This window comes from Anabrus simplex, chromosome 8 (assembly GCF_040414725.1).
Source record: "Anabrus simplex isolate iqAnaSimp1 chromosome 8, ASM4041472v1, whole genome shotgun sequence".
NCBI classification, from domain to species: domain Eukaryota; kingdom Metazoa; phylum Arthropoda; class Insecta; order Orthoptera; family Tettigoniidae; genus Anabrus; species Anabrus simplex.
This window is the reverse complement of record NC_090272.1, coordinates 95,891,237-96,035,415: the sequence shown is the minus strand read 5'-3', so window position 1 is coordinate 96,035,415 and position 144,179 is coordinate 95,891,237. Positions and strand designations below refer to the sequence as shown.

The window sequence follows — 144,179 nt, the reverse complement described above, 5'->3', positions numbered from 1 at the left end:
TCACTCAGATCATTCAGGACATATGGAGAACAGAGGTCTTGCCACAGGGAATGGACCTCAGCTGTGATCCATCCACTACACAAGAAGAGAGGTAAAACCAACCTCAACAATTACAAAGGCATAGATAGATTTAACATCCACAGGTTATTTGCCCATTTATAGACGATTCAATAAAACAATATAGAGTATACAACAAATACACCTTAAATAACACTAATATCCTAAAATAATAACCAAATTTAAACTAAACCTAGAGATGTTTCTATACATATATTTACAACATAATAAATTAATAAATAAAATGAATCTCCTTAAATAATTGTCATAAGTAAACTAAATCTACAGACATTTACATACACATATTTATATATTTTACAGAGAGTACCAGTACCTTACATTCATGAGGTCATTAGGGCACATCAGATTTTAGACGAGGTGAGTGAAAGAGGTCCACTGATTCACCCATCTCATTAATTGATTTTAGTGCCCTCAGCAGCCATGAGTTTGTCCGAGCCACAGTTCTTTTAGGCAGATGGAAAATATACCTTTGCCTAGTATTGTAACAAGGAACATGTAATGGAATCAACTCCAATAATGTTGAGCATTCCCCTCTATTCGTCAGAAATTTGTAAAGAAACTTGGCAGACAAACACTTGGCACATCTGCGGTGCGAGTGCAAATGTCCTCATACTCATAGTCAAAAAGACTCATAATTGGACGAAAAGAAAGAAATACCCAAACCTTTGTAGCTGGTTCATTTCATGAACCTTATTTGGACTCTTTCCAAGTTTTTATTAAATACTGCTGAGAAGGTAGCCACACCTCGCAACAGTATTCTAACGATGGCGTGATTAGAGTGCAAAAAGTTATCAGAGTTCTAGGGGAAACAAATTCGGCACTGTTTCTTTTCAGAAAGCCAAGTAATTTAAACCCTTTTCTAGAAATCTTGTCTAAATGTTTCTCGAAGGAAAGACCATAACAGTTTGAAGGTGCCACACCAAGATCATTTATTTCATTTATACAAGCTATATGAAAATTGCATAAATTGTAAGGGTAAAATCAGAATCACAGGGTTATTTCATTCCCTCTCCTCACTTGAGGAGGGGCGGGCCATCAGCTCAACGAGGAGCTCTTCGGCCATTGAAAGGGAAAATAATCAGAGAAAAGGAGATAGTTGAGTAGGTATGTTTCGTACATACCGTAAAGGGAGGACAGTTATTGAACCTGCGTAAATACACAGCGACAACAAGCCGGGACCCAGGGAGGACCCGCAAAGCCCCACGCACAAGCGAACCCCCGCGAACACCATAGGGAAAGGAGGCGAGAAATTTATTGAGAGGAACGGATCTCGAGTGCGCAATTCGAAAAATGACCATGTTACAGAGAATTGCATAATGGCATTACATATAGTGAGTTGGAATAATGGGTGGGATGAAGTTGGAGGAAGGAGTAGGGTAATGTTGTGATAGGAGGTAGTAGAGGATTGTGGTCATGTTGGTGACAGATGTAGCGAGTAAACGGAGAAGGTCCAATAGCGGGTAGGGTGATAAAAGGAAGTTAGGTTGTGGAGCAGGTAAGGCGGTGACTGGCGGCGGTGGGGTGGATGGCGGGGCGTTGTGGGGGCTGTGCAAAGGGGTAGGAGAAGGGGGGCGACCAAGACATGGTGGGGAGCGAGAGTGCTCCATGCGATAAGTTCTTCGTTGGAGGCAGACGCCGGTGGCGATCAATTGGGCGACGTCAGCGTCTGGCGAGAGTTGCAGGCGGATCATGTACGTAGGGCCACGATTGTTGAAGATGCGGAATGCTCGACGGGCCGGCACACCTGCCAGTTGAAGTTCAGTGAGTATATCCTGTTCGGTGACAGCAGGGTCACTCCCACAGATGACACAGCTCGGAGGTTGAAACGGTTGACGAGCTGGAGTGGAGGCGTCGCCATTGCCATGGGAGCTTGATGGAGCTGCGACGGTGGCATCCATGAGGTTTTCAGGGAGCAGCTGGGGATTGGTTAGAGTGGTAGATAGGGAGGTAAGGGGTGTGGACATGATAGGGGAAGGATGACTATACGTAATAGTGGAAGTAGAAGAAGACGGGGAAAGATGGACCGAAGTGGTGACGGTGGTGGTAGTAGTGGTTTTAGTAGTGGGAGTGGTAGTAGTAGGCGAGGATTGATATACGAAAGTAGTGATGGTAGTAGTTATCAGAGCAATGGACGGGGGTGTGACTTTGATAGGGAAGTCAGGATCGGAGGCCAGTTGTTGTAAAATATGTGCTGGAGTAGGGACCGCTTCAAAGAGTTCATTAAAGAGGAATGCGCCTTCCTTGATGTAGCGCTCTGGTACGTACTGGTAACGAAAAAAGACCACAATGTCGGGGGAAGGTTGACCAGACGTAGCATCTTGGAGGCGAAGAACCACGTGAACTGCGACTCTGTATTTGAGAAACCAAGTGCGGATGTCAGCTGGAGAATGATTGGTGTCCACATTCTTGATGAGACATGAGTAAGACGGCATGGTGAGGGAAGGTGACAGCCAACTAGGCGTCTGCCCGGTTGTTTATTCTTGGGCCGACTGAGTAGCAGGAGAGAAGAGGGCCACCCAGCCGAAAAAATTGTTGGCCATGTGACGTATGTAGAGATAAGGGTAAATTACTGGTTTCAACTTATGTGAAAATGTAACTGCTTTGCATTTTGAAGTATTCAAACCAAGTAGCCACTTTTGACACCAGTTACTTAGGAGGTTTAAGTCAGACCTTAGCAACTTACAGTCCAACTCACTATTTACCACCTTAAAGATCTTTAGATCGTCAGCATAGAGAAGGCAATTACTGTGTTGTATAAATGTTGTTATATCATTTATGAATATGACAAAGAAAAGGGGGCCCAGTAACGAGCCTTGGGGGATACTGGAAGTAGGGTGGTATGGCTTTGATATAATACTATCAGATTTTACTACACAAACCCTGTTAGTGAGATAGCTTCTAATCCACTCCAAAGCACTTCCTCCTATCCTGTATGCTGACAATTTGATAAGTAGAGCATCATGTTGAACTGAAATCTAAGGCTTTGGAGAAGTCCGTGTAAACAACATCCACTTATTGCCGCCTATCCAGAGATTCTGAAATGAAATTGATATACATCGCTATATTGGACATGGTAGAGCGTTTCTGTATAATACTGTGCTGAGTTATATTAATATACTGTGAAACTGAACTGTACAATCACTTAAATCCTTTTCTAGAAATCTTGTCTCTGCCACCTTTGAAATCAGGGACAATAACACAACAGGCCTATAGTTATTAAACACCATTTTGTCTCCTTTCTTGAACACTGGTATGACGTAACCTTTATTCCACTCATACGGAAAATACCTTGACGAGAATGACATATTCATTATGATGCTAAATGGCATACCTAGCTCAGATGCACATTCTTTCAAAACAACTGCAGGTATGTCATCTGGGCCAAATGATTTGGAGGTATCCAAAGATGCAAGAATTGAATATACCTGTGCTGGAGAGGTTACTGTTAAGGTTTAGGCCTATGTCACACACAGACAAAGTGGACAGATTACACTTTGTGGCAGGTGAGTGGTACTTTTCAAATGTATCTGCAAAACTGTCCAAGATGCTCCTTTTGTCTTGCAATTCGTTCCCATCCTGAAGCATAGTAAATGGCAGGCAAAATGACCTCCATTTGTTGTTCACAAAATTCCAAAAACAATTCAGGTTGGCAGCTAAATTTTATTCCATCGAAGTTATATAGTTTCTGTCTTTTTTATGAGCTGAAGATGCTTAAATTCACCGTGTATGGTCGAAAATTGCACGTAATCATTACTATGGCTTGTTTTTTGAATCTTCCTTCTTGCCCTCTACTTTTCTTTGAATTTATCCACTACTTCTGTGTCATACCAGCATGAGTACTTCCACATGCTAACTATCCGGGACGGTACAGTGACTTTTATTACAGCGTGGAGGGCGTTGTAAAAAAAGGGTTAACACGTCATCGACGGAGGAGGAATCTTAGATTAAATCCAAGGACACAATGAAAGGTGATCTCTAATATGAGGAAAATTGGCCTTAGTCCATGCGAACATTAATTTCCTCTGCGGTACGGGTCGCATAACTTGCAGTAAATAAAAAGTGAATTCTACAGCTTGATGGTCAGAAGTAATTACCTTTTCTGTCTCAAGGAGTCGAAGTGTCTATAGTATTGTTCTGAGATTAGAATAAGGTCCAGGAAGTTCTCGTTTCTTGATGGGAAATGCCACATTTGCTTAAGTCTGAATTCACTGAGAGTTTCAAGAAGTAAGAAGACTTCCTCATATCTTTGTTTTATAACAGGACCAGGATTCCGAGCCAAATGCCTGATGTTATAGTCTCCACAAACTACAATAATATCCTGTGGGTTTAAAACAGCTGAGACATTGGTCAGTGTTGCATCTCCCTGTTGGCTGAAACCTACAAGATCTTCTCTAGAGCTCTGCTAAATAGTCACCAAACAGCTGCATGCCCAACTAGGTGAATACCAGGCTGGTTTCTACGTCAGTTGGTCCTGCACAGAGCAGATACAAAATGTCAAGACCATCCTCACAGTCTATATAGGAGCCGAGGGGGACATTCCTGAGTAGCCATTATGGTGGATTTCCAAAAGGCATAAGACTCAATAGACAGACCTTCTTCTCTACCCTGCCGGAAATAGACGTAGATGAGAGGACCACCAGACTGGTCCAAGCTACCTTGAAGAACACCACCTCCAAAGTCAAGTTCAGGGGTGAGCTCTCCAAGAGCTTTCCCATCCAGACAGGAGTCAGACAGGGAGATGGCCTCTCTTGCATCCTCTTCAACTGTGTACTAGAGAAGGTCATCAAGGAATGGACTGCCACATGGTCATCAGAAGCAGGACTGAAGTTTGGGTAGTGTAATCTGTCTAGCCTTTGCTAATGATCTTGGAGGCTACTCACCAACTACAGAGCCTCTACAGTATTGCAGCAAAAACCAGAGCAAAAGACGGAGTTTATCACTAACATTACGCAGGCTCCTTCTACAATCCCACTAGGAAACAATACCATAAATAAAGTTCCTACAGTCAAGTACTTAGGAGAATGGATCTCAGCAAGCGAGAGCAAAACTTTGGACATAGACACCAGGTGCACCAAATCAGAGAGGGACAATCATTCCTGTAAAAGCATCTACACCTCCAAGTATCTCTCCAAAAACCAAAAGTTGAAGCACTACAACTCAGTAGTAACACCATCTGTACTCTCAAGCTCTGAGTGCCTCTTGGTGAATTGAAAGGTCCCAACTCAGCAATCTAGAACTTAAAGAGAGGAAGATCTTGAAGAAGATATTAAGACCCATAAGAGAGGAGGATGGCACCTACAGCATCAGGCACAACACAGAGCTCTATTAACATCAGGAAGACATAGTCACGTGTGTGAGGAAAAGGCAACTGACCTTCTACGGGCACATGACTTGCCTGAAAACCTGCAGACTCACCAACAGAATCCTCAGTGACAAGTACCGAAAGGCTTCCAAGACCAAATGGATCACCTCAGTAAAATCAGACCTAGAGGAACTGCAGATCCCATTAGAGACCACAGAGAACCGATCTCAGTACTGACAGGCCATCCTACAGGGAGTCTTTCCACTGTCCTTCACAAGCAAGAACAGTACAGGGACCACCAGACCTAAGTGGACGCATGGGAGGAAGCTGAAACACAGCTAAAAATGAAAGTGAACTGGGCCAAGAAAAAGCAGAAGACCCTATCTAAGAGTTAAGACAAGCCCTGTGATCCCTAGTAGGCCAAAACGAACTAAAAAAAATATATATAATATGCCAGTGACACCCTTACACTAAAGAAGAATCCTGAGGAAAATTCTCTGCCCCCGAAAAACAGAAGATGGATATAGACTGAGGTCACGCAAAGTGACAGAAGAGCTTTCCAACATTGTAGCAGACATCCGCAAAAGACGTCTGAAATTTTATGGGCACGTTCGCAGACTGCCGGCAAGTAGACTGACACACAAGATTCTCACCTATATAGAACATCTAAAAAATATTCCATGGATACTGGAAGTGAAGAAGCTTCCGTGGCTCAGACGGCAGCGCGTCGGCCTCTCACCACTGGATACCGTGGTTCAAATCCCGGTCACTCCATGTGAGATTTGTGCTGGACAAAGCAGAGGCGGGACAGGTTTTTCTCCGGGAACTCCGGTTTTCCCTGTCATCTTTCATTCCAGCAACACTCTCCATTATCATTTCATAGCATCTATCATTCATTAATAAATCACTTTGGGAGTGGCGACCCCATCGTACTAACAGCCTATATCTGCTTCATTCATTACATCCCTGACCTGGTCAATGACTGGAAAACAGGTTTAGGTTTTCATTCACTGGAAGTGAAGAAGGATCTGGAAAAAGCCCATATGGACTCAACTGACACCGTGGACAAAAACCTCTACAGGAAAAAAATTAATGGATGGAAAGTGCAACCAGAGAACGAAGTGAAAAAGAAGACTGGAGCAAAGTGGACAGAAGAACGAAAAAGGATCCAAGGAGAAAGGATGAGAGCTGTTTGGCAACTCAGAAAACAGAATCGTTAGAGCTTTGCGTGATCCATTGGGTCCATACGCACATAATAATAATATAATAATGTGGTTTGATAGAATCTGATTACGTTTTTTCTTTCAAGAATGAAACCTGTCATTCTGTTTTGAATTAAATGTTATCTTTTCAGGTGTTTTATAATTTATAAATTCTGCATTAGTTTTGACAAACTGGAAAACTTAACAGTTATAAATAAGTTGAAACCGGAAAGAAATGGTGTTCACCTTCAAAAGTTGCTACCATTGGGTAGGTATGATTTTTCCTTGTATAAGTCACTTGTCAGACAGAACGCGCACTAGCCATTAACATCTCGGAAAGGTGTGGCAATCAACTGACAAACCCGCTGCCACACTGGGGCAAATTGCTGGTAATTTTAGCATTTAAGAAGCCTGAAGAGTTTGAATATTTCATTACTTGCACTCATTGAAATTAAATTATGGTTTCCCTCTGGGAACTTCATTTTTGACAGAAAAGAAATAATAAGATTAATTTCATGATTTCTCCTATGGAAAAAAGTAACTTCTATACATATCAAGTTTTACGGAATGTCAAGTTAATGATAGGCAATTTTCTGAAACTCTACTGTACCAGCAATCATTCTCACAGCTTTTGTGTCTCATTACTTCAGATTAAGAACAAGATAGCCTAAGTCCACTCAGCTTTCACTCTCATACAGCAAAGTTGGTTTACAAACAGCGCAATGAAGAGTTAATTTTTACTGAAACCTCACTTCTTTCTTACAGAACCTGATATTGCAAGTGTAAGCTCACTGCATTAGCTTTGCTATACTTTGACTTGATTTCCCCCACTACAGTATACTACCATCCTCTGAGGAAACATCCAAAATAACAGAAATGATCATTCTGTTCCTGTTTTGTATTCGCGACCTAACATTCAGTTTTCTTTGGTTTCTTCTCAACTGACATCACTTTAGTCTTGGAAATATCAAATTCATATCATGCACTTTGCTTTTCCTTCATCATCATCAACAACAACAACAGTGATAATGATATTGTCCAAAAACATAACTTCATGTTTTTATCACTTTTTGTTATATAGAGGAACCATACTATATACACGAAGGACATTAAAGAACAGGGAATATCAGATCTTCAAGATAGACGGTCTGTATGACATACCCTGAAAGAAGTCCATGGATTTCAGGAAAACCCCAGAAGAAAGGTACCCACTAGACAGATGAAAGAAAGGAGTTACACCAGCAAAAAATGTGAGAATACTGGACAAAGATCAAAACCTAACAGTTATTATTATTATTAAGCGTATGGAATTTACAGAATGGACAAGTATATACAATATTATACAAAAGAAAAACCTGCAAAGAATACAAGGTAAGTAGGGAACAATTACACATGAATATCTAAATTGTTTATCCACTGCACTAGGGATACTGAGACATCAGCAAAGTCTTTTCGGTCTCCACCATAAGCACGCAGAGGGCATTCGTCCATTATATGATGCATAGTCTGGACTAAAGCACCACAATCACATGCTGGAGAGTCCCTGAAGCCCCACTGGTGAAGGGAGAATGCAGATCTTCCACAATTTGTGCGGAACCTGTTTAGCGATGCCCACGTTCTTCTTGGCAAGCTGAAACCAGCTGGGGCGTGGTTTGGATTAAAGAGGCTTGGCCACTCAGGAGCTGTACGAATCCATTGCTCTTTCCATTCCTCTTTTAAATTGAAACCAGCATCCATTAGATTCTTAGCTGTTTTCATCGGTGGCTTACGAGATTTCAGCCTTTGTCTCCAGAGATCTGCAACATCTCTATGGATAGGTAGAGTTGGATTGGACATGATCTTATTATATTCTTGAACAAGGGCTCTTGAACGTCGCACCTAACAGTTGAACAAGTGTGGTCCAAAGTAGGCCCATTCGAACCAAGAGGGGAAAAAAAAAAATCCCACACTCTCTCTCTGTGCCTCGTGCATTACCTACCATCCCTGGCCCTGAAGAAGTCCAGTCACTCGGATTTGATTGTTATACATTTGCAACAGTTTGCAATATCTATTAATTTGTTGCATTTTTTCTGAATCACTGTGTATATTGAGTGGATGGTAAAGACAATTTGGAGATGGGTAGCTCAACTGAGCAATCTGTCAGAGTGAATAATTAATTATCTTGGTGAGAATTTTGTGCTGTTTTTAATTTTGTGTGGCTATTGCTAGCCTGGTGCAGCCTTTGTAAGGCAGATCCTCCGAAGAGGGTGGGTGACATCAGTCATCTATGGCAAAAGTGTGTATTAATGTAGTGGAAGATAATGTTGTGTGCAATATGTGGAGGAATGTTGGAAACAGCACAAATACCAAGTCAAAAGGAAGACTCAATAAACCACATAGACCTAAAATCATCGTGGTTATAATACAACAAGAGTGGAGCAACTGTATCCACAAAATTAGCTGCTACTTTAAATTGCAAAGCTCTGGAACATCTTGCAATGGCAACTTAGTATGCTCTGCAGATGTACTGTATATCCTTGCTTCAAGAGGAGTGGAGCATAGAGTTTGAATGTACTACGAAGGAAGAATCGATGCAGCATAATATGCTGTTTCACTACCACCTTATGCTTTCAATGAGCCATAAAATAAAAGCAAAAGTGACTAGTGTTAATTGAATGGTAAAAACAGAAATTCTTTTTGCATCATGCACAATGTATAATCACTTTATTTACATACAGTCCTTCATACTGTTTTTTCTTTGTTTCCAGGCACTTGGGAGGTTGGTTTGTTGTAAATCAGCTTGCAAACCAAGAATACAGTAATTTATCATATTCTGGAACCTTGGGGATGAACACTGATAAGAATAAGTGTATCAAAGATTGTAATTTCTGCACATTGTTTTATTTTTCCAATTTGCTTTACCTTATCTCACTGATAAGAATAAGTGTATCAAAGATTGTAATTTCTGCACATTGTTTTATTTTTCCAATTTGCTTTACCTTATCTAAGGTCTTGTCTGGTATGAAAATGGGAAACCATGGAATCAGGGCTGTCGACAGTGAGGTTCAAACTCACTACTATCTCTCAGATGAAAGCTCACAGCTGCGTGCCCCTAACCGTATGGCCAACTCACCTGGTGCTCGCTGTTTTAAGTCTTCACCTCTTCATTTTCCTCTTCTAGCTTCCTTACGTACCTCGAGAACTATCTACTCAATTCGTTAAATTCCTGTATGTTCCTGTATACAATCAGTTTTATCACACATTAGTCTATTTCATACCTCTTTCGCATTTATCTTTCTGGTTGCAAAAATAACTCGACATACACTCAATGATATTAACAGAATTTACAAAGTCTCACTCACAATCACTGGGACACTGTTCAAGTCTAAACTGCCTTCTTAATCTGTACTATAACCACTTCACAAACAGTAAATCAAATGTCAACAAACAGCTGATCTTTATGTCGACACAGCTTGCTCACTTCTATTCTCCCAGCTATCGCTATGCTCTCTTCCCAGCATTCCATACACAACCTTCAGTCAAGCAGTCAGGAGCATCCAGTCCAGCCAATAACCTGAAGTGTTATTTGCCTGTGCTATAAATGGGTGGTTTGGCACTAGTTTAAAGTAGCAGCTAATTTTTTTTAAGATACAAACTTCCTAGGGTACATACCTTCTGCCACTGGAATTTCAAGGTAGGTTTCGAAATGAGGGGGTGTGATACTTCCCCTGTGAGCTGTAGAAGAGATTCTGACAGATCCATTCACATCAAATTGATATTATTAAAATGCTTGTGGCATTGTACTGTACACGAAAATATGATACACTATTTGCACATCAAGTGTGGAAATCAAAATACTGGACAAAGGTATTTAACACGGGAAATCAATTTTTCTTACCTTCTCCTTGTTAATTTCAAATAAAAATTAAACATCTCTCTCATTTAAATAGTTAAAAAAATGAATCAGAATACAACAATAAGTTTATTTGTTATTTACTGTTAGCGAAAAACGGAAATGTTACAACTTTTATTCACTCTTTACATCAGCAGTAAATCATAACAAAATTATAAAACAAATGAAATCTACGAGATGAAAACCTAATTATTCGCATTTGCTGTTGTTAATGCTTTTCGTTAATAATAAAATTGAAATGAGTTATTGCAGTATGCAAGGAAAGATAATATTTGTCACACTGTATTATGTTGGTAATTCCATGCAGCAAGTATGAGAAATGCTTTCAATTAAGTTTCCTGAACACCATGTGCCATCAAAGCAGACTATAAGTAACATAATAAAAAATTTGAAGAAAATTGAAGTGTAAATAAGCCAGCCTATTATAGTTGTGGAAGTATAGAGAGATTCAAAGAACTTACTAGGAAATTGAATGTAGTGAAGAAGTCAGCTAAAGATAACATGAAGGTAAGCATAATTTGCAGTCATATGAATTTCAGCAAAAAATAGAAGTATACTGTATGTATAAGTAATTTAAAGCAGAAGAAACAGGTTTCAGGGAGAACATTCCAGGAATTGTTAATGAATGAGGGAAGTGCATATGTGAGGATTTACAGAAGGCAGATGTACGTAGTCAGCAGTATGTAAAGATAGTAGAACATAAGGTTAATGTCCAAGTATAGGAAGTGACTAATGCTTACAATGTACTGAATTTTATCAATGATAACAAAGATATGTACAAAAAGATACCAAATTTGAATGCTAGAAAAGCAGTTGGAAATGATAAGATTTCTGGCGATATCCATATCTTAAGAACTTATTTGATTACTGTTTGCATGTAGGAGCTATTATAGCCCCTGTGCACAAGGGTGATAAACATAAAGCAGATAATTTAAGGCCAGTCAGCTTAACATGCATTGCATATAAGTTTTGAGAGAGAATTATTTCTGATTATATTAGACATGTTTGCAAAATTACTAAATGGTTTGATAGAAGTCAGTTCAGGTTTAGGAAATGTTATTCCAGTGAGGCTCAACTTGTAGGATTCCAGCAAGATATAGCTGACATTTTAGGTTCAGCTCAAATTGACTGCATCACTATGATTTATCCAAGGCTTTTGATGGGAGACTACTGTTGAAAATGATCTACTGGACTACACAAAAAGTGACTGAATATGTTGCTAAATTTCAAGAAAACAGATAACAGAGAATTAGAGTATGTGAAGTATTATCTGATCTTGTAATGGCTCACACCACTGTCACATATGTGACAAACATACTTGTACACATGAAGAAAAGTACTGGTACCATAATTCTAGTCAAAAAATGTAGAGACTGAGGTGGAATCAAGTCTTATTACATGTGCAACAAATGATTTCCATGTTTTCTTACCAAATATTTTAACAAGTAAAAATGAGCCAGGTGAAATGTTTATACCTGTTTTGTAGCAATAATGATGAACCTACATCATAAACATTGCCATCACAGTCACTGCATGACTCTTCATTTTGAGAGTAACATACCTTCTGTGCTGGAATGTCTACCAACTGCTGACTGCTAAATAAGCAGACATGATTACCAGTAGCCTACATCTGATGACATGTGCCTTCTTAATACCTGGAGCTCCTTTAGTTAGGCTCCGCTTAATATGGACCTTATCTACATCTATCTGCATCATAGGTTTTACAACCACCTTAGGAACTACTTTTGCAGCTACTGTAAGTCAGCAGCATTCTGAACAATGGTTCATCTTCCCATGACTTCAGCATACACACGAGATTTTACACTGCCGCCCATGCCATCTACTACTCTCTTTCCATGGGATGTTGCTGAATACTTCCATTCCATTCAACATTTGAAAATAGTTTTACTTGAAAATAGTTCCTGTGATCTGCATACAGTGTATAGCAGATAAAAAAGTGAACTTGTTTTTAAATTCACTTGATGGACTATCACTTCAAATGATCAGTTTTGGTTTATCTGCTCAAAACTTGACCACTTCGCTGTAAGATAAAGGCAGACACAGATTGCTTAGTTTTATCCTTTGTCTCACTCACAATAAGATAACACGTGTTTTTTGTTTGTTTTAAAAAAGAGCAGTGGTGAATAGGGTCACACTCTGCCTCTTCAGGAATACTGACTGTATTTCAGCTTGCAATTCACATGAATAATTCATAGCAAAATCTACCTGAAAACAGTATCTTTTTGTTGACCGTCAGACTGGAATGCTGCAGCTTGAGTTTGTCTGAAGTATACATGATGCTGGAAACTTAAAGACTGAGAGAACATTATCAATTAATTCTTCCATGCAAACTTCATGAGCTTCTTTGTGTAATCATTTGTTCTCTGTCATCACCCATTCATTCCAATATGCACCTTCTACATTACTTAACCCTTTTTTTCCACAATAAATATTTTGAGCAGTTGTTGTCCACTATTACATATGATGCATTTCATTTTCCAGCAGTCTGAGTTTGAGTCAATACACACAAATACCTCCTTCCAGAAAACATTGTTATATGCAAATCCTAAGCCCTTCAACATCAAAATGGTATTCTCATGTCTCTCATACATCCACTGCTTGCTAGAAATGCCTTTAATGAGAGGAACATTTTGAGGTCTAAGACTACAAAATTTTGAGTAGCCAATGTTCACATTAGGATATTCTTCCTTGAATGAAGCATGATCTTTCTTCGTGTGCACTGTAAGATAGTACTTCTGAGTGTGTTTCCTACTACCATTTTCCCATATAGTCATTTCATCATGCATCATGCATACCCGAAGCAGTATACATTATGTTTGATAGATACAAGAATGCTACCACCCATTCTCTGTGCTCACTACTGCTGGAGGAACTTAGTTTATTTTCTTTTGTGCAGTTTTAAACCTACCTTTTCCAGTAAACTACTCACAAATGTGATGCTGAAAATGCTATCTTCCCAAGAGTAGGTGGAATCCTGTAAGGAGAAGGTTGGGAGGCAGAAGTCCTCGGGAATTCCACACCTGGATTATACTTCTTGGTAGTTCTGCATTTCCTCTGTCAATTCCTTGCTGCTTCAGTATGTTTCTTCCTTCCTTTATTTGTTATATATGAAGTCTTTGCCGTAACATTTTCCGTTGATGCCTTTCTTTCTCCATAAAACAAGTTTTTTTTTTTTTTTCTTTTTTTTTTAAGTTATACTTTCTCTGGTTGGCAACTTTCCTTGCTATCTGATCATTGTCCATTTTTGAGGTTAGAAACTTCGAAATTAGTCACAGATGTTTGTAGATGGAGACTGTATTATCCACATACTTCCAGAGACAGTTAGACGCACCATGTGCTATAATTTACTCCATAAACTTCCACAGACGATGAGAGACGTCATGCGCTATAGTATAATCTACACACTTCCAGAGGCAGTGAGATACACCATGTGCAATGAACAGGAAGTAATCTTTATATATTAAGGTGGTGCCTAACAGGAAGTGCATATTATTGCCATCTAATGAGAATAGTGGGAAACAAAATAGCTCTCGAATTTAAAACTGGAAAATGATTGTATGTCACATACGTGACTCCTCCGTAAGTCACAAACCTGACCAAGTAATTACATACTTGACCATTAAAAAATACAGTGATAAATAGCATTTAAAATATATTTTCCTATAAACTAATAATAACACACAATTTCTCAGTTCATGCATGCTCTCTCTCTTATTCTCACTGTTCATTCACACTAATTTACTCAGTCTTCGTTCACCAACACTACAGTCTCACACAGTTTACAGCCTGTACATGTCAGTCTCACAGTTGAAGATGGTATTCACTGGGCCATTTCTAACGGTGCAAATGGAGCTTTTAAAAGTATGAAAGATCATATAGGAAGATATTTTGGAATTCAAGAGGAAAAATTGGGGAAAATGTTTATTTATAGGAAGAGGAATTAGAGATTGGAGTAATTTACGAAGGTAGATGTTCAATAAATTTGTGTTTTTGAAATCACTGAAGATAAAAATAGGCAAATGGCTGATAGGGAATCTGCAACAGTCCTAAATACAAATCAGTGGTAAATGATTGATTGATCGGTTAACAACTAATTAGGAATCTACCACCTGGGCAACAGCCCTAAATGCAGATTGGGAGGAAATTAGACGATACACCCTGTATGGCACATGTGCAGTTTGTTAAGCCACCGTATGGCCTGTGTAGACCTTCCTTCCAGTGACCCAGAATATGCACTCCTTAGATTGGATATTTTGATACACTGTGATGAATTAATATGCTGCACAACAGTTTCAACTAGGGGAAGTTTGCATACTATACTTACAAAGCATCAAACCATATTGTCTGTGGTTGGTGCAGATTCTGTTCAGGCAAACTAAGTTCCTTGTGATATATCAATACCAGCTGGAGGTGCTTGGTGTTAAATAGTATCTGCCATTCCTCAAATGGCTTTCAGTTTGAAATATTTGCTCATGCTAGAGGGTTTAATGTGGACCACAATTTTTTTACATGGAAACTTTCAGGAAGGTAGTGATGGGCTACAGATGCAGTAAATACAGTTTATAGTGGGGCAACACAAAGGAGATGTCTTTGTCAAGACATTGCTTACAAAATTCCCTGTAAAGAAATTGTTAAGTAGTATACTGTTTATATGGAGTACAGATTGGAAGAGAGAAATACAGTTTTTAGGTGATTTATAACTGTGAGGTTCTTCAGTCAGTCAAAACTAATTGTATAACATAAATTTAGAAAATAAAAATAAAAATAAAACATTTATCAACAGATAAAACCTGAAGAAGATACCATTAAAAACAGAAAGACATGTTTTATTCTTGAAAGAACGTCTTCAGATTCTATCAAAGAAACTTTTATTTATTTATTGTTTAAATATACTGCTGAGCCTCATTCATACGTTATTCACTTCTACATTTTTCGTAGTTATATGCTAAATGTTTTGGCATCAAACTTTGTCCATTAATATACAGCCCAATTATACGTTTTTTGGTTGTATGTTTTCTCATTAATACATCACAATTCTCTGGTTCCCATGAACAAAACATATTCATTTACTTACTAATTTATACATTATACAGTACAGTACCGAGTCAGTCTGGTTCGTCCAGTCCACTATGGTAATAGAGTAGACCATACAACCAGCAACTCTGCACCAAGTGTCAGGCAGCAAGAAATAACTCAACCTCCTAAAAGGACTAACAGCTTTGGGCTGACAAGTTCTCTTATGTGGGGTGATGGTCCCCTCAGTGTAGGAAATGACACAGAAATCCATCAAACAGTGTCTGTCCCTAGGTTAGGGGCGGTTGCAGAAGGCGTAAGGAAGTAATTTGCCTGGTGTGAAAATGGGAAACCATCTTCAGGGCTGCTGACAGTGGGGTTCAGACCCACTGACTCACTATCTCCCGAATGCATGTCGATAGCTACGTGACCCAAGCCGCCCGGCCACTTGCTTGGTGCTGGAATAGAAGAAGTAACCGAGAAGGAATCAGACATCCAATGACAGAGGTGGAATGGGTAGTTCAAAAGATGTAGATGGGAAAAGCTGTGGGAATAGATGAAGTAGTCATAGAAATGTTCAAGGCTGCAGGACCAGCGGAACTCCAGTGGACATAGAGAATACTCGAGTGTGTATGGAGAGCAAGAAAAGTGCCTGAAGGTTGGGAAAAGGGGTTCATAATACCAATAAAGACAGGAGATAAGAATATGTGCAGTAACTACCGAGGAATCACCATCCTTTCCCATGTTGCCATGGTAATGGAAAGGATACTGGAAAGAAGAATTAGAATAATGTAATGTAATGTTATTTGCTTTACGTACTTTTTAAGGTCTTTGGAGACGCCGAGGTGCCGGAATTTAGTCCCGCAGGAGATCTTTTACGTGCCAGTAAATCTACCGACACGGGGCTGTCGTATTTGAGCACCTTCAAATACCACCGGACTGAGCCAGGATCGAACCTGCCAAGTTGGGATTAGAAGGCCAGCACCTTAACCATCTGAGCCACTCAGCCCGGTGGAGAAGAATTAGAGAAAAGGTGGAAAGTCAGTTACAGGAGGAACAATTTGGATTCAGAAGTAGATCAATAATAGAACCCAATTTCATTCAGAGACAGATCATGGAAGAGAACTGGGAATATGGGAAGGATATAGTAATAACTTTTATAGACTTAGAAAATGCATATGACAGCATCCCTAGATCAAAACTTGTAAATTAAAATCACCCATTACAATTAGATTGTCATACTCAGTGTGTTCTTCCAAGTTATTAAGGAAGTTGGCCTTTTCCTTTTTTGAACATCATATCTGTGGAGCATAGACTTGGATCACATTGTATTTTTTCCCTCCTAAGCTCACAGATGACTTAATTATCCTTTCACTAACACACTCAACTTCACTACAAGCATCTGTCTTTATGTATAAAAAATCCTACTCCATTCTTAGACTGTACTTCATTTCCAGACCAGTAGAGACTATAGTTCAATCTGATATTCATTTCTGTGTCAACCGTCACTCGTACCAAACTGATGTCGTTGTCGTGAATTCATACATCCGAGGCTCATATTATTCTTGAAGGCAACTTCTTCAGTAATCCCTCTGTTGACCTGCTGAGCCTAACACAGACGGAGATTTTCTTTCAGGGTTTTCTCCCTTAGCCTTTGGTGTCTAGTCACCTCAACCTACAAGGCAGCAGGTTGTACTCATATTAATCCCTGAATACAGGGCTGCCTCTTCCGCCATCTCCACCGTACTGAAGTCCACCTTCTCTGCTGTAGAAGTCATTGAGGTCTTCACTCGTAACCCGGAGCTGGGGCCCTTACCAGATGTTACACACTGGGTCAGTGTGCTGTGGGACTCGCATAGGCAGGGGTGCCACTCCCTAGATAGGACTGCCTCTGAAAAGGGTCCCTACCTGCTACCTATACACAATTACAATTCAATAAAGAAAAGAAATGGTTCCACCTATTCATTATACTTTTATTAATAATGTGAATGCATAAAGCATTATGGTATTAGTTTTGACCTCATTGGAATAGTTTGAGCATAATGCAACAATGCAGTTTCAGTTCCATAAGAAAAAAACTTTCATGTCTTCTCACTTATGATTATTTTAGCGGTTTCCCTTTGAAAATCCATAACTCAGTTTCATCTGTATTATGAATTGAATTATTAAGAAATGTAAAAACATTTATGTTTAAATTCTGTTCATATCTTTCTAATACTTGAAAATTAGAACTTACCTTAATAAAGTGCTCTAAAAGGTCTTCCTCTCTCTTTACTAGTCCATCATAGAGCACAAGGTGGTGCAATGCTCTGGCATTGATGTTAGGCCAAATGGCTAGTTTTTCAGGTATAATTGGTTAATCAATATTTTCTGTTTGCAGGTATTTTCTAAATTTATGTTATACTGAATTAGTTTTGAGAAACTGAAGAACCTCACAGTTATAAATAAACTAAGTTGAAACTCAAGAAAAATAGCGTCAATTAAAAAAACGTTTTAGGTATACGGTGCTATTCAAAATGTGCACCCTTTTCTGGAATACAGGACTTCAATCTTCCTCAAGGTTAGTATATAACAGGTTACTCACAATGGCTCGCTTGTGATCATTGGCTATTCAAGTGTGACATCACACAGATACCCGCTCTCTGATCGCGGGAGCGCTTTCCAAAGGAACTTAGTGATTGCGATATATTTTAACCAAACAATTATTAACTCGTGTGTCCCTTATACCTGCTCAAACTGACTTTGTAAATAGCAGATAACAAACACAACAATGTACAATACAAGAGCTAATCGTGTCACAAGACCGTGGTTATTTCTAATAGGATTTTAGTGGCCACACTACACTACTGAAATCCAATAAAGTATTCTGAGTTAAACAAAACTGAGCATTAAATATGACCAATAAACAAGCAAGCGAACAAAAGAACGAACAAATTGTTCTATTATGATAAAGCAAATCTTACCTTAACCGGTAAGTTTCTTCATTTTCTTTATCTTCTTGACTTTCACCCCCATAACGCTGACAAGTTTCCTTCCACTTTTTCCGTTTTCCTCATGTTTGTCTAAAAATTTTATATGAGCATATGTCCTCATTTTCACAAATGTGGCTACCAGATCACTACTTAAATTAGGATCAGCTGCACATATTAAAGGAGCCGATGACCTTCGATGTTAGGCCCCTTAAAACAACAAGCATCATCATCATCAGCAGCAGCAGCAGCAGCACATATTAAAGAAACTAGGTTCTGTATTACTCCCAAACCTCTTCGGAATGTAAGTCCGTGATAAGAATAGAAACGTTTCTCCATACAGTTTGTGACCACTCAGCTGTCGGCTCTGAAAGACCACCGTATGACAGACTTCCAACTCAGGACCCCGAACAATACGTACTGTCGTACGTTCCCCCTATGTCTGTTTGGGAACCTAAGTGTGGATGAGTGCTTTCGTATTTTTTAGCCATCCAAATTGTAATGTAATTCAAACCTTTAACCTCAATTTCAGTGTCAATTTCACTGGCAAATGTTGGAACAGTATCATATTTTCCTTCTTTAAAAATTGCTTTCAGCAGGAGAATATTCTAACTGATGACACGTTATTCTGCACTTCCTCAGCATTTGTGATGAGAGATATTCATCAGAGGTTTCTGTTTGCATGTTCTTGTTTCTCTATTTTACTGGCAGTATTTGTGAGAATAATCATCCGAAGATTATAAAGAGCATTCAGCGGTGTAGGGTGATTGTATAATCCTCCTCGAGAATGGATCTGGGAAAACAAATTCTCGAGTGAATCTTGGTTTAGTTGGTGGGTTAAAATGTACTTCATTCTTAGATTCTGAACTTCTGAGATCAGATATTTCAAGGAGGAGATAATCACAATGATAGGTTTCTGGATTACTTGTTTAACTTTTTCTCTCTTGCAGGTCATGCTGTTAATACGGCCACACATTTTATCTAAAATTTTGTCTTGTTTAAACTGTAGACCATATGCATTTTTTCAAGGGACTTTAAAAATTGCCGGACTGTAGGAATTCATGAGATTGTATCAATTATTTACAGTTTCAATTAATTCACTCGTGCTTTCAGCAACAGTTGCATCATCTCCTAATTTGAAATGACATAACGCTGTAGCTACACTGTGCGACATTAATTCTGCAGCTTTTCTTACGTTGATCCTTTCTGTTCCCCTACAGTTTAGATGAGTGACATCGATTTTGTGGCATGCTTTAATTTCGTGGCTGTAATTCTTAACCAGAGCTTCCACAGGTTCCTTCAAGACAACTTTACCATCAGAAAATTCGAAGCCGGTGTCGAAAAACCAGTTCCTAATTACTTTCAACAGGTGAGGGGTATCTGCAAAGAAGTACACTTTTTCTAACATGCGTGGGTTCAAAAACCATGTTTTTGTTTCATTGATTCCATATGCTTTCCACAAAACCTTGATTTGCTGCACCCATGTCACAGACACATGCCATTACTTTGTACCCTATTTCCAAAAGACGAGAAACCAAATTGTCTAGTATGTCTTTTGTCATCTTTTGATTGAAATTGGCGTAAATTACTTGCTTCCAGTTCTTGAACAGTCCTCTCACCATCACAGCTTGCAATTGTGAACTGGGGTCTATAATTTCATCCTTCAGGACGTCATATTCGAAAGCACTTTTAACACGCATTTCGTCAAACTAGAGGACTGCATTTTCTCATGGTCTTTATACGAGACAGCAGCAATTTTCATCATACGCAGGATATCCTCCAGGATTCCACTTCCGTTTCGCATGTCAATTTTTGAAGCCCATTTTCCCAGCGTTGAAAGTCCAGGCAGAGGGTAATGCAATTTTTGTTTCATAAAAATTTAAGTTTTCTTCCCTAGATACCTTAAAGTGAAAGCCGCTGATATGTATTCATCAGTCCAATTAACGCGCTTCTGCTGGTTTGTGAGTATCTTTATTTGATTCCAAATTACTTATAGATTCATGGCTTTGATGTAATTTACTTTTCGCTGTCTCTAATTTTGGTTTAAGGGCATCATTAGTTTTTCTTTCATCAGGGCAATAGTATTATCACAGACCTGGGTAGGTGGAGTGGCTGGAGGTGGTGAACTTGCAATAGCCATGTTATGTTCTGAATCTTTTAACAATTCGTCAGTCATTTTCCTATTGCCCCTCCTTTCCTTCCTTCTTAATCTATCATGTGACACTTGTTCTATGCTACGTAGAACACCCAAATTTCTAGAGGGGGGCCGATGACCTAGATGTTAGGCCCCTTTAAACAAGCACAAATTTCTAGAGGGAACAGTGCCTTTTTTAAGCACACATTTGGGAGGAAGCTCTAACAATTCACCCTTTAGATCCTTTTCAAAATCACTATCAGAAAAATGTTCAGAACACACCCGGCTTGAATCTGCGTTCCACTTGTCATCACGCCTACATCTTTGCATCCACTTCTTCCTTAGTTCCTCATTTTTTGGGAAACTAAAGTATCTGATATGACTTTTGGAGGGATCTTTCCTGGTTTTCACCCAGCTATTATTGCACACAGCAACCGTACCACCTCGAACCAGGCATGTTTATATGCAACCCGAGACAAATCAGTTCAAGTCAAACACAGAATAACACTGGCATAACAAAGCAGCTACAGTATTCACCATACAGACTAGTCATAGAAAGCACCATGAAACTATAAAATCAAAACTGCAACTTATTTGCACATATTAAAGAAACTCACACACTACTCACATACAGTATTACTGCACAGACTTTTAGTGAGGCTGGCAGTCAAGGTTACTAACCTTGGCGGTGGATAACTGGCCGACGTCAAAACCAAGCTTAGCCGAAACCAGAAACCCCTGTTCTGGGCAACCTTTTATATACTAACCTTGAATCTTCCTAGCCATGCATCAATTGCATTAGGTACTGAATTTAATTCCGGTTCCGTATTGACTTTAAATAAAATACAATCAACAAATGCAATGAAAAACTATGTTTAAAATGTACATAGCCAATCTTGGATGAATTTAGTTGTAGCAGGTGTGGGTCCAACCATAATTAATACAACTATTGGTTGGCTGAAGGAAAATACTTAAAATTGTGAAGACTGTTCAATGTTGTTCTCTTTGTCATGCTTCTGGAACCGGAGTGAAGTTTTAATAATCCGTTACATTTCTTCATGGAGAATACAAGTATAGCCAGGATTTAAAAGCGAAAACAAAAAGCCGAGTGTGAGAACGAAAAAATGAAGTAGAGGTAAAAGATAATATGAAAAGTCGCAAAATATTATTCATTTCCTCCTTCCTTCAGCCCTGTGCTTGTATAAATCAGGTTGGGTCGGTGTTGACCTCCACACTGACTGGCAACCATTCTGATGTTATGTTGGGTGGGGGAAACAGCAAGTGAGGAGAGGGAGAATGAGTGAGTGGAAGGATGGGAGGACGGACTAGTAATGCGCGTTGCGACAGACTTAACCGAACTTTGCTTCAGATCTTTCTCGATTATTGTGTCAACCAGGATGTTTGTTTTTTCTTGGATTTCGTTAAGCTTATGGATCGGATTGGATTTTTGATTGAGGTTTATATAAATATTTTCTAAAATGTTTAATAAAGTTCCCTAAATTTGTCCAAGATTGAAGCTATGTACATTTTAAACATAGATTTTTATTGCATTTGTTGATCATATTTTATCTATTTTTAGGTATCACTGTTTTTGTATATGTCATCTTTGTGTTACTTTAGCTGATGATAACATCTAGGCTAGGTCAAAACATGTCCTACGTAGCTTTTTCAACAGACCATTTATCAAATGGCAAACATGTATTGAACAGGTGGACTTTATACAATTAAATTCTTTTAGAATTTTATCTTAGATCAATTGCATCACACATTATGATCATGTGAAAATGTAATAGCAGTCTTCAACGCTTTTTTTAGGCTCTTAATATTAGGATGTCTTCTTTTGCAGACTTTCCTCAAGCAATGACCACAATCCAGTGCCAAATGGCCAATTGACAATGGAAATGAAGTCAGGAACATTTGTTTGCTGTCATTTTTGAGTGGTCTTGGCCTTGTATGCTGGAATAATGTTGAAAATACCCATTCTGCCCCATGAACAAAATTTGATTGAAGAGCTTACAACATAACATAGCACTGTGTTTTTACACTTAAGTGGCTGTCATGACATCTCTCTTGCAAAAGTGAATGCTGAAATGGCATTGTTAGGAACTCCCCATTAAACAATCAGAGATGACAGATGATGAGTTCTCTGGATTTTAAGAGTTAATGAGCTGTCACTTTAACTGAGGTATAGACACAATTTTTAAAGTTAAAGTGCTCTTCTATTGCAAAAGCTTTGAATGGCTTGACTATGCAATGCAACTGTGTGAGTGAATCCAAATCTTGTGCGATGCTGAGGTACGAGGCTGACGGTAGTACCATCTTTGAGCAAACTTTTCACACTAGGTCATTGCCACCCACCCACCCACACCCACACACACACACACTGATGGCTTCCACCTGTCCTTGGCAAAACATTCAAGAAAATGTGTTGCTGAGTAACGATATATATTATACAATCAATTTAAACATAAACTTGACTAATATAGCAATCTACAAGAATGTATTACATTACTGTGGCATTGCTTCTGAGAAAATAAAATAAATATGTTGACAAAGATGTGAGAGTTGTGTGGTTTCCATAAATTGACACCAGTTATTTTCTGTGGTGAAATGAATACTGATTGTAATACCCGGGAAGATTTTGTGAAATTATTTAGTGTGCACATCAAATACCAGATTTTTTGCATCATATAATTTTACACTCTTACTCAGCGACTTAACATCATAGTTTCATCCACGATATTTGTCACGTTATGAACTGCACCTACGCATCCCATGAATTAGCTAATACGTTATACAGATAACCCTAAACAGCTCATCTACAAACGATAACCCTAAATAGCTCATCTACAAACGATAACCCTAAATAGCTCATCTACAAATGATACTATCACCTATTATGAGCGTACAATTCACAGTCGGGAGAAATTCGCCAATTCCAGGTGGAGTGACGAATGACACAATTACGTGCTTTGGCAATAGAAGAGCACTTTAACTTTAAATTACGTGATCTAATGTTTTAAGGGGAAGGAAAAGACAGGTGGAACAGGGTCATGGGAGGGAGAAAAGGGAGGAGGAAGTAGCTTCTGCAGCAATGACAGAAGATAGGACTGACCAGGAGAGGAGGGGATCAAATGAGGTGGGTAGGGTTGAGGCTCTGGTCATGGGGGATTCCATCGTTAGACATGTGGGGAAAGTGTGTGGAGGAAAGGGAACCAGGGTAGAGTGTTATCCAGGAATTGGGTTGAGGTAGATGTTGAGGAAAGTAGAAGAGAAGGAAGAGGGAAAGGAGAAGGTGGTAGTGTTTCACGTTGGTACTAACAATGTAAGGCAAGCAGGTATAAGTACCAACATAGTTGGGGATGTGTGGGATCTGGTAAATGCAGCACGGATGAAGTTTAAGGAAGCAGAGATTGTTATCAGTGGAATACTCTGTAGGAGGGATACTGACTGGAAGGTGATTAGGGATTAAAAATGAGACTATGGAGTGGGTATGTGGGAAACTGGGAGTGAGATTTCTAGATCCTAATGGGTGGGTAGGAGACAGGGATCTATGCCCAGATGGCCTTCACTTAAACTGCAGTGGTACATATAAGTTAGGAAACTTGTTTAGAAGGGTTATAGGCAGGTATATTCAGGGAAACGGGTTGGCCTAGGGAGCGGTGTTAAGCGAACAGGGAACTGGAAATCAAGTAGGGATGACATAAAAATGTTAGTGCTCAACTGTAGAAGCATTGTAAACAAAGGAATCGAATTAAGTAATTTAATAGATATATATACTCACCAGATATTGTAATAAGAGTTGAATCATGGCTGAGAAATGATATAATGGATGCAGAGATACTTTCACAGAACTGGAGTTATGTATCGTAGAGATAGGATAGGAATGGTAGGAGGGGGAGTATTCATTCTCGTGAAAGAAGAATTTGTAAGCTACAAAAAAGTTAAGGATGAAAAACATGAAATTCTGGGTGTAAGGCTCTTCTCTAAAGATAATAGGCAACTTGATGTCTTTAGAGTGTACAGACCGGGAAAGGGTAGCGCTGATGCTGATTCAGACTTATTTGATAAGATAATCAGCTATGTTGGAAATGATATGGAAAGGAATGTGATAGTAGCAGGTGATCTCAATTTACCAAATGTCAATTGGGAAGGTAATGCGAACGACGGGAGGCATGACCAACAAATGGCAAATAAATTACTATGGGAAGGGCACCTGATTCAGAAAGTGATGGAACCAACTAGAGGGAAGAATATTTTGGATGTGGTGCTGATAAAACCAGATGAGCTCTATAGAGAAACCGAAGTAATAGATGGTATTAGTGATCACGAAGCTGTTTTTGTCGTAGTTAAAAATAAATGTGAAAGAAAGGAAGGTATAACAATTAGAACTATTAGGCAGTACCATATGGCTATTAAACAGGCATGAAGGAGTTTTTAAAAAGTAACTATGATCGCTGGAAAATGGTAAATAAAAGTGTAAACAAACTCTGGGATGGGTTTAAAGCAATTGTTGAGGAATGTGAAAATAGGTTTGTTCCTTTAAAGGTGGTAAGGAATGGTAAGGATCCACTATATTATAACAGAGAAGTAAAGAGACTAAGAAGGAGGTGCAGACTGGAAAGAAATAGAGTTAGAAATGGTTATGGAAGTAAGGAGAAACTGAAGGAACTTACTAGGAAATTGAATCTAGCAAAGAAGTCAGCTAAGGATAACATGATGGCAAGCATAATTGGTGGTCATACAAATTTTAGTGAAAAATGGAAGAGTATGTATAGGTACTTTAAGGCAGAAACAGGTTCAGAGAAGGACATTCCAGGAATCATTAATGAACAAGGGGAGTGTGTATGCGAGAATCTTAAAAAGGCAGAAGTATTCGGTCAGCAGTATGTAAAGATTTTTGGTTACAAGGATAATATCCAGATAGGGGATGTGAGTAACACTAAAGAAGTATTAAAATTTACCTATGATAACAATGACATTTACAGTAAGATACAAAAGTTGAAAACTAGAAAAGCAGCTGGAATTGATAAGATTTCTGGGAATATACTAAAGGCAATGGGTTGGGATATATTACCATATCTGAAATACTTATCTGATTATTGTTTGGTTGAAGGAGCTATACCAAATGAATGGAGAGTTGCTATAGTAGTCCTTGTGTATAAAGGAAAGGGTGATAGACATAAAGCTGAAAATTACAGGCCAGTCAGTTTGACATGCATTGTATGTAAGCTATGGGAAAGCATTCTTTCTGATTATATTAGACATGTTTGCAAAATTAATAACTGGTTTGACAGAAGGCAGTTTGGGTTTAGGAAAGGTTATTCGACTGAAGCTCAGCTTGTAGGATTTCAGCAAGATATAGCAGATATCCTGGATTCAGGAGGCCAAATGGACTGTATTGCGATTGACCTATCTAAGGCTTTTGATAGGGTAGATCATGGAAGACTACTGGCAAAAAGGAGTGCAATTGGACTAGAAAAAAGAGTGACTGAATGGGTGGCTATATTTCTAGAAAATAGAACTCAGAGAATTAGAGTAGGCGAAGCTTTATCTGACCCTGTAATAATTAAGAGGGGAATTCCTCAAGGCAGTATTATTGGACATTTATGTTTTCTTATATATATCAATGATATGTGTAAAGAAGTGAAATCAGAGATAAGGCTGTTTGCAGATGATGTTATTCTGTACAGAGTAATAAATAAGTTACAAGATTGTGAGCGGCTGCAGGGTGACCTCGATAGTGTTGTGAGGTGGACGGTGGACAATGGTATGATGATAAACGGGGTTAAAAGTCAGGTTGTGAGTTTCACAAATAGGAAAAGTCCTCTCAGTTTTAATTACTGCGTTGATGGGGTGAAAGTTCCACTTGGGGATCATTGTAAGTACCTAAGTGTTAATATAAGAAAAGACCTTCATTGGGGTAATCACATAAATATGATTGTTAATAAAGGGTACAGATCTCTGCACATGGTTATGAGGGTATTTAGGGGTTGTAGTAAGGATGTAAAGGAGAGGGCATATAAGTCTCTGGTAAGACCCCAACTAGAGTATGGTTCCAGTGTATGGGACCCTCACCAGGATTACTTGATTCAAGAACTGGAAAAAATCCAAAGAAAAGCAGCTTGATTTGTTCTGGGTGATTTCCGACAAAAGAGTAGCGTTACAAAAATGTTGCAAAGTTTGGGCTGGGAAAATTTGGGAGAAAGGAAACGAGCTGCTCGATTAAATGGTATGTTCCAAGCTGTCAGAGGAGAGATGGCGTGGGAGGACATCAGTAGACGAATAAGTTTGAGTGGTGTCTTTAAAAGTAGGAAAGATCACAATATGAAGATAAAATTGGAATTCAAGAGGACAAATTGGAGCAAATATTCGTTTATAGGAAGGGGAGTTAGGGATTGGAATAACTTACCAAGGGAAATGTTCAATAATTTTCCAATTTCTTTGCTATCATTTCAGAAAAGGCTAGGAAAACAACAGATAGGGAATCTGCCACCTGGGCGACTGCCCTAAATGCAGATCAGTAGTGATTGATTGACTGATTGATTGCTTGAATGATTGATTGATTGATTGATTGATTGATTGATTGATTGATTGATTGATTGATTGATTGACACTCGAACCAGCATCTGCCGATGAAACATCATCTGAAATGCTGAAGTGTTCCTGATGTCGCCCTAGTTGGGCAGTCGCACTGTTTAGTCAGTTTTCCTGTCCCTCCTTCTCAGGATCCTGGAGACTGTTTGTCTCTCCTTTTCTTTTCACACAGGGTTTTAGTGAATTCTGTTTCATGGCAATGAGGAGGACTGGTGTCCTAGCAGACTTTGGACGGCCCACACAAGGGTGGTGGCCAGACTCCTGGTCTCGCTGAAGACTTTGATTTCTCGATAGACAAACATCTGACTGATGACAAGCTTCTTACAGATACTAAGGATGTCAGAAGATTGCCTTCTTATACTGTTCAGCACTATTGCAGCGATACAATTTTCATAATTGCCCCATTCCATGATTTTGAGACACTGGATGAAACAATGCAGACTGTTTACAGAAAAGGTTTTCTTTTGTCACCAGATGATTTCACGGGAAAAATTGCAGAACTTGATGGGTGGTTTGTCAGTCTCATCATACATTTGGGATTTCAAATATAAAGCTTTCTTGAAAACAGGGTGTCTTTTCTTTATGGTTCAATATGATTGAGCAGCTTGTGACAGAAGAGTGAGTTTGTAAGGTTTCCCCACGTGTCCATGTGGAGGCGCATACATGTATTTCAGGCAGCCTATCAGTTTCCCAAAATGGTGGTCCTTTCACAACAATGTACTCAACGAATTTTATGGCACATTCTGTTTGAGAGCATAATACATGTTCAACAACTGTTTAGAGCGCAATCCAGGTGTCATCATGCACCTTCGTATCATGAAATAATGTAGTGTGGGACATTTTCCTGCAGAATGGTCTCACCATGCCTCACATTAGGTGGATGAATGAAGGACAGAAAGAGAGAGGAAGACATCAGACAAGCTATGACACAGAACCCACATAAGTTGCTGCGCCAAGGCTCAGGTAAGAAACATATCCTTTACATCACATATCCAAGGATTACCCGACAGTATCTCAAGATATTTTCCTACTGCCAGGAATGTCTGAAAGTAATGGATGACAGAGATTACGAGGCGAGCTAAACGTTTTGCAACATTATGTGTGAGCAGGAGGTGGCAGATGATCCGTGGTTAAACTGGTGGATGTTTACATGTGAAGTACTTTTCTTCTCAGTAGCCATGTGAACACATACAATGCAATCATTTGAGGAATAGAAAACTCCCTCATCTCCAAACGAACTGAATGATGTAGCCCTTAATTGAGTAGGCTATGCAGTGAGGAGCTACCCATCAGAAAGAATTCAGTCCTTTCTTCTTTGAAGAAGACACTGTGTTACCAATTACCTTGACAAGATGCTCTTCTAAACAGAATCGGTTTTCAACAAGATGGTGCTCCACCTCACTGAGCAATTCTTGCGCATGAATTCCTCACTGAAACTTTCAAAGATTGGAGGTATGGCGGTAGTGAACCCATCCCATGACCTGTAAGCTTGATAGTATATCATATGTTAATTTAGTTTATTGCCTTTGTGATATGGCGGGGCTCAGGCTATCTAGCTTGCTATTATGCCAAATCATATTATACAACACCGTTATACAGTTTATACAATAATGTGAATAGTGTACATATAATCATTAGTTAAACATCATATTTCTAAATATCACTAAAATTAATTTACTTAACCTCTATATAATTAAGAACTAAATAGTTAGTGATATCTACTTTCTACAGATCTGATTACCACATAAAACATTTCCTTTTAGATAGCCTTGGATTGCCTATGCCTCTAATTTCAGCTAGGATTGAGTTCCAGGAATGTATAGTAGGAGGTATAAATGAGTTGTTGTACGAGTTACTATGACGAATGGGAACGAACAAGAGAGATCGTGTGGGTGACCTTGATGGAGTTCTATCAGAAGGAGAGAGGTATTTAAAGTCTATTCTGAGATAGTCTGATTTGCTTGTTTGCAGAACACTGTGGAGGAGGGAAACAGCATGGTATTTACATTGTTCGGTCAATCTTAGCCATGAAAGCTGAGAGAGGAAAGGGCTAATATAAGTTTGGACTGGGATATTTAAAACGAATTGAGCACAAGCATTGCAGGCTCGCTGTAGTCGACATGAAAATGTTTTGTTCATATTATTAAAAACTACATCTCCGTAGTCAAATGGTGGGAATATTAGACTCTGAACTAATAATTTTCTTGTGACCAACTTAAATATTTATCGCATTCTACTCCAAGGTTCTTTACATGATCACTAAATGGTATTGGTATTCCAATGAGCATAACACTAGGTATAGATATGTTTTGTAGTTTAGCATACAATTTATACGTACCAGTTCTGATGGCCTGTGATTTTGATGGGTTCATTTTCAGGCCATGTCCTGCTAGTCCAGTCTTTAACATTTGCTAGGTCTTTGTTTAAATTAATGCTTGAATTGTTAAAGTCATTTAGGCTTTGTGTGATGTATGAATTGAATATCATCTGCATATAGGTGAAATTTACAATTGGACAACTTCTGAGTTACGTCGTTCATGTATAATGAGAACAGAAGCGGTGACAATACTCTGCCCTGTGCCACACCCACCTTAGTGGTTTGCCATGAAGATGTATCATTTCCCACTGATAGATACACCCTGCTGACGACCACTAAGATAGGAGTGTACCCAGGATAAAGTGCTGTAAGAAAATTTCAGTGTCTTGAGTTTAGCGAGTAATATGTCTCTGCCTACACAGCTGAAGTCTTTACTTAAGTCCAAGAGAACAAGTACAGTCATTAGTCCTTTATCCATCGCTAGTTGCAAGTCATTTATTACTTTAACTAATGCCGTGGTAGTACTGTAGTTTGGTCTGAACCCTGAATGATATTTGTCAAGTAAGTTGTAATGTACATGACATTCAGTCATTTACTGATTGATTGATGCTTGTTGTTTAAAGGGGTCTAACATCTAGGTCATCGGCCCCTAATGGTATGAAATGAGACGAAATGAAATGACAAATTAAAAAACCCAAAATCCTCCACTGACCACAATTCAAAATGTGAGGACGAAGAATGAATGGATGGATACAAATTTAAAACGATCAGTGGAACTGACCCACAGTGCCTCACATGCACAGAAGCTGGCATAAAACAATAGTATTACTGACCAAGGGACTGCTTCTATAGCACGATACTAAATCGATGATGCTAGTAGTCGAAAGGAGTCCAAAATCCAAGTTATCGGCCCCTCATAATGGTACTTATTGCTAGAAAAGTAGAACCATGGATTTGTCATATTGCGGTACTAATCAAGAGTAGCGTAGACTCGCGGTATTCCACACACATTACGGTACTACTCACAGGTCATGTAATTCGCACATGTATTATAGACCTACTGTATTTCACACATTGCAGCACCATTGACAGGCAACACAAACCTATGGTGTTCATCACCGAAGTGTACTAACCACAGGGACTCGTATTATCCCGTGGTGTTCCTCATATAGTGGGTACTAATCATAGGCAAGCCAGAACCATGGTGTCGCTCAGATAGTGCTACTAATCACAGGTACTGTAACAGCCGTTGCACTCTCATTTGCTACTAATCACAAACCTATTTTGTACCTAACATAGCGGTACTAAGCGCAAGGAAAAGCGACCCATGGTGTTCCCCGTGTGGTGGTACTAATCACAAGGAGTTTCATGGTTCTAATATAATCATCCCTTGGTCGCCCCTTTTAGTCGCCTCTTACGACAGGCAGGGGATACCGTGGGTGTATTCTTCGCCTGTGTCCCCCACCCACAGGAGGTTGTGTGTTTGGTCCGCGGGAGGTATTTTATTTTCCTCAAGTCCACTGGCAAGCCGGTTAGAACCCCCCTATCTCCCACCTAGGACGTGCCACGTGGGAGTATCACCTTTCCCCCTGCTATGCCAGTCATTTACTTATGTACTATTTTCTCCAATATTTTTCCTAATATAGGAAGGATATTAACAGGACAATAATCTTCGGGACTGTTGGGGTAGGGATGCCATATCAGCAACTTAAGAAAAGAGGACCACCAACCTGACAAAAGAAGACACAGTCTACCGATGGAATCACTGCACCTTAATCACTTTTATTGGCTTCACTTTCACCACAGAACACTGGTCTATCACCTTTGTCATTAATGTTCTTTTTCCCCCTGAGCATTCATACTTTTCTGAAGATTAAATTTTCTGTAAAAGTATTTTGTTCTCCAACAAATAATGATGAAACTGGATGCAACTGAAATGTTTAAGTTATACTGCAAACACACTAAACCATTCACAGGTGGTGGTGATTATTGTTCACAGTCTCAATTGTGAACCTGTTTCTGTCCTTGGTCAACTGTGAATTATGCAATGAAAATATTTGCTCTGGGTTTGCATTATGACTTGGAATACAAAAGAAAAAAATTGCATTTATTTATTTATTTATTTATTTATTTATTTATTTATTTATTTATTTATTTATTTATTTATTTATTTATTTATTTATTTATGTCTTTATTTGTGGCGAAGTTAGGGCTCTTGGCCCACTCTTACACTTAACTACATTATGCGGCCTGATAATGAATACAAACTTAACACACTGTATATAAGAAAATAATATAACTTAATATAGACTAAAACTTAAGATCTACATCCTAAGTCTAAAATGAACAAAATTAATTCAATATTAACTACTCTACATGGAATTCATATAATATAACAGTAATTTATGCAAGCTTTTGGGAACTATTTACTCAAGACATTCACTCACGCATTCACACATAACTACATAATATAGCCTACGTATTCAAGAGGAAATCTTTACTGTCTTTATGGCAAAATAATACTTGATAATACTTTCAGAACTCAATTTATGCACAGACACAACCTCTAAACCAGGGATGGCGAACCTTTTCCAACCAGTGTGCCATTTTAAATATGGTTTATTATTTTCAACTGTCTACTGTGCCAGTTGTTCTTTTCTTTGGAATGGCTACAAACCCCCATCTCCCCCACCTCCCCATCCACGGCTTCTGTCCTTAATTCCAAATTATGCATCATACGTTATTACATATATAGTGTAAAATAATACATTTAATTGCAAGTTCCGTGGTCGTATTTCACCAATCCGCAAAAATGCGTTTTTAAATATGTAAGTTTTAAGAACACCCAACATTATTTGTATAAAAGAAATATTATAAGCATCCATTGTAACACCCTTCATCATTAAGTATTAATAGATATATAAATCAAAAATATTAATATTGCAAAAGGACTTTAAGTGGAATATCGTTCTCAATTTCAGGGTAAACTTTTTGCTGAATGTTAGTAGCCGCGTCATTTATGTTAGGTTCGTAACTTGTTGTCTTCAATAACACACAAAAAGCACTTAGGTCTGAACCAAGACGTTTCTAACTGTTGACTTCACAATGTTCATTGTAGAAAACATCTGCTCGCAGGCATACGATGGATGACCCCAACAAAGTAAGAAGCGCTGTAGCTAGTTTTTTCATAGCCGAAAACATTTGTAGGAGGCTGTTGCACTGTTCAAGTATTAAGTTATCCGGCTTCTGGAGAGAGAGTATTCACCATCAACAGCACACTTGATTTTCACCAATATACGAATTTGTTCTCCCATATACTGCTTTCTTGAAATTCAGTCAACTCCACTTGTAAACTGTCAATTTCTAACAACACATGCAATATGAGGTTTTGAAATGAAGTGCATAATTTCCTCCAAATCACGAAATTCGGATGATCTCTTGGCAACTATTTGTCTTAAAAAATTCAAAACAATAAACAGTTACTCACTAAGAACAATTACGCGCTGCTGGCAACCACACACAAGCCAAAGTTCACTAATTGACTGATGTGGGCTCTCAGGCCGCATTTGACATTTATCTCACTTGACTTCCGGACCTATCATTGTTGCCATAATGCACTTCCGAATGGAACTAGAATTTAGATTTTTGGTATTTATTTCTTAAACCTGAAACACTATGACTGTACGATGCACGAGATATGCATAGTCTATATTACAAGACTAAAATGTTAATATGTGCATGTGGTGTGTCACCGAAATCGTGTTTGCGTGTCATCTAGTGACACGCGTGGCATAGGTTCGCCATCCCTGCTCTAAACAATGCTGAGCTAGAAAGAAAACTGAAGCAAACAATAGTTGTAAACAAAAAGTTCTACCTATTTAAATGTGGCAGTAAAGTTGATAACTAAACACTGTATGAAGTTAATTTTTTTTTTTTTCAAATGCCCCAAAAAGAGGACATTTGTAAAGTTATTCGGAAATCTGGCCAGATGCTTTTCGCGCTGTTAAAAAAAAGAGGACATATGACATCCCTGTGTTGGGGTGGTTGTTTTTTGGTAAGGGTCGGATGATTGCATATTTCCAATTGAACGGAAAGACCCCAGTTAAGAGTGAATTATTAATGATATGCATGATTCTTGGAAGTATGAAATGGGAAATCAACAATTCTTTTTAAAGGAGACAGGTTGATTTCATCGTGGCCAGTGGACCCTGACTTCATTTCAGTGAAGACGCTCCTAACGTCACCAGTTATTGCATGAAACAACTTTCTCATATGGAAACGTGTGCTGATAAATTTTGCCACAAGCCTGGAAAAGTACTGCACATTCAGCTACGAGTTCCTAATACCATTAACGAAAGTGAGAACAGAATGTCAGTATCTTAAACGGTTCAGGAGTTATTTGAGCTGGACATCTTAGATGAATAACCCTGCATAATTTGTGAATAACTGTAGGCAGGATGTACACCTACCTGGATACCTCGCAATTGTTGTTGACAGGCTAGATTCTTGTGATGCAGACTGGGCTGGAGGTGTTCTCTGTGACGATTCCCCTTCAGTGATATTATGTGTTTTCAAGTGCCATATCATCTCAGAAGTATTTCTGCTGATGTACTTTACTTCTTTTGAACAAACTACACAGCAGGCTGTGTTATGTGACATCTCTTCAAAATAATCCCACGTCCATGACTTGTTTGTGAAGAACAGGACATGATCATAATGAACACTGTATTTGACATGCCTAATAGAAGACGTTACACATGGAAGGATTTCGGAGATAATAACAGATACCAAATTGACTACATTCTAGTTAAGAGAAGGTATAGAAATCAGGTAACTTCATGCCATAGCTATCCTGGCTTAGACATCGACAGCGACCATGTCCCAGTATTAGCAAAATGTCGAATTAGGCTGAAGAAGTTTAGGAAACCAAGAAGCAAGAAATGGGATCTAGAAAAGTTAAATGATCCATTAACACAAGTAGCATTCGAAGAAAAGACAGATACGATCATGTACAACAACTGCAACGAAACAGATTGGGACGCTGTCAAAGCTTCACTTACAACGGCAGCAGATGAAGTGCTAGGAAAAAAGACACTTGAACCCAGGAAGAACTGGATGACTGAAGAAATACTAAATCTCATTCAGGAAAGAAACAAAGAACACCAGAAAAATACTATAAGAAACTAAAAAACTTAGTTACACAGAAGTGCCGAGAGGCAAAAGAAAGATGACATTTGTAAAAGCATAGAACATGATATGAAAATCGGAAATGTTGATAGAGCATACAATCAAGTAAAAAGAACACAATTCAAGGCTAAAATGAATTCCAGTGTAATAAAAGATACGGAAGGAAGTCTGTTAATAGAAGATGAAGAGGTAATGAAGAGATGGAAAGAGTATTTGGAGGATCTATATAATGGAGAAGAAATTGACAATGTAGATGAGTACATCATAAAACAAGACCAGGTTTCACAAGATGAACTAGGTCCTCCCATAGTGAGAAGTTAATTCGAAACAGCACTGCAACAGATGAAAAAGAACAAGGCTCCTGGACCAGACAAACTGCCTGCTGAACTGTGGAAAAACTCTGGAAAAAAGCTGAAGGATGAACTCTTCAAAATCATCCAGTACTGCTATAAAAACGGAGATATGCCAGAGGATTTTGTTGAAAGCAAAGCAGTACTTCTGCACAAAAAAGGAGATTCAACAGAATGCTCCAATTACAGAATACTAAGTCTTGTTTCACATGCAGCAAAAATATTCACATGCATATTAAAAAACAGAATCAAAATGAAAATTGAGCAGAATCTAGATGATGATCAGTTTGGGTTCAGGAAAGGAGTAGGAACAAGAGAAGCTATTATAGCACTTAAAACCATCTTGGAGAGAAGACTGGAGCTTAACAGAAATACATATATAGCTTTTGTAGACCTGGAAAAAGCTTTTGACAATGTTCATTGGAAAAGGCTGTTCGAAATTATGAAGGACATTCATTTGGACTGGAAAGACAGAAAAGCAATACTTAACCTCTACATCAATCAAAGAATAAAAATCGAAAGTAATGATAAAGTATGCAAGGTGAGAATCAGGAAAGGAGTAAGACAGGGGTGTTCCTTATCACCATTTCTATTTAATCTGTACATTGAAGAGGCCATGAAAATTTTTAAATCCAAAACACCTGGCATTAAAATAAATGGAACAACTGTACACTGTATTAGATTTGCCGACGATATTGCACTTCTGGCTGACAATGAGAAGAACATGCAGATCATGCTCAACAAATTAACATCCATCTTAAAAGATTTCCAACTTAACATTAATGTAAATAAAACTAATGTTATGGTTGTAAGCAAATCTAAAATGAAGCCAGAGGCACAGCTCAGAATTGGAAATATTTTAATAAAACAGGTGCACAAGTTCTGCTACTTAGGATCAGTTATTACCGATGACAACAGGTGCACTGTGGAAATAAAAAGAAGGATTTCCCTGTGTAAGAAAGCCTTTGAGGAGAAGAAGCAGCTCTTAACTAATAAATCCTTAAATACTGAACAAAAGAAATTATTTATCAAAACGTTCATTTGGAGTGTGCTGCTATACGGCTGTGAAGGATGGACTCTCTTGAAGGAGGACGTGAAACGACTAGAGGCAGTGGAAATGTGGCTATGGAGGAAGATGACAAGAACTAGCTGGATTGAGAAGAAAACTAATGAAGCAGTGCTTAGAGAAATAAACACCCAGAGACATTTAATAACAATGATAAAAAGGAGAAAAGCATCAGTTTTCGGTCACATTCTCCGGCATAATAACTTCATAAAGAACTTGTTCGAAGGCAAGGTGATGGGAAAGAAAGGCAGAGGGAAACCACGGAAGAAGATCATTGAAGAGGTAGTTGAGATGATGGGATGCCAAGGTTATGGAGAGATGAAAAGGATCGCAGAGAGAAGAGATCAATGGTTGCAGCGACAAGGCGAAGCCTTTAGATGATGATGATGATGATTATGATGATCCATTTGTCCAGCGCTTGTGTTTACTGACATTATAATGATGAAGGAAATAATTCCTTACAATGTCAGAGTATTTGCATCATAATTAAGTACTTTGGTATATGACAAGGCAATGTGTAATTGTGTCTAATTGTACGTGACAACTTTAAACAGCTTTATATTATCAGTATATGTAATGACAATTTTAAGACTATGTCTGAAACACAACACAATACATTATGAATTTTAATCTATCTAACATATGGACAACACGAACTATAAAATGTCAACATTAAGCTCAACACCATTAGTGACCTGCACTGCAAAAATTCAAGCATGTGCAAACTATTTTAATGTCATCAACATAAGCACAGACTCATTTTATCAAGCACTAATGTAACTGACAAAAAAATTAAGTGTGTACTATTTTAATATCATCAGCAAAGACTCGTATCATCATGCACTAATGCAACAAACTGGCAAGATTTTAAGTGTATATGTTCAGAATTTTTTTTTATGCATAAGCTGATTAGTTTTTAAGATCCTGGTATCTTATATGGCTGAAGATGGCCCAAAAATGTAGGGCCAGAACTAGTACCATGTATACAATAATGTAAATGTGTATTAATCTGAACTTCTATTGATTAGGAAGAAATTTCTTCAATATTTATACATACCACCAATACGAAAAATGAATCCCATAAATTATGTAGTGCCAAGTGGTCGGGCAGGTTATGCATACTAGCGGAGTAGGACTTAACTACACGACTACCTTCACTCAACTGACTGCAGAGCTTTACAAGGGAATGTTCAATAGCGGAAAGACCTAGTATGACAGTTATTCTGATTAAAGAGGACACATTAACAACAATAAATTCTTTTCCAATTATCTTCTCTCTCCAGTTCCATTCACTGTCATTTCATTTGTGATCTGATATACCTACCTCACCTTTAGCAATTTTATATAACATCATTTTTCACAGATGTGCATTCTCATTTCTTGATTAGTTTTCATAATAACACTGTCTAAAAACTTTTAGAAAAGACTTTTTAATACACAAATAATTTGAAGTGAAGTTTTTAGGAAGCCTTTCGTAGCATGGACTAATATATTTTATTATCTATCTTTAGTTCTTCTATTACCAGTACTGATCATTTTAAACCTCATGAAGTGAAGTTCATATTAAGACATCAATTTAAACTCAATCCTTTAACTCTAGAGAGGTAGTGTTCACCAGTCAGCACTTAAAGTAATCTAGAACACGAGATTTCATGCATACATTTTCTTTATTAAAATAGGCTATTTTGTTTTTATTTTAAATCTTTAATTATATATTTACATAGAAATTATAAATGCAGTTTAAGTCAAAGAATTGCACTTTAGTCATACTTTTACATATATAAATGATAAATACAGTTAAGGAATAGTACTTCCACATTTTACCTCTCATTTCTCTTGGTATTCAGGATAGATAAATAGAATCCATAACTTAAGGCTGTGTTTCAGAACTTAGAATATTTACGTTCATAAACTGTGCATCAACACTTATGTTTTTAAGTGAAACTTTGAATACTAGCGGACTTCCTTAACTTAACTAGTGCTAATACTTTAATATTTGAATCTTCGTAAACCAGAACTGCATGTGAATGGAACTAATTCCATGATTCAGTAATTAACAGGATCATTCCATGTGTTTACACACAACCCTGCAAGTGAACATGACTAATTTCACACGTTAGGCACTTAACTTCTAAATACCAAAGTGAAATGATTGCCAGTGTAAATGTTTCTTCGATAATAATCAAAGCAGTGTTAATTTCTATGAAGAAACTCTTTAGCCACTGTAAATAAATCAAAGTGATCTTGAAATGCTGTAGAATTATACGAGTGCTTGTGTCTTCAGTTCTCCAGACATTTAGGGCATAGTTACCTTTTATTTTGTGTGATCAAGTTCACAAGTGCAAGTTACGTTAGGAGGTGTGTGGGCTCTATTCTGTTGACATTTGGTCGCATAAGGATGTAATTTGAGTTCTTTAATTTTTGTCTCAATTCAGAGACCAACGCAGTTCACCTTAAAGAAGTGTCTCGTGTTCGATTCTATTGACGTTCAACACGGTGTATCAGCATTTCTTTAATCCCTTCATGGGAACAGTGAAAAATCAATTCTAAAAATTACACCTCATTACCCGTCCATCCTACAAGTCCAAAGGACTTAAGCGTGTGCTCGCTCCAATATTCCAAGTGAGCAAACCCTGCAACTTGAACTCCTAGAGCTTCGATTTCGAGAACATCTGGAATTTCGAGATCGCCCGGAGTTGCCCTTGTGGGATTGGTACATGGTACCGAGAGCTATTCCATGGCAATGATGGAAGTCTGACGCGGGACATTGCGAGCAGCATGATGGAAGAATGTCATGCCCAACCAATCTCCAATTGTACTGAGATATGAACTTTACTCAATAAAACAGCAGTTTTAAAAGACATGAACTTTATTTGGAAGAAAACTCACTCACCATGTCCGCTCCAATTTAATGTACATTACATGCTCTGCGTCCGATCTTGTAGTGACGGGATATTCTATTCATTTTACTGAATTGATTCATTTGATTCTATTCACGTTACTGATTAGATACAGTGATCCGATTCACGGCCCATTAGAGTCATCGATCCTATATCATCTGTGTAGTTCGTTGGCTGAACGGTCAGCGTACTGACCTTCGGTTCAGAGGGTCCCGGGTTCGATTCCCGGCCGGGTCGGGGATTTTAACGTTAATTGGTTAATTCCAATGGCACGGGGGCTGGGTGTATATGCTGTCTTCATCACCATTTCATCCTCATCACGACACGCAGGTCACCTACGGGTGTCAAATAGAAAGGCCTGCACCTGGCGAGCTGAACCCGTCCTGGGATATCCCGGCACTAAAAGCCATACGACATTTCATTTCATTTCATCTGTGTAGTGGGTACTGTAAGATAGCAGCAACAGCATTCAATGCTTGCTGCTGCCATCTGGTCTTCATTCTATGAACTGTTTTCCTATGAGTCATCTAGCTTTCAGATTCAAGCTTCTCCTACTGCCACTTCTTCAAATCAAATTTTGATGTTACATGGCCTTTCCCTGAACAGTGACAACTCCCTTAAATAAGTACATAAAATTAGATGAAAAATATCCATATACACAATCATCAACGATCTACATTAAGAGCTGTAGCCCAGGTGGGAGATCCAGTATCAACTGTTTGCCTAGTCAAAGCACTTGGAAATTTAATTATATTTAGGGTAAGTACATAACCCAAAACCAATAAGTTAAAAATTGAAATGCAGGAAAAAATAGGTACTTTTGCAGTACTATACAGCTTATTATATTACAGCAGAAAATTTAAGTAGTTAATAATAATAATAATAATAATAATAATAATAATAATAATAATAATAATAATAATTGTACCGGGCGGTACACCTCCACGCCGCGAATTCAAACATTGTGCCAGTTGAAAACTCTCTACAGGAGAAACTCTGAACTTTAAAATCTGTATTAAATCAAAGGTTTCTCAGAAGATGTCTCTACTGTAAATTTTGAAGTGTTCTGAACTATGTCTATTTCGATTTGTATTTGTTTGCTCTGCAGCAAGAAGTGTGGACATTCTCTTCTAGATGGCACTACTTAAGAACTATAATTGTGCACCCTAGTGCGAAGTGAAGGAACTGTTTTTTTGAAGAAATTTGGTATTCATAAGTTTGTTCTTTGTTAAATTTCTTTCATTCAGTTTTTGGGTTGGCAGTATAACCCTTCTCTTTCTGCCAGTTTTGAATTTAACCAATCAGTAATTTCTGTAAGTAATTTTCCTCCAATCATAGCTTTCTTCCTCAGGTTTCCATGAGTAATTCCTAGTCTACCAATAAAGTTGAAGGAGTGTGCCTATTCATTCATGAAAGGTCTCGAATGTTCCACGAGGGTATATAAACTGCTGATTTTCTTGTCTCAGGGCCACTTCAGTAACATCTTTCGCAGTGTGTGAATATATATAGCAGGGGGCGGGAAGCGCCTCTTTCTCCAAGCAGCAGTTCATCTACAAGGTAATGGCCTGTTAACATCTTCATTTCTTGCTAGCTCAGCAGTTTAACTCTCGGGGAGGGTTCGAAACCTTTTGTATGTAAACTACCCTTTTAAAATGTAAATTCTTTTCTGTCTATCTATAAATTACAAATCTGTAAAGCGGGGATAGAGAGTGCTTCACCTTCTCGAACTCCCCTTCATTTTGAATTTGAGGTGACTATGTTTTCGTAACCGTTTTTCTCTTCCTTCTTAAAGTCTTAAACTTATTTGCCAACTAGTCACCTCCCTAGTATGGGATTAGCCCCTGTATAACTGTCCGAGTGCCACCTAGGTTTTAAGAAGTTTCATGTAGGAGTGCCAGCTACGCCTCCAGTCAATTTGGTTTTTTTGGGCCATTTAATTAACCCAGTGTTTGTTTTCTTCATGTGAAGGCCCTGTAGGTTGGGTACAAGATACCCCTGTTTCACTGTATGTGTGCCTTAAGGGCAGTTAGGGAAGAAGTTTGTTGTAGCCTTTGATAGGCTTGTAAAATTGAGAGCGGGTCTGCTCTTTTCCTCTTAACATTGTAATTAGGAGCAAGTGCTCCTCGTACTTAGGGGTTTTCTGCCCTTCAGCTATGGTGGTTGTCAGCTGAGGGCTTAGGAATTAAACTTGGGGCTCTGTAAATTCTTAAATTGTTAATCTGCTACTTGGTACCTGTTACATCTTTGTTATTTGTTGTCATTTGTTGATTTTGGAAAAGAAAATATAACCTTTGTTAAAGTTTTAAATTAACTTTAATTCTGTAGTTGAGACCTATTCCCGCCCGCACCTTCTTTCACCTCTAACTACCACGGATAACTCCGTAACAATAATAATAATAATAATAATAATAATAATAATAATAATAATAATAATAATAATAATAATAATAATAATAATAATAATAATAATAATAATAATTCTTTTCCTCTTTTTCTTTTCCTGCCACTTTTTCCCACACCTGTGGGGTCGCGGGTGCGAACTGCATCGCACATGTGGATTTGGCCCTGTTTTTACGGCCGGATGCCCTTCCTGACGCCAACCCTCTATGGAGGGATGTAAGCACTATTGCGTGTTTCTGTGGTGGTTGGTAGTGTAGTGTGTTGTCTGAATATGATGAGGAGAGTGTTGGGACGGACATATACACCCAGTCCCCGAGCCAGAAGAATTAATCAGAAGCGATTAAAATCCCCGACCCGGCCGGGAATTGAACCCGGGACCCTCTGAACCGAAGGCCAATACGCTGACCATTCAGCCAACGAGTCGGACAATAATAATAATAATAATAATAACTGACAAAACCCAAATTTTATACACTACCTTATGGTTTTCCACAGTTCTCAGAAAGTCACAACATTATTATATACACAGATTTAGATGTAAAAATACCTGTGTTTACAATGAGTAGCCTACATATTAAATACAAATCAAATAAGTTGCTTTACGTCGCACCGACACAGATAGGTATTATAGCGACGACGGGATAGGAAAGGTCCAGAAGTGGGGAGGAAGTGGCTGTGGCTTTAATTAAGGTACAGCACCAGCATTTCCCTGGTGTGAAAATTGGAAAACATGAAAAACCATCTTAATTGCTGCTGACAGTAGGATTTGAACCCACCATCACCCGAATGCAAGCTCATAGCTACGCGACCCTAACCGCGCGACCAACTCACTCGGTTATCTTTGAAAATATGTCTTTCTCTATCAGCAGAGGACTTTTTAAATGGTCATATTTTGTATAGGCTACCCAAGAAGTACAGTAGCTCACTGGTTTTCTGATTAAACATATTTTTATTTAAGCTATTGCATCAGATGTCACAATTAATCACTGTCCACGTACACCAGTGATCTCATGATTTGATTATTGAAGTATTGTACAATGATGCGACTTACGAACTGAGAGAATACCAAGCAGTTCTTCCCAATATAAAACACACACTTTCGAGTGGTCATGAGCATAACTCATAGTCATAGAGTAGGCTACAGAGCTGAGTTGAATTAATTGCTGAATGTCAATTAAGTTATAAAAATACCAATTCATTAAACTACTACTGTAAATAGAATAAATAGCCTACCTACTTACAACCTCAGTACTTTGGAATTATGTTTTGACTGCCATTTTAACACCGCAAATAAATCCATCTGTTTTCTAAACCTCCCTGTAAGAAGAAGACAGTGAATGCAATTGGGACGAGAGTCCATAGTAACGTACGATTCTTTCAGTGTACCATGGCTCTGTATGTCACCTGCAAGAGAGGAAGTAACGGGGTGAGTTTAAACCAACCTATCAGTTTTTCATGTCTTTATCTTCTCCTTTTCCTTCCTTCAGACTTTTAATCTTGTTGAGTCATCAGTCCATAGACTGGTTTGATGCAGTCATCCATGCCACCCTATCTGTGCTAACCTTTTCATTTCGATGTAACTACTGCATCCTACATCTGCTCTAATCCCCGTGTCATATTCATATGTTGGTCTACCCTTACCGTTCCTTCGAAAACCAACTGAACAAGTCCTGGGTGTCTTAAGATGTGTCCTATCATTCTATCTCTTCTTCTCATCAAATTTAGCTAAATCGATCTCCTCTCACCGATTTGATTCAGTATCTCTTCATTCGTGATTCAATCTATCCATCTCACATTCAGCATTCTTCTGTAACTCCACATTTCAAAAGCTTCCACTGTCTTTCTTTCTGAGCTAGTTATTGTCCATGTTTCACTTCCATACAATGTCACGCTCCAGACGTACGTCTTCAGAAATATCTTTCTAATTCCTTTATCAGTGTTTGAAGTGAGCAAATTTCTTTTCTTAAAAAAGCTCTTCCTTGCTTGTGCTAGTCTAGTCAACATTTTATGTCCTCCTTACTTCTGCCATCGTTAGTTATTTTACTAACCAAGTAACAATATTCATCTACTTCCTTTAAGACTTCTTCCTAATCTAATATTTCCTGCATCACCTGCCTTCATTCGACTGTACTCCGTTACTTTTGTTTTGGACTTATTTATTTTCATCTTGTACTCCTTACCCAAGACTTCGTCCATACCATTCAGCAGCTTCTCGAGATCTTCTGCAGTCTCGAATAAAATAACAATATCATCGGCAAATCTCAAGGTCTTGATTTCCTCTCCTTGGATTGTGTTTCCAAATTCCTCTTTGATTTCCTTTACTGCCTGTTCTATGTAAATATTGAAAAGGAGAGGGGGACAAACTGCAGCCTTGCCTCACTCCTTTCTGGATTGCTGCTTCTTTTTCAAAGCCATCGATTCTCATGACTGCACCTTCAGAATCTTAAATAGCTTGGCTCAATCAACATTATCGAATGCCTTTTCTAGATCTATGAATGCCATGTACGTGGGCTTGTCCTTAATTCGATCCTCTGGGATCAGACGTAAAGTCAGGATTGCTTCACGTGTTCCTACACTTTTTTCTGAAGCCAAACTGTACTTCTCCCAACTCAGCTTCAACTTGTCTTTCATTCTTCTGTAAATAATAAGTGTTAAAATTTTGCAGGCATGAGATACTAAACTAATGGTGCGGTAGTTTTCACACTTGTCACCACCAGCTTTCTTTGGAATAGGTATAACAACATTCTGCCGAAAATCAGATGGGACTTCTCCTGTCTCATATATCTTATACACTAAATGGAATAACCTTGCCATGTTGGTTTCTCCTAAGGCAGTTAGTAATTCAGAGGGAATGTCATCAATTACAGGTGCCTTGTTCCTATTTAGGTCTCTCACAGCTCCATAAAACTCTGACCTCAAAATTGGGTCTCCCATTTCATCAGCATCAACATGCTCTTCTTGTTCCAGAACCAAATCATCTATATCTTTACCTTGATACAACTGTTGGATATGTTCTTGCCATCTTTCTGCTTTGTCTTCTTTCCCTACAAGTGGCTTTCCATCTGAGCTCTTAATATTCATACACCTAGATTTCCTTTCTTCAAAGATTTCCTTGATTTTCCTGTATGCAGCATCTACCTTTCCTAGGACCATACAACTTTTGACATCCTTGCACTTCTCCTTCAGCCATTCTTCCTTAGCTACCTTGCACTTTCTATCCACTTCATTCTATTCTGCCCTATTCATTTCTAGCACTCTTGTATTTTTGTCATTCATCAATCAGGTCTAATATCTCCTGAGTTATCCATTGAGTCTTAGTTGATCTTTTCTTCCTTCTGAACATTTCTCCACCAGCCCTACTGACTTCATTTTTTGACTATCTACTCTTCCTCTATTGTGTTTCTTTCAGTCTTTTCATTTAGTCCTTGTGCAGCATGTTCCTTGAAACAATCCCTCACACTCTTTTCTTTCAACTTTTCTAGATCCCATCTCCTTCCATTCCTTCCTTTCTTCAACTTCAGATGCCATTTCACGACCAACAAGTTGTGGTCTGATTCCAAGTCTGCTCCTGGGAAAGTTTTGCAATCCAGCACCTGGTTTCTGAATCTCTGCCTAATCATAATGAAGTCTATTTGATATCTTCCAGTGTCTGCAGGTCTTGTCCACGTATACAGCTGTCGTTTGTGGTGTTTGAATCAAGTATTGGCAAGGACTAAATTATGATCAGTGCAAAATTCAACCAGCCGACTTCCTCTTTCGTTCCTTTGTCCCAATCTGAATTCTCCTACTATGTTACCTTCTCTTCCTTGGCCTACCACTGCATTCCAGTCTTTCATCACAATTAGATTCTTGTCACTTTTTACATATTGTATTATTGTATTAAATCTTCTATCTCTAAATATATTCTTTCGATTTCCTCATCATCCGCTGAACTAGTAGGCATATAGACCTACACTATTGTGGTGGGCATTGGTTTGGTGTCTATCTTGACGACAATAATTTTTTCACTATGCTGGTCATAGTAGCTTCCCCACTGCCCTATTTTCTTATTCATTACTAAACCAACTCCTGCATTTCCCCTGTTTGATTTTGTGTTGATGGTCTGGTTAGTTGCCTGACCAAAAATCCTGTTCTTCCTGGGAATATACTTCACTTATACCAACAACATCTAACTTTAGTCTATCCATCTCCCTTTTCAGATTCTCTAATCTACCACAACAATTCAAGCTTCTAACATTTCACGCTCCGACTCGCAGAATGTCAGTATCCATCTTCCTGATGATTACCCCTCTCGTGTAGTCCCCACCCGGAGATCCGAATGGGGGACCAGTTTACCTCCAAAATATTTTACCCGGGAGGAAGCCATCATCAGTACATCATTCATACAGAGAGAGCTGCATGTCCTCGGGAGTTAGTTACGGCTGAAGTTTCCCCGTTGCTTTCAGCCATGTAGCAGTATCAACACAGCTAAGCCAAGTTGAGTATTATTACAAAGCCATATCAGTCAATCATCTAGACTGCTGCCCTTGCAACTTTCGAAAGGCTGCTACCCCCCTTTCGATGAACCATTCGTTAGTCTGGTCTCTTAACAGATACCCATCCGATATGGTTGCACCTGCGGCTCGGCTATCTGTTTCATTGGGACACGCAAGCCTTCCCACCGCGGCAAGGTTACATGGCTCGCAGGGGAGGAGACTTTTAATAAAACCAGTGAAAACACATCCTTTTTTGTTATGATAAAACAAGGTCCACGTTATTCTTCAGAATTAACCTAGAGAAGTCCCCTCTTCCTTACACTAAAGCACAACAATAAAAGCAGCCCACTTCAATGAATTGCAAGTTATTACAGAAGACTTGTGAAAAGCTACTGACTACAACAAACAGAAGTACTTTTTTACCGATGCACATAGACTTTTTAGTATACTTACAGATTTCAAAAAATGGTGTTACTGGGTGAACTGTCTTTATAATCTGTATTCTTTTTTTTATGTGTGTTTTACAAACAAGGGCAATCCACATTGTTTTATATTAACTTGTATAAGGTATAGACAATCTGTTTTATAGCCTAAGAATGTTCATAATTTTAATCTTAAAATCATTTAATGCGGCTGTAGATGCCTTAAGTTTAAAGCAAAACATGTCCCACAATTGGATAGTTTAAACGTATATGTAATCAAGTAAGATTATATGGACCGGGCAGAGTGGATCAGACGGTTGAGACGTTTGCCTTCTGACCTCAACTTGGCAGGTTCGATCCCGGCTCACTCTGATGGTATTTGAAGGTGCTCAAATACGTCAGCCTTGGACCAGTAGATTTACTGGCAAGTAAAAGAACTACTGTGGGACTAAATTCTGGCACCTCAGCGTCTCAAAAACCGTAAAATTAGTTAGCGGGACGTAAAGCAAATAACATTATTAAGTTTATATAAGGCGTGATCAAAACGTTTCCATTTGAGTGCACTGCTGCAGCGAACACGCAACATAGTGTTGATAAACTTGATTTGATCCTCTATTGACTTGTCTAAATCTATAAAGAAACTATTTAAAATAGTTTATGTTGGGTCCACCTTGCCAATACACTTGTAATGATTGAAAATTACTTATTCATTCATACATGTTCCAGGAATAATATGCATTCCCTCCATCAGTGAAGTTAATGTCAATTGTTTACAACTTTATACAATGCAACTTATCTTCACTATACTCATAAAAATTACCTAACATGTCTAAAATATAATCTTCCTTCATGCTTTCTTTACACTTCTGTCCACCCATCTTGGAAGACATCTGTGAAAGAGAAACACAACACACAATTATCGTCAAAATACAGTAAGGCAATTAATGAATCAGCTGTTGTCTGAACAGAGCTTTTCAGATGATATCACCTTATGATAAACAACAAAACTACAACTCCAGACTGAACTCTGAAGTTGAGAAGGGCACTTCTTTCAAAATCAGAACTTGTGTTTGGGATAGCGGGAGACATGTTAACATCCAAGTAAACTCGGGCATAAGATAGGAAAGGTTAAACTGTACGATACATCAGAACTGTTGGTAGATTGGAGTTCTAAAAGAACTGCTGGGATTGGTTATCCAAGTTAAGAGGGGCATCTCTTGTATGTCAAGGGTTGGAATTAAGGGTGAAAGAGGCTAGTTGGATTCTCTTGCGTGTTTCACTCCCTCTTGCCAGTCCCAAGTGGGCGAATCTATAGTAAGCGGTACTCAAGGTTTAGTAACACGAGCCACTGCGCACAGCGAGCTGGTTTTTCTTTTGCTAATGATTTAATGTTGCACTAACATATCAAAGGTTTTTTGCAATGCAAGGAAGGGAAAGGATGAGGATTGTGAAGGTAGTAGCCATGGCCTTAATTAAGGTACAGCATTTGCCTGGTGTGAAATGGGTAACCACGGAAAACCATCTTCAGGGTTACAGACAGTGGGAGCTGTATTTTTAGAAGCTTCGTATGTGAGTTGTATAATTTCTTCCCTAGGCATCCAGGTTTTAATTCTTTTAATGTTTATTTGACTTTTGAAACAAACTTGTAGTATGATTCTTCAGTAGTTTACAACATACAAGAGGCTGTATAAGTTCGAATGTTAACCTGCCTGGTGGCTATAATCGTTAAGGCATCAAGACTATAGCCTATGGTTGAGTCCCGTTAGTCGAAAGAAAGTTTCACCATAGAATGTTGGCCAGCAGGGTAGGAGAGATGGTGGTATACAATTTTGAATCACTAGACTGAGTGCCACAAGCCTGGATTCAATTCCAAACCTCTCCGCAGTCTTCATATGCAGCAAGGGCATATGATGTTGTTGATGGTGTCCATCGGATGGGATTCTAAAACTTTGAGTAGGACCTTGGTGTCATTCAACAGGAGTAGGTTACGTGCCGACACCAGGTTTCATCCTCTCTTTACCTCAGCATCACACATCCAGACATGAAGGTTGCCCATGGGCTTCATATAGTAAGACCTGGACCAGGCGAGTCAAAGATGTCCTCTGAAACTCCCGACACTAAAAGCCATAGGTACGATAAGCAAGTTCATTGTATTGTAAATAATTTCCCATTTTAAAATCAATAATGAGCCATATTAATATCTTCTTAAACTGGTTTAATTTTTTCTTTATTTACCTGGAACCAGCGACCCAACCGCTCGAGAATAGTTTATGGACAAGTGAAAAGTCTCATCTGTCAGTACAAACCCTTTAATCAATCATCAATCATATGCTTAAGGTCAAATTTGATTAGGCCTGCATACTACTGTGTGTTGCTTTTTATAAAAAGTTATGAGAGGAACATTCATTCTTCAGAATAATACTAGTAACCACAGTCTAAGTAGAGCACATCAATATGCAAGTTGCCTACATGGTTTATAATTACATACATATTTATATAGTTGCTACAAGCTGTTTTATGTTTTACCAACACAGATAGGCCTTATGGTGACGATGGGACAGGAAAGGGCTAGGAGTGGGAAGGAAGCGGCTGTGGCCTTAAGGTACAGCCCCAGCACTTGCTGGTGTGAAAGTGGGAAAACCACGGAAAATCATCTTCAGGGCTGCTGACAGTGGGGTTCGAACCCACCATCTCCCGAATACTGACCGCTGTTAAGCGACTGCAGCTATCGAGCTCGGTCATATTTATATAAAAAGCACCTATATATTCTTTCTTCCCTCTCTTCATTCACACTCTCGTTCTGCTAGACTGATGTGCTGATTTCATGACACAGAAATATGGTACCGTAGCCTTATCCTTAGCAGACTTGTTTGCTAAATTCAATTTTCTGGTAAGTTTCTTCAATCTCTCCTTATTTCTACAACAACAAATCTTACCCCTATTTCTTTTTAATCTGCACCTTCTTAAATTATATATATATATATATTTTTTTTTGCTAGTGGCTTTACGTCGCACCGACACAGATAGCTCTTATGGCGACGATGGGATAGGAAAGGCCTAGGAGTTGGAAGGAAGCGGCCATGGCCTTAACTAAGGTACAGCCCCAGCATTTGTCTGGTGTGAAAATGGAAAACTACGGAAAACCATCTTCAGAGCTGCCGACAATGGAATTTGAACCCACTACCTCTCAGATGCAAGCTCCAAGCCGCACGCCTCTAACCGCATGGCCTACTTGCCCAGTAAAATTATTTACTTCTATGTCATAATAGAGTGGGGTCTTTACCATTTCCTACATACTGCTCTTCACACTCAAAAATTTTGCTTTAAACCTATCCCGTAGGCATTTTACATTTTATAATAATACAACTTAATGCAGCCAATGATTATGAGATAGATACATAAACTTTCACTCAGCGTACAATATGTAGTTATACAAGCAGCTTTTGATAGATTAGTAAAAGCGATTTACAGCTCATACTCTTTGCGCAAGTTTACATTTTCCAGCTATCATAATTACTTTTTAAATACTATCACATGCCTCTCTCTTAATAAATAACTAAACACAACATTTTCCATTAGACTCTTCTTGATGAACTTCCCCTTTCAAAAAGAATGATCACCCTTGAAATTTACCTAAGAGATACATACAGTGCCGGACAAAGAGATGGCAGAGACGGTTGCAAAATAAACTAAAACTAAATTTGCTAGTAACCTCAGCTCATATGACTGTGACTATCAAGGTGCACCGCAAAGAGTTCTTGCAGTTATTACCGGTGTATTACTTAAAATCCTGAAGAAACTCCTTGTAAAACGATTACTGCTAATTGCAGATCCAATTATTCCGGAGGAACAATTTGTTTTTTGTGTAGGAAGATCTACAATACAGGCAGTAAGATGTTTACACGACAAGATTAGAGAAACGTTAAGGCATCCACGAGGAAAACTCTTTGCTCTATTTATAGACTTCTCTAAAGCATTCGACTCCATAAATAGGAATATGTTGCTGCGAAAACTTCAAGAAGTTGGGATACCGTCCTACATCACTCGACTACTTAGAAACATTCTATCAGAAAACTATCTAGTTATAGACGATAACATCACGACCTCTATACCTTTATTACAAACAGTTGAAGTGCTTCAGGGTGATCCATTGAGCCCTCTATTATTCAATATTGTGACTTATGATGTGGTATCAGCCACGAGAACTGAACACGTAACAACATACATATATGCAGATAATATGACCCTGGTTTCGAGAAGCCGAGAAAGACTTCAGGAATCCTTCAATAAACTGATAGATTGCACAGAGAAAAATGATATTTTGATCAATGACAAGAAAACTGTGACTATGGTGTTTAGGAGAGGTGGAAGACAATCCAGAGACGATGTTACCTACTTGAAGGGAAGAAAGCTGGAATCAGTGAATCAATTTAAATATTTGGGCGTCACACCTCAAACCTGTGGGGAGTGTTTTGGAGTGCACATGCGGGAAAGGATCACTGCAGCAATTATAGCAATAATAATACAGACATGGAACTGAAAGGCCATAAAGCTGCCGGACCAGACGAAATCATTAATGAGCATCTGAAGGAAGCCCTGCCACACCTAGGGGAATTATGGACAGCCTTATTCAACAAGTGCCTAGAAATAGGCAAAGTACCAAGCAACTGGAGGACCGCAACACTAAAACTCTTGTACAAAGGTAAAGGTAGCCCCAAACACCCGGACTCCTACAGAGGAATTGCGTTGGAGAACGCACTGTTCAAGGTATTCACCAGAATCCTATCTGCACGATTAGAAAAGGAAACAATCGGATAAATACCGGATGAGCAATTTGAATTTAGGAGAGGCAGATCGACACTTCATGCAATAAGTAACTTAATGAATGACTTAAAGGAAGCACTTAGGCATCACAGAGGGATACTTCATGTCATATTTATCAACTATAAGAAGGCCTTCAACCTACTGGACCGCCAGATAATCATCGATAAGCTTAAATATAGGATCGGGGAAGACAACTATCTAACGATCATCATGGACAACATATTACAACTAAACGAGCTCATCATCAGAGACAACATCCAAACTTCAACCCCGATACCACAGACCAATGGAATTCTGCAGGGTGAGCCAGCCAGCAATCTTGCAACATCAGACGTTATCCAGTGCTTCAGAAATCTAAAGGAACAGGTCACTTTCTACGCGTACGCAGACGACATGGTACTAGGCTAATCAAACCTCAAGGTACTACAGGAATGTATGTATCGCCTAACATTATGGGCAGAGAAGAATAAGCTAGAGATCAATGAGAAAAATACAGTCCATATGATATTTAGGAAGGGAGGGAAAATAATAGCCAAACACCAACTGTTCTTCACTCCAAACCAGGAACCAATCAAATTAGCAAAGGAATTTAACTATCTCGTAATGACACTACAGACCACTGGAATGACCTACACTAAGCACATCAGGAATAGAGCAACTGCAGCCATAATGGCCATCAATGACACCCAACTCCTGCGCAGACTCTGTGTACCTACTACCATAAAGATCTTCAACACCAAGATAATGACAATAGTGACTTTCGGACTAGAATTAATATGGACACATCTCACCAAATCAAATCTCAAAGACATTGAGCAGATCAAAGCAACATATCTTAAGAGACTATTATGTGTATCGAAATTCACTCCCTCTAGACTAACATATGAGCTCGTCGGAGAACCTTTCTTCATAGAACAAAGACAGAAAGTGCCTGTACCATCCACAAAGGCATATCAGGAACTCTTAGAAAAACTTCAGAACAAGAAAAAAGAGATATGTCTGGAGTTCTACTCGACCGAAACAATGACGTCTACAGACTGGAAAGGTGCGGACTACGATCTGCGCCATACGCTGACGCGATTTGCAGTGCACGGGTTCCACCATCGCGTATGCAAGAAAAAGGGTTTCCATACTCCGGACGAAGTATCGTGTGTGTGTAAACAGTGTGATCGGTATCATGCGCTATGGTGTCAGCAGAGACGTATATTCCTAACACAACCTTGTAGCAACTAAATTGTTATATGCAGAACATCTATGCACATTGTGCACTTTTCTCTTCTTGTTATTAATTATAGCAATAAATGACATCCCTCGTCTAAGACTTTTATCTGTAGAGACTGCGATCAAGTTATTCAAACTCAAGATAATTCCAACAGTTACTTATGGTGTAGAACTCATGTGGGAATTCTTAACTAAGAACGACCTACTAAAGCTGGAACAAGTGAAATCCTTTTACTTAAAGAGAGTGCTATCTGTATCAAAATATTCCCGGGCAAGATTGGTACATGAGATGGCAAATGAACCGTTCTTCATCGAGGAATTGAGATATGAAATGACACTGACGTGTACACAGCAAAGCTTCACACTATTACAGACTCTGTATGAAAAGAAGAGGAATATCCCTATAGAATTCTACACCACAGAAGCTATGACATCTAATGAATGGAAAAGCACTATGAATTGAGGCATACGATTACCCGTTTGGCGGTACATGGATTTCACTTCAAGTTGTGTACAAATATAAAATTCCAGGACCCAACCTCAGATTGCAAGTGAAAATGGTGTGGGGGACAGTGTGACAGACATCACGCTCTAGTGTGTAATAAAAGGACTATCTCAATAAGGCAACTTTGTAGTGAGTAATAGTAGAATTGCATTAATACACCTTAATATTTGGACAACGCAGATACTGGAATGTTTCCTAATATAATGCATTTGCAAACAAATGTATATACAACAAACACACGTCCAACAATTCATGAGTATTTAGCACATGCATCACAAGATTAAATGTCAGGTGAATTGGTGAAGTGTTCGGATTGTGATAGAAAAGGAAATAATGAGATACTACACATCATTTTATTATTTGGATACGTCGTCGTTATTCCATTTTCATGCGACTACCTGACCCAATTTCGGCAAGGGAGAAACGTAAGGAGTAGGATACGTATCCCTGAACTTCACTGCAGTGAGCCGTGCTGTACAGAATGACAGGGATTAGTCTGCACATACAATGGGGCGCAAAGGCAGAAACACACTGTTTGAACAGCTCCAAGTGGTTATTTTTCACAATGCAAAGGGGCGTAGTTGCAGAGATATTGCGTGAATGTTGTGTATGAGTAAGAGTTATGTCAATGACATTGTACGGCAATTTAAAGAAGAGGACAGGATTGCGTCTATACCGCAAACGGATCATCCGAAAAAGCTAACTGATCGTGAAGAAAGACTTCTCTTAAGAAAAATAGGAAACGATCCTAAACTGAGTACGCCACAACTTGCATGGGAGTTAGAAGAGGAAGCTGGTAAATCAGTGCAACCTGAAACTGTGCTCTGTGCGCAGGACTCTTCGAAAGACTGGATTTAACGGGAGGGTGTAGAGAAAAAAACCATTTATCAGTGAAGTGAACCGAAGAAAAAGATTGAAGTTTGCCTTGCAATATGTACACAAGGACATAGAATAGTGGAAAAATGTTATTTTGTGATGAGAGCAAATTTAATATTCATGGATCAGATGGAAGGAGAATGGTTGGCACAAACCAAATGACGAATTAAACCGAAATATTGCAACCAACTGTCAAACATGGAGGCGGGAATGTACTGGTATGGGCGTGCTTTTCGTCTGCTGGAGTAGGTGAAATGTCATTTATTGATCATACAATCGGCCATCCTGAAGCAGAATTTACACCAAGTGCAACAAAGCTTGGGATCAGGGACACATTTCATTTCTATCAAGATAATGATCCAAAGCGTGGAATGTCCGAATATGGCTATTGTTCAACTGCCCAAAGGTGCTTGAAACTTCACCACAGAGCCCGGATCTTATTCCCATTGAGAATTTATGGAGTGAACTTGACAAGAGTGAGGAGGTCCAAAATAACGTCAAAGAAGGAACTGCAACGAAGACTGATATACGAATGGCCTAATATTAGCTCTAAGGACACGGAAAGTTAGTTTGTTCTATGCCACGACTGAAAGCCGTCATAAAACAACGTGGCAATGCCACCAAGTACTAGATTGGTGCGAGTTCCATGTTACGCTACAGTTTCGGTCATTATGATCCTTGTGTCCGAATATTAAAGTGGTTTTGTTTTGTGATAAAGTGACGACTGACTTTTTTTTTTTTTTTTAATCTACAAGTCATTTTTGTTCTGATACACTTGTATTATTATGCAACATATCGGAAACATTGGCGTTTTGTATTGTCAAACTTTCTTTTCTGTATGATAAAAAAAATACAAATATAATGTTCAGTTTGCCACATGCCATACGGTGTCCGAATATTAAGGTTCACTGTATGTATTATCATGCACATTGTGCGCTTTCTATTTAATATAATTATTACCGGTTACGACCATGTGAACCAAAGAGAATGATGTGAGCAAACAGCAGAAGATCTTGAAAATTCTTTGACACATAGCCTGATCTTTGCTGATAAGTATTTGAAAGCAAATTGGTACAAGTGCTACAACTATAATTTGTAAATTATTTTTTACCATCTACAAATCTCAGCAGAAAGTTTAAGAGAAATAGATCTTGAGGCAGACAATTTTTAACAATAAATAAACTTTTAAAAGTACGCAAGTATATATCACTAACGGAAAAAAATATCTTATAGCCAACATACACAGCAAGAAGCAGTGAATTGATATGAATTGGATATACAATTACTTCGCCCATTCTTTAGAATTCAATTCGATTTATCCATAGTTGGAGATAATTATTTATATAGTTTACTGCTTTAAACAGCAAAAAGCATTATAATTTTGTTGTGGTAAATGGAGCGGGAATATGTTTGCTCGGTTTATTGGCTATGCAAAACACAGAACACCAATATGCAAAATATTTCTCGAAGAAAAAAGATGAATCGCGATATCGAAGAATAACGTCCAATCACAGTCGTTGGTTGTTTCAGAGATGAGCCAATCACCGTTTTCTCTAAGCAGAATTTAAACTTGAATGCAGACGGACGTTGCTATTGGATGATAAGTTAAACTGTTGAAAGGTCGCTGTACATATTAGTTGATTGCGGGTTGGTTAACTCCGATTGTCTCTCTTGCTGTTGGAAGTTAAGGTGAGTTTCGGATTGCTGTTACTGTTAATGAGATATTATTGATAATTTTGCTACCCGTACCATATTCTTTGTGTAATACATGATTTATCGTTTCTCATTAAGCTGTTTTTGTAACACAAAACATGCAGTCTTTGTAATATGTCAACGGTCGCTCCGTCCTTTGTTTATTTTCCGAAATTTAGATGAGATTACTTTCTGTGTGAAAAGTCATTTAATTTAACCATGGGTAGTTCATTAATGCACTTTTGGAATTTATTTAAAACTTCACTTGTGGGCTTAGAATTTTTAACAGTAACGGGCATTTGACTTGTAACTAGCAGTATTCGGCGAGTTACTACCTCTTCCCCATCGAAAATAAATGAGGGGTTGGGAAGTTCTCGGTTCTGGCATCAGAATGGTGTGCCGCATGTTCTTAAGTGCTTGCCATGCCCTCTGTTATGAGCAGAGCAGACATCGATATGAATGTAAAGATTATTGGTTGCACATCTTTTCTTTGCAATAAAAGAGCCACTTGTGGGAAACAAGGGGATATTTGAATATGTGCTTTGACACCTGTTCTGGAAGGTGTTATATCCAGCTTCAGGTTAAGTGGACAATATGCTATTTCTTTGTGTATTGACGATTTGACTGCCATCTGCTTTATTTTCTTGAGTCTTTTATTATTTGGAAATGATTCTACTTGGATCAGCTGAATAGTATGAATTTTTTACCTACCTCTTTTTGACATTTAACGACAAGGGGATTGATACAATTGGTTGCACTGAGGCACTGGTAGTGCTTATGCCACCTTGGTGCAGTTAATGATTGTACTATTGTGTATGTCTTTGGCTCAGCAGAATCAAGATAACACTTAACAAAATGCTAAATCGCACTATTTTGAAAGGTGAATCATGACTTCTAGGCTAATGAGATCTTCATTGCTAAGGCCAAGGACCCACAATGTCTGCCATTGGGTGGTATTTAGGTAGAAATATAGTCAATCCTGTGAGGATTAACATGTTAGTTTCAGTGCTGCTATTATCTAGAAATGATTCTTGTGGAGCATTGTGTTCATTACGCTTGCTAGGGACCAACCCACCTGCTCCTAGAAGTATATTTACTTTTATAACCTAAAGTAATGGTCCAGGCACCATTACCCGTTGCTTCTGTCAAGGATCACTAGCATTGGCCGAGATATCGAAGATTAAGATGTTCCCACCAATGAAGAGACATTTAGTTACCAGCTACTCCAGAAGAAAGTGCTGTAGAGGCCCACAAAGTTTGAAAGTGTCATGGCATCGGACAATAACCTTGCACTTTCTCAATTCCTCCTTTAATCCTGTCACTTTAGGCTGTGGATTCATAAATGGCAGTGCCCTGGACCTAATTGGATGTTGCTTCAATTTATTCTTGGTTCCCTTCAGTCTGTGGGATGTGGGCAGTAGAATAACTCTCATGGTATCCCCTGCCTGTTGTGAGTGGCAACTAAAAGGGGCCCCAGGGTATCTGAACTTGGGAGCATGGGTTAGTGACCACAGGGACCTTAGCTGAGTCCTGGTATTGCTTCTACTTGTGCCAGGTACCTCCCTTTCATCTATCCTGTCTGGATAGACCTCCCTTGGTTAACACTTGTTCATTTTAACCCCAGCCGTATTAGGTCGCGAGGCCTAGGAAGTCTTCCATTTTTTTTCTCTCCGATAGTGTTATAGAGTTGTATGTCCTCTTTAAACATTTCCGCATAGGCTTAGTTTTAGCTGCACTGAAGGGGTGTAAGTTCAGCAGAAAAGGCTGCCCAGCTGGTAACTTCACTTTTGAATGCAAAGTTTGATTTCTTGCCGTGTGTGCTCACTGGTGTACCCCCAGTCTTCTCTGCTGGCCTAGCTCTCTTCACACGTTTTGGTGCCATGACATTCCAGCCTTAACTCTAGCTTCATGACTTCTATGTGCTTGTTCTCATCAGCGTTGCCAACTTATATTTTCAGCATCCGCTAAATACTATTAAAATTCCGCCAAGAAATCCAATCTCAATGAGCAATAATAATAGTCTGCACTCACCTAGTCCGTGAGTTTCACTGGGATTAGCCCCCCTGCCTGCGAGCCGGCAAGCTAGACCAAGGACCAAGGGGGATGTTTTAATCCCCTTTCCCGAAGGAAAGGGATGAGCCACCTAGAAGGTTACACCTTCTCTCTGGCCAGGAGATTTGGCGGGGTTTGGGGATTTGTTGGTGTTGGAAGATGAAAAGGGGGAGCTTTGGTTTGGAGATGTGGCCTCTTGGCTAAGGAGTGTAGTTCTGGACTTGTGCTTTTTATTGAGAATTGTTACATGAGTTTACATATACATAGTTACATAGGGTTGCATACTTAGTGACATACATAGCGTTGTTACAAAAACCTATAGTGCTGTTACAATTTACAGGTTCTGTGGGAAGGTATAGTAGGGACTGCTAATGTAGGGTTGGGATATGATGAATTGGAGGGAAGCTGTGATGTTAGCGATGGAGGTGCGAACTGGAACTTGTAGGCGTTTTCGTGCCGGGTGCAAACTAGGTGAATCCCCTACCTCAAGGGCCACACACAAAACAGGCCAGTTCATTGAACGGTCTTCCTTCATAGCATAAATATAAATGCTACTCTCTCACAGTTTCATTATCTGTCGTCGTTCAACTAAGAGATAAGTACCCTTTCTCCACGCATTACAAATTTGATACCATGTTCTCATAACATCAAATCCATATAACATGTTTTCCTCATGTGACGGCTAGCTCCTGACAAGAAATACGGATTAGCTTGGAGACAGACTGGAGTACAATTAAAATAAAACGTAAAATGGGTAAAACGCTAAATTCCGCTATAATAAATCTAGAATTCTGCCAAAAAAATCCGCTGTCCACTAAATGATATATTTCTCCGCCGGCAGCCTTCTAATTCCGCCAAATTTAGTGGAAAATCTGCTAAGTTGGCAACACTGGTTCTCATGACAACATAGTGTATAAAGTCTTGCTCCCTCACTTGTAAGACTGATGGTCAAATGTTTTTCTTCTGTTTAATGTGTTTCTATGAAATCTGAGGTGTTTTAAATTTTTTTTTTACAAGTGTACTTCTGAAATTTTAATCTGTGGTTAATTTTTTATTTCAGGAAACATGCCTTCACAAGAGAACGATGCTCAGAATAGGCTTCAAGCCTTCAAAAACAAAGGGAAAAATGCTGATGTAAGTAACTTTCCCTTCCATACCCAAAGTTTTGTTCTTTAATTCACATCGGCTTTGTATAAATTAGCAAATGGAGAAATTTAATATTCATCTGCTCATATTTTCTTGAAATTTGTCCAGGAAATGCGCAGACGAAGATGTGAAGTGACTACAGAACTAAGAAAAGCCCGCAAGGATGAGCAGCTCCTCAAGAGACGGAATATTGCAGACTTGGGTGAACCATTGTCTCCTCTACAAGAGAACAATAGTCAGGCTCCTATCCCAATGACTATTCCTGAGATTGTTGAAGGTAAACATCTTAAAACACTGATCTATTTTAAATTTGTCACTTTAATGCCACCAATCTACACTAATCTAATTTTATAACAACATATTGTGATAAGACGCCTTTAGGTCTATGAAAATGAAAGATTTCTTGTAAACAGTTTGAATTTTTGAGCAAGCCCATGGAGTTGGTTCTTAATTTTATTTTCTATAGTTTACAGATTTTTATCATCTTTGTAAGCGTGTATTACCTCCTCTTGTAGCAATCGCAGCATCAATCAAACCATCACGGATTATCCGTAATTATTACGGATTTCACCTCGCGATTACGGTCGAGGGGGGAAATTACTGCAAAAAAGTTGCAATATAAAGAGCAAGTAATTTTCTACCTGAAGAAAAAAAGGAAAGCAGGAAAAATGAATCCTTTTGGCAGTTACTGCTCAACATCCCTAGTTTCAATGTTTGTGAATTGACAGCGATACTTCCATCGTCACTTCCTCTTGCTACCCGTGAGCGTTGAAAATTCATTGTGATTGAAAAAGCTTCTCTCCATTATAAAACCTTACGCCATATTGTATTTGCAGTATTAAATGTGCCTGACAGTAACTCTCCCGGGATTAATCGGAGGGAATACAGGTCTAAATCTACACTGGAAACCCTTACGGTTCAGATCGTGAAAATGCCATACGAAATACTTGAGAATGATTGAATATCCTGATTGTGTTGGCAAACACGTTAGATCAACAGAGGACACTTTCATTTAAGAAGTATCGAAGTCAAGTCGTATTACGGTAGGAGAGAAAGAAAAGAAATTTTTAATGTGCATTTTACTGAAAACCCACTTCAAAGGTTGGCACCTCTGCATCTCCCATTCTTTAAGGGCTGCCCTGCTGGTCTCATAGAGGCCGAATGGGATTCAAATTGTGCCTTTGAGCAGGCAAAACCGTAACGTAAATCTCTGCTTCATCCAAGAACTATTGCGCAAAATCCCATGATTTTTATATGTGGCCATGAAAGCCATTTTTGAAATTGTATCTATATGGGAAGTACAGTGAAACCTTGATTCTCCATTTTTGGAAGGACCCCCGTAAAAAAAGTACAACACGGGAAAAGGAAAATCCGGGAATTAATAAGCCATGAACAATTTGGCTAAACACAAAAGAAAATATGTATACTTAAAATCTTACTAACACCCCTAAACCAAAGCAAACTACAGCGCCAATAGGCTTCCACCTACCAAGCGACTGCTGCTCGGTCCGAACGCCTGCAGATTAAGAGGTGACGCATGGTCAGTGTGACAAATCCTCTCGGCTGTTATTCCTGGCTCTAGACTGGGGTCGCCATCTCGCCATTAAATAGCGCCTCAATTAAAGGTAATCATAGAATGGGTGACCAGCCCTCATATCCAGGTAAAAATGCCTGACCTGGCTGGGAATCGAACCTGGGTCCTCCGGGTGAGAGGGAGGAAAGTTCGACCGCGGGGCCGGCTTCAAACATTACCGGTACGAGACTTAAAACTCTCGCAACTTTAAATTGTTTTGCTGGGGAAACTTTGTCGGTTTCCTCTGAAAACTTCTTTCACTTCAGCAACTTTGATCGGTCAGACTGTTAGAAAAACCTAATAACATCAAGCCAAACAATCGACCACAAGTATTTTTTAATTCTCTAATCTAATAAAATAAAGCACATTGGATACAAAAGTGCCCAACACGATGAGGAAATCCCTTTTTCTTTAAATCTTCCATTGTAATTTGGTCACAGGTATACGGTTCGTAGTCAGTTAGCGGAAATCTTGTACCGCGCAAATTAGGCCTACGGCCTACAATGACTTTTAAAGGTTATGTTGAACTTGAGAATATTGTTTCGAATGTAAGCATCGATTCTCAAGTTTTCGAATGCATTATATTCAATTATGTCCGTCACTAAATTAAATTGGAAAGATGAAACAATATCATTTCCGAATTTACAGTTATTCGCGACCTTGAGCTCAGATGGAAAACACGCTCGCTGTCCACGTCGGTACGAGTGCGAAATGATGCATAGGTTTTTACATGTAACGTGGGCAAATAAAACGACTGCGGTTTTAACATTTTGACGCAGTAAAGTGACATTCCTAGTCTTGCATTAGGACCAAAACGGTAAAAGGCAATCCCAAAACCTCCCATGGCTATATGTATGTAAGGTGCAACATCTGTTCTGGTCTCGATAACGTAAAATCGTATACGATAATATTAAAATGCTAAATTTGTGTTACTTAAGGAGCAGTTTAGATTCCTGCCTGAAAGTTCAGTGATTATACAGTGTCCCGAGGGAAGTGCTGAAAACCTGTTCGACGATTCACCCGGAAATAAAAATCTAACCTTGGACATAGCCTAATGTAGACGCTTTGCAAGTATGGACATTTGACTAAACTCGTTCAGTCTTCAAGTACAGCTGTCGAAATGCGCTCTGTTTCCTTCCAATTGTTGTGGACACACTCTGCTTTATGATTTCGATTCTCTAAACAATGCAACTTGAAGGCGATGCTACAGTAAGATGGTTCCTTATGCGCGTTCACCGCCGATCGCTTTTCCGCTTCCTCAAATTACCGCATTGACTTTACGTTAACACCAAGATCCGAAAGTATACCGTAGCCGTCCTTTCGTGAGGTACAGTTTCTTGAAAAACACGTGATCTAGCATTAAGCATTGATGGGACTGAAATTTCTGAACGGTTGATACGGGAAATCGTTTCTTCGAGGAACGGGATTTTTACAACATGATTTAATTAGGAACGTATAATCAAGGTTCTACTGTACATATTTAAAAAAAAAACTGAGAATTTATTTCTCCTTTAGCAGGTTAGCAATCCATATTTGCTAACACAGTAGGACCACGCAATTGGTCTGCCACTGAGCACAAATGGCACGTCTGGGTGGAACTCCGCAAATGCTCCCAGCCTAACCACCCACGAGTAACATGTCTCCAGTCAGGTGATCATAAGCCAAATCAAGACTCCCGTTGTACCGTCTAGCTGCAGTGTTCCTTTGCAAAATGCAAATAAGCTGTACGATGCTGTTTAGAGTTCTGGATCTTTAGCAGGTCTTCTGGGTTGAAGATGCCTTCTTCCATTCTACTTCGAAAGTTCTCACTGAAATTGAACCCTTGAACTTGTGTGACTGTTGGGAGGACTTAAAGCTGTTAGAAGTAGTCCTCTCTTGACGATGTTGCTCTTCACGCATATGATCCTGGTCCTCTTGAACAACCTCCAGTTTTCTTATGATTCTGGAAATCATGGAATGTGTAGTTCTCAGCAATGTAATGCATGCAGTGTTATCTGAGTCTTCACTTACCTGCAGCTTTTCTTTATCCTTCAACAAGTGATTGAGAACTTGTAACTATACTTAATACGTGGTTCACACTTCACTTCTAGTGTGCTACTGACTCAACAAAGATGAAGGCTAGACAATACCGTAGTGTAACAGGATCCATTGTTTGAGTCAGAGTGGTATCAAATATTGGGCCCATCTCAAGTTTTTCTCTGCTAAATTCCGGGACAAATATGGGTGGAGTATTTAGGTATATGCAGTAATTGCGACAAATCTGCAACAACAAAAGCAAGAGTAAAACCAAGGCATAACAGACTCGGGCAAAACAAGCTTGATAACTTCAAGACTACACCAGTGTAGCTTCTTGAAGAGAGAACGTGCATGGGTTAAGTCGCCACGAGGGTAAACGGAAGTTCTGTGCTAATCAGGGAGGTGAGAAGAGTAATGGAGTGGCCCTTAACCAGGTCAAACAGGACCACTCCTTGAAAGAGGCAGCCATGTTCAGCACCACAACCGGCTGGGGAGCAGTGAGAGCTAGTTGCTGTGTAGTCATACTGTAAGTTTGTATTCACCCAGTGAGTTACTTGTGACAAGTTGCCTACTGTAACGTAACTGTTGTTGATCATTGGTCTTTGTTGTGTGTATGGGTGTAACAATAGAAGTGACAGCAAGAGAAAACCCGGCATTGCTTTTCGTCTGTAAAGTTTTCTGCTCTTAGGCTAGTACATATCGAACATACATGCATGTTAATTTTATTTCATGGCGAGAAAGTCATTGTTTTAAAACGTGGATGACGTAGGTTCCCTAAGAACCCAGACCGTCGGACCCTGTGGACGAGGGCAAAGGAAAAACTGGACACCTGGTATTCAGTGTTATTTGTACAGAGCACTTAACCCTGGCTAAGTGAATAATACATACTTATCCGGGCTGAGACAGAGAGAATGCCGTCCCGATCGTATTTCCTGCGTATCCCAGCTACTTAAGCCATCAGCTCCTAAGGTAAAGATCTCTTGAGTACTTAAATTAAGATAGTGGCCGAAATGCTTTGTTGTTCTGTTTGGATGACATTCTAAATAATAATGGTTTGCAGAAAGGGAAGGAACCACAGTCCAGAAATATACACTCTAGCCAAGTAATATCGTATTGAAAGGTGTTAACAGTGCCGTTACTGTATTTACTCTTGTCCTATACCTCTTTCTTCCACTTTTACAGCCAAAAAAATGTGAGGGTAGGGGGGAGGGTCCAATATAAGATACCCTCAGATTTTGAGTGAACATGACTTAGGCCTACATATAAAGTAAATATAGTCGGTTTTAGTTAATTGCATCAAGTCATTTGTTTCATTACTTCCACTGATTAAAATGTCAGGAAGGGCATACGATCATAGAAACTCGCTATGAAAATTTGTCTCTTCATACTCAACCCTGTACATAAAAGCAATAAGCTAATTGTATAATATTATGCAGTATTGATAGAAAAGAACTTAATGGCAATGGCCAGTCACTTGTCAGTTGAGCAGTAGGCCTACCGCACAGTAAACCTCTACCGCCTCAAGGACAGTGTCCTGGAGCTGAGCCCGGGTCGGGGTTAATTTTTTTGCAATTTGTTTTACGTCGTGCCGACACAGGTTTTATGGCGACGATGGGATAGGAAAGGCCTGGGAGTGGGAAGGAACCGGCCGTGGCCTTAACTAAGGTGCAGCCCCAACATTTGCCTGGTGTGAAAATGGGAAAACCACCTTCAGGTTGCCGACAGTGGGGCTCGAGCACACTATCTCCTGGATGCAAGCTCACAGCTGTGAGGCAGCAGTGTTCAGAAGAAAGAGGGCTAAGGGTTAATTCTAGCACCCTATCCATATCATTCCATGTTCTATAGCACATATCTCTAATAACCTTTCTCCATAACTATTTACAGCATTATCCTTACTCTTTCTCTGCAGCCCCCTGCCTACTTTTACTTTCCTGTGCACCAGTACCCTATTGCTCACTCTTGCATTCCAATCCCCCAACAAAATCATCCCATCTTCTACCTACAGCCCTGTAATTGTGTTTTTCTTCAATCAGTTCGTCAAGTTTTTGCATAAACTGAATCACTCGGATGGTTATAAAGCAGGGCCAGACAAATTGCTTCCGCTGCCCCATTTCCATTTTTACTCTCGGCTACACTACCCCCCTCTACCCTACTTTGTAACATCTCTACCCATTAAGCTACCTCATTTCTTATTAGAACTACTATGCCCCCTGGGTTTCGGCCCCTCTTCCCTATTTTTTTCCTTAACACGTTAACTACTCTATAACCGTCCCATGTAATTTCAACCCCTTTCCCCAACCATGTCTCCACTTCAGCAGTTATTTCAAAATCGTTCACCAAATCCACAATTTCCCTATTCCCGGACTTCCCCATCAACCCCTCAATATTCAGCACCCTTATAACCATCTCTCGTTATTTATTTCCTCCACCTCCCTCTCTATACTTCTGTTTCACCACTTCCCCCCTTGTCGTTATTCTTCCTTGTGGCTCCTCCCCATCCCTCTCCCCTTCCCCCACATTCTCCCCCCAACACCTTCCCCTTTTCTGTGCCAAAGGCATTTTTCCCTCCCCATAGATCTTTTAAACTCAACGATCTCCCCATCTTTCTGCATGTCTCTTATTCGGGGAGGTTGAGTCACTACACTGACTCCTTTTTCCTCCCATCACCTCTTCACTACCTATACTCACTTAACTTCGGTCTAGTGTCCTATTTGTTGATTAACTCATTCCTGGGTTGTTCTGACTCACAAAGGTCTCTGCAATCTCCACCACCTGACTGCTGACACCGCCGTCCTGTCTTCTCTCTTCCTTCTCCCCACTGATGTCTCTCTGCTCTCGATTTCTGCAACTCTTTTCCTCCTCACAATTTTCTATCCTCAGGAGTTCCTCTTGTGCCGACGATTGGGACCAATTTCTGCCTGAAGTTACCAGACACCTCCCCACTATCTTGGCTTGCAATCCCTGCACTCTAGCCCGCCACATATGCCGCTTAAAGATATCCAACCGCATCCTGTCTTCTTTCTGTCTCAGCCATCAAATAAATGTTCCTTTCAAATTTCCAGCATTCCTCAGAATTACATTGGCCATCAGTGTTGAAATTAATCTTAACTTCACTGGCCTATGTCCCTTGTTCCTTCCTACTCTATATCTATATCCACTTCAGAGAAGTTGTATCTTCATTTTATTCGAAACTATATCCACCACTTTCAATACTAACTCCACTTTTGATTCTGTTCCTTCCTCTGGTACACCATACCCAAAACGCATATTCTTGCTGATTCGTTCCTCGCTAGCCTCACTTCTCTTCATTGCTGTCGATTCCTCTTCCAGTACCAACACCTTTTTCAAGCTCCGTACCTCATCTTCTATCTCTGCCAACTTGTTATTTACCCCTCTAATTCCTTTTTTATAAAAAATTTTAATGCCCTTCCATCTTTCATTTGGGTTGCCTGGTGTTCCTGCATCATTTCCTTTATTTCTTCTCTGCTCGCTTCCTTCACCACTCTCTTGATCTCTTCAAGTTCCTCCCAACCAAATGGTCCCTGATTTAGACCCGGGTTCTTTTCTATACCTCCTGCCACCAGCAACGTCGCAATAACCATCGTACACAACATAATCTAACAGTCCTTTATAACCACGAATTTCTCTCCCTCTGTCTGCTCCACCTTTCTTCCAACACCACCTTGCACGATACCATTTTCCAATTCTTAGCCTGTATTGCTGTAGCGTTTCTCCAATCTTGCACTCCTGAGCTCACTCTCACGTTCACACTTCCCGATGTCTCGCTTGTGACTGCAGTTTTTAATTAAGTCTGAATTTCAGTAATGGGACAGGCGTTCTTCGAATTGCGAATTATCCGTATTTCGAATTAAACAATCTAAATAACGTGCAAAACCGTACCTCACGTTTCCGGTAACTAGAGCTTCTTCGAATTAGACATGATTTTGAATTATCGAGGTTCTACTGTATTCGTATGTCATAAATAAGGATGGTTAGGTACATTAACTTGTAACCATTATGTTTTCTTAGTTTGAGGTTTTAAATTTAATGGTCAATTCACATTGTAACTGTAGATATGCATGCCTTTTATCGTTTCTTTCTTTTTTCACTTAGTCCCTGGTGCAGTATATGTAATAAAATCTAAGATTTTTCTTTCTATTTTTGATTTCCATAAGTTGGCAGGTATGGTTTTAGTTATCATAGAATCTGTTTAATTTTTATTTGGCTGAAGATGGCCACTAAGTGGCTGAAACTAGTCCCAAGACTGATGTAATATCATTTACTTTGATATATTGTATTGATGTTGGAGCCTTTTGTCAATTTCTTTCTTATAATTGTACTTAAAAACAGAACAAAAATGCAATTTATAGCTAATAATTGTCACTATATAGAAACGCTGGTCAGGTGTGCGGTCATTTTCACCATTTTTTTTCCCCCCCATCTACTCTGGATTCTCATCCCACAAGCTACTGTACACATTCAAAACTATTTGCTTAGATTTCGTACTTTATCCCCGCTTTTCTTGGCTTTGAGGAATTTTACATGTCACTCGAGCGTTGCATCAGAAAAACCCACATGTAGCTCACTTAGCAGCCATTATTGCCAATAGTTCTGTTTGATCCATCTTTGGCATCGTAAAAATTATTCTGATTAATCAGTTTTAACAATGAACTGGAAGAAAACTTACAAAGTGCACAGTTCAGTTAGATATAAAGTTCGTATGAAATGTTATATTTTGCTACAAATGCCACTGAGAACAATAACCATTGACTGCCACCTATGCATGAAAGATAAGTTGGTAGCAAACTCGATTAACATACAATTTGAGCTATATTTCCTGTATATTTGTACAGGGTAAAATTTTTATGTTAAGTCAGTTCACCATATCTAAAGAAACAGAGAAGCTCCAGACTTCCAAAATAAGCAATGAACTTAGGAGCTATTTACCAGTTTGGAAGCCTCTGTAGTGACAGTCTGGCTAACATCAAAGGGACCGCTTAGGACTTGAGTTGACTCTCAGTATAGGAGTGTTTTCTCTGACACGCTGGCTCAACTTCCGGCTGTGTTCCTGGCAGAATCAAGAGAACATTAGAGATTGCATCCTGAGCATGTCTCATCAAATCTGGCTTGATGTTGTAATACCCGTTACTTAGGCAATGGAAATGTGTTGAAAACAGTGGACAAATTAACTGTGTACAAAACTGTGCAGAGCTCAAAATTTCAACACTTCCAGATTAGTGTTGGACTATTGTGATTGTCATGATCTACAACCTTTATTAATTATTGTGCTGAATCTTCTCAAATGGTCTAATTAACACATGATACATTGCCATATTTTACTAATGTTGTAACATTTGATTTTTACTTTCAAATGTTGTAACATTTAATTTTGTCCAAAATACTTGGTGTTTCACTTTTCTTGCCAGCAAGTGTGTTCAGAAGATTTTTCAGCAATTCTCCCAGATGGTCAGTTCATGCAGTTTTTTAGCTTAGTTTTTGAAAGCAAATGCAAATACTCCAATTATGTTTGCAAACTCCATTATAGGCCTAAAACTCCTGAGTGTACTCTTTCAATTCCTTAATGCCTATTAACACTGAACCATTCGCACAGTTCATTGTTAAGTTACTACTTGTGCGGGTGACATGTTGTCCAATTCAATTGGGTAAACGCATTGCTGTTTTTGGAACATTTATCTGAATGCATCTGGAAACTGCATATAGCAGAAATACACACCTGTCATGTATTACGCATCACACCAGTCACCTCAACTCAATGAAAAACATATTTTCATGCCCCTTATAACAGTGCAATAATGCTGAATGGTTAAGTAAACATTGTAACAAGAATAGTCATGTGGACCAGGCTACATTAAAACTGATCTGAAGGAAAATGGACAAGGTTAATTAAACTCTAATAATGTTAATTGAGGGGCTGACATGGGAAAGCACTTTAGTCCAAAACTGCAGTTTTACAAGAGAAGCAAAAAAAACTGTCGAAGATTAGCAATATCATTAAGGGATGAAATTTCAACTTCGGAAATTCTTTCTTGAAAACCCTGCTGAAAAATCTGCAACTCATTTGACATTCACGATGCTTTATTTGATCATCCCTATAGATCTTTTGACATTAAGGTCTGGGCTCAAGTAAAGTTGAGACGATTGACGCCTAGAATAATGGTTCTCTTGCGCTGGAAAAGACTGTACATGGGCTGTGTTTACGTGTCTTGGCAGGCGTCTAGAAAGTACATTACAAAGAAACTACCTTCTTGAGTATTCCAGTGTCCAATACAAGGAAATAGTGTACAGAATATTTTCAATCGTTCTAGTGTCTATACCATTCTGGAAGTTAGTGTTTTTCACAACTGTGGATTACAATTTATATATACAGGTAAGAATAAATTTTAATATTTTTTACAGGTATTTACATTAACTGAACTGATATAAACGTCTATGTACATGACATAACCTCATGCACAATACGATCATTCAACTACGTAAAAGATAATACTAATACTTGGTGGCATAACCTCACAACGCGATTGTATCATAATACAAATACGTTCGTGATGTAACACTTCACAGCCATACATCAAGAAATAATAATCACGATCGTAAAATAATAATCGTAATAATTCGAGCTAGATATCTACCTTAGTTACCCATGGGTGCGAGAATATCATGAGATTAGTTACAAGTAATATTATCTTAGTGTCGAAAAGTTTACTAAAGTCCAATAATGCTAGAACTGTCGGTTGTTGTCCATAGCTTGCCTGTCATTACTCACGTCTGTTAATATACTGCAAGTGCTGTGTCTGAGTCTAAAGCTGGACTGGTGGATATCGAGGAGATAGTGTTGAGTAAGGTAGTTGGTTATCTGCTGGTGAACTTTGAATTCTAAAGCCAAGCTCGATAGCTGCAGTCGCTTGTGTGCGGCTAGTATCCAGTATTCGGGAGATAGTAGGTTTGAACCCCACTGTCGGCAGCCCTGAAGATGGTTTTCCGTGATTTCCCATTTTTACACTAGGCAGATGCTGGGGCTGTACCTTAAGGGCGCAGCTGTTTTCTTCCTACTCCTAGCCCTTTCCTGTCCCATCGTCACCATAAGACCTAGCTTGTGAAAATATGCACAAGTTGCTAATCGGCCGATAGTATTGACGACCTTCGCCAGTCTTATTTTCGTAACCGGGTGAAGTATATCCATTTTCCATATTTCCAGGTGTGTATTGACTGATATTACATGGCTTCTAAAAAAAATTATGTATACCTCATCTTCCCACATTTCTTCAGTAATGTCCATTTCTCCTTCTCTGCATTTGTCTGTAATTTGGTTCCTCAGCTTTATTTCCATCTCTTATTTTCAGATTTTCTTCTTTAAGTGAATTTCTATCATCTGTGGTTTCTAGGCTTTTAGTTTCCTCTTCTAGAATTTGGCTTCCTACTTTTACTATCCCTTGTTTCCTTTCTTTCGTTTAGACATTTTCAACTCTTGCACTTAAGATTTTCGTTTTACCAATACCAGATTGTGGTCACTATCCACTTTGGCTCCTGAAGAGTTCACTCAATTTATCAGATTTTTATGCCTTTGTTTCAGTATATGTAATCCATCTTAAATCTTCTGACCCTGCCTGGTGATTTCCATGTGCATCGCTATGTTTGTACCTTGTTTGTGTTGAGAGAAGAGGAAAAAAATCTATTTTCTGTGAAAAGTACAGATGGATATTTTAACAATATGTCAATGTTTCCTTGTTCATGAACAGACTGCTGTGATTTCCGGAATTTTCACTAAGCATGGGAATATCATCGTTACCGGTACAAAATCTCCTGCGTGATATTTTTGGATATATACTGACCCGCAGCACATACACTATGAAGAGAGTTAATGTCTTGACAATATGTACACAATGTTAATTATTGAAAACGCACACATGCCGTGCAGAAAATCATTACATTTACATTACTTTCTTTTGCTATAGACTATGATGCATTTCTGCCTATTCCTGCATTTTATGTGGTATCTATCACAGAATTCCAAGCATAACTCACACACACATTCGTCATTTGCTCTGTGAAATAATTTGTTGCAGCGTGTCGCATATCATGATTAGCTTCTATCCAGGTCCTGTCTTGCGTAGCAGTCCTCTGGTATGTTTTTCTTCTCATGCAGATCTTGTATACGTTTTTTGAAGCTGGTTTTAGCTAGAAGTATGAGCCCGCATCTCAGATCCTCTATTATGGTGGTCTCCCTAGTAAGCTCATACCCTGGCCTCAATCTTTTAGTCTGCGGGAAATTCTCTTCAGGTATCGAGCCTTTACTCGCTAAAATTCTTTCAGCTGTTTGTATGTGATGTATTCTCCCACTAATTGTAGGCCATACGTCAGAACAGGTAGTATCTTTAACCTAAAAAGTCCATAGCTGTGCTGATCGATAGTTGTAATGTTTCTGATTTCATTCATTTTTAGTGGCCGCCACTGCTCTAGATCTTATACGTAATCTGAAACTCTTCAGTTGTTTGGATTGTGATACCTAGATATTTAAAATTGTTAGCCCTTTTGAGTAGTTTGCCATTGCATTTGACGTTCTCTGCTTCAGTGAGTCTTCCTCTTTTCCTAAAGACTACCAATTCTGTCTTCTCTTTGTTTATCTGGATGTCGTTGCTCTCCGCCCATTCACATAGTGTGTTTATCGATACTTGCAGTTTATCTATATGTTGCTGCGATGGCCATTTCATCGTATATGTGCTTGTTCCTGCTATTCCTTTAGTGACATCGCTCATGTGAACATTAAACAGGATAGGGCTGAGTGGATCGCCTTGAAGGACACAGTTTGTGACAGCCAGTCAGATATGCCTATTCCATCATCTGGTTTTCTGCCAGGATATTCAATATCAGGGTTGTTGTGCTCGTTCTTCCAATTAGTTCTTCCAGTTTATTAATGCCTTTCTGTTGACCATATGGAAGGCTTTTGAGTAGTCCACAAAAACCACATAGCCTATAGTTTTCCGTTTGGTCTTTCTATCGTCTATTTTCTCCAACAGGTTTTCTACTGCCAGAGTACACAATATTGCACCTTAGATGACAGTCCGACTCATTGGCTGAATGGTCAGCGTTCTGGCCTTCAGTTCAGAGGGTCCCAGGTTCCATTCCCGGCCGGGTCGGAATTACATCCCTCCATATAGGTTTGGCGTCAGGAAGGGCATCTGTCTGTAAAGAGCCAAATCCACATGTGCAACGCAGTTCGCACCCGCGACCGCACAGGTGTGGGAAAAGCAGTAGGAAAAGAATTGCACCTTAGATGACAGAACCTTACCGGCCAAAGTTCTACGCTGAAATTTTTCACATAGGAGTTTTTGTTCCAGCAGCAACAGTATATTTAATGCAAGTCCTTTTGTGTCCTGCTGTTCTTATGGGTTTCTCCCAAATCCTGAAGTGCTACTTGAAATCTTTATGGGATTCATAACATGGTTTTTGTGTTGCAGGTATGGCTAGCAGTGACGAGAATGTTCTGCTGAGTGCAACACAGGCTGCTCGTAAAACCTTAAGTCGTGAGAGGAATCCTCCTATTGATGCCATGATAAATGCGGGCATTGTCCCCAGATGTATAGAATTTCTTTCATTCTTCCACAAGTATGTATTTTAAATTCTTTGTTGTTGTTGTAGAATAGTTTTGCTAATTAATCATTTGACTTTCTGTAGTAGTTTATCATGACCGGTAACTGTTCTGGACGATCTTACCTGCTTTCACCTTCTTTCCCCTCATGAATTCTGTTCTTATAAAAGTAGATTTCAGTATCTTAGAACATGGGGAACCCCATATGGGTGGGGGACACAGGCGAACAGTTCACCCACGTTGTCCTCTGCCGGTCGTAAGAGGTGACTAAAAGGGATGATCAAATTAGAACCACGAAACTGCTTGTGATTAGTACCACCACGTGGGGAACACCATGGGTCGCTTTTATTTGCGCGTAGTACCACTATGTTGGGTACCAAATAGGTTTGTGATTAGTAGCAACTGAGAGCACGACGGCTTTCACAGTACCTGTGTTTGGAAGCACTATATGAGCGACACCATGGGTTGAGGGAACCCACGGGATAGTAAGTCCCTGTGGTTAGTACCCTTATATGATGAACACCATAGGTTTGCGTTGCCTGTAAATGGTGCTGCAATGTGCGAAACAGCGTAGATCTGTATTGAATGTGCAAATTTCATTACCTGTGGGTAGTACCATAATGTGGGGAATAAGTCTACGCTATTCTTAGTTAATACCGCAACATGACGAGTACCATGGTTCTACTTTCCTAGCAATGAGTACCATTGTGAGGGGCCGTTGACTTGGATTTTGGACCCCTTAAGACTAAAAGTATCATCGATTCAGTATTGTGCTGTAGAAACACTGTCAGTAATACTATTGTTCTACGTCAGTTTCTGTGCATGATAGGAAAAAACGGTCCACCTTTTCAATACAAAAAGTTATATTTTATTTATAACATGTATTTGTACTTGGAACTAGTTTCGACGCTGTGTTTGCGTCATCATCAGCCAAAATGGGAAACAGGCAAGCATGTAGGCATTTATGTTACACAAGGCGTTACATTAAACAATACACATCTTACAAGGAGATAAAAACAGGGACGAATATAGGAAACAAATGAATCGTTGAGAAAACAAAAGTTATACAAATTAAAAATAACCTTAACCACACATCTTGCAGTGCGAAAGTGTTCTTCTTGAATGATTCCTGAATGTAAAACACACGCGCACACATTTCTGAGGAGCCAGCAGGCAGGACAAAGTAAAGTGAAACCTTGAGAGTTCTTCTGAGAAGAGTTCATCATTCTTTCTATGATCTGACTAACTAATGAAGTCTCCCTTGAGTTCCTGATAAACATACACAACAGGAAAATTAAACAATACACATCTTACAAGGAGATAAAAAACAGGGAAAGTTATACATATTAAAAATAACCTTAACCACATATCTTGTAGTGCGAAAATATTCGTCTTGAATGATTCCTGAATACAAAACACACGCGCACACATTTCTGAAGAGCCAGGAGGCAGGAAAAAGTAAAGTGAAACCTTAAGAGTTCTTCTGAGAAGAGTTCATCATTCTTTCTATGTTCCAACTAACTAAAGAAGTCTCCCTTGAGTTCCTGATAAACATACACAACTCTCTTCTCAGAAGAACTCTTAAGGTTTCACTTTACTTTGTCCTGCCTGCTGGCTCCTCAGAAATGTGTGCGCGTGTGTTTTACATTCAGGAATCATTCACGAAGAACACTTTCGCACTGCAAGATGTGTGGTTAAGGTTATTTTTAATTTGTATAACTTTTGTTTTCTCAACGATTCATTTGTTTCCTATATTCGTCCCTGTTTTTATCTCCTTGTAAGATGTGTATTGTTTAATGTAACGCCTTGTGTAACATAAATGCCTACATGCTTGCCTGTTTCCCATTTTGGCTGATGATGACGCAAACACAGCGTCGAAACTAGTTCAAAGTACAAATACATGTTATAAATAAAATGTAACTTTTTGTATTGAAAAGGTGGACCGTTTTAAGTTTTTCCTATCATCCTTCTCAGTTCAATACGGACAAAAAATGAAATTCTTAGGTTTAAATGTTTCTGTGCATGTAAGAGGCATTGTAGGTCTGTTCTACTGATCGTTTTAAATTCCCATTCATTCTTCTCACATTTCGAATTGTGCTCAGTGGCTGTTTTAGGGCTTTTAATTTGTCATTTCACTTTGTACCGTTAGGGGCCAATGACCTACATGTTAGGCCCTTTAAACAAGAATCATCATCAGTACTTGGGGAATAGATGCCTCAACTAGAAAGGTGTTTGTAGGTTCAGAAAACTTTGATTTTACTTCAAGACATTTTAAGCTCATATTTTCATATACAATTACTCTTGGTCTCTAGGTTTGTATGTAATGTACTAATACATTATTTTTATCAATCTCGAGTGTCTGAGTCCTCATTACAGTAATTTACAATTGATAAAATTATGAATATTGTTAAAGTCCAGTATGTCATAATTGGAGACTGGTTGTTATGCAACATTTTCGCATGAATAAACCAAACTACTCAATATATATTTCAGGTTCCTAGTGGTTATTCAGCAAACAAAATTTTGCTTAAATTTCACCCCCTTGAGTGCCACGTGAGACCAATGTTGACTTGCAGAGCTTAACCCTTAAATGCATAATGATGCAGATCTAAATCATATTTCAGGAATTAAGACAATAGTCGAAGTAAGGTACTGCGCCGTATGTGGTTATTGGGTATCCTCTCTCTTCCTTTTAGCTCACGTTGGCATTCAAGAAAATCCGCAGCTAAAGTCGGAGGAACTTACATTAATATTATAATCTATAAATAATAATAATGGATTAAATTCGTAATAACTATTATTTATTAAAAATAATCTAGTATACTTTGTATGTTAAATCTTTGATTCCAATGTTTTTTACTATTTACACTAATATTTCTCTGAAAGTATTGTTTTCTATTCATTCTCTTGATATTCGCTTGATCTTGACATTCTAGTCCGCAATCATAAAATATACTGTTACGGAGATATTCGTGGAGCAGAAAGAGGTGAAAGGGGGTTCTGGGTGAAATGGGTCTAACTACTATATCAAAAATTTAATTAAAACTTTAAATAAAGGTTATATTTCTTTTTAGAATCTCAAACTTAACAAACTTTTCACTTGGTGAAATAATAAACTGATAGGTACAGATAGCAATCTTGAAACAATAGTTGGAAAATCCAAGATTAGGGAATTTTACAGATTTGGAGCTTCAAGCCCTTAGTTTACAAATTCTGAGATACCGGATCCAGTTTACAAAATTTCACAAAATCTCAATATTTAGACAAGAATCAGAATCTTTGAATTTAAGAGCACTTTGCTCCAACAACTTTACAGCTTTCCAGAGGCGTACCTCAATATTGTAGTTGAATCCAGAAAACACAGAAAAGATCTACATGCTCTTCAACTATAACAAATTTCTTACAGCCTACTCAAGGCAACGTTATATCAAAATTTTATAATCTCTGGCCTCTAGGCACAATTTCCACTTGACAAAAGTTAGTACACAGAGGTATCTAGTACCCAACCTACTGGGTCTTTGTGGAAAAACAGGTTAAATTAATGGCTCGAAACTCCAGTTGAATGGAGGCGTACACTTGCGCTCCCAGAAACTTCAGTATAAAACCCTAATTGGGCCCTCGGCCCGATGATTCAGAGGCTAATCCCAAGCTACGGAGGTGACTAGAGTGAAGGGTAATTTTAACATTTGTCCTAAAGAGATAAGAGTTACAAAATCAGTCACCTCAAATTAAATTGGAGGGGAACTCGAGAGGGTAACACTCTATGCCCGATTTACAGTCTTAGGAATTTGTGAAATTTTACATTAGCCGCAAGAAGGTTTACATTTTGGAAAACAGGTCATATAATTAGAAATCTGAAACTTCCCCTCGTTTAAGTCTGCGGAGATAGCTACAGAAAAATAAGCCTGGTAGACATTATCTTGGCTGCTGGACTGCCTGGCAAAGAATGAGGCCTCCTATATTAACACATACTCAGGACGATTAATGAGACTAGGTAGCCTGAAATGCCTCAGCTTATATACCTGAGGGGATTGTTAGGAAAGATTTTGGACTAATCTGTACACCCTCTCAATTTTATTGGCAGACACAAAAGTTACACCTAAATAACTACATAAAAACTTTGAAATATATGCAAAAACAAATGAAAGTTAATTTACTTGAGAAAACCTATAAAACACACTTTCTTTCAATAACAAATTCTTTGACCTTGAACCAGAGTGCATGACCACAGTTTTTGGTAATGACATCTATGAAAAAAAGTCCAAACTTCTTGATGTACACCAAAACAGAAATAAATCCAATCAGTTTAGGAAACAGCAAAATGACAAACTTCTCAATTTTTCTGAAGTGACATCTGCTTAATGTCCCAGCTACAGGCAGTAGCAGTTTCGCGTTTGTTGGTTGGATAGTTCCTTAAGGCGCTTTTTTTGAATGTGCGGTGTTGAGGTGTACCTCCTGAAACCTCTTCCGAGGTCTTGACTTCCTAAACAAATATAATTCCTCTCCTTGAAGTTTGCTCGGATTGAAATTACTTAAATGAAAATCATCTTAACCTCATAAATTACAATTCACATCTCCTGTGTCTGTTGTTAAAAAAAATAATCAAATTCTTGGTTGAAAAAAAACTCGATTAAAATGTTTGAAAATATTGAAATTACATACGAATAAAATAAAATTCTTCAGGCCAACTAAGAATGATTAAGGCAGATTATTTCATTCATCTTTGATATACGCGATTATTTGTTTAAAAATATGCAGAATAAGATTAGTTTAACTTGTGTAGCTTTCAATGCTTACCCTTCGTAATGAAATATTATTTCTGAATAGTTATATTCGAAATACTTTACTAAGAAATTGGTTAAATAGTCCTAAATAGTTTCAACAAATTTGTTGACAGGTTGTTTTTAAGTCATATCACTTCATAAAATTCAATCATATGATTGCAAGTCGACAAGGAATACCATGGATGAACTTCCTAATTCTATAACAGTGATGGGCTAACATTATGTAGACTCTAAGATCGTATTTATCAGTGATCTGCTATTTCAGCTTAAACCTGAAATATAATATGAAATTCTCTTTGAAGTTGTCATCAGTCTTAATTATAGGTTACTTGAAATTATTTTTGATGACTAATCTATTGTCTCGTTAGTCCATTATCAAATTACCATAAACTCATATTATGGGTTATTCCATATTTCACATCATTACTAGCATCTATTATAACCTTGATCCATATTTGCGTTACCTAATCTTTCGTGCTTGCTTGATGATGCTTGTTTAAAGGAGCCTAACATCGAAGGTCATCGGCCCGCCTAATCTTTCATTAATTAACCTTATGTAAAAGTCTTTCCTCATACGTTGTCAAATTTAGAATAATTCCTCAACTATTTTTATCCAAGATAATATTATTCCTTAAGCTCACATTCCTTACCTCATATTTTCATCATATATTTAGATCACCGCATATGCAATTATTTAATCAATTCAACGTAATACACAACTCAATGCCTCAACTTGGTAAAATTAATATTTCATGGATCAACAACTAACGTATTCCTAGCAATATGCACCTCACTTATCAAAACATTATATTTAACCCTCAAATGGTTAAACGACACTGTATCGCCCTTTTCGTACACGTCGTTGTGGTCAACGACGATAATTCGACTGTTTTGCAGCCGTTCATTAGGCACGCTCTCGTTATGCGTAGTAACCCACAAATGTGCTCTATGTAGTATCATTTTAAACAGCAGATTAGTCTATTTTGACTCTAGCTGCTAGGCGGTAGACTGCCGTTTAAATGAACTGCGCAGTCTTAAATTCAGTCGCTAGGCTCGCTACCTTGACTGCGCAGTACAGTTTGGCGCCTTGCTGCGTGATGGAGTAGTTCTATTGTACGCGTTGTTTTTATCAGTTATTTTGCTGAAATGGCAAGTAATTTAGGTTCAAGTCCCATTCGGAAGATCTTGGATGAAACAGTGAGTGACGTGAGTAATATGAGTGATAATGACTGTGACAGTGACATTGACACTGGTGTTGTGAGTGACAGATCGGCGGACTTCTCATCTAGTTCACGTGGCGATGCGGATTTTGTCCCTGATGAAGATGAATTAGAAGGTAATAGCTCAGACAATAAGAATTCAGTGGTTACGATAATACATCTAGGTCTAGGAATATTTTACCGCAAAATCCATGGGTTAGTCTAACCACCAGAGCCCCCTAAAAACATTGAAGCCAACTTTACTGTCGGGAACCCTGGCATCAGAAACTGTCCCCTGAGAAATAGTGCCCCTTTGATTTATTTAAATTTATTTCTGACTGCAGCCTTTTGGCAAGTACTTACCTGAGAGACAAATGCCTATGCTGACAGAAAAATCTCAGCTAATCAGAACCAGAAACCCAATGCCAGGTCGAAAAGATGGGTACCTCTAACTGTGGTGGATGTGAGAAAATTTATTGGTTTGATAATAAACATGAATATTATTATAAAAAAGAATGTAAGCCATTATTGGGATGCGAGGGGGTCACGGCATGTTCCATTTTTTAGTTCTGTGATGCCTGCAAACAAGTTTTTTCTCATTAGTTTCTATCTTCATCTGTCTTCTGCAAATCCTGTCAGTCGAGGTGCACCTGGTTACGATCCCTGGCTAAAAATTAGGTACTTGTTAGACCTACTGAATTCAGCTTTTACTGGGCATTTTGTACCTTCTCAAGAGCGTGTGTAATGATGAATCACTCATCGGTATGAAAAATAGGTGTGCCTTCATACAGTACTTCCCAAAGAAAAAACACAAGCAGTATGGATTGAAAAAGTTTGAGTCTTGTGACAGTAAAACTATGTACTGCACGTGGAACTATATAGTGGCAAGGATTATTTACCTGTACGACCTGGTGATCCAAATGTTATTTACTGAACGTGTTGTCATGGAAGTAATCGAAGAGCAACTTACTGGATAAAGGCCATCACCTTTATATAGACCAATTTTATGCCAAAGTGCCCCTTGCGAAGAGTCTGCTAGCTCGGAACACATACTTGACTGGTACTATATATAAAAATTCCAAACATCTTCCAGGACAGATAAAAACAGCAGTAATTCAGCCTAGAGAGAGTGTTTATTTCAGGCAAGGGGAGCTTTTGCTGGTGAAATACAAGCAAAGAGCAGGAAGAAAACCAGTCTTCCTCCTAACAATTGCGTGCCATGCAGAAGATGGATTGGTACAAAGTAAGAGAGGGTTAGAGGCAGTGAAGCCTCTACTTATCAATCACTATAACCAGGATATGGGAGGTGTAGATGTCAGTGACAAGTGCGTTTATCATACAACTTGCAACAGAAATACACACAAGTACTGGAAGAAAATCTTTTTCAATTTGATTGACCTGGCACTGTTCAATGCTTTTGTTCTGTACAGCTTGAATACTGACAAGCCAACAAGGAGAGATTTCATTATTAGTATTGTTGAATGTCTATCAACTTCAACTGACAATATTTCTCCACAAATTCCATGCCCTGCTGGAGATAAAGGCCCTGCACACAAGCTTGACAAACTTCCTGGAAAGCTGGAACGTTTATGTATAATCTGTGAACCTACAAAAAAAGGGGGGGGGAGGACCCGGTATTGGTGCCTGGGTTGCAACTGTGCAGTTCACAGGGAGTGTTACAATTTACAGCACTTATTTTGCGTGTGCTTGTGGGCCGTGATGGTTGTTGCTACATCCTTCCTTGGGAATGTCCTCTCTGGACCTCGGTTCAGTCATCTACGAGTTTTGGCAGTTGAACTCTTATTCATGGGTAGAGTCGGCTGGATTACATCAGATGTCAATCCCATCTTTGATTTAGCAAGCCATCATGACGTTCTAGGGCACATGCATGAAAAACATATCCAGACAATGTTAATATCTTAGTTGCAAAGCCTTCTTGTACTATTACTATGTTTGGTAAGGTAAAATGACGTCCAATGAACTGCTACAGAAGTTTCTATTATGTTAATGGTAGCTTAGGATCTTCTCACTTATCGATAATTCACTCTACATATTAGTGTTTTCTTAGTGTTTCCTAAAGAAACTTTCGTTATTCTTCAGTGCAATCCCAGTATACATTCAATTGTATTTTTATCTCCTATATGTTTCGCTTTGAATCTCATATTTGAGATGCACAGTGATAGGATTACATACTATGTTTAGTTTTATCAATAAATTTGTTATTCTTCCTTTAAAATACGTAGTTTTCTTCACGCAATTCGTCTCTCGAACTTCACCGTGGCTTCAGTGTTAGTTTGTTCTCTCTGTTGACTCTTAATAGTTTAAGTTGGTATATTTATCTTGGTCAGAACCACTTTGATTCCACTTGCTCGTATCGTTTAACTTGTATTTTCTGCCATTTGTTATACGAGAATTTTAGCGTTGTTCACAGCAAATAACTTTCACATTCCGTTTTAAATAATCAGGGTAATGAAATGGTACAGTACCTTGAATAGAACGAAAAATATTTGACTTTTATTTTGATCGGAGTTCAATACACATCATTGATAATGAAATTTATCTTTTGATTACATCTCCATTCTTCAGCTGTCGTTTCTCCAACTCCTTAATCAGCAGCAAACTCCTAAATGTACTCTACTTTAAATTTAGTTTCCTTTTCAGTTAATCAATTATACTGCACTACTTGTCTAGAATGCGCCTAAGCGGATTAAGTCACTGTAAGAATAGGATAAACCAACAATGTGATGTGACAGACTCAACACTCGGTAAACAAAGCGTGATGGGACATGTGGTCAGGGTTCTGCAAATGAGGGGACACGGGCGGTGCACAGTTTAAAAAAAATGCTTAACTTTGCGCCAGCACTTGGTGCTGCTTCACGCCTCGACCTGGAAGCAGCCATTGCTTGACAGAACTAGTGGTCAGCATCCAAGCATCACTACAGCACCATCCAACTTCATTGACGTACATTGCTTAGCACATTACTAAAACAAAAGAAAGCTCCATTAACTCCCTCGGTTAAGTGAGAGTCCAGTGTAATGTGAGGAGAGCTTGTGGAAAATTATTTGGAATTCTTTTCTAGAAATAATTCTTACAAATTCTTCATCCTCTTTTGGAAGACTTATGATTTTGTTACTGTATTTTTTCTATGATTTTGTTACTGTATTTTTTCTCATTTTTTGCATGTTTCTAGTGAAGTTATTTTTTAGTTGTTACTCATGTACTGTTTCAATTTTAAAAATCTTGTACAATTAGCTGCAAGTAATTCTCTTAATCTTTTTATTTCAGTCCCTCATTACAGTTTGAAGCATCATGGGCTCTTACGAATATTGCATCTGGTACAACAGAACAAACAGGTGCTGTGATAAAAAATGGAGCAGTCCCCAAGTTAGTAAACTTGTTATCCTCGCCATATATGCACGTTGCAGAACAGGCCGTTTGGGCTCTTGGCAACATCGCTGGTGATGGACCTGTGGCTCGTGATATGGTACTGGGATATGGAGCCATGTCTTACCTTCTCGAGCTTATCACACCGGACACCACTGTAAGCACATCCTAATTACAGAGTTTCTGGCAGTAGATTTATCGTGTTATTTCTGCTTCAGTGTTTTTTCTGTATAGCTGCTAACGTAATTTTGAGATAGCTATGCATTTAGTCCAGCAGGCAGTTACTTTCTAGCTGGAAAGTATTCCATACCTCATATTTTTGTATGTTTGTGGGTACTCTGTGGTGTAGAATTTGAGTTTTCAACCTAGAGGGCCCTGTGGTAACTTGGGAAGCTGGAAAACCTCAATTTTTTGGACTTCTAAAATTTTGTTGCTTATAACTTCTAAAGCATGGTGTTTCTAGCTGAATACATCTATATACAAAGTTGGGGCATTTAATTTACTTCAAATTTCACTGGTCAAAAGTATTTGACCAAATTCAGTGGTTCAGAGGTACGACAAATTTCTTGAATTATCAAAAAATAGCAGAAAATGCACGATTTTGCCTGATAATTTTAATTTATAAGTTATGAATTTCATTATGGTCCGTATTGACAATTGATCACTATCAAAGGGTAGGAAGAGTCCACCTGTTCAATAGTACAAGTTTGTATATTGTCTTATAAAACTGGGAATAGTTTCAACCCCATATATATTGGGTCATCTTCAGTTATATGTACTCTTATGTCTTCGAATTGGAGCGTGCTTGCTTTCATGGGCTTCACAATCAAGGTGAGAGTCTCATATTAATATGGTCCTACTTCCCATTTTTCAATCATATAGCTAATTTTACTTTGTCTTTGTTCAGACAATCTATGAATTTGGTCCGAATTGGAAATCAAACTTGACTCTCTTGTATTTCCATCTACTATGACAATACGTCCTTAATGGAATGCTATAAGATTTCAGTCTGCTCTAAATGAGCCAGCAGTCAAATACCCCAAACTATGTACTATGATGCAAACATTCATGTGTCTAATTCTGCTCTAAATTATTTTAAAGCACAAGCCTAATAATTTTGAACTTCACAGAACATTTTAACAGAACTGTGATGTAATTTTTAATTTGACAGTGTATAGCAATCAAGACTGTCTGCTTTAATTTTTGTTCTAAAACAGTATTTTAACAATCATTTATTGTATATTTTCACGTCATAACTTGTCGGTATTAAAATTTTTAGGTGAAGATGACCTCATGGGAAGGTCAAAACAAGTCCCAATTTAATATAGTTATATTAATCAAATATTGAATAGGTGGAACCATTTTTAGCTTTCTAATATGTACCCGGGAGAGTAGGATGATACATTGCTGTCTGTCCCTAGCCTGCACGGTGTGTTTATCGCTGCCGCTACCTCCTTTCATTTATACGTTGTGTGTGGGAATGTATTTCACAGGTGACTATTTTATTACGTTATATTATGTATTATATTACAGCAAAATCCCTAGTATGGGCCGCAGAGTATCCATACGTAGATCGACAATTTAGAAAATGAGCTTGAAGTACTGTATTATTAGAATGAGTGTTTTCATTTAGAATGCCCTTGTGTGCATGTGACTTATTTTTTACCGCCAGAAGACATAATGGACACCATCGTCGTCCAGTTTTATCTTCAGGTGAATGCTGCAACTCTAACCTCGTAACTCTTCTGAGACAATTTCCTGTCTATATTTTTGCAGACCTTTTCCCCTAGAAGCTGAATGGAAATTCTGGAATAGTTCCCTACAGAATTCTTTGTTGCTACAAAGTGAAGTGAAAGCATACTCTTACACATCACTAGGACTGTATGGTTGATTGTACTTTTCCTGCTGCCTTGAATAATTGACAATGAGTTTTAACCTTCATCAAATTTCTTTGAACGAAAAACTGAAACACGAAAAATTAGAAGATTGTTTCCCAAAAGTGAACTGGAAGAAAATCATACCAGATAGTTTTTAAATGTAATTTTGTAAATAATTTCAGTTTCTGGTGAGCTACATGTAAGTAATGCAGTGGGCTTTCAAATTTGATATGTGGCATGTCTTGTCAATATACAGTTTACGGCAAGAACACTCAAATTTTGGATTATTCGTGTTTATCGGTTGTCCGTGCTGTCTCGGGTCTGTACTAACCCAGATAATCAAGTTTGCTGTATTTGCTTATGCCAGATCTAGAATATGAAGGTAAGGACGTCGACTGTTATGAAATGACTAATGTAGATATTGATCATGCCCTTTTCCATCCCATGTGAACGAATCACCTGAGTCAGACATTTGTGAAAATAATAGTGCAAGCAGGACAGCACTAGTTGCATCTTTCTATTGTACCATACAGGGCACAACACTGCAGGATCATACTTACCTGCTCACCTGTTCTTACATACAGGCACCAGTCGGCAGAAATGGTCGACAATAGGGTTCTTATGATGAGAGGATCATGGGGGAACTTATACAATTACAGTAAACTACGAAATGAGGAACACTTTCGCTACGATCTGAATTTTTGAGCATAAGTTTGTATTCATAACTCAGGTTATTTACAATAATTGCACCTGTAGTGCCCAAATAAATGCCCCAAAGGCTCACATCTACAGTTTCAAAGAAAACACAGTCTGGGTTATGCCGTTATGCTGAAGTTTGTAGATATGTGAACCAGGGGCCTATTCCACGAACGAACTTTGCAACTTTTCACTTTGCACTTTTCATTTCAGTTTTTGTTCCACCATCACTTTTCAGATTTAGCTTGCAAAGTGAAAAGTTAGGAATCTTTTCACTTTTCAAGCCTGTTATGTTCCTCCATTGGTACAGAAATGCAAAGTGCAAAGTAATTAAGTGAAAAGTTTTCAGAAATTTTGCAAAGAGATGATTCACTTTTCAGTTGTTAATTAATAAGTATGTACACTAGTTTCTCGGCCTAAAATTTGGTTTAGTGATATAAACATGTTACGACGAGAGCTTTTGTTATCAAGTGAGGACAGTGATGATGAATCCAACAAGAGAACATACAAAGACAGGATTAATTTTCATAACCTCACTTCGACAGAATTTCGCGAGTGTTTTCGTGTTACCCCATTACAGGCTGACTATATTCTTGAAATGATTGGTCATTTATTGAAACCTGCAACAAAAAGAAGTAAATCCCTTTCCGAAAAGGAACAAATTCTGATATGCTTACATTGGTTAGGAAATGGTGCCCAGCTGCACGGTGTGGCAGCAATGCATGGGGCATCCAAATCAACTGTTTGCAGAACTGTTACTAAAGTCGTAGATGCTATAGTAAATGTAATATTTCCTAACTTAGTACGTTGGCCTGATAATTCACATAATATAGCGACGGAATTTCTAATGAAGGGTGGCTTTCCTTCTGTGTGTGGATGTGTTGACGGTACTCTCGTTAATATTGATGCTCCTACTGAGCACGAGGAGGTTTATGTTGATAGACATGGGCATCATTCTCTCGATATTATGGTGATTAGTGGCGCAGACTTGACCTTCTACAGTGCTAATGCTAGTTGGCCGGGTAGCGCGCACGATTCCAGGGTCTTAAGAAACACTGCCGTATGTAGACGTTTTGACTCAGGTTGGAGGCCGTTCCCAGGAGCAGTTATATTAGGTGACAGTGCCTATGGACTAAGAGTGGCTAATACCCCCTCTTAATAGAAATTCTGACGATGCTGTTGAGCAACGATTTAACAAGGCACATAAATCGACACGGCGTATTGTTGAGAACAGTATCGGAATTTTAAAGGAACGTTTTCCCTGCTTAAACCACTTACGATTATGTCCAACAAAAGCGGGAAAGGTGGTCTTAGCGTGTATTGCATTGCATAATATTGCACGTAAGGTTGGAAGAGAAAATGAAGAAGACTTACCTTGATGGATGAAAATGAAGACCCCAATCCTGGAAATGATGAGACCAGATTTAGACGCCGTTGCTAAACTCAATTAGTTATTGAGATATTTCACTAACTGAACTGAACAATAATATCTGTTTCTATATTAATAACATTAATTTTTATTTACTATACTATATTTCTACTAATCTACATATAATAAACATGTTACCATGAAATTTAAGTTCAATCACTCGGTACTTTCATTGGCTATGTATTCTATGTATTCGTCTGCATTATAGACAAAATTCTGCGAAGCAGAAGCCGCAATGTCACTAGTAAATTCTGATGGTGGTATCTCCAATTCCCTTTGCAACTTCAGAGTTTGCAATTTCCTGTGGTAAATTTCCACACGGAGAAGTTCCTGCCTCAGTTTTTTTGTCACCGTATCTTCTTCAATGTTAGCAATAGGACGCGGGGAATTCAACAGCTTCCTTTTCTTTCTCCTCGGTGTATTTTGTAGGTTTTCGAGGTTTTCGCCACTGGGAAGTTCGGCAGGAGTCGGTATTGGCTCCACGGTCGCTTGATCTTCCATGTAGCTTTCAGGAAGATTCAGCCCGTCTAAAACGGCCGAATCTTTCTGCAGGATGTCAAAGATAGCAACATCCATCTCATCCAATTGTTTATCTTTCCCTCCTTCACTTCCAGTTTTCTTGGCATTATCTCTTTTTGCCTAAAAGCAAGAATTTAATGCTTCAGACGTGATATATAGGTAAGAGGAAATCATTACATATATTCTTCAATCACTTCTACATTACAATCTTATGCAACATGCTGCATCGACATATGTGAGGTTATACGAACTGATTTAAGCGATATATTCTCAATTAATGTATTTAATGAAAACGTAAATATTTACTTACTAGTGCACGACATTTCCATAATCCAAATAGATTATCCCTCGCGTACGTCCAAGATTTTTCGGCTCCAGCTAACTGCAAAGACTGAGCTTTCTTTAGAACTTCAGTCCAAGCGGATCGCTTTGTCATCATGTGATAGATTATTTTTGAAGTTGCCAAAAAGAATGTCCCGTTTCTCCTGGACAACTTCTAACACCGCTAGCTTCTTGTAATTTTCTTTCTTTCCCATGATCAAAACTTTAAAGCTGCCAGTACCACAATTATCGTCAAATTCACCGCGAAAAATAAAGTATTAAAATCATGGAGTATTATACAGTTTGACCATGGAATAAACATGATCGGTTCACTCATACGCAAAGACTTTTCACTTTGCAAAGAAATTGAAAAGTAATGCCTAGATGATGGTGGAACTGCAAGACTTTGCACTCTGCAAGATTTGAAAAGTGAAAAGTGAAAAGTGCAAAGTTGCAAAGTGCATTTGTGGAACAGGCCCCAGGAAAAGAAACGGTTGTCCCCAACATGGAAACAGCACCACTGTGCCTACGACATAAAATGACATGATGGTAGAATTAGGGATATTCCGCAGAAACTGGAGCTATTATTAGAAAGTTCTCCCATTTTGGGAAATTTATATACACCTAAATAGCAGCACAAATACGTATATAAAAAAATGTCTGATAACCTACTCTACAGCCATGGTTTACATATATACCTCGACGTGAACCAACGTCCACCAGGCAAAACTTTGTGTCAACATATGGACTATCATTACCAATTATAATACGCAATATAATACGCAACCATAAGAAATGCCAAACAAACAAAAAAGAAACGGAGGTAAAAAGTCAAAATGAATGAAGCCACGGTGTCCCCAAACCGCTTCTCTGCCAAAAGAATGATGACCTTCCCCCGGGCGATTTAAAGTTGGCCGAGCCTATCCCCCCCCGCCCCACTGAGCAGGCTGTACATCGACCCTGCTGTCTCTCCAAGGGCCTGGCGGACATCACCAAAAAAAATTGTAAACAAACTACCGCCTGACTTCTTACCCTATATCTGGCGCTCTTCCGGCTCCCTTCACAAAGGCGTTCATACTTCTACACATAGCGAAGCAAAATGACCATTAAAATGAGGAAAACGCCTCACACTCTACGTATCCGACCTCATTAACAGACCACCACGGGCTGCAATTATATCACAAAGTGTTCTACCATACTATCTCGTAAAATCATTCCGTCCATAATACGAGTTCCCGGTAACCTTGGGGGTTAGAGGTTCAAGCCCTTGTTTGGCAGAGTAGCACAGTCAAATAGCTGTAATGCCTGGGCCTACGCTACAGTTTGTCCATCTAAGTCACGTAAATAGAGCTATGCATATAATTAAATACTGTCAGCATGCACACCTTACATTACGCAGATATGTCTGCCCTTCCCCCTGGAATGTAATGGTAATTACTCATAGTAATCCTAATCCTACAAGGAAAACGTATTCAATGACTGACACAAAGAAAAATAGGTCTATCGCCCTCAAACAGCTCATACCAACTAAGCACACTACATTTTGCCGCGTTATCAAGTTACATCGTTGCCTGCATTACATATAGAGAAAAAGAAAATCTATCTACCCTTACACTATATATACATCAAAACAACCTTAGTACGCAGCCTGATTGGCTACAATCAAATCCTATGTTAATATTTACAAGTTTAATCCTTCCATCTCTGCGTAATTCCCCAATTCTATTGCATGCCTAGGACTATGGTTCACTTATCTCATTATGATGACCTCCTCTCCCCATCTGGCTAGGCTATAATGGTTTAGCCCATCATGGTAGTGGTCTCGTCCAGGGTCGATCCTTGGAGTCCGATTTCCACGTACAGCTGGTCCATGGTGCCGTCTTCTTGAGGGATGCCTCGTTCGAGGTAGCATCTTCTCGAAGCCACGTTCTGAAGATCTTGCTCCTCGCGTCTCTTGGAACACGTCTGTCTCTCTCTGCAATGAGATGCCTACTTTAATTACAACACATTATTCCGGACCTTTAAGGTTGGAGCTAGCATACAGTTCTAACACTCTGCAATATTACAAATCCTTGTCCTCTATTCTCGTATAACCGTATACTCACTAATTTGTGCACTAAGTCACTATCTGTTTTCAGCCCTCGAACCTATCTACTCGCTTATCGTGTTTTCATGCCCGCCTAATTCGGATTCACAAGTCTATCAGAGAATGAATATAGACCTCCTTAACCTATTGTCCGCACTTCCTCTGCACCTCGCGAGTTTCGCCATTACCGCTTCTTATTGACATCTATAAGTACAGCGTTCTTTTGTTGCCAATGAATTAGCCACACGTGACCTCGCTGATAAGTATCTAAATATTGTCACACCTATGAATCAACCACATGTAACTTTATAGATCACTGATCCACTGAATCAAAGTTAGTGCACTGCACTAAATACTCACTGTCTCTGTTCTGAACAAAAAGGTTTCTGGCGCAATCTAGGCAGACGCGACGCGCACGAGCAGCAATGTGATCGTTCAATGAATGCCCTCCTCCTCATCTCTCAGCTCTTATAGGAGGCACCAAACCAAACGATGCTAGGGAATGCCCCGAGAAACAACTTGAGTCTGGAATGTGGCCACTAAAGATCTTTCCACGGTAGTTCGGCTTGCTGCGTATTTATTGATTTAGTTATGTTAATAGATTTTGACGTACCGTTAGCTTAGTAAAATTCTAGTGATAATTCCCATCCCTTTGCTATCCTGGGAAACCTCCAAATATGAGAATTATGGCTCAATTCCCGTGGTGTGGCGAACCTGTCTGCTCCCGCTTAAAATTTTGTTAGGGTGGCACTGGGACTTCCCATAACAAAGTCTTATCTCTCTTTCTCTCTTCCACATATTTTTTCTCACTTGTACACAGCCACACCCTGCCTCGGGAATTACCTTCTGGATTCCTGAGCTCCGTATTGCATCACGCCCTCACAAGCGGCGTCCTATTGCCCAATATTTTTACTGCGTTAAATATCCATTCTCACGATTAAACAGTATGGTACACTACAGCAAGCTGAAGTCATATTCCACAGGAAGTTCTTGTTACTAGGTGTGGGGTCAGCCACCCAAGCTTTAGATACAAAGCTTAAATTCTTACTACTGAAATGAGTAATTCAAGATGGTGGCTGTTTAAAATATATATGTTGATATACTAGTGTATAATAAAAAATGGAGTCATTCCTGAATTTGTACTTTTTTGCTGTGGCCCACATCCTCACTTCACCGATCTCTCTGGCCTAAGATGGAGCCTCGGCCTGCAGGAAACTTTCAAATTCATATTAGCCAATGACGCGACTACCGCCGATCTACTCATCCGCTCTATTTGCAACAATGGATTAATCAAGTGTATGTAAATTGTAAGTGTTCTGTTACTGAAGGAATGAACGTTCCCTTTTGATTCGCTAGATATTTTTCGTCTTAAGTCATTACCTTTTTGTTTTATTTTGTGCTTAGTTTTGAAATTCCTTTGTTGAATAAATAACTTTGTTTTAAATTTATTTTGCTTAATTTGTTCTGAGAGGATGATTACCTAGTTGTACTTCCTCTTGAAACAAAAATCCCCACCACCGCCATTAGTCTGCAGCATTTTGTCTCTTGTTGCTCAGGGCTTTACGCAAGTAAATTGCGAACTGTTAATTTTCTGGTGATTGTGGCAGCAGTGTTCTCTCTGACCTTACTAACGTAACCTAGATAGCTGCTGTTTGAATTATATTAATGCGCATTGCACCGTACATATAACACATCAAAACGGTACAAGGGAGAGAAACAAACACTTACCTTCGGAAGCAATAGGAGTAAGCTCAAGGTCGTAGACAATTTAAAAAAAGCACTGACAGTGCTGCATTGATGCAAAGAAACGAAAACCAACAGTTTCTAGGCAAGAAAACTTTAATTCCAAGTTAAAAATTGTTTGAAAGAACAATGGAGAACAAACTAAATTACTTTTAAAAGGCAATAAAATGTTGAATATCTCTACGTGGTTTTAAAACACAAAATGTGAATCAATTTAAGTTGGCTTGAGATAAAATGTTGATTGATTTAAAATAGTTTGAGAGCCAATAAAATACAAATCAATTCATACTGGTTTTAACATAAAATAAAATGTTCACCTCTATGCAACAGAAATTGAATACAAGATCTTAAGTAAAGAAAAACACTAGCCTGCAAAAACTTTTTTGTGCAGTGAACGTAGAATTCAAGAAAAAAAATATTTTTGGAGTATCATGTCTGGTTTAGTGGCAATTTTACAAAATGTTATTTTGTTTTTATGTAAAATTGATGATACTTAGTATTTATTAAATTAGATATATTGATGTAAATTGGAGCTTGCAAAACGTAATCATACTTTGCATGCATTAAATACACATAAATGCTGCTTTGTAAGAAAGTAGGTGGTAATGTAATGTATGACATTTGTGAAACTAAAGCATTAAGTGCCTATTTAGTTTTGACTGTACAGTTGCTTTTAAGTTAATATAGCAGATGTCATGGGATAGTCACCTAATAGTGTGTGGGGCCTCCTCTGGCCCTGCGAACTGCAGTGAGACCCCGTGGAAGTGAGTCCACAAGCCCCTGGTAGTCCTCTGGAGACAGCTGACACCAAATCATTTGCAGAGCGGCCACCAATGCTGGTCTGTTGGTGGATGAGGATCCATGGCACGGAGCCTGCGTTCCAGGACATCCGACATATTCTCGATAGGGTTCATATTGGTGCTCCTGGGTAGCCATGGCAGTCGTTGGACCTCCACTGCATGTTCCTGGAACCATTCCCGGGTGATGTGGCGGCACGTTATCTTGAAACACTGCAGAACCGTCTTGGCGCTGGAAGGCCAAAAATGGGTGGAGATGGTCTCCGATACTGCGCATCATTCAAAGTCTCTTCCGGAACTAGGGGACCATTCTATACCAGGAAAATGCACCCGAGACCATAACACACACCAGCGCCCTGGACCACACCTTCGAGGCAGGCGGGATCCATCGCTTCATGTAGTCTGCGCCATACACGGTGCCTCCCGTCGGCATGGTGCCGTTAAAATTTTGATTCGTCTGACCATATCACGCCATTGTTCCAGTGTTCATCCCTGGTGACTGGAGAGTCGTTGTGCCCGATGACGTGTGGTTAACAGTGGCACCCATGTGCGGCGCCGGCTCCCATACCCCATAGAACCTATGTTCCTACAGATTGTCCACTGGGAGACGTGTCTAGCACGGCCTGTGTTGAATTGAGCCGCGATTTGTTGCAGGGTTGCCGGTCTGTCACTATTGACAGTCCGTCTCAGATGTCGCCGGTCACGGTCGTCGAGGGTGGCTGGGCGGCCGGTCGTTTGTCTTTTGTGGACGGTGACACCCGCATTCAACCATTCACGATACACCCTGGACCCAGCTGATCGTGTGAAGCCAAATTCCTGCAGCACTTCCGTAATCGCACTTTCCATCCGTTGGGCACCGACCACCATACCCCGTTCGAACGGTGTCAGCCCACGACGTTCCATGTTACACCTGTTACGTGCACAGCCTTTGCTCACAAGGTCTCCTATACAACTGCCGCTGGCACGGGGGCGTGTTGCACAGGCAACACACCTGCGCATCAGTGCTCCGCTATCCCATGACATTTGTGCAGTCAGTGTAAATTCCTTAACAAATGATGTTTTAGCTAGGAAAATTCCAACAAGTATTTACAACTTTAAGTTTTATACTCGTAATTCCTAGGTTTGTTTCAGTGATGAATCAACTTTTGAGGTGTCAAGCGAGAAATCTCGGTTTGTAAGAAGAGGGTCTATTGAAACGTAGGAGAAGAATTGCGTCCAGCGAACAGTAAAACATCCTACCAAGGTCATGATTTCGTCAGTGATAAGTGGAAAGGGAATGGGACGTCTTCAGATTGTGGAGGGTGTAATGCGTCAGGATCAGTACAGACAAATACTTGAAAAGAGACTGATCCCACAGTTGGAATGGTTTAGTGAATGTGAACAAGATGGGGCTCAATGCCACACAGCAAATTCTATTAAAGCTTTTCAGAAAGGGAAAGAAATTTCCTCTTTTGGACTGGTCTGGTAATTCACCAGACTGAGTGTGGCATTGTCTGAAACGTGAAATTTGTAAAGTGTGTATCACTACCAAGTTTCAACTACTTGAATGGTTTATATTTCATTGGAACCATAATGAAAAGTTGTCAGCAGCAGCTTCATCTTGCATTACAAGTATGCCTCGCAGCGTGCAAGCAGCCATAGAAGCTAAGGGTGGACTGACCAAACATTAGAATTGCAGTCTTAAAACTGTGTACGACATCGTAAATTAAACATACTGTAATGCTATCCATCTGTGAAAGTGTAATATTCTGTTAAGTCCGTTAATATAACATTTTGTTAGAAAAATGATTTCTTTGTGTGTAATAAAGTGGCCAGGTACTGTAAAAATGGTTGAATCTCTATGTAGTGTTATTCGAATGTTCTTCAGTGTTCAGGAGAGGTACAAACTTGGAATCCTGAAACATTGTGCAATGTTAGTTCATGTTATTTTCGACAAATTGTATATTCCTAAATATTTACTTACTAGGCAATTTTTTTTCACAGCACCTTAAACTTTAAATCTAAACATAAAAAATTAATTTAAAGACTTCTGTCAAAATGTCTTGAAGTATATATCTTGTATTGATGTTGCAAATAATGCACAAACCTTCCTCCTTAAAATGCTATTTCATTCATAAAGATGTGCCTAGTAAGTGACTAATATTTTTATAAAAGAGAACAAAACTTTGTTTCCACCTATTCAATACTTTAAAATCAATTATAAAATTAGGATCTCATCCCTATTTTAATGCTAAATTACACAACCCAGCATTTTCAAACTTTCTTTTTGCGGCAGGAGGTGTGATAGGTGATCTTCACTAATTTTGGGTCGCTGAACACGAATCCGTTGTCAGTTTCCACGTATCACATCACATTTTCTCGCAATAGGTATATCAAAATAAGAGATAGACCTGAATATTGCATATGAAACGTACTGAAAAATGTTGATAATTTTGGAAATATTTCTAATTTTTTGTATAATATATATTTTGAAATAGTTGAATGTCTTGAATTATTGTATACAATGAATAATTGAGTATAAAATTACAATAAACTATTCAGCATTTATTGTAATATAATACTGATTTACACAAAACACAAACAACTCTGAGGCAATGGAAGCAATTTATTTTGACAAACACGATTTACAAGCAAACAATGTAACTTTCATTCAGTATCTTTATGAATTCATAAATGTGAACAAAACTTTAAGTCCTAGATGTCCCCTTGGAATGAACGCTTGGCTGCCCAGCGTCTGACTGCATCAAGTTTGTCTTTTTTCAAACACCAACAGTGGTCGGCCATCATTGGTTCATCCCACGTCCCCTGATATCTTCTTTCTGCCTCCTTGGAACCTCTCTCCCATCTCTTTGCTAACAGCCCCCAGATTTTCCGGAAAGTGATCGAGAGGAGAATGAAGAAAGTGCAGCTTCAGACTCCTTCTACACCCCAACTCTTTCATATCATTCGACATCGTTTTCGCCATTGTTTTGTGTTGTTCATCCTTCACATTTCCTACGAACTTCATTATGACGTCTCTTATTGAATTTCATGCAGCGAGTTCCACGGCATTCATCGTCTGTTCAAAGTTTCTGTCCTTCAGAAGTTTTCTAATTTGTGGTCCATTAAAATGCCTTTCTTGACTTTTGCATCAGATAAATGTGGAAATTTGCTTCCAGTGTACTTGAAACACGGGCTACTTTTGTCCAAGACCTTAAACTGCTTCACTATTCCCAGTTTGATTAGTAGTGGTTGCAAATAATAGTAGCTTAAGTAAGGCATCATTTGTAACATTTTTCACACCAGGTGTCAAAACTTGTCTCTTCGGCCAGGAAGGTGTGGACCAGTGTTTGTTCCTAGCTCTGCTGTCCCATTCACATAAATAACAAGGGAATTTAGTGTAGCCTGCTTGTTGTCCTAATAGAATACCACATATCTTCAAGTCACTACCCACATCCCACCGGTGCTCATGATAATTGATTTTATCTAAAACAGTTGCATTGTGATATAATTTTCTCTTAGTGAAATGGAATGTGCCACAGGAATGGAAGCTAGAATGTTTCTGTTATTAAGTAGTACAGCCTTTAAGCTAACAGCAGATTCGTTATTACAAAGCAGCACTGTGCCACAATGACACATTTTCAGACAGTAAATGGCAAATAACACGAAAACTAGAAGTGATACAACAGAACCAACGACATTTCTGAAATCAGGAGACCTTATTTACTTAAAATCACATATCAGATGCTTTGCCGCAAAAATCATGCTGGGTAGTGTTATTAAAAACATAGGACATACAATGTCACAAGTTAGTCTTGTATAAATACATTTACGATCTGTTAAAATTGTTGAATATCTTAAAATTATTTGTTGGAATACACATTAAAATATTTTTGTTACTATTGGCGTGAGCTTTACCACACGTACCTTATGGATATAAAAACTTAGTGTACTCTCAAAACAGCTGAGTTTAGGCGTGACTAACATTACTTTCGTCCGTAAATTAACAAAATGAAGAACACTGTTGATTATAGGTTATAAATTTGTCGTACTTGAAATATTTAACATACAATTTTTCAAATTCACGACTTGCTTGTAGACTTTAACAGTATAGAGCAATTATACAAACATTAGCTAGAACTGTGAAATGGTGAGTCTAGTTTTGATGATAAGCAAGTGGTACCTTCATCGAATTTTACGAAAGTAAGTTTGTTGACATCTCGGTAACAGGAAGATATTATTGTTAATATATGTTGGATGGTTTAAAAGTTGAAGAAACTAATGTTGAAGGATCAGCACTTACCCTTTCTACTTCTGCCTGCATTTACATTAGTGCACTCAGTTGTTTGACGACTACTTGCGCTCCTCGTGTTGTATGTGTCTCTTCGTATCTGCGGGGCATTAAGAGGGGAGGTAACAGAGGGCGGCGCTCTAGCGAATGACGTGATTCTTGGAGGGCAATGTTCAGATCTTGTGTGGAGTGTTTGTATATTCGTAGATTGGCTATTATTATTATTATTATTATTATTCAGGATAAAATTGTTTCAGTTTTGTGCTATTGAATTCGAATATTTGTATTAACTTCGGAATTTGTTCTGTTAATGGGTTTTTTATTTCTGTTTCGTCGTTCAGGTTTTTATTTTTATTGAAGTATTTTTGTAGGTAGATTCGTATGTTCTCTAGCTCATTCATTAATTTTCTTTATTGACCTTTCTGATTATTTTTAAATCTTTTTCTGTTGTGGAAAAATGGTGTCCTTTTTCTTGCATGTGATTACTCATCGTAAAAAATTTTATGTTTAGCTGTATTTACATGTTCCAAATATCTAGTTATAGTACTTCTGCCAGTTTGGCAAACGTAAGAAAAACCACAATCTGAACAATTAGCTTAATGATTCCTGAACTTTGGCATTTATTGCGTGGATTTGCACTATTGTGGTTGAAAAATTTATTTCTGTTTGTATTTTGTGTTCTAAATGCAATATTGATATGCAGTTTTTTGATCGGATTCGTGATTTGGTATACTGCTGGGTTGGTGAATGTAAATGTTGCGAATTTAGGTTTTTCCGTTTTGATCGGAATAAGGCTAGTGGCTAGTTTAGATTTCACTCTATTGATGATTTTGTTGACCACATCTATATTATAACCGTTGACTGAAGCTAAGTCTTGTATAAATTGAATTTCTTTCTTTAAACTATTTTCAGAAAGTGGCATTTTGAAGGCTCTGTATATTACACTAAAAAAAAAAGCGGCTTGTTTCTGTGATTTTGGGTGTAGGGAATCTTTATTAATAGCTATTGGGACGTAAGATGGCTTTCTATAAATCTGAAAGTTAAATTTATTTTCTGTTCGTGTTATTGTAATATCTAAAAAATTTAACGAATGATTTTCTTCCTCAGTAAATTCTACTCTTTGGTCTAGATTATTTAAAAAGTTTATTATCAATGTCATTAAGTTTGCTATCTATTATAACAAAGGTATTGTCTAAACCATAAACATAGTCCTTTTATGCGTTTATTTTGCTGTGCTCTACATGATCCATGTAACTATTTGCTAAAATTCCTGACGTGGGGTCACCCATCCCAAACACATCTGTTTGTAAGTTGTCGTTGAATGTGAAATAGTTGTTTAAAACAAAATTTAAAAGATTTATAAACTCTTGTATTTTGTACGTACTTAACTTGCCCTGTTTAGGTAGATTAGATTTGATGATTTCAATGGTTTCTTTAATAGGTATGCTTGGATACATATTTGTTATATTATAAGAACATATCCTCTGATGTGGTTGTAAGATGAAACTATTTAATTTTTCGCAAAATTCATTTGAATTGTTTATCATTGAATTGCTGTTAAATTTGTAATGTTTCTTTAAAAATTGGTGTAAAAATGTTTATATTCTACAAGTAGGACTCCCTCTACTATTGATTTTCTAACAGGCATATTTGCTTTGTGGATTTTAGGTAGAGCTTTAGCTGTGGGTAATTTGGGATTCATATTAATCATTTTTTGATACTCTTGTTCATTTATTAGAAAAGTAGAATTTTTAAGTACATTCTTTAGATTTTTCTGAATTTTATAGGGTCTTTGTTGGATATTACATAATTATCAAAAAAATGTTTCTGTTTTGCTAATGTAATCATGTTTGTTTAAAAGAACTCTAGTTTCACCTTTGTCTGCTTTAGTTACTATAACATTGTTATTTTTATTCTCCTCTTTTAACTGACTTTCAATACGGAAAAATGAGGATAGTATCCTGTAATATTTTTATTCCGACACGTAATTCTCTACATTCGCCTGGCACTACAGACTTTACTGCATGGCACTTGTACGGTTAATAACTCTTTAGTTCTGCTTATTCTTTTTTTAAATCTCAATGTGTTCTGTTCTCTTTTTTAGTTATGGCTAATTCTTTAGAACTTGAATTCTCAAAATTCTCAGATTACTACTATATTTACCACTGTTTAGCTGTTCTGTAAAACAGCTAAAATTAGTAACTGTAGTTTTCTAACGTATCTCTCCTCTCTAGTTGTATGTGGAAAATAATTTACAAGGGATACTTTGTTCTTGCATTTTAAAATGTATTGATGTCCAAGATATCAATTTATAATCTTAGCACTTAAATTTCAAAATTTGTGGTAATGCAACATTCTCTTTTTCATAGGTTGCATTTTTGCGAAACATTGTCTGGACACTGTCTAATTTGTGCAGAAATAAGAATCCAGCACCACCTTTTGATAAAGTAAGGGCATGTTTACCAGCTTTGAACAGGCTCCTTTTTTATGAAGATAATGATGTGCTTGGTAAGTATATTGCAGTAATGCTGTGTTAATTTATCTATGTTCAATATATCCAAATTAACTCAAACTTGAAGTATTTGAGTTGTGAAACTCTTGTGTAAGTGTAGATATATTTTGTTGATTGTTGCCATTTTTGTAATGGTTTACTTGCCGTACAGTGGCAAATTCTTTTTTTAGTATCCAGGTCATGAATGGCAGTTATTGCAGCAAAAGTGGTAGCAAACTGGCATATATGCTGGTTTCTCACAAAGGTTTCCAAATCCTGACTAAAATGTGGGGATTTATAAAACGTCTCCCCACTGAATAGGTCATTGACTATGCATGATAAGTCTCTTAACTCTTTTCTCTCTCAGATGCACATACCCTCTTACTGGTATGGAGAGTTTCCTGGGCGAGATATGGCACGAAGAGAGTCGGCTGTGCAGTTAAGGGCCCGCAGTTGTGAGCTTGCATTCTGCTGATAGTTTGTTCAAACCCCACTGTCAGCTGCCCTGAATGGTTTTCTGTGGTTCCCAATTTTCACACCGGGCAAATACTGGGGCTGTACCTGGCTGTGGCTGCTTCAAACTCCTAGTCCCTTCCTATCCCATGGTCGCCATAAGACCTATCTGTGCCTGTGCGGTGTAAAGTCAATTGTAAAAATAAAATATAAGAAAAGAGATAAATGTAGCAATGGAAGCTTTGGACACTGAGGGGCTATGGTTGAGATTTCAAAAATCTCATGGTCTTCCTTCCATTCTGTTCCACTACTGTCAGTGTCCTGAAATATACTTTAGATCCAGGGATGGATGCAATATTGGTTTTTCATCTGATTGAAATGTTATAAATTTTAAATTTTCACCATTTTTAATTGGTTAAATTGTAATAATATGAGCATTATGCTCTTTAATATTTATATACAGTACCTCTTACACGATCAAAACTACAGATAAGTTACTCAAGATTGTTTCAGTGAGATCTGGTGGTGGTGATGATTGTTTAACACTAATCAGACGGAAAAATGGAAGGGACCCGATACTTCGAAAAATGAAGAAATGGGCCACGAAAGGCATGAAAATAAGACTCCCTAGCCCTCGCAAACCTAATAGCGTCGGGGTCGGAAAAGAACAAGTGGGGCGTCTAGTATCAAAACCGGCGAAGTCACTCAAGGTATATTTTTCAATATGGATGAAAAACCTGTAGAGGCAAAGCAGTGATGGTCAGAAAATTTTTTTTTTAAAGTTATATCCTTAATGGTTTAATATTTAAGTTCCGCTGTTTTGAGAAATCTAACTCATAATTAACCCATCTTTTTTGTTAATTTAAATTTTGACTTGGCTGTTTTTGTTGCAATTTTGTACAATTTCAGTCTGCTTTTGTGAAACTGTATTCTTTTTAAATTCCAAACGCTTGTGAAAAAAGCAATTAAATGAAAATAAATTGACATTTTGATTACTTTTAATTGCACTTAAAAAAAGCATTTCAGCATAAATGAGATAATAATAAACGAAGAATAGCATCATAAAGCTGAGGAGAATACAAAATAGGGTTTCTCTCGCTGAAAGTTTATAGTTTACTTAGATCTTGAACACAGTAAAATAAAATGATCGTCAATAATAATCACTTACGTTAATAGAATCATTATTAATATAGGTACTGTTTAAACATACTACGTAATATTGTTGTTCAAAGTCTTCAATTTGCTCTCATTTATAATACAATATCAGTCATTTCTCGTGGACTATTGAAGCAGACTTCAGAGACGGTGTTGGAATTCTCATGACCAACGAAAGCTCTTTCACTTGCTAATATTACAGTTTTATAAAACTGCAGTGCTGGAAGATTTCTGACGCTATATTATTATTATTATTATTATTATTATTATTACTATGGTTTTTAATGTGATTTAGAACACACACTCACACAAACATGCATAGTTAGATCATCTTATTTTCTTCTCAAATGTCCTCATTTGAATTCTTTTTTAATCTCGAAAAATGAAACATGGAAACCCTTATTTTAGGTTTGACAGTTCTGCGAGGCTAATTTCTGAAAAGACATAAACGTAAAATTAACCTAACTGCTTCAAGAATCGAACGAGAAACTTCGATAATCTGTAGTAAAATAAAATTAAATATTAAATTAAATATTATTCTTACCGCTCTCGTTTTCGTTGTGATTTCCACTGTGACGTATCTCTTGTTCTCTTTCTGGGGGTTTCATTTATTGTTTCCATTATGTGGCACAAGGTATGAAAGCAAGTTTTTCAGTTCACCACTCGGAACAATATCCACGTTACAGCACACAATAATGACAAAATACGAGCACACCGGAAATAGGATTGCTTTGGCGCCAATGACAGTAAGAAGCCCGCGAATACGTAAATCAGTGTTGCAAAACAAACAAAAGACAAAATGTTGGGACTTCAAAGAACATACATTACAAGGAACGATTTTGCCTACTTACTTCTACTTCAAATTGATAACCTTAACTCATTTTCGTAAATTTTGTGACTTGGCCGGTTTTGATACTAGACGCCTCAAGTGTTGACCAAGGGAGGTCTGATAGGATAGATGAAAGTGAGGATCCTGGCACAAGTGGAAGCAATGCCAGGACTCAGCTGAGGGCCCCGTGGTCGCCAACCCACGCTCCAAAGTTCAGAGCCCGTGGGGCCCCTTTTAGTCGCCTCTTACGACAGGCAGGGTATACCGTTGGTGTTATTCTACCGCCCCCACCCACAGAGGGTTTTCGGTGAGATCCCTTTTTTTACAATGATGTTCACCGTGAGACTTAATCTCCTAGGTTTAGTTTTTAGTTCTTGTGAAAATGCAGATACACTGGCACATTTTTATGCACTCTTTCTTAAAGTGTCTATAGCGTCCCATTTCACCCAATGGCGCAATGATGTGGTATGTCAAATTATTCAGGCGTCCAGGATTTTGAAGCGGGCATTGGAAGTTGCTGTGATTAGAATTTTTAACACCTAACCCTGACATCTATAGAATTCTCATTACTGTGTGGCATATCTATATAAAGAAGCCAGCAGTTGTTTACTGTGGCACTTATAGGGAATGATGATCAATTCTCTTTCTGCCTTAAAGAAATTTCAATTAAGTTTGTTGTTGCTAAGATCATCAAAGTAGTATTCTTCGTCGCTAGTGTCTCTCGGTGTAAACAGCAACTTCCAGAAGCTTGTATGCATCAGGCTCTATTATAGTTAATACAATCTACAGTCGGTCTACGTACTGAGATACAAATCAGAAATGGCCTCCTTCTAACCCCCTAGTTCTGTTTTATGGAACATGTCAAGACAATATATTTATAGAATAAACAATCGTTGGAAAAATAAAGGCTTTATTCCCTTGCGGTTTTGCAGTATCAAATTTGCTAAAGTGATTATGAATCTGATGTGGCATGGTTCGCAATTCACCACAATCCGCTACCGAACGGTGCAGACTTCAGTATTGCGAGACTTGGTTTAGTCATTGGTCTGATTTGTTTAGACCATTGGTGTTGTCAAGCAAAGGTGGTCAGGGTGCATACACACACAAGTTACAGCTGCAAAGTGGTTTGGAGGCCTCTGATTAGAGATGGGCACTATCGACTGAACCACTAGACTAGTCGGACGATAGTCTCTTCGAGCTATAGATTGATTAGTCAAATGATTTGTCGAACAAAAGTATTCATTACTTCCTGTCAAGCAGACGGAATAGACGAATGATTTCAGTCGAACGGAAGTATTTGTTACGCCCTGTCCAGAAGGGGAATAGCCTAATTTCAGTCGAATGGAAGTATTCATTTCAAATAAGTAGTCAGTCTTTCCATGAAAAACATTGAAAATTTTCAAGTCGAAACTCTCCGTATCTAAAGTGGGGAGCCGTACTTTTATGAATTTGAATTTTAATACAATTTACCAATAATTAGAAATCGTTTGTATAGGCACCCATTAAAACAAAAAATGTTATATTGAGTGATTTACAAATTTATTCAGACGGACCCACATTCACAGCCGAGAAGTCCACTCCACATTAGGAATAAGAAGCTGCACACACACACAGATCGCAGGTTTGTATTCCATTCAATGACAGCGGATGCCATATTTTTAATGTAGTTTTCCATGTGGTTTTCTACGTTCATTCCTGGCAAATGCCACAGTAGTACTGTACCTTGAGCGCATACCCCAATCCCAAACTTAGTCACACTATCAAGGAACTCTGTTACACTGGTTAAGATCAGATTTACGCACTCGTCCATATGCGGGGCTAATAAATAGAGATGCCTTAATATGAATCTTACCAATGGCCTCTTTTGGTGCTAACTGTACAGTGAAACGTAGAAAAACGGTGAGGCTGTATTCCCGAACAATGATGTGTAAAACTTGTTGCTGTAGTATGCATCGAGGATATATACGAGAATAGCTGATGAGATTACAACTGTATTTGCTAGATTGACGTAATTCTTCTTTTATGACCACATAGGATCGCTTTAGTCGGTCAATTGTTGAAGTCTCTTTGAACGGATTGTTTGGGCTTTGCGGTCCTCCCAGTACTTCTTCAGACGCTCTGATCTTCGTGCCCTTTCCTCAGTTGAAAATAAGCACTAAATTCTGCACCTCGGAGTCTCCAAAAACCGTAAATGTAGTTAGTAGGACGTGCAGCCAGTAACATGATTTAGACAAAATGCAAACACCACCATCGAGCAGTCGAATAAAATTTTAAGTGTGCTACTGGTAGGTTAGGCTAATTATGAAAATGAATTTACTGTACAATTCACATAATTATAAACCTGCGTCCAGCAGTTTAGAAGCTAGTGTTTGAATTGCTGTTTCAAGTCGTCCTATTCCTCTTCTTATTAAATTTTCAGCCTCGTGTACATGTTAATGATGGCATCTTGAAATGAGTTTTGTAGAGTAGATGATTTTATTTTTGGTGGCATTCAGATATTTTTTCTTAGACATCTGAAAATATAATGCCAATATAATTGGTCCGCTATTGGACATAATAAATTTTCTAGCTAACTCATTCCTGGTTGCCAGCGTTTCGCCCCAGTGCACTAAGTTGGGCTCATCGGTTCGTAAATAGCACACCCACCAAAACTCATGGCTAGTGTATACAGTGGAGGCCACTGCGTAAGTTACTTGGAGACACCGGCAGTGCCAGTGCACTATGAGAGACGTTCTAATTACCAAATTACCAAAAGTAAATGCCTGCCTGGCCAGCAGACGATAATAAATGTTGAGTCTCATGGGGAACCTGAAATATTTGTCCCGAATGAGTAAATTTATAATACCAACATAAATAAGAATAAACATTTCCTATGGGAATATGGTTCCTCTCCACTTTCTCTGGTCTTTCTACCATTGCTCCTCAAACACTGTCCCAGTCCAGGATTCGTTAAATAATACTGAGTTGGTTTGTGCCTTTCCATCTCAATCATGGTCGTCCATGGCCTCTTCTTCCTTGCATTTGCATTTCCATCCCCTTTTTGGCATTCTTTAATCACTCGTTGGCTTTGTGCCCAAACCTTCTTAGTTGGCAGTTCTCTATTGTCATTCATGTTTTCCACTCCAATTTCTTCCCGAATTTTCTCATTCCTTATTTTCTCTTCTATTCTTCTGTACCATACTCCTCAAGAATTTCATTTTGGGTGCCTGTATTACAGTAGACTCTCATCCTTTGTCATTGTCCAAGTTTCTGCTCTGTAAGTTATGGGTACGTAATCCATCCTGTACATAGTTTCCTTTGCTTCCATTCGAACATCTTTGTTCGATAACATGTTTCTTTCACTGGTAGAAACAGCTTCCAGCTTGAATCCTCTTACTAATCTCAGCGTCCAGGCGAGCATTCACCATTAATTCACTCCCCAGGTATTTGAATGTGTCTACTACTTCCAGGGGCTTGTCTGCAAGTCTAATCTGACCTTTCCCTTGTTTCTCCCCACTTTTCTTCACTTATTTCAATCCACATTCTTTGATTTTTCCCATTCATGATATCCAACTGTTCTTGAATATTCATGTCCTCTTCTGCCCAAACCACAATACCATCTGCAAATATCTTCCTTTCTCTTCTTCCATATGTTGCTTTTGCTGTTCTCATGCCATGAATTACTATTTAAACAGTATTGGCAATAGAACACTTCCCTGTCTGAACCCACTAGTGATTTTGAACCAACTTGTCCTCCGAACTTGTGTTTGCACGCAACATCATTCCTTGTACATTGCCATGAACATTTTTATTAATGTCCGTCCAATTCCTTTTTGCACCAGACTGTCCCAAACTTTAGTCCTGGTAACACTTGTCACATGCCTTTTCAATGTCATCATCACCATATCATTACCATACTTCCATTGCTTTTCCATTAGTTGTCTTGTAATGAAAATGGGCTCTATTGTTGACCTTCCACTTCTGAAACTAAACTGATTTTCCTGTATCTAATTTTCAACCCTCAACCATATCCTACTTTCCAGTATCCTCTCCATTATTTTAGCAACAAGGGATATCAGAGTAATTCCCCTGTAATTCTTTAGTAATTTTTTATCGCCTTCCTTGAAAATTGCTACATTTCCTTTTTGCCAATCCTCAGGGACCTCCTTATTCCCCCATTCACTCTGAGAACAGCTGGAGCTGTAGGCCTGCAGTGGACATTTTGACTTAAATTACGTATTTTATCCTACTCGAACTAGATTATTAAATCCCATAAATTGTCACTTTTATGAAAGATATTGTAAAACGGCTTTCAATGCTTCTTCAGTAATTTGAGGAAAATTGGACGGCTATGGTTCATGAAAATATTTTGGTTTTGAACCTTCAGATTCTAAAAAGAAAAATTAAAGGCACCCTTCAGTGAAGTGCCATATTTGGGCCTATTCTGAAGGCATATTGTCTTGAGATATTTGTTTTATCATCTCCCTTTATGTAAATAGGGTTTTCTTGGCGGGTCATTTCATCCCTGATCTTGTATATATATTGCCTGTCTGTATGTGTCATTTTGGACTTACACCACGGAGGGCGGATCCATCTCTGGGACACTCGCCTGCTCTTGGTTCTACTGTGGCCGAACCCTGTGCTTTTAATTTTTAGTACCACCCGGGATTGTTTTTATGTCTTTTCACGAGAGTTTAATCCCGATGTAAACATGGTATATCCACGCCTCCGCCAAAGATAGTTGTGATTCAGAGCGTGTAGTACCGACCTCCACCCCGTCAACGTCTTGTTCGGGCGTACTGAGCTGCGCGTCACGTACGACAAAAGTGCGAAGATATGAACTACTGAATAAACTAACCTGGATTCTGTTTACTTAGCTTATTAAACACATTCACAGTGCACTGCCTATGGTCACTTCTGAGCCGTTTTCTTCTTTTGTGCTTCACTATACGCAATGGTCCTACTTCTTGCTCCATTTCTCTCACTATGAATACTGACACTGACTGCTGTTGCAAGATGCAAAACCTTATCTCCACGCTGTTCAGCTTGGGACTTTCCCTCACTACGAGACTACGTCCTGTATTACACAATGCCTTGTGCCTTCATTTCTTGTTATTTAATCATTATTTTGTTAAAAGAAAAAACATGTATATACCGGTATAGATGGCAACCATACTTTAATTTGATTACGTACTGTTCCAAACTCTCTAAATGCAATTAAATTAATACGATGTGCTACTTTTCTTCGAGCTCGCATACAGTCCAATGAGTGCGACGGTTGTTTCTCCAATGAACTACGTCTATGTCCATGTGCATAGGCAAGGTGCTCTGCCTATTTGTTTATATTAGGTTTAAACTCTCGTGAAAAGTGGTATAACAGGCTGTTTTACTGAATTTCTTGCGTGCACATAAGAAGTTTCCTGTTCATTTCTCCTCTTAAAAAGCATTTCTTTGGAGCTTTGCTTCCAAAGTCTGTTTGTCTTTTCTTGTATTCATCTTTCTTACCTTATGCTACACTTACAACTTTAAATCTGAACATGTTTTTAAATAACATCCCCTATAGGAGTGAAGCTGGCAAGCAGGAAGGATTCCATTAGGGGTTGAGAAGAAATAAGTGTAGAACAACTGGAAGACCCCAACTCTGGAGGCAGCAAAGTTTGAAAATGGGGAATTGTCCTGTGGTTTCTTTGGACTTGCCTAGTTTCTTCTTTTTGCTGTTGTCATGTCATGTTTATTCTGTTGTGTTGCTACTTCTTAGTATAAATTATTGGATTTCACTTGTTGAACATTACTAAACATAATTAAATCAGCTGTAGGTTCATATATGTAGTACTGTATTCATCATGTATGTTTAAAAAAAAAATTTCTTTTAGCTGATACATGTTGGACATTGTCATACCTTACCGATGGTGACAATGACAAGATTCAAGCAGTTTTGGACACTGGTGTTGTTCCTCGTCTAGTTGAACTACTAGACTCAAAAGAAGTCACTGTTCTAACACCTGCATTGCGTGCTGTTGGTAATATTGTCACAGGAAATGATTCTCAGGTACAGTTGGCTTGGTTTCTACAACCTGTTTAATATAGTCTTTATATGAACTTTTGAGTGCACACTTTGTTGCTATTCTGAACTGTGTTCAGTTTTGTAAGCCTGTATAGTTAGGTCTATAGCACCAAATTTAATATAAACCTGTTTTAAGATGATGTGGGAAGTGAGAAAGATCCAGCATAATTCTAATATTGCTTTAAGAGGCTCAACAAATTGTTAATGCACTAGTGTTAATTATTGCTTGGTCTTCATTCTCTCTTTTATCCAAATATATATTAAAAAAACCTTTAAAAGAAATTAATTTAAAAATAAGGTGCTTGTTGACTTTTTGTCTTTTCAACACAGTCGGAATGTTTTGTTATATTTGTGGAGGGATATATCATCCTAATTCTGCTGAACTTCAGTTGAGCTATATCATTTTGTTTGGCCCAGCTCTTGCCAGATCAGAGTGTTGATGGCACTTCTCCACCATTGCCTCTTCTATTCCAGCCCAATCTTTTTGTTGTGCTGTTGACAGCCCTTCCATCCTGCTCTGGGCCTCCCTCTTACCCTCTTACCTTCCAATTCGTGCTTTGGTATCCTTTCCTCCTCCATCGTCATAACATGTCCAAACCATCTCAATTTGTCTCCATCCTATCCCTGTTCTACCCCTGTCTCTGTTCTGACCTCAACATTTCTTATTCTGTCCCTCCTTGACTTCTCTAAAATTTATGTACCTAGATAGACTGGCCCTATCTTCCTGAACGGTTAGAACACACCAATCCATTATTTTTCCTCACCAGGCAAATGCTTGGGCTGTACCTTAACAAAGGCCACGACCGATCCCTTCCCACTCCTAGGCCTTCCCTATCCCATCATCGCCGTAAGACCTATCTGTATTACATGTAATATAATTTTTGATCCGTATTGATGATATTTGATTAGAATAATAACGGTAAGTTATTTATTAAATTGACCACCTAATCAATACAATAAGTCATTGTCTTGTATGATTTACATTGATCTATTAACTGTCAATGGTACAGATTTTTCCTAGTATGAAGACATCATCAGCCATTGTCGTAACCTTGGAATAAAAATAAGCACTTGATTAACATTTAAGATGAAATTAATTTTAAAAATTTTCAAGAGACTTAAACTAAAATTAACATTAAAAAATAACAATGTTGGTTTGAAATTTTTTTTTTTTTTAGAATGTGAAAATTTACAAAGGTGAAAGTATTAAAATTATTGACATTAAAATGCTGCTATTACAAGTAAAATGGACAAAGCAACAGACTGTGATGAACAAGTAAGATTGCTATAAAATTAAGTTGAGCGATTGGCGGTTACAATTAGACTCTGGCGAGAATGCCCATCGGTCATTTATTCAAAAAGTAATATTGAGAAAATAATGTTGAAGGTTAGTCGAGATCACTGTATTCCTTCCTAGAAAGGAATACTTTTTGAATAAAGGGCTGATCGTCATTCTCGTTAGTCTAATTGTAACCGCCAATCGCTCAACTTGATTTTATAGCAATCTTACTACTTGTTCATTCGTCTGTTGCTTTGTCCATTTTACTTGTAATAGCAGCCTTTTAATGGCAATAATTTTAATACTTTAACCTTTGTAATTTTTCACATTGTAAACAACAACAAAAAATTTAAACCAACATTGTGATTTTTTAATGTTAATCTGAGTTTCTCTTCAAGATTATAAAAATGAATTTCATCTTATATGTTAATCAAGTGCTTTTTATTCCGAGGTTAAGACAATGGCTGATAATGCCTTCATACTAGGCGAAACATGTACCATTTTTAGTTAATAGATCAATGCAAGTCATCCAAGACAGTGACTTACTGTATTGATTAGGTGGTCAATTTAATAAATAACTTACTGTTATTATTCTAATCAAGACCTATCTGTGTCGGTGTGGCGTAAAGCTAATGGCAACAACCGTTCTTTTGATTGGGGTGGGGGTTTTTTCCTGTAAATACGAAACGATAAACTCAAGCAACAAAACTATTGTGAATCGCCTGCTATCGGCAGAAAGGATGTGCGATTGTAGGAAATTGCATTAGGCAATTGGAAACAGTTCACTGGCAGTGTCTACACTCACAAAGAATACAGTAATAATAAAATGTGGGCGTAACTAAAACTTTGGATTTGACTAGTTATGCATGGTTGACAGGCCAGAAATTGGGTTAAGTGCACCACAAAATCGTTCCTGGTTTGTGGTGCTCTAAATCCAATATTTACAAAGAAAAATATATAGTGCTGTTAACTACGGTGTGAAGTACTCACATAACTATTGTAAGTTGGATATAATCCAGGATGGAATCATTGATATCCTGATAAAATGCCCACACACCATTCTATTTGACTTGGTTTGAAACCACCGATATAAAATATAAAATTATTCTATCATGGTAGCAAACGTGAAAATTAAGTTCCAGCAATAACTATTTTTAACATCATCCTCGTTAGGCAGGCACTGATGTCGTTCTTTTCTGAATTGAGTCAGTGGTGCGCTGTTTATCTGGATTTCTGTAAGCTATCGAAATAAAATCTATTACATCCATTGCATTCACAACATTTTCTGCGGCATTGCTCTTAAAGGCGACACTGTCCAGTACCGATAAGGCTGTTGCTGAACCTTTAGCTGGCGAGCGCATAAGAAGACACTTCTTTTCCGATGTTTCGTCTGCATGAGATTCCACTTCCGTTAGCTCACACAGGTCAGCTGAGTCACATGACGTACCATCCATTATTGGTACTTGCTTCAGTGCACACAGTCTTCGAAAGTTTCTTCCAACTCCAACTGCTGTTGCAAATCAGCTAGTCCCCGTTATCGGCATCGGCTGTTTTTTCTTTATCATTCGTAAAGAACCTGCCCTTCCGGAAACAGTTCTTTATAACAGATGGTGTTGCAGTGCCACAGCTTCTCCATATAGCATCCTTGACATTCCACTTCCTGATATCAGAGTGGGGCACATTTGATACCTCTCTTACTAAAAAAAACAATGGGCAGTTTCCAAAACGCAAGTTTCGTGCAGTAATCCCTTGATCGATTGGTTGCATGTGGCAGGTAGTGTTTGCCAGCAAGTACGAGAGGTGGATTTTTTAAAGTTCCAATCCATTATGGTTGTCGGCAGCGCATCAATCCAGAATAAGAATAATATTGCAGTTTTTACGCGACATCTTTTTTTCCAAACAGAGCAACCATTCACGGAACCAATTTCCTATCATCCAAGCCTTTTTAGAATGCCTATAATCAGAAGCAAAATTTTTCACACCCTTAAAACAGCAGTGATTTGCGAACTTGCCTATATCAAGGGGGCGTAATCTCTCACTGCAATCTGCATTACAGCACAGTATCACTAACTCTATCCTCGAAATCTTTTCCGCTGTGATAAGCCTCCCCTTTCATGGCAAGTTATTTTTGGTTGGCCATTAAGAGAGTAGCTGTCTCGTGAACAGCGAATACCACCTTGGGTGCGTAATTCGCTAAAATCGTTGCAACTTATTTCTGCCATTCGTTAATACTTCCTGTGTCAATACTTGCATTTTCTCCATTCACCGCCTGCCGAGTGACATGCCGTTCTTTGAATCGTTGCAGGAAGTCCAATCCGTGCATCAATGCCAGTTTGTTGGCCTTACCTGTTATTAAGGACCATCCACCAGAATATTATTTAAACGGGCTTGATGAAACCTAACTAATCTACTTCCGCGTGCCTTTCTCCCCGAATTTGCCTCTGATCATTCATCTTAGCTTCGATTCTAGATTTTTCAGAACGTCGAAAATGTTAAATAGCGCTATTCCCTACAGTTGGGCTATTTCAATTTTAGATTTTTTCTTGTCAGCTTCTTGGATGATCCTAAATTTCTCTATCGTCTTTGCCGATTGTCGTCTCTCCAGTCTTTGTAAACAAATTTGGACTCTACGAAACTTGAGCAAAATTAACTCCGTGGCCGTACCGTACATGTACCTCACGACAATAAGGCTCCTTGACAGTGCCATCAAAAAAAAAAGTGACAAGGAGGCAGCAATATAAGTTTTAATTCTAAAAGACTCGAGTAGGGCCAACCTATTCTGGCGCATATGCGACTGAGACACGGGATAGTTTCTAATTGTCGTTAATTGACATCTACAACGACTTTGTTACCTGCTGTACCAGATTACAGTACTGATTTTGAATGATATAGTTTAAAGGCCTCGTGAGAACTTCTACTTACATATTAACCGTATTTAGAATTAACCCATCAAAATAACCCGTGCCATTTAGTTCAGATACATGTGTTTTGAATTAGTTTTTACTGTACTAACCATTCATTCTTTGTTCTCTTATCACCACTGTTTTGCTCTTCTCCACAACTGATTTTCATACCATATTTCTCGAGTGTCTAAAAGCTTATAGTTCGATTTGCACTTCTGTATTAATGACTCCCCATATCAGTCTGCAAACTGTGTTTCCCCTCCATATCTTTTGTTTTCTTTAGAAATTCATCCATAAAACCATTATAAACCTAAGTGAAGACACTGCACTTCTCTCTTAATCCAATTTGGTTTCTAAACCAATCGGTTCTCCCCACTGGATTCTGGACATAATTGAAACAATTGTTATACATTGCGTTTACTAGTTCCCTTGATTGCCTTCTTTACCCTTATTTTTCTAAGCTTTCCCATACATTTTCTGTATTAACACTATAAATGCCTTCTCTTGATCAAGGAATACAATCATCAGATCTTTTCCACATTTGCACTGTTTATCCATCAGTAAACTTATGGTAAATGTTGGGTCAGTTGTTGACCTGCCCTATCAATCCATACTGCTCTTCTAAGTTTTTTTCCATGCTTCTTCTCATCCTCCTCTGTATTATTCTCTCCAATATTTTGGCTACATGTCACAAGACTGTAATATTTGTCCTCTGCCACAATTTTCCCGCATCGATCCATCTCTCTGTACCAGTAACTGACACGCACTCATTGACTCGTGTAATTGAGCATGAGGGTTTTGCAGGGCGTGTGCGGTCTTAGGTTAGGAGATTGTACACAGAGGGAGTAAAAGATTACAGAATAATTAACTTCATGGTTATTACATCCCTATGCACATACCTTCTTTTTTTTTTTTTCCTAGTACACAACAGTACAAACATTCAAACCAGGAATTTCTGCAGAATGGTTTTAAAAGAAAGGCTGTCATAGCCCAATATTAAATGTCCGCCTAAGTGGATGAGGCTAATGGCGGTATCTGCTGTTCAATATTTAAGGTGTCTGCTTAAATGAGGCTTATTTAACCCATGTCCTATAAAATAAAATATATTCTGTGAAATACTGTCCGTATAGAGAGGTGTCCGCTGTATCTTACTTCCGGAGGTAATTCATGAATGTCAGAATCTATTAGTAGATAAGATTTACATAAGTTGCACTGTTGTTTGATACTTTGAAGCCTATATTAACTGCAAGAAATAACATTTTTTACGGTAGAGAAATCTACTACTGATCGTTCGGATACATTTAACACACCCTCTAATTGCTCTGGCAATTCTCTGAAGCTGTGTTGTCATTTAGCATCTGAGCTAAGACTGTTTAGTCTTCAACTAAGCTTGTCGCTTTGATTTTTCTTTCACACTCTAACACCTTCACACTTAGGTCTTACGGTTAGTTACACATCTGCCTGTATTTAGCAAACGTCTGGAAAACTCATTATGTAACACAGCTTCAGGTCATTCAGTAGGTACTCGCACAACTTAATGAGAATGTCTGCTTGCTTAATTTTCCAAACCTCTCCGGATTGTTTTTGATATCATCCCAGCACTTCAGCCAAGAGCAGAAAGAACACAAATACTTGAACCTGCTTTATAAGTAACTCTGTTCTGCGTAATTCGTATTTGTACGTACTTTTGCTTTAGTTCATGGCAAAATGAAATTTAAAAGGATGTTAATTATACCTTATATATACGTAGTCCGTTTATACATAATTCGCTGTTATACGTATTAAGTGTCGGTGAAATATAGCTGAATTTTGCGTAATTGTAATGAACCCTTTTTTTTTTAAAGAAACTACCTGTATTTACGAAGTTCTTTGTTAGCGTAGGCGGAAGTAGAGCGGTTGCGTTTCGGTGCTGAAACAGAACAGTTTCGCCAAGTGACATTGTTGACCCTTACTTACTGGCGGCTTAAAGTCCAACCGAGCGAGTCCCCTTCGCTCTCTATCTCGCTCCTCCTCTACCTTCGTTTTTTACCTTCACATTGCTGCCAAAGATTAAGATGCATTACAAGCAAAGTGGGCAGTTTCGGTGTGGAAACAAAAGAAAATGCAGTAAATTTGTTTGAATATCAGAATTTCTTTCGTGGGAACGGAGAAGTAAAAATGTCCCTGGTGCCGGTGTCTAGTGTTCACTGCTGAACAACGGTTTTGTCATTCAGTTGTTTTGATTAGCCATGGAGAACAGGAAAAGGAAAAATTACACCCTAGATGAAAGTCCAATTCATACGAGAAGTGGATGCTAATCCACACAAAACAAACTGAAATTGCTTCAGATTTAGGGATTGCTTATACCACGCTATGTATAGTCATCAGTAGAAGAAATGCTATTTTGGATGAGTTCTTAAAACTGGGTTCAAAATCAGCAAAGCGCAGCAAGAAGGAAGGTACGTAGATTTGGAGAAAGCACTTTTCACATGGTTCCAGCAAAAGCAGGCTGCAGCCCTACCAATTAGTGGCAGCATGCTGAAGGCAAAGGCGATAGATTTCACTAAAATGATCAGTATCACTACTGATTTCAAGGCTTCATCAGGAAGGTTCTAAGAATTTAAAGATAGTCATGGAATCACAGGGAGGACGATTTGCAGAGACTCAAAAGCTGTGCAGCACTGGAAAGACAAGTTCTGCGGGATGTCGTAAGCGATTATCAGTCTCCAAACATCTACAGTTGTGATGAGACCGGCCTGTTCTACAATCTTCTTCCTAATAAAACATTGGCTGAAAATGGTGTCATGCCATGGAGGGAAGAAAAGTAAAATTTGCGTAACATTACTTCTCGCCACCAAGGCAGATGGATCTGACAAACTTCCTCCACTTGTGATAGGAAAATTGAAGAATCCGAGGTGTTTTAAGGGTGGGAAAACATAATTTACAGAATATGAATCCAACAAATTCTTCAATGACTGTGCTTCTAATGGAACAAGTGGTTGAAAAACTGGACATAAAAATGAAAAAGAAACACAAGATCCTTCTTATGGATCGATGTGCAGCACATCCACCTCAAGTCGTCCTGGTGAATGTCCGAGGGGAAATTTTCCCTCCTAACTGTACCAGTGTTCTACAACTGCTTGATTTGGGCATCATTGCAAATTTCAAAGTGCATTATAGAAAAATGCTGGTTCAACATGTAATAACACTGAGTGATACAGTAAATGAACCTCTCCCCATTGATTTGCTACAAGCCATGGACTTTATTTCGACTGCCTGGAAGCAGGTGCCATTCTCCAGTCAGCAAATGTATTCAAATGTGGTGTCTTACTAGAAGAGGCTGCCTCTAATAATGATTATGGAGACGAAGTCTTGTCTGGCAATGAGCTAACGCTACTGGAGGGTGTAGAATTTGATACTTCTGTGCATTTCGATGATAACCTGGCTGTATGTGGAAACCTACCGGATGAAGAGTTTATTGCTGATGTATGCCAACAATGCAGTGGTGATGGACCACTTACAAGCGGTAGTGACGGTGATGAAGATTGAGTTAAATACTTGAATCTTGAAATGCCTGAACTGAGTGAAGTGTTCAGTGCAATCGATGTTTTTAGGCGTTACATCAGTGTGAAATGTTATAGTAAAAATGCTTTGAATTCATTACTAACTTTGCGAAAGGAAGTATATACTCCTAATGCAAGAAAAGTGAAACAAACTATCTGATTTCTTTAGGGCTGGATCAAGTTCAAAATAATATTTTGTCTTAATGTATTTATTTGCAAGGATTTACAGTACACATGTAGATCTATTCCATTGTTTTTTCAGTAAATATGTTATGTATAAGTCTGATTTCTAAGTAATAGTAGTTTTTTCTCTTCCCTGTGATATATGTATAAGTCAGGTTCAACTGTACTCAATGTTTTCGTGTTCTATGCTACTTATAATTTCACAATTTGTCTTTGAAGTCTATTCCTTTTTTAGGGTGCTTTACATTTAGTCATCCACAAGTTCTGTAAAATTTATAACCACTGTTTTGTACCTTCTGAATCTTGCAATGTGGACATAGCTGCAATACTTTTATCCTCAAACAGTGGAACAAAAAAACTTTCTGCTTTTCTAAACTGTTTGGAAAACACACACAGTATGATAGCCCAGGAACATGTTTAACAATGTTCTATTTTTGGGCCTCATAAACTGACCTCACATCTTGATATTTACTCACTCTAATTACATTACTGTCATGACATTGCTACTCTTCTCATTGAACCAATTATTTCTACCATATTTCAATAAAAGGACTCTATCAGAGGGCAAAAAGCATTTTTCACTATCACTAGGATGAGCAAATACTGGGAGAAGAACAAGCCTTTATTTATAATATTTTTGGACATTGAGAAAGCATACGATAGTGTACCAAGCGAAAGAATCTGGCAATGCATGAAAGAACTTCAAGTGCGAGACAGCCTCACAAAGTGAAAATGTTGTATAGTGGGAATAGAAGTTTTATTCAAGTAGGACGTGGTTTGTCGGGCTGGTTTCAAACAGAAAGGAATGCAGCAGGTCAGCTCATTGTCACCACTTCTATTTATTATTGTGAGGGATGTAGTAATGAAATCTATTATAGGAAAGAACATGGAGATATCAAAGCCTTCACATTTGCGGATGATGTTGTGATCCGGAGTGACTCGGAAGAGGTATTGGGAAAGAGAATGCAAAGCTGGAATGAGGAGTTTAAGAAATTTGGGTTAAACATCAGTAAGACCAAGATGGTGGTGATGAAAGTGTATGGGGAGGGAGCAGAACCAATAATCATGTTAAATGAAGCCCAACTGGACAGCGTTCCAGTTTTCAAATACGTGGTTAGCATTCTATCAAATGATAACCTAGCAAAACATGACGTGAAAAATCGAATCAACAAGGCAACACAATTCTACCACCAGGTAAGACACCGGCTGTGGGATGAACAAATACCTATGAAAACAAAAATGGCATTGTACAAGTCCTATTATACACCAATTCTTACATACAGTCTCGAAACCACAACACTGACCAATAGAGATAATTCCAAACTTCAGACAGCTGAAATGAAATTCCTACGCACTATGATCCCGAAAACCCGGAAAGACAAGATTAGGAATGAGAACATTAGAGAAGTAGGAATAGATGATTCTCTCCTCTCAATCTTCAGATATCAAGATTGAAGTGGTTTGGTCGCATGAAGAGGATGCCAGTTAACAGAACTGCAAGAAAGGAATGTGACATAAAAGTAGAAGGGAGACGATCTGTGGGAAGGCCGCAAAGGAAATGGATAGATTTAGTTAAGAACGATGTACTGCTGAGAGGTCATGATTAGGACAAGTTGGTGGAGGAGGAGTGGTACAAGGACAGGATGAGATGGAGGAGGCTCATATACCACACCTGGGAAACTGGAGTTGGTTTAGGATGATGACCAGGATGAGCAATGTAAGGGTGAATGGCATTGGACAATCATTTTAAACATTTATATTAGCATTATCTGCAACAGCAATAACCTCATACCCTGTCTAAGTTCCTTCAAAACATTGTGTTGAGTTTTCAAGAAAACCTGCATTTGAATTTTTAACTGGGGCTAGTGCCACAACATTCTTGCTATTTATAAATCTGATGAGATCATAAATGTCTGAATCGTAGTAGGTTTTCTTGGTTAGCAAGTTCTGCAGAAAGTCTTAATGAGGCTTCTATACACACATCATGGTTGATAAAACACTGTATGTACTTAGTTTCACACTATGAATATAACAGTACACAAACAACATAATTAAATACTGAAAATTTATCTGAACTTATAGCCTCACTTGAATTAACGCTCACACTGTTTTCTTCACTAAGAAAGGATTTTTCCATTAATAATGCCGTTGACAATTACTCTACCTCATATACATCTGAGTAAACATGCGACCAACCTTTTTTTAAAAAAAGTCAGTAAAACAGCGAAAAATTTGTGCGTAACTCCAATAATTCCCGTGGTAAACTTCCATCCTAGCGACCAGCTGATTGCTGCTCATGTGCTCATTACCGTACAGTCTGCACATCACAGTGGCAGTGCTGCATCCTTGCCACAAGATATTTTCTATTGTTGCCCACCAGGGCTTTTATTTTTCAGCAAATGCCATACATAATTGACACTAATTTTCTCTGCTGGACCTAAAATTTCAAGCCTTGTTTATTACTATAAAGTTCAAATATTTCTGGAGTTAACTGCCATTCTATAGTCTTAAAATTCCTTGTAATTTATTTGCTAACAATCATTTTCAGACTGACACTGTAATCCAGGCTGGCGGACTAAACAGGCTAGCTGTTCTTTTGAAGCATGAAAGAATAAACATCATGAAGGAAGCGGCGTGGACGATATCGAATATAACAGCAGGCAACGTTGAACAAATTCAGCAGGTTATTAATGCTGGATTGTTGGAACCTCTAATCGAAGTTCTACAGTCGGTAGGTTTTACTTTGTTTTTGTTTTTTACAGATACCTTTGTCAGTTCATAGTTGGTAAAGTCTTTATTAACCTGTTAAAGGGAGACTTCAAATCTCAGAAGGAGGCAGCGTGGGCAGTGACCAACTTAACATCTGGTGGTTCTGTTGACCAACTAGCATTACTTGTCAGGCTGGGAGCGCTGGAACCTTTCTGCAACTTGCTGGACAGCATGGACTGGAAAACTGTCATGGTGGTTCTTGATGGTCTCAGCAATTTGCTACAGGTAATTACTAGTGTGGCCAGACTGTTAAGGATATTCTATTAAATTAAGAGTTGAACTAATTGAACAAATTCCTGTGTTTCATGTATTCCAGACTGCTGAGAAAATGGGTGAACTAGAACGGGTGGCCATCCTCATTGAAGAGTGTGGAGGGCTCGATAAATTAGAAAAGTTGCAAAACCATGAAAATACACAAATTTATCAAAAGGCTCTCCGTATGATAGAATCTTTCTTCTCTGAAGGGGTAAGTTGGATCACCTATTTACATGTAGATATCTTGCTTAATTTCTTGAAATATCGGAGTAGCGCAAGGGGTAATTTTGAGAGAAGAAAAGGAAGATGTGTTAGTTATTTATTTATTTATTGCCTTTATTTGTGGCGAAGTTAAGGCTCACGGCCCTCTCTTACACTTAACCACGTATCATAAACTTCATGAAACAGAATAGTGAAATATAACAAAATATAAATCCTAACCTCGTTCATTCTGCCATTCATACAAGCTGGTTATAAATTTAATAGGTAATCTCGGCACGACTGCTTGAAAGAAGCTAAGGAAATGCAATTCCTAACACTAACTGGAAGGGAATTCCATAGCCTTGCACCAGACACTTGAAAGGAGCGGTTAAATGAAGATGAGCGATGCACAGGAATTGAGAGTGTAGTAGTCGATCGTGTGTTGTGTTCATGAGAGGAGGAGAGTAAATTAAACTTTGAGGATAAATACTGGGGTTTAGATTGTCAACAGACGAAATAAGAAAGTTGCATTGTGAAGATGTCGTAGTTTATGGATTTTTAACCAGGAGAGAATTTCATAATACAGGGAAATAAGAGTTGAAAATTTAATTGAAAATATAAACCTAATGCACGAGTTCATTGGCCTCTGTAATTTTAATGTTTATTGTATGGTGGCATCTGTCATTACAAAATCACAATAAGTATGGGAAATATGAGGGTCTGGATAAGTTTAATTTTCAAGCTTAGTGGAAGAAGTGATTGGCGAGTTTTGAGAGGGTGAAGTGACGAGTGAATTTTCCTACAGATGCTTGTTATGTGCTCACCCCAATCTAGTATGTCACTTATGATAATCCCAAGATTTTTTACAGACTTCTGAAATGGTACAGCTACACCACAAAGCAAAAGTGATGGCAATAACTTATTAAGGCTATTTAACTGCCTTAACTTACTAAAATCGCGTTGCGTGAATTTAACCCCTCTGCACGACAGCAGTCACTCGCACATACGGAGGGATGCTGTTGCCCGTCACGATTTAGAACCATAAAATTTGAAATGTAACTGATGAATTTGGCATATATTGTATGTGCATACAATTTTTGTACAATGTAACACACTTTCTACCCAGCATTACAAAGTACCTCCCTCTGGAGGATCACTTGAGTAGATCTACACTACCACTGGAGGGCATGGGCATGTGTCGCACAAGTACATGGCTCGTCATAAACCTTATCACTATCATTTGTGTTCATAATTGTCAATATACACACGCTATGGCAGATGTCAACTGTTACGTATTTCACGTCACAATTACGGTCAAAGAAGAAATAATTATGGGAAAATACACAATGAAAAGCCTTTCTACAGGGGGAAAAAATGTTTAATCCTACTGAGAATTACTTCTCAGCCCTCCTGGTTTCAGTGCTTGAGAATTAGCAATTTTACTTATCCAGTAGTCACTTACTTTGGCTACCCATGAGCTTTGTCACCACCATAAAACCTAATGTAATGAATTTGCAGTATTAAGTGTACCTGACTAGCTCCCACAGAAGCAGTTTTCAGTGTTTATGAGAAATGACATTTCAGGCCTACATGAACAGTGTTGCCAACTTCTGTTTTCAAGATCCGCTAAATACCGCTAAAATTCCGCCAAGAAGTCCAATCTCAAATAATGAGCAATAATAATAATAATAATAATGAAAGTAAATGTCTGCACTCACCTGATCTGTGTCACTGGGATTAACCCTTACCTGCGAGCCGGCGAGCTAAAACGTGTAGGCGTTCTACAGCCGGGTACAAACTAGGTGAATTCCCTACCTCAAGAGCCACACACAGAACAGGTTAGTTCATTAAACGGTCTTCCTTCATAGCATAAATATAAATGCTACTCTACGACAGTTTCATTATCCATAGTCATTCGTCAACTAAGAGATGAGCACCCTTTCCTCACTCATTACAAATTTGGTACCATGATCTCATAACGTCAAATACAAATAACATGTTTTCCTCATGTGACTGCTAGCTCCTGGCAAGAAATACTGAATAGCTCAGAGACGGACTTGAGTACAAATTTTAAAAATAGTTAAATGGATAAAACACTAAATTTCGCTAGAATAAATCTAGAATTCCGCCAAAAGATCCGCTGTTCGCTAAGTGGTATATCCCTCCGCCGACAGTCTTCTAATTCCGCCAAATTTAGTAGAAAATCTGCCCAAGTTGGCAACACTGTACATGGACATCTGCACTGAAATAGTATAGTTGGGAAGAGAAAAATGTCATAACAGGGAGCAATACTGTGTATCTGACCTTTCTCTTCCTATCCAGTATTTTCCTTAAGATTAGTCACTGTTCTGTCCATGTTGGATGGAGAGATAGCCAGCGTGATTCTATATTATTCGTGGGGGCTTTATTAGAGAGATCCTTGGAATGCTACAACTGAGATTATCGGAGCATTAAGAGTTTTTTGTTTGAGGTACTTGTAATTTTTTTAAATTACCGCATAATTCCAAACACCACCCGCCACCGAATAAGACCTGCACCCTAAATTTCAGACGGCAAAATACGGTGGGGGTGGGGGGAAATCAACTTGCATACCTATTTAATTTTCTTCAAATGTACCACAAATATAAATTCAACAGCTTAAAGTTAATAAAGTAATCACAAAAATCATAAATAGAATTGGTCCAATACTCAGAACATTCACAGTTGTCATTGGAAGTTTACCATAGGAACTTTCGTTGCTTGCATCTTTCCACAAATAGTTTTCCTCGTTACCGTACACTGAATTTGAAATTCCACATTTCTTAAAGCTTTTGGAATGCATGCCCATGCGGTCTTGATCCAGTTGCATATTAATACAGTCTACAGGCCTCTTAACTCGTCCGGTCGGTGTAAAACTGTTTCATGGCAGTTTTGAAAGGCCGGTTCACATGCACATAAAACGGCTGTAGAATAGATGCGAGTCCTCCGGGAATTATCGCAAGATTGGATTTTCCTTTCCTCATGACTTTTACGGTGTCAGTTGTATGTCCTCGGTAACTGTCCAACACAAACAGGTTTTGTTTTTGGAACAAAGCTCCTGGGCGACGTTGCCAAACGCACTTCACCCATTCCTCAACTAACCCACAGCCCATCCAGCTGGACTCGTGTTCTAACAGTAACACCGGACGGCAAGTTTCCTTTCGGAAGTGTTCCTTTTCAGAACCACATATGGAGGGGGTTTGATTCAATCTGGTGATACACACATTACTGTGCATCGTTGCTTTTCGTTGCTACCTGTTCTGATGGTTACACTTTTAGAACCCTTCGTATTTACTGTATTTTCCAATGGCGTATCAAAATAAACTTGTGTCTGGTCAACATTCCCAATTTGCGACAGCAAATCTTGCAGTAAAACCCTGTGTTTTGAGATCTCTAGTGCTTTCATTTAACACATTTCACTAGAAGCACCATATCCTAACTGATGTTAGTCTATCACAAATTTGTGGAGTCATTCTTAAATTTCCGAAAACACTACACTCCACTCGCGGAACACTCTGCGATCGCCGTTACTTTTTAGAAGCTTTTCCTTCTTCCACCAATCAGGAATACACGATTCATCGATATCGTACTTTCTGCTAACGGCACGATTTCCATAATTTCAGCTTCGCTCACAACTTTGTTTCTCACGCACAGTAAATGACCGCAGGCACTGTTTTGAGTCCATCGCGTACTATCGAGACAGCACTTTCACGGGACAGATACGGAACTCTAATGTGAACGAGGTAGGCTTCTATAACCAACAGTCTCGACTCTCTCAATGTAAGATACCTCACAAGATTAGCTATTCGCGCACCCAGCATGCCAGCAACACTTTTGAAACAAATGACTACCGAACATCCGCAGCCGGGGGGGTTTCGTTTTTACCGCATATGTACCAAAATTCTTTCATTTACTGTATTTCATTACCTTACGTTTTGCGTTTAGATGCCACTGTAACCTTATTGAGAAATAACGATCTTGTTTTCTAGAACGCAACTAAAACACACTTAAGACCTGAATGCCAGTTTACATGTGGTATTTTTAGTGCGCTAACCGTATTGACATCTATTTCTATACTCCATGTAAACGTAGTAAATGTTTATGATAATGAACGGCTTGAATATGACCCGCACCCAAGTTTTAGAACCAATATATTTTTGGGGAAAGGTGCGGGTGGTATTCAGCATTATACGGTAAGTCAGGGGTGTATTTTCCTTGCATGCAAGTCATTCATTGCATTCGTTATGATAGCGCAAAGAACTGTTTGAAGTACGATTTTAGATTCTCAAGTCTGTTGATATTATTACTGTTATCTCCCAGAAGTTCAAAAGTTCCATGCAACTGCACTGGTTCCATTCCTTGACTATGAGTGGCACTGGCATATGGGAGCCTGAATGTCCAAGGTAACATCGTGCGGGAAGCACAGATTACTCCTTGGCGAGAACATAACGTCACAAAAGTTACCAATTTGGTGTTCTACCTCCATTGCTTGAGTAGTAACTGAGAAGTGTTAATTGTGCATTTTGTTTCTATGCTGTTCCTCATATTTGACATATTTTGTTTCCTGCATGTGTAGTGTTAACAATGAATGAGCCTAAAAAGGATATAATTGCCAAACTTTTTGAATGGCCATTTACGAAATGATTCACATGCGTAAATAATTGCGAGATTTTGCAGCTCTTTTAGGCACATCCCCAACGGAGATGAGTTGCATACCCTGATCGAACCGCATTCCAGTCCTCCCGGCAATGTTAAATTTCTGGTAGTAAAGGGAATCTAATCTGCGCCGCCGAGGATAGCAGTTACAATGGTGCTAGCCGTTACGCTACGGAGGTGGACATTCAAATAGAGCTGCAAATTTTAAAACAGAAACAAAGAATTGTTCGTACATTCAATCCAGAAATTTGCAGTGAATCTATTTTGATCTGTGGCTTTATGTAACTAAATATTCTGTTGGCCTTGTTTGTTAGAGAAAATTCCCTTGGAACAGCAAGAAAAGCTGATATGCAGATCTAAACAATCTGCACACTGCTATTGCAAAGCACGAGAAATCAGATTCTCATATCCACACCAGATATCCTTAGGTGCCTTCGGTAAAATTAGGATAGATTTAGATTTACACTTCGATGAGCAGCAGGTGGAAAATCTAAGGTACGATGAAGTAGAGAAAAACATGCAGATACTGAAAAGGCAGACTGCAGCGACATGTGTTTTGGCAAAGCCAGAGTTACCATTCCATGGGTACTATGAGACTAGTTAGTCCAACAGAGGAAATTACTGGGCCGATGACCTAGATGTTAGGCCCCTTTCAACAAGCATCATTAACCAAGAGGAAATTACTGTACATCAAACTAATTAAGTTGTTAGCAGTGTTATGAAAGGTTAGTCACTTCACAACTGCGTGTGTGTTTAAAGGACTTTCTCCACTTGTACACAACAATTTAATTCAAAGCATCTGCACCAAAATGTTAAAAATGATCTAGTTTCGGGAAAATTATTATCAGTGAGACTTCCCATGTTACAAAAATTTTCAGTTGTCTATTGCTTTAGATGCTTACTTAATGGTTATGTTAAGATGTGTTGGTTTTTATAATGCGAGTTCTGATACCTCGGCGAAAGCAGTGGTGAGAATTGCTATAGTTTAGGCCTACATCAATTGTAGTTGCTCAAACTTGTGATGGAGCGGTGGTGCTTGCAGGTCAGCTGAATAGTGTGCAAACTAAATTTAAAATGGTTCCTGAAACTGTTGACCCACTGCTACTCACAAAAGCTAATTTAGTTCTCTCTCAGGCTGTGTCATGCAGTAAAGAATGTTTAATATTCTTTGCAATGAGTGCCTTTGCAGCAGTTCTTGTAAGAGAACCAACCTCCTGGACAGTGTCCTCACAAAAAGGTTTCCTAAACTAGTTCCAACAGGGCAAAGCTATTCTTGCCGTTTAGTACAGGCAGTCGCAGGGTATGCTCCGCCAAGAGCTTTATGAAAGTATTTTGGAGGAACCTCTGCACAGGGAGAACATTACAATTGAAGCAAGCGGATTTCTTGCGAAGTGAACAGAATTTCAGTTCAGTATTCTTTTGAAGGTTTTTAATGAAATATTTTCATTGACTAATGTTACATGTAACAGCTTTCATAGACCCTAGACATTGCATTTTGCATGAGAGGTGAATTCTATAGAAGGTACAGTATCAGTAAAGTTAAACATTGAAATTGCCAACGTCTGGGACATGGGACAAAACAGAAAGGTAATTTGATCCACCATGCAAAAAAAGAAAGGAAGAAACTTCATTTTTAGTTAAAGAAGAGTACGGGAGGGTTTACCTGGAAATACATTATATCACAGTTAAAATATTGCTTCTGTCCATTGAGAGATTTGTACTTGATTATGAGTAATGTTCTGTTTTTCTGGCAATTTTTGTTTAAGGGCAACTCAGTACATTTATTGAAGTTTATGGAAAATACCCTGGTATAATAAAACTACCATATTTACTCGCACATTAGGCCCATTCCCCCCCTCCCTCACTTTTTCATACAAATAACAAAGGGGCGTCCAATATGCGACAACCTCAAATTTTGTGCAGTGAACACATTACTTCTAGGCCATAAAGAGCTATAATTTGTACATCTAAACATTTTGCACTGTTCTCTAACAAAACCTATGAATGTATTTGAGTTATACTGGCTATTTTCGTTGGCAGTATTTCTAAATGTTACGTCAATAAATGGTGAACACTACTTTCAGGCCTACACATAAATAAATATAATCCGTTTCAGTTACTTTTATCACATCATTCGTTCCTCCGAGTTCATCAGGAAGGGCCAGACTTAAAAATTCGCTACAAGCATGTCTTAATTCATACTGAAACCCATATAATAATATTAATGGCGTGTGCCTTTCCAGGTATTTTTCCTAGTAAACAGCCCATTAGGCAACCTGTGTGTCTGTGAAGATAGGGCCTTACTTAGGATGATTTTTGATGTTGAATACGCCATACACATCCAGCCCACATTAACATAATTCAATTAAAACATCACATGTTTATTTAAAATATCATGGTATACATTATGGGACCGGTTTTGGCATCCATCGTGCCATCATCAGCCATCGAGATATTGATGGCAAGGTATATTAGAAAAATAAAAAATATAATACTATTAGTGCAGTGTAAAATGTATGCTTAGCATACTACACTAACAACAAAGCTTAAGTCATTATATGTACATTAAAATGTGGCTAAGTGACAAAGACCAGTCATTCTATAGAAAATATGTCTTAAAAAAACACAATATTATCTTGTGTGTCCAAAATTATTGGGTGATTTAAAATGTCTATAATTTGGCCTAGCGAAAATACAAGGATGTCCATATAAAACTGTTAGTTCTTCAAAACATCTGCCATGTTGATACACAATTTCTGGAATGTTGTTCTTTGGTTCCTCATAATATATAACTGTAAAGTTGATATCATACACAAGTTTTTACTTTCTTTTTAAAAAGTTTTTTAAAACAGTCTGTTTGACTATTGTGAGAAGTATCTGGTTTTTTATATATTTTATTTTATTTTAACTTGAACACTGCTATGTAATATTGTTCAAAGTTAGTTAATGATTGGCTGAGGCCGAAGCTCATGGCTTAGATCTTGAATATTATTTCAATGCCAGGTGGAATTGGGCAGATTAAACCTGATTTCGAACCAGCAAGGACCTAAAAAAGGAATTACGAATTTAAATATAAGTTACCGAGAGTCAAACGCGGTAGTTTAGAAAGAAAATAATATATGAAACTCGCCTCTAGCTCTGTGACTGCGTGTAGTGTAAATGAGGAACTGAATACGAAGTGTCAAGCGACAGCCAGCAGGCGTCAGCTGTGAGGCGGGGCGTATTGTGTAGGGGAAGGGGAAGTTGGAGAGGTTGCGGTAGCGTGTAGCTGCATGTCAGGGGCGTTGGCTTTGCTGGGGATAATAAGCCAGCGCACTGCGTAATGTTTAATGTACTGATTGATTTTTAGGAATTTTTAGATTATTTATCACTGAAATAAGCATGTCAAATTGGGTTTTTCCAAAAGATCATTTAGATTGTAATTGGGATTGTAATATTGATCTAATGTAACATTGCTCCGTTAGGTCTAATAGTAGGCCTTTGTTCATTGTTTCCATGATGTCATCGTTGTTAATACCATGAAAATCGTTTACATTCCTGTACATGCTGGCCTATTGCTGAAAATTTCTTATATCTTATGGCATTGATATGTTCGTTATATCTAATATTGAATGATCTCCCGGTTTGTCCGATGTAAACACTGGAGCAATCATTGCATTGAAACCTATATACGCCTGATCTATCAAACGGATTTGATAAGTTGATCGATTTGGAATTGTGAAGAATGTCACCCGTAGCACGGGTAGTAAAGAAAACCAACTGGACAAAGGTTGTAATACAAACGATCTAACTTAAAAAAGTTCTCGAGCACCAAATAGACTTCATTCAACAGCGGGACACACTTTTCCACCTAATAAGAGACAAGTGAATGGAAAGAAAACCTGGAGCCATTTTTAGAAGACATAAACACTTCATAAACATCCCAGCAGGAACATTTTACCAAAAATATCCAAGTTTTTTAAGAGCAAGTGTTTGTATTGGAAAAGCTCTCAGGTCTTATAGTGAACCTAAGACATTTTAGTCCAGTAAGTGTTTTTAATATTAAGTTTAACGTCCAGCTCAATGCACTCTCCCCCGTCTCCCACCTATGCGCTTTCTACTAACAACTGTTTTTAATGTTTTAATGTAAATTAAGAGATTGATTTTATGCTATTTTTACCTAAGCTACATGTAAACAGCTGATGATTGCTAAGCAATCGAAACGTTCTGTGATTATTAATGTCTTTATAAATAGCCAAAGGCTAAATAAAAAAGATAAAGTATTGATTAGGTGGAATCTTTTTTTCATTTATTGATTGGATTAGCTGAGTTACGTCAATTGATATCAGTCTTCGGCCTCCCTAGTCTGCCTACAGGAATATTGTTTGAGACCTGGACATGGCTCGACTATGAGAGGATATGTTTTTATTCCAAACAGAGTAGCTGTGGATGGAGCGGCAACTGGGGGCGTTTGTACCCTAGTTCGGTCAGACATCTTCAGCGAAGAAGTACCGCTCCGTACTCAGCTAGATGCAGTTGCAGTTCAAACTCCGTTGCCACTATTGACAACGGTTTGCAACGTGTACATTCCACCGGATTACGACCTTGAAATACGTGCACTACAAGATTTGATCACTCAGTTGCCTCCTCCTTTCCTCATGATGGGAGATGTGAACGCCCACAACATACTATGGGGGTCTCAGTCTTCCTGTTCTAGGGGGAGGATGCTCGCGCAAATGATCAACCTGTTTGATCTTTGCGTGCTTAATACAGGGGGACCGACACATTTCAGCAGCGCACATGGCACATTCTCACTCCTGGATGTCACTTTGTGCAGCTATGCGCAAGTTCCCCCTGCTACGGTGGCAAGTACACAACTACCTCTGTGATAGTGACCGCTTCCCGATAATTCTTGCTCTCTTGAATCAGACAATTCGAAGTACCCAAGCAACGGTTATTTCAGCGGGCAAATTGGCTAGAATTTTCGAAACGCGCAGTGATTACTGATATTCTGGAGTCTGTTGATGACCATGTTTCTTCCATTACTACTGGAATTTTGGCTGCTGCATAGTAAACAATTCCCTCCTCATCTGGTATTCATCGCTGAAAACAAGTCCCATGGTGGAAGGACGAAATTGCAGCACCCATACGTGATCGCCGACAGGCTTTTTTAACATTATCGTTGGAATCCTACGATGGCCAATCATATAACATGTAAGCGTCTGTGCGCGAAGGCCCTTTTTTTTTATTCGAGAAAGTAAGGGCTACGTGGGAAATGTACGTGTCATCCATCACGGTACATACTTAGTCATCACAAGTGTGGACAAAACTCCGCCTTATTGTCAGAGTACAGAATGTGCCCTCAGTACCCCGAATCTCCATTAATGGAGAGATGGTTAAGATTCCTTCAGTCATTGCCAACCACATCATGTCACATTTTTTTAGATTCGTCTATCTCTAGGAGATACAACTCTGCATTTCTTCTAATTAAGCACAAAGCAGAGGCACACCATCTTTCTTTTGCCTCTAGTGCTTCGCATCCCTACAACGTGCCCTTCACGGAGTGCACTCGCGCTATGCAGAGATACGGCTCCTGGACTGGACAAAATCCATTATCAGAGAGACAGATGTCTCAAAGATATCCTCACCCTATTCCACAGAATATGGAGTGAGGAAGTGTTTCCATCTCAATGGCGCAAACGAATTGTGATACCAATTCACAAAAGAGGTAAAGATCCAAAATTTCTGGATACTTACAGGCCAATATGCCTTACGAATGGCCTCTGTACGCTATTTGAAAGGATGGTTAACCGGCGTCTTGTGTGGACCATGGAAAAGGAGGGTCTCTTGTCTAACTACCAGTATGGTTTTCGCTCTCATTGGTCTGTCACTGATCTGGTCAGACTGGAGAGCGCCGTTCAGAAGGCCTTTCTCTGAAAGGCACCCCTGGTCGCCGTGTTTTTTGACCTGGAGAAAACTTACGACACTACCTGGCGATATGGGATTCTCTCCACTCTGCACCAGTGGCGATTTCGGGGAAATTTGCCAAAGTTTGAGAACTTTATGTCCCTCCGTCTCTTTAGAGACCGAGTAGGGAATGCATTTTCTCAATATTACGTTCAGGTAAATGGAGTACCTCAGCGATCTGTACCGAGTGTCACGCTGTTCGCAATCGCCACCAACGGCATAGTTGCCGCTGCTGGGCCCACAGTCGTTCCACCGCTGTATGTAGACTTAGCGCTACATTAAAGTTCCGGAAGGGCGGCGTTTACTGAGACAGCTAGAGCAAGCTATTAACAGAGTAGACAGATAGGCCCTGCAACGTGGTTTTAGATTTTCAGGAGCGAAAACCTCAGTTGTACACTTCTGTCGACGTCGGCCTGTGCATCCCGAACCAGATCTCCGCTCGCGAAACAGGGTCTTACCAGTGGTTGACACCTGCAAATTCCTGGGTCTCTATTTTGATAAGACTTGCGTGGCAGCCCCACATCTGTCAGTTGAAGGTTGCCTGCATGAAAAGATTCAACATGCTGAAGTTTCTCAGCGGCACTTCATGGGGGGGCTGACCGTGCGGTACTGCTACGATTTTTCACGGCAACGGTCCTCTCCTGAATTCACTATGGAAGTGTGGCTTATAGCTCAGCATCCAAATCTACGCTGCGCCTTTCAAAATCAAAATCTCATTATTTGCAAATGAGGTGTCGACCTCGGTGGCAAATAGTACACTAAAATACATTGTCAAGCACTAAATATTAAATTAACAAGAAAATTTTCCTATAATACAATATTCTACAATTTACGCTAACAATTTTTTCTATTAAACACACAGCTCATCTATATATATAAAATGAGTTTTGTCTGTACATTGCTCAGAATTTGAAAATAATGGTATTTCTGTATCGGTCATGTCCATAGTAACAAGAAAATGCACTTCTTACTTTTCCGTAATTTCTGTATGTATGTACACGCATCACGAGAAAACGGTTGAAGATAATTTAATGAAAATCGGTATGTGAAGTCAGGGGATGAGCCTCTACAATCTAGGCTATACATCATTTTACTCGCGCTGAGTGAAATGGTAGTTTAGGGGAAGGCCTAAAATTGAAATCTCAACTATTTATTAGTGGTCGTATTTTAAAGAAAATGGGTATGCACAGTTGGGGAATAAGTTGCTACAATCTAGGCTATCAATAATTGTATTCACGATGAGAAAAATGGTAGTTTAGGGGAAGGCCTAAAATATAATTCTCAAATATTATTTGTAGTCCTGTCTTGATGAAAATCGGTATGCAAAGTCAGGAAATAAGTCGCTATAGTCTAGGCTGTAAATTATTTTATTCACGCTGAGTGAAATGGTAGTTTAGGGGAAGGCCTAAAATGTAATTCTCAAATATTTCTTATTAGAGGTGTAATCGATGAATGCTACATAACTAGGGTTATATAGTATTAAATTTCCTATTATTATTGTCTTATACATTGTTACCGGACTGGCTATGATCGCCAAGATATTCATGGTTTTGGATTTTTGTTACTAAGTCCATATCAGCGCCGAGTAACCAGAAATGGGTAAACAGTATTTAATGAAAATCGGTATATAAAGTCGGAGAATAAGAAACTACAGTTTATGGTATACAATATTTTACAAATCACGGAGTCTAAAGAAAACTAAATGTGAAGGCGTACAATATAGAAAGCTCATAACATTGATCAACAATAACATTATATTGACCATTGTTTGTCGTGATGTGCTTTGTGTCATCTGTTGCCCTTCATCTCCGGTAGATAGGATTACTGCTGCGTACAGAGTATTTTTTACTTGATTTACGTCGCACCAACATAGATAGGTTTTATGGCGACGATGGGATAGGAAAGGGCTAGGAGTGCCTTAGGCCTTAAGGTACAGGCCCAGCATTTGACTGGTGTGAAAGTGGGAAACCACGGAATACCATCATCAGCGCTGCCGACAATGGGGTTCGAATCTATCTCTCGGATGGAAGCTGACAGCTGCGCACCACTAACCACACGGTCAACTCGCCCAGTCATACAGAGTGTAACAGCCTGCCTGAATATTGATGGGAAGTAGCTGGGGAGTTAGATAACTTTCTTCTTTAGCATGACATTCCCCTGGTTTATAAATATTCTGATACTACTGGTACGTAACACACTGGATCATCATAGCATTCGGGCTATTTAATCCCTACTCTGAGACACTGATTGAAATTAAGTGTGCATATTTAGAGGAATAATGGCAGATGAGTTTTCATGGCAATCTGTGGCCTGGTCATCCCAGCTCTGGAACTTTGGACTATTAGATTGGCACCGCAATCTAACCGCATCACTGTTCGTTAAAAGTGATAAATATTTTGACTGATGATGCCCTCAATGAAGGGCGAAACATGTCTGAAATTTATATGTATTGAATAGGTGGAAAAAACAAACCTTTTAGCATCCTACAAAAAGTGATAAATGTGCGCCTTTCCATTTGATCGAGTATTTTATATGATAGCATTGCTTTTAATCGCTACATTCATACTTACGTTTTTGTAGTGACCTATGTTGATTTCAGGTTAAGAAAATGACAGTCTTTCTGAGAATCCCGTAGCGAAGCACGGGTACATCAGCTAGTCCTTAATAAATTTATATTGTTTACAAAATTCTACTTATAATATCTCCTGTACTACTTACAAAAGTAATTTATATACAGTATGTGGAATTACTTCAAATGATACTATACAATTGGTGTAAGATTAAACTTTACATTGCGTTTTTTTTATTTTTTTTTACCCATTCTGCAACCTAAGTAGCATAGAGACCTGCTGTGTCTTAACCTGAGCCCCTTTTGCCACCACTTTCCAGAGTTCCTGAAGGGCCTTCACAGCTACCTTGGCGGTCCCAGGGCCCTCAAAGTTCCCACTGTACTTCACCCGTACAGGCAGCCCCCTACTTTGGCTGCCCAAACTCCTTAGACCAAGGGATGTTATTAATTTATTCACACTTTCTTTTATTTACAATAACCTGCACTGGTCGAATGCCCTCTAACACTTCATTTATTTTCTCTGTTGCTGTTTATTCTCCTCTTGAATATCTGTACAGATTTTGGAAAAGGATCAAATACTACCCCTGGTAATCTGTTCCACTCCTTCACACCCTTCCCAATGAATGGAAATTTACCCCAATCTCTTCTGCTAAAATTCTTTCTAATTTTATATTTGTGGTCTGTCATGCCGATATAATTACTTTCCAACTGAAGCCTCTCACGGATATCTCCCCATGCTTCTCTTGTATAGGCTCTATATAATCCTATAAGTCTAGTTTTCTCCCTTCTTTAACATTTCTGATACACTACTTTCTCCTGAAATCCCCTGTTACAAATCTTGCTGCTTTCCTCTGCACACTATTTCTTTTATTAGGTATTCTTGGTGAGCATCCCAAACGCTGTTTGCATATTCCAGTAATGGACGAACCATACTTAAGTAACTTTTTTCTTTTAATTCTTTATTGCATCCTTTAAGTAGCCTCATTATGACATGTAACTACCTGTATGCTTTCCCAAAAATGTCAACATGACCCTTCCAGTGCAAATTACTTTCAAATCTCACACCTAAGTATTTGCACTTGCCATCTTTTGGGATAACTACCTCATCCAAAGTATATTCAAATTCAGTTTTAAAGCTCCTGTTTGTAAAAGTTGTAACAGTTGATTTGCCTCCATTAACCTTCATATTATTTTCTTCAACCCATTGTTGGATACTTTCAAGGTCCCTTTGTAATTCTGAACAATCCTCAATGTTATTTATTTCCCTATAAACAATTATGTCATCTGCATACAATCTTATTTTTGGTGTTATATTGTTCCCTAAATCATTTGCATGTATTAAGAAAAGTAGTGGACCGATTATACTACCCTGTGCAATTCCCTTCCAAACTTTCTCTTCCTGCGATACATTATTTCATACTTTGACATTCTGAACCCTTGAATTTAGAAATGTTTTTATCCAACGTGTAACCCTTAGGTCCAATCCTTATACCTCCAATATCTTTTATAATATTCCATGTTCCACTTTCTAAATCCATACTGGCTCCTCATGAACCAATTTTTATCATCACATATCCCTCTGATGTACTTTGATATAAAACTCTCCGGTATTCTCTCTTCTGTTTTGGTTTCCAACTCCTGACAATCATCTACTGAATCTCTGAATTCCCTACTAAATAGGTTTGCTATCTCAGTATCTGTTAGTGTTCTCCCCCTTCTCCCACCACTAGGAATTTTGATTCCTGATATATGAATACAGCTTTTTCCATTTCCCTTTGTGGTCATTACACTCTTTGAAGTATGCCATTCATATAATTCTCTTTTGCTTCCTTTTTCACTCTTCAGTTTCCTCATTAGCTGTTTTCTAGTTTCTCTACTCTCCCTACCTTCTTTGATTTTACTGTTCTAAATTTTCTTTTTAATTTTCGTATTTCCCTTGTATAATAAACAGGGTCTGAGGTCATTTTACCCTTAACAGGTACAAATCTCCTCTCTCCTTCCTAAATGGTTCCTTTAAATTTGGCCCACAGTGTAACCACATTACTCCCTTCACTTATCCAACAACTGTATTGTGATTTAAGGTAAGTCCTAAATTCATCAACTTTAGTTTTTCTGTACAATTTCTTGTCTTAAGTCTTTTTCGTAAGAGTCCTACATCCATTATTCCTTCAATTACCTCAGTTTTATCAACTTCCCATGGTTTAACCAAGAATAAATTTAGTAAGTTATTGAGACGAGTCGGTTCTTGTACCACTTGTGTAAATCCTCTCTCCCAAATTAACTTATTTGCCAGTTTCTGTTCATGTTCATGGGCTTCACTTGCAGCTCCATTCCATTCAACTTCAGGCAAATTTAGATCTCCCCCAATTATTACCATATTGTTTTTATGAGTATAATCTATTTTCTCAAATATTTCCATGTCTGTTTCTCCTCTCTTCCGGGCCTGTATGTTCGTATAATTCCCACCTCCTTCATATTATCACAAACTAATTTTATCCCTAATATTTCATCCCTTTCATCGGTAAACCATTCACGTTTCCTTCACCAGAATAAACACCCCCTCCTATTTTATCTCCTCGGTCTCTGGGATAGACTGTGTACCCTTCTGGAAATACATCTCTTTTACCCACCCCTTCCTCCACTCCTATCACCACATCAGTGTCATAAGATTCCATCAATGTACCGAATTTTAATTTTTTATTTACTACACTTTGACAGTTTACCAAGAGCAATCTCAAACCCCCTTCCTCTCTAAAACTTGACTGTTGCAATTGGGTAACTTGAAATTCCTTAATTTCCTGAGTTTCTTTTCCTAGTTGACTGAGCCAGCTTGAAGTACAGCTGGCTCTTTCTACTAGTTTTCCTGGTCAGTATTATAACTCATGCCTGTTTTTACAGTACATATCTTAAGATTAATAAAATCTAGAACAATATTTGCTATCTTTTGTTTACCTGAATTGTTTAGATGGAGGCCATGTTTTGTATAGCAGTATCTCTCAACTGCTGCATTCAATAACCTGAGTATTCTGAAAATGTTTACAAATTTTAACAGTATCTGTATTGACCTTCTCCACTTCAATGTTCACACAAGAGTCTCTACTCAGATCATGCCTGTGAGGGGCGTCCACTACAAAGACGTTAGTGTGGGTCAGCTTCCCTAGTGTATGTTTAAGTTGTGATCTTACATTCTTGGCGTCATCGTGAGCTACGTCGTTCGTCCCACCGATGATAAGCACTGCATCGCGGCTCCTGAAGTTCCTAGTTGCTTCTACGTTTTCCAGGACACAGCTGATAGAAGCTCCTGGATATATTTCTCCGGTTACTGCTATATTCTCGTCGTTTGTCACTCCCGCAATTCCCCTTCCTTGGCTATCATCAAACACAGACACCTTTGCTGATTTAGGCCTAACTGGGTCTTGAATCTGAATTCTAGGCCTAAATTTTAACCTCTGCACAGCGATGGCAGCGGATCACGATGATTTGGTTTCACGCGCGCGATCACTTTCTTCCAGAATTAAATTATTTAGGGCAGAAAACCTATCTCTGATGTTTATTTCCGGAAATTCAGTTGTAGATTTCTTCTTAGCCAGCCATCCGTGAACTACTTACCACATGCTCGAGTTTGTTACTGGTACCAGTATATCACTCGAATGGTCAGTCCCAAATTCTACCGATTGCAGTCTTTCTTTTAATTCTTGATTTTCAACGTATGAGCCTCATTGTCCTTTTGCAGATGTTTATAATTTCTAATGCACTTTTGTATTTCTCATAGATTGTTTTCAGTGCTTCGTCAACGCCGTCAACTACGACATTCCAAACACACTGCTCACAATTCCAGTCAACAATTTCATTAGTTTTTACGTCTCTAGGGCAATTTCCGCACTTATGCCACCATCGATCACATGAACCTCACAACATTCCATTTTTCACTAATCTTCGGCATTTTCCGCACTTTTAGTCAAATTTTACGGTTTATTTACTCGGAGGATAAAACACTACGTCGTCATTACTGGGCACCATTTAGACCGTATTCACCATAGTGGAGTAAGGCTGGCAACAGGAGCTTTCTGTACTAGCCCCATTCCCAGCCTTCTTGCTGAAGCAGGAGTTCCACCTTTACGGATAACAAGGCAGCAGTTACTCCTCCCGTACGCTGCCAAAATTCGTGAAATGCCGCTACATCCAAGCTGTCAATGCATCTATCGTACCCAATACCACCAGCGGTGCCAAGACAGGTTGAATGCCACACGGCCGGTTGGGTTTCGGATTGATAGCTTGTCAAGATTTGAATCTTGATATCGGTGGTTGTCTTGAACAAACTCTTAACGAGGTACCTCCATGGTTCGTTCTGCGACCAGATATACATCTGGATCTGCTCCGTGGACCCAAGGTGAACAGATTCCTCCGTTTATCGGGGGTATTTCCAGGACTTCGTTCACCAGTATCTGGCTGAGAGACATATGTTCAAGGATGGTTCTAAAATCAGATAATGTTGGTTGCTCTTTCGTCATTGATATGAGCACGAAGATCTAACTTCCTGAAGTATGTAGCGTGTATACTGCAGAGCTTTATGCCATCGTACAGGCTCTGCAGTTTGCACTGCGTGACGAAAGAAGCCACTTATGTGCACAGATTCGTGGAGCTCTCTGCAGTCTATTGAAACCTGTTTCTCGCAACACCCACTGGTACAGCAGATACATGACCTAGCCAGGTTAACTAATATTGGCACCAGAATCGCTTTAGCGTGGCTTCCAAGCCACGTTGGGATTGCGTGCAACGAACTTGAGGATGAAGCTGCAAAGGAAGCTGTACTTTTACCTCCAAGAACAGTCAGTGTACTTGCTAAGGATATTTGTTCTCAGCTACGTCGAACCATCCTGACGTCCTGGGAATCAGAGTGGCTAGTTATCCGAACTCCCAACAAGCTGAGAGCAATTAAGAAGACAACTACCGTGTGGCGGTCCTCTTTCTGACCTTCACGGAGAGAGGGCATAGTATTGTGCAGGCTGAGGATTGGTCATTTACGATCCACGCACTCTTGTTTTATTTCGTACTGAGTTTCCAAATTCCTTTCCTGAATAAATAATTTTGTTTTATATTTTAAATTTCTTTTCCACTAATTTGTTCAGAGAATGATTACCTTGTACTTCCTCTTAAAACAAAAATCACATCATGACCGCATTGTAGTCAAAATATACCTTCATTATATCAGGTATAGTTCAGTACATATAATATGTACTGTTTGTGATGGCAGTAGTGGCAGACCTGTAGCTTTACTGTATATCCTTTCCAACGGAAGAAATGACCTAGGCCTTAGCTCATTTTCATAGAGCAAAACTCAAAATTGTAAGTTTGTGACTTTGGATTCCACTGGTATCCAGTAGGCCATTTTTATTCTTTAATTCTTACATTGCGAAATTGTTGACCCATTCATGAAAGAATGCAGTTATGATACTTAAAATTATTTGCAAATCAGTTCTATGTGCTATGCATGTACCAGCGGGAAATAGCTCCCTCGAGTAAATAATGGCCATTATCGTACATAGTTAATGCTTATTATTGTCTTATTTTGTTCAGATACACTTGGTAACTTGCTCAACACTTACGGACAATGGCACTTTAAAACAGTATTACGGTAGATATGCTCGCACTGGGTGTTTCATCCCGTGGGTGCCCAGCACTGCAAGCAGTTAAGCAGACGGGGGCTGAGCGTTTGCTATTGAACCACATTGATATATTTACGTCGCAAGCCGTGAAGGTTGGGCAAAGTTCTGCCGATCACTCTTGATCACTGCAGTGATTCAAGAGTTTGAAATGTAGGCAGAAGAGCATGAAAAAAACAGGACAGAAATAAACGTTTTTGTTTTTTCAGTTTACATTGTAAGAAATTAGTTACTTATGTTCATTGCATTTGAAGTATTTTGACCAGATACAATAATGAGGCCTACAACCTGTGCTATTTTTGTAATATGTGCAATGAATTATAATTTTCACTTAAATTTTGTGGTGCTTTAGAAGCATTTCTAATATAATAGAGTTCAGTTTAGTTAGCTGTGGCTTGTGGTTTGGGTTTAACCCATTGAGCCCTGCATATTTCTTGGATTGAAACTGCGTTGGTGCTGGGATTATTTTGGAGGAAATATAGTGTCGCTTCATATCGTGAGATTTCTTATTTACAAGACCATTAAAGATTTAAATGTACATGAAAACAAAAGGCTTTCATACCACAAACTGACGAACAAGGAATACAGTAAAATATTTTATTTTATTAGCATCACGGGTCCGTACTCAGTCCGCCTGCTGAGCTATAACACAGCCTTCTCATTGCATTTCCTCTTCAATTTCCACATCTATTTGCTCTTCAGGAGCATTGCTCACACTAGTACTAATATTACTACTTTCACTGAAATAATTACATTCCTAATCATTACTACCTAAAAGGGGTTATATATTGGTAAATATCGGTTCTATACTGGCAGCCATCTTGTTTACAAGCGAATCTCAAAGTCGAGATTGCCCACTTCAAACTAATATTACCAAGCACACTATCGATATATATTAGCAAAGAGCATATAACATTGCAAAGAAAGAGTCCCTACACAAATCACAAATGCAACGCACTCTGCCATCCCTTGAGGAAAAGTTGAATTACGTAGTAAAATGAGACAACGGAACAGTTCCGTGATATTGCATTTGGTCCACTGAGACGAAGCACGGAACGGTTCCGTGGCTCGGGCCCAATGAGTTAAGTTATCTGAAACTCGCCAACAATCCAATCATGCTTACTGGGAATAACATCGGTTAGTTTATTTGAAGACATACTGTACGTCTATTTACTAGATACATTTGAATTTTGTACTTTAATCTTGGATACATGAAACTCCCTCTCCATTTGGAGGCAAGCTATTATCATCGGATGTTTGGTAAGTTTTAAATTCTATTTTCAAATTCAGTGAACAGGGAAATTCAGACAACACAACATGCAAGATTGAGCAGTAACGTTGAATTACATAGAGTGCAGTATAAATCAAACAGGAATATGTTTTCTTTTCTTTAATACTGTACTCCATTCAGCATTTAGCTGAGCAGTGGTGGAATGCTATGTAATGGCAAGTGAACGTCGTAGTTCCCTTCCTGCAAAGAGTTTACTCTCTCGCTTCACTGTGACGTATGCTTACTACGTAAACTGTCCACATTTACGTCACGCCAGCACTGGGCTACCCTCAACGGGCGCCGAACTGAGCCCCTCTGCAGTAGAGGAAATGTGCGGGCTTAATAGCCAATCACATTCCTGTAGCAAGTGACCTGGCAGTACTTTGTTACCAAAATACTGTTTTTCTGTTACTGGCCTGTGAATTATAACAATGTAGCAAACTATAAAGATTTTCCTTAGGGTACACTGCGGTCGTAGAAGTTAAATGTTCAATAACTTCGCCCATAACGGATGACTTGCACGCACTGTGTGATGGCTGTAGTGCCGTACCTGTGGCTTATATCCTTTCCAACGGAACAAATATGAGAAAGGCCACCGTAGTTCAATTCGATACAGCAACGGACTCAAAATAGGGAGGTTGTGGGTTCAGTTTCCATTGGTGTCCAGTTGGCAAATTTTGATCTCTATTTAAAATCTCTTAAATATGTACTGAACACATTCCAATAAGCTGAAGGTTTATTTTGAAATTTTAAGATCTGTTCTGTGATCTGTGAAGTGGTGCCTATTGTTAAGTGTTCACAAAAGGTCGAGTGTTGTTTAATTGCATTTTGTGTTCTTTGTACCTAGTGTGAAAATTAAATTTTTTTTGGCCAATATGTGTGGCATTACTGTTTGGTTCTTGGTATCAGAGTTTGTTTCTGTAGCATTCATGTCAGCATGAGGCTTTCCTCGTTACTTGCTTGATAAAAGTCTGAAATAGCAAATTGGTAAAAACATGCTGCAAATGTAAATCTGTAAAAAGTTAGTGGGTGTGGAAGTAAACAAAAATAAGATGTTAGGGGCATGCAAGCCACAGCTCTAATATTTGATTGCTTGTTATAAATTGTGTGTTCATTGTTAGTTGATCCGTGGAGTAATTTTAGGTGTGGTTTTTATTATAGGATGCAGAGGATCCTAGTCTAGCTCCTGGTGAAGTTGATGGCCAGTTGGACTTCACTAGCTCTCAGTCTGTTCCAGAAGGAGGCTTTTCGTTTTAAGCATGTTCTGTTAAAAATGTAAATCAGACCAGTGATTCTCGAAGACTGCCTATTTTTAGAGAAAGTCGTTCTGCTGTAAGAGAAATGCATTTTAGTGATTATATTTTTCCTACATGTCTGTTCCTCGAAATATTTTATACTATGCTGTATATTGTAATGAATTTGGCATAATTTCTACTCTTCAGATATTGTCAGACAAGATTTTTGAAGGTGGAGTAATGCCACTTTTATCTGTATATGAGAGTTTTGGGTGGCCAGATCAACTTCCATTACTCTATCCTATTTTTGTATAATTTTTCTAAGTTCTTACTCTTAATTTAGTTCTAGGATTGTATGTATAATAAATTTGACTTTTGCATATAATATGAAACTTTCTCTTCCTTGACCTGATTCTAGTGCAGTTTGCAAGAACAATAGGATTTTCAGAGACGTTTGGTACACTAGCAAGACTCAAAATATGCTTGGTTAATTCTTGAGGATATTTCATAACAGTGCAAAATGTTTTCTCTTGCTGTAAAGGGTTACTGCACATCTGCGGACTAGTTTTCTAATGCTTTGCAGAAAACTTTCTGTACGTACCATATTTGCTTGCGTATATCTCGCTGCAGCGTATATCTCGCACCCCATTTTTCACATTTGTGTACTTCAGCACACGTACAGAGTTGTTAGACTTTCCTTATGTGGTGTCTTTCCAGCCACCTCTTTGCCTCTTCGGCTTTCTGGCATCCTTTAATTACTTCAGCTTCACACCGTTCCACTGAGACATGTTAATTTTTAGTTTCTTTGACCTAGTAAGTCGTTCTATAGTGCTTGGTAAAACATGTATACTTCCAGCATCTGCCATCTTGTTTGCTATACAGCATTATTCCACTGAAGTACTTCAGAATCTTACTATTGCTGCCACATAGATGGATATTTGACCTTCCAGTGACTTTTCCATGTGTTCCGTTAAAATCTCAATTTCACAAAAAGTGCCATACAGTGTTGTTCGGCGGCATACTACAATTGGCAATGCAGATCAAACCCTTATAAACTTAGACATGCCATGCAGCAACACCACCACCACCACCACCACCACCACCAAGAAGGGAGAATCTAGCGTGCTTGTACATAAAACTGGGTGTGAAAAACTGCATTGCACTGTCGTGCTAGCAATAACCGCAGACGCGAGAAAATTGAAACAGTATGTTATTTTCAAAATAAAAACCATGCCTAAAGTGAAGTTTCCAAAAGATACGTATCCCGGTGCTGATGTAAATAGAGACCACAATCCAGTTGTAATGGTCCTTAAAATTATAGATTTTAGAAATGTTAAACCATCCAGGCATATAGATATTAAGAAACTATTGGATCCCAAAGTAAGAACCAATGGTGGAACTGCACTGGAAAGGATGGAATTATTAAGATACACTGAATCAGAGGTAGAATACACATGGATTAACATCATTATTCAATCAAATACATGTATCTGGGAAAATACCATCAGAATGGCTGAAATCAACCTTCATACCACTACCGAAGGAGCCTAACTCGTGTCAGTGCGATGATTATTGTATAAGTTTGATGCCTCACTTGCCCAAAATATTCTGGCGAATCATTCACACTAGAATATACAAAAAATTTGAATCCCACATGGATCAGAATCAATTTGGTTTCCGAAATGGCGTTGGTACACGTGAGGCACTATTCTCGTTAAATGTGTTGTTACAGAGGTGCAGAGATATGAATGTTAATGTGCCTGTTTTATAGACTACAAAAAAGCTTTTGATTGTGTCAGGCACAATAAGCTGATAGAGATTCTGAGATCGTCAGGTATTGACTCCAGTGACTTACGTATAATCAGTAACCTGTACTGGAATCAGTTTGCAAATGTCAAAACTGATCAAGGAACTTCAGAAACTGCTTCAATCAGGCAGGGGCATCTGCCAGGATTGTGTACTGTCACCTTTGTTTAACATCTCGGAAAAAGAAACATTGGAAGACTATTTAAAGATAAAAATTTCATTGTTCCGTATTGAAATTATTGATGTTAAAAATTAAATAATTGAAAAGGAGGTTCAACCTATTCAATACTTAAAAGAAAGAAATGCAGTAATCACATTCCTATTTAAATGGGACCGGTTTCGACCTTAGTCCAGGTCATCATCAGCCGTGTACAATGTTTATGAATATTGGAGGTCAGTTTCACACTCTGATAGGCACAAAGACACGACACCACTGTTTCAGGAAGTCGATGTCTTTTCCTAATTTAGCGATCTTGAATAGGTTGAACCTCCTTTTCAATTATTTAATTTTTAACATCAATAATTTCAGTACGGAACAATGAAATTTTTATCTTTAAATGCACAAGCTAACCAAGCTAAACAAAAAGCCTTCTCTTACATGGGCCTTAAGATCAAGATCGCTAAATTAGGAAAAGTCATCAACTTCCTGAAACAGTGGTGTCGTGTCTTTGTGCCTATCAGAGTGTAAAACTGACCTCCAGTATTCATAAACATTGTACACGGCTGATGATGACCTGGACTAAGGTCGAAACCGGTCCCATTTAAATAGGAATGTGATTACTGCATTTCTTTCTTTTAAGTATTGAATAGGTTGAACCTCCGTTTCAATTATTTAATTTTTAACATTGGAAGACTATGGTGGGATCAAAATTAACGGGAAGATCATCGGATATGCAGATGATACTGTTGTCAAAGCTGATGACATGCCTGCCCTTCAGTGCATGATAAATTCCTGAGTTCAGCACAATGAAGAGTTTGGATTATATGGTAACCCCTCAAAAATGAAACTGATGGTGTTCTCTTAGAGGACAATTTGGACAAATCTCACAATAATAAAAGATAAAATAGTTGAGCAAGTATCTTCTCTCAAACATCTGGGTACCATCTTGGATGACCAATGTAACTCCAAACGGGAGATAATATCTAGAATCGAGCAGGCCAGGAAACATTTCATTACCATGAAGAAATTCTTTGTGAGGTCAGGTCTCAGTCTCCAACTACCAATTCATATGATCTGCTGCTATATATTTTCTGTTCTATATGGATGTGAAAGCTGGACTCTGGATCCAATCATAGAAAAACTTATTGATGCCTTCGAAATGTTCCTGTGTTGCGGATATCCTGGGTAGTGAAAATCTCAAATGCCGAGGTCCTTCGTCTGATGAAAAAGCAAAAAGAACTACTGCTCACCATAAAACAGAGGAAAACGCAATACCTAGGACAGAGGTGCCAACTGTTACGGATTATCCGTAATTATTACGGATTTGCCCTGACGATTACGGCATTACGGTCCAAGGGTAAATTATTACGGAAAAGCGACATTATAATGAAAGTATAATTTCTACGGAAAAAAATAAGGAAACAAGGAGAATTAAATCTTTTAGAGCATTGGTACTCGACTCTCTTCGTTTCAAATTTTGTGAGTTGGCAACAATACTTACTCGATCGTCACTTCCTTTCGCTACACGCGAGCGTCGTGAAATTCATTGCGAATGAAGTAACTCTACTCTCCTATTCACTAAAAAATGTAATCTTGTATTATTGCAGTATTAAGTGTACCTGACATTAAGTCTCCCACAGAAAGAGTTTTCAATGTTAATAGGAAAAAACAGAATGACTTCAGCCCTACAATAATCACATTTACACTGGAATCGCGTATTGTTCATGAGGTGAAAATGTTCTCACAGGGGGGAAGAATGCTACGAGAAAAATCCCACACAAAAGCACCTGCTGCGTGGGGAAACAAGTTACTAAGAATGTTTTATGACAGAACTCGTAATGTGCAAATTTATGGTGTAATAGGATATATCTTAGAATAGATTGTTGTTGGGAAGGGCAAAGAGGGTGTCATTATCCAGAACGGATGAGTGTGCTTTGGATTTGACTACAAATTTTTTTCGGAGGGTAGAGGAGAGGAATTACGGAAAAGCCATTTCAAAGGTTGGCACCTCTGCTAGGACATATCGTGATAGGTATCGGTTATTACAGCTTATTACGGAAGGGAAGATACAGGAGAAGGGATCTGTTGGGAGAAGAAATTCATGGCTGAAAGACCTTCAAAGATGGCACTGCTGTACTTCGGAAATGACATTCCATTCTGCGCTGCCAAGATCAGAGATAGTTACGTGGATCGCCAACCTCCGCTCAGAGACAGCGTCTTAAGAAGAATGTACGTGTTCAGGAGAAAGGATGGATGGCTACAGCTCTTGCCCAGGACCGGATCCGTACAGTGCGGCGAGCACGGCCAGGGGCACTGCTTAAATGCCCAGCAATGCTAGTGAAGAACAGTTTCTGCAGACATTTTGGTGGAAGATGTAAAAGTCTTCAGAAAATGAAAACTAATCTCTTAATTCCTGGTGGACTCGCATGTTATCTACAGGCCTTAGATGTTTCCGTCAGTAGGCCGCTCAAGGACAATATGCGTAAATTGTATGCCGAATGGATGGCAGGAGGGTAACACGAGCTGTCGCCAACAGGCAAACTCCTGTGTGATTGGGTCATGCAGGCATGGGTTATGGTTTATAAGCTATAAATTTCATAAATTGACAAAAGGGTCCACCTTTTCAATACAATATATCAAGTAAATAATATTCCATTAGTCTTTGGACAGTTTCAGCCACTTAGTGGCAATCTTCAGCCAAAAAAAACAAAACAGATCATGTGATAACTAAAACATATGTACATAAACACAATGTTGCAGGAATACCTAACATTAAACTACATATAACAGAAAGTATGGTCTTGTAATATATTCTTAAAGTTGAGTTAGGACCTCAGGCAATGACTTAAATCTACAAATGATGGCCTGAATTAGAAGTGAATTAACAGAGAAAAAATTAAAAAGGAGGAAAATTATTTGAGACTCGCCTCTAGATTGGAATGTATAGTACATCTAATGTCTGATGCAGAACAAAACACGGGCATGCTAGAGAAAGCAGGCAGGCCATAGAAACAAGAGTTGATAGGAAACAAAACCCAGATATGCTGCAGGAAACAGGCCTGGAGACTTTTACGTCGTCTCAATAATGACAATACCCAAGCCAGCACATATACTAATATAAAGGCAGATCAAATTGCCCATCAGTTGCTAGTAAATGGAAAATCATCCTGATCTAGAAAGCTAGATAAGAAACCAATAACACGGAAGCCAAACCAAGAGAGCAACATACTATCTCCACCATTTACTGAAGCTGAACTGGAATCAGCACTGAGGAAGTGCAAATTGGGAAAAGCAGCTGGACTAGACGACATTCAAGTAGAGCAGATCAGAAAATTTTGGTCCTGTTAGGAGGCGTTGGCTACTGGAATGAATGAATATCTGTGTCCAAGAATTCAAGATTCCTAAAATCTGGCGGAAGGCTAGAGTCATTGCTATCCCTAAACCAGGCAAAGATCGGCTGGATCCCAAAAGCTATAGGCCTATTTCCTTGCTCTGTCACCTGTACAAGGTCCTGGAAAGGCTCATTCTTGAGCGACTGATAGGAAAGGTGGAGTCGTCTCTTATACCACAGCAAGCTGGATTCCGAGAAGGAAAAAGTTGCACATCACAGGTAGTAAACTTGACACAGCATATTGAGGATGGCTTTGAGAATCGGCTCATTACAGGCGCTGTCTTCATTGATCTTTCTGCAGCTTATGACACACTCAACCATCGGCTTCTTCTAACAAAATTGTATATCACCAAAGACTTCCATCTAATGTGCAACATTAAAAATATTCTCCAAAACCGAAGATTCTTCGTGGAATTTCA

At 38.6% G+C, this 144,179-nt stretch overlaps 1 protein-coding gene across 1 annotated transcript; it reads left to right on the top strand.

Moving 5' to 3' along the window:
- Window positions 1-55,300: 55,300 nt before the first annotated feature.
- Pen (Pendulin) lies at window positions 55,301-138,795 on the top strand. The gene is made up of 11 exons (XM_067152381.2): window positions 55,301-55,440; window positions 58,556-58,629; window positions 58,750-58,918; window positions 71,707-71,854; window positions 81,107-81,362; window positions 97,313-97,451; window positions 105,724-105,899; window positions 116,370-116,552; window positions 116,633-116,815; window positions 116,907-117,056; window positions 138,330-138,795. The coding sequence occupies exons 2-11, from the start codon at window positions 58,561-58,563 to the stop codon at window positions 138,423-138,425; spliced, it is 1,569 nt and encodes a 522-aa protein (XP_067008482.1). The 5' UTR covers window positions 55,301-55,440; window positions 58,556-58,560; the 3' UTR covers window positions 138,426-138,795.
- Window positions 138,796-144,179: the final 5,384 nt, after the last annotated feature.

What these genes read in the sequence shown, in the direction of transcription:
- Pen (XM_067152381.2), top strand. Translation starts at nt 58,561, where the DNA reads ATGCCTTCACAAGAGAACGATGCTCAGAATAGGCTTCAAGCCTTCAAA. An exon ending in ACAAAGGGAAAAATGCTGAT is followed by an intron (nt 58,630 to 58,749) that starts GTAAGTAACTTT and finishes AAATTTGTCCAG; the next exon opens with GAAATGCGCAGACGAAGATG. An exon ending in TAATCGAAGTTCTACAGTCG is followed by an intron (nt 116,553 to 116,632) that starts GTAGGTTTTACT and finishes AACCTGTTAAAG; the next exon opens with GGAGACTTCAAATCTCAGAA.